This window comes from Heloderma suspectum, chromosome 2 (assembly GCF_057233095.1).
Source record: "Heloderma suspectum isolate Gila_16-S chromosome 2, 16-S_ref, whole genome shotgun sequence".
NCBI classification, from domain to species: domain Eukaryota; kingdom Metazoa; phylum Chordata; class Lepidosauria; order Squamata; family Helodermatidae; genus Heloderma; species Heloderma suspectum.
The window spans coordinates 229,364,422-229,504,147 of NC_139459.1; the positions used below are offsets into that span (position 1 = coordinate 229,364,422).

A 139,726-nucleotide genomic window follows, 5' to 3' on the forward strand; every position below is an offset into this window, starting at 1 on the left:
ATAAGAGGAGCTACACCACAGCACCATCTAGTGGCTGTATAATGAAACATATAGAACAACGCAGATAAGGGGGAAAGGGGAGGGGTGGGGAAAGGGAAGCTTGTATAAAGGGAGCCCATCATGATACTGCATTTAAAACAGAAGCAGAACGCTCTGGTGGGATTTTAGCCTGGTGTAGAAACACTCTATGACTCCCTGTACAACTATCTGCAAATACTGCTTTCTCCCTTGCAGCTACTTATGCCTTGAACTGCCTCCCAGGACACCTATGCGATACTGGCTTTTTTTTCTTGGAAGTGAATGATATCCCCCCAAACATCTATGCAGATATCTCTAACAAGAGCACCAGTCATTGCGCAAAGGCAGCATATTGATGAGATGGGAGAGGTCACAAAAGTTTTGCAAGGCAGTCAGTCCTTTGGAAGGCGAAAATATACAGGCACTTCTGGTAGATCAGGAGAGGAGACTAGTAAGAAATGGCACCACAAGCAGGGTAACTTGATGACAGCACTCAAGTTCCAGCAGCCATTAAGTATCATAAAAAGTACCACTCTACTGGGGACCCAGTTTTGATCATTGCTGGTGTGCAGGAACGTGTTCCAGAAAACAGACAGGGTTCCCCCCACCCCAGTTCCTGTGTATTTTAAACACTGAAGGGTTTCAGGAGCCACAGTGCCACAGTGTTCATTACCAGCCAATCAGTACACAAGAACAACATTATCCCATCTCCTTGCCTGTGGATCCCAGTAAACAGACAACGCTTGGATTAATCTACCCATTTCCAGCCTTGATTCCCCAAAGCATTGACGCTCACCAATCATTTTGAGACATTTTTAATAACAAATAGATCTGTAAAACTGAAAGGTCTGCAGAAAATAGAAAAACTGGGATTATTGCATAGAGCAATGTTTAGATTCTCCCGTTATTCCTCCCCACACACACAACCTGGTACCAAAATAACCGCTGTCACAAAACAGCACATACTCTCATCAGCATCAGTTAAACTGTCTCTCTGTAGAATAAATACTTTAAGTCCAATACTCTCCCATCTGATCTCTCTCTCTCCCTCCCTCCCCCTGCCCCACATTCTAATCCCACAGTCCACAAGGTCACCGTTGCCTCTTCATTCCCAGACAATGGTGTCAGTCAGCACGCCTTGGGTTTGATAACTGCTGATTGAGAGAAAAACCTTCGTAAAGCAAGCACCAGCCAAGTTTTTCAGTAATCAACAGATCTTATCCAAAGGCCCTGAGACCTTACAAGCATCAAGGGTTGGCACTCTTTCCATGTTTCCAGATGGAGCCACAGACTAGTTCAGAAGCTGGATTCTGGTACAGCTATTCTTCTGCCCAGGGATGCTGTGTGATATCTTGCCCGCTGGAAGGTGCCACAAGAAACACCCTCCAGAGCTAGCGGCGGCATGCAACCCTGCAAGGAGACACTGTTGCTTGCCTTAGAGAGGGAAGTCGACCTGCTCAGCAACCACTCATTCCTGCCCTTGCTGCTGCAGGAGCTCTGAGCACGCTTGATGTCCAACTCAGAACGGCAGACCCGCCCACTGGGCAGCCCTCCTGTGGCGCTGCGGCCAAGGGCACTGTTCACCCTGCTCCCAGTGATAGAACTCAATGTTCCATTGGAGAGAGATGCCCGGGAAGATGCCATGGCTGGTGGCATGACGCCGTGCCTATCGGACTCACTGTGCCGCTTGGGGTCTCGCCGCAGGAAGCCGAGTCTGAAGACAGCCAGCTTTCCCTCTGGCAGTCGCTCGCCCTCGGGCTCCCTCTCCCCAACACAGGGCGTGACCTTTGGGTCCTGGACTCTCCTGCCCTTGGGCTGATAACCGGATGGGGGCAGGTTTGTCCCTGTGTGCAAGGCCCCGTTGCCGCTCGCTTTGCCCTTGGATTCCTCGTCCTTTTTCAGAGGTACCATGCTGAGAGAAAGCACCCGTTTCTTGGGTGTCCGTGGCTGCTCACCGACATCCTCCTTGGGCTCCCCTGCCCTTGTCAGGGCACTCATGTTTTCTGTGGAGGCTTTGCCGGTGCTCTCAGTTGGCACAGGGCTCGGCTTGGCTCCCAATGGCACAGGGCTCGGCTTGGCTCTGGGGAGCGAAGGCCCGCTGTCCTCCCCTTCCTTCGTCATGAGAGGGACAATGGACTCATTTGTGAACCGGGGTCTGCGGCCAGACTCCAGGTATTCAACGAGCTCCCTGGAGGGCTCTGCTGGCCAGTCTTTGGAGGTGAAGCACCAACGCAAGGGCACTGGCTTCGGGATGCCCAGCTCGGCCTCACAAGGGGCCGCCTTCAGGCTGACGCTCCTGCCCTGGATACCCCGCACCGGGGGGCGTGACTCAAAACCACCTAGGAAAGGAAACAAAGGGGTCTGGCAGTGATTCTCCAGAAGGCAGTGGAGTCACGGATGCTCCCACACAGGACTGGGGAAGCTTGCTTAATAAAATGCATAGCAGCGATGTTGCCAAGGCATGTAGTTCTTAGCTTGAGTGAGCTTTATGAGCTCTGAATTCTTCTCTGACTCAAGACTTTTAATTCAAGTGAAGGAAGATGTCCCCTTCTACCCGCTTTCTTCCAGCCCCATTTCTCTCTTTTTCTTCTCCCTTTTCTCCCACCCATTAATCTTCCAGTCCCCCCTCTCCAGCTCTTTGTTCCCACCCCCCTTACCTGGCTGATACTGTCACAGCCCTCAGGGAAACTACATTTCCCAGATGCTGCTTCTGCCTGGCATGCTGTGTGGTGACACACCAGACATTGGGAGACGGAGGAGAGACATCCTTCCTTCAGGTAAGTGAAGTAGGAGGGAATGGTAGGGATCTGGAGGATTGGTGGGTGGGAGGCTCAGAGGGGTGGTTCAGCCGAATGCTTTTTAATATCTACATGAAGCCACTGGTAGAGGCCATCAGGGGATTTGGGACAAGATGTCAACAGTATGCGGATGACATCCAGGTCTATTTCTCCTTTTCATCTGAGTCAGGTGAGGCCATGCAGGTGCTGCATCAGTGCACAGAGGCAGTAATGGGTTGTATGAGGCTAATAAGCTTAGACCGAATCCCAGCAAGAGGGAGGTCCTGTGAGTGATTGGTTCTCAGATCCAGGAACTCGGTAGATGGCCTGTCCTGGATGGGGGATGCACTCCCCTGGGGGTACTCCTTGATCCAGGTTTGCCACCGAAGGCCCAGATGGCCTCAGTGGCATAGAGCGCCTTTGTTCAGTTTCACCTGATGTGCTAGCTATGGCCATTCCTGGACAGAGATAGCTTAGCCACAGTGAATCATGCTCTGGTCACCCTGTGTCTGAAATATTACAACACACTTCACATTGGGCTGCCCTTTAAGATGATTTGGAAGAAAGAGTTGGTACGAAATGTGTCAGTTAGGATACTGACAGGGATGGATGTCAGAGGAGGAGCTGAACTGGTTACCTACCTGTTTCTGGGCCAAATTCAAGGTGCTGTTGTTGACCTACGAAGTCCCGAATGACTTAAGACTCCAGTATCTGAAAGAATGCCTCACCCTGTACCAATCTGCCTTAGATCTGTGCAGGAGACCTGTCTCGTCCCACCACTGGGGAAAGTACACTGAGTGGTCATACAAGACAGGGCCTTCTTAGTGGTGGTGGTCCAACTTTGGAAATCCCTCCTGGCGCCAACTTTACTATCATTTTGGTGCCAAGCAAAGACCCATTTGTTCACAGGGGTATTTATGAGTGATTAGCTTTTCTGCAAAGTATTTGGTTTTGTAGTTTTAATTTTTGGTTATGTTATTGTCCAATGATTTATTGTTGCTGTTACCCAGGGTTTTTTAATGAACAATGAAATGTAATTGGGAATAAAATAAAATAAATAACTACATTTGGACAAGCTTGAAAATAAGCTGAGCTATTCCCCAATCTTGGGAGAGAAACAGCTTGGTTTATTTTCACACGAATCCGTTCAAGGTCGTAGAGGGAGCTTGCTGATCACTTGGGCACATGCTGCGCTGAGTTAATGGAGGGACCAAACAGAACTGGGGATTGGCTAAAAATGCCTGTGAAACATTTCTTCCTGGCAGCATGTAACAAGGCCCAATGAAAGCTGCACCAGATAAGAGGCAGGAGAACTGGAGTTCTAGTTCTTGCCAATGCTGCACCTGTATGGCTTGGTCCTGAGCCCTTTGGAGCAAGATGCAGCTGCTGACCGGGCACCCATGTTCACAGGCTGCACACAGCTATTTGGCAAAGGGATCAGCCCAGAGTCCTGCAAGCCTTGCAACACTCTCAGAATCATCCAAGGCTGGGGATCTGCTCTGCCAGGTGGCGTGGGGTGGGCTGTGTACTAGAAACAAGACTGTGTACATAGCAAGTACAATAGTGGGGATCAGGCACCTTTCTCCTGGCTGGTGCTGGCACTGGTGAGGGTGGGTGTGTCAGGAGTTTTTGGCAGGGACGGGCATGTAGCGGAGTTCCGGGACACCAGGCTCTCTCGCTTGTTGCTTCCGCTGAACCTTGCTAGCCAGTGTTCGGAGAGGGAGGAGCTGGTGGACCCTGCAAGGAACAGAGTAAATGTGTGGTGGGGACAGCCTTCTTCCAAGGATTCCGTAGGTGTATTGGAAAGGAAGTCATGACATGCACTGGATGCCTGCCAGGTTTTGGTGCCTGCTGGAGACATTTTTATTTAACAAGCCTGCCTTGATTATCCAGCCATGATTTTATTGTTATAATCTGATTTAAATATTTTAGTTTTGCATTTTGATTCTACGTTCTTCTTTTATTGCCCAACGTTTGGGTATCCTATTGGATGTAGAACAATATATACATCTTGTAAATAAATAAACACAAATAAAAGGAAGAGAATAATAAACCTGTCTGGTTTCACATCCCCATGCGCACTCATTGAGTTACAGGTTCAACCATCCAATGAATGCCGAACAGTCTTCAGGCCTGAATGCATAAAAGCAAAGCCTATGGAATCACTTGTCACTTGTAGAGCTGGGGATGGAGAACATGCGTCCGTCGTCCCCCCCCCCCCCCCGGCCCCTGATGTTGGTAGACTGCAGCTAGGTGAGCCACGTGTGGCTTGGAAATAAACCAAGCCACTTCCACAAAAAGTCTGGAAACAGCTTGATTCACTGCCAAGCCAAGCCATATTCAACCACACCACCTTCCCGATTTGAGTCAGGGATTCCTTGCAAAGCATTCCAGATCCCTGCCAGATGACTTTTCCATGGCCCGAAAAGATCCCTCCTGGCTGGCCCCAGAGGATCCCCAGACAATTCTTGGGACAAAAGGGTTTTCTGCATGGGGGCAGGGGCTCACCCCTACACCAGTGGTTTCTGTGCGTGCAGCCTCTTTAAATCTCCTCCTGCTCAATCTAATGCAGCAACATTTCTCTATTAGACTGAATAGGGGGAGATTTAAAGAGGCTGCATGGGTGAAAAACGCTGATGTGTTTAGGGAGGGAAAGCCCACCCCTGAAGAAGACCCTTTTTCCTCAAGGTGTTTCATCAGTGCAGCTCAAGTCAGCAAGGGTGTGTGGGAAGCAGCAAGCCTCCCTGATCTTTGGCTGCCTTTGACAGCTGTATGTAGCCAGAGGAGTTCCTGCAAGGACATCTCCTGGCTGTTTGGCTACATGTGCTGAAACTGTCATTTTGGAGATTTAAGGCTAGGTTGGTGGGGAAAGGGGGAAATACCAGGTTTGGTGAGTCTTACAGGCCTCCAATGCTTGTACCTGGGTTCAAGCCCAGTGAGTTTCATCAGCATTTCTAGTATCTTCAATCAACAGCAAATTGTCTCATGCTGCACAGCTGTGCTGCCAAAAGGAACAACCGATAAGGGACTCTCAGTTTAGAAATGAGAACAAGCAACTTCCAGCCACATCTGTGCCCTTCTTTCCCTACTCAATCTCTGCCACCCTCACTCATGAAAAAGAGGTTCCCTATTCTTAAAAATGAACAAACCCTATATATTAAACATATATTTGAACATATTCTGAAAAGTGTTGCTGACATGCAGTGTTTTTCACCCTGCTCCAAAATGGCAACATTTGTATTGAATATAAATCAAACCTTTAAAAAAAATGATGAAGCACTATTCCTAACAGATTCTTAGAACCCTTAAAAACTGGAGACTTGTGCTATGGGACTTGCAGTGATCCCATATCAAGGCAATACAGTTTTGTAAACAATCCCTCTGGATTAGAATCATAGAATAGTAGTGTTGGAAGGGACCTATAAGACCATCGAGTCCAACCCCCTGCTCAATGCAGGAAACCAAGTCAAAGCATCCATGACAAGCGGCTGTCCAGCTTCATCTTGAATGCCTCCAGTGTGGGAGAGCTCACTACCTCTCTAGGTAGTTGGTTCCACTGTCGATTAAACAAGGCCCACATCCTTACTTCCATTAGCATGGGTCTCAAGACCCATGCTCTCAAATCTATGTCAGCGCCTGTTTAGAAGGCCTCAGATGCACGTCAGTTTCATCAACAAGTGACATGGGATTGATCAACATCCAGAAAATAATAAGCAGCAGTGCTGCTGTGCAGGCTAAGCAAAGGTGACCCGCGAACCTCTCACAGAGCTCCCTCCAGACCAGCTTGGGACCACATTGCGTCTCTGGTAGAAGAGGATGTAGGCACCACGTGTGCTGACTTCATCCTCCAAGACTGGCTCCACGGTGCTGTCATCATAGCTGTACCAGTGACCGTCCAAAGTGTTGCGGCAGTAAGCTGGGAACAGAGCAGGCATCACATTAGAGGATACACTGGCAAGTGGAGCTTTGCTCCCTCCAAGCATTAGACTACTTTGGCACTGCTGGGAGATCCTGAGCACCCTTATTAATCTCTGCAAGACAGAGAACATCCAAAGTATCTAGCCCATACTGGAACACTCCTGTAGAGGGAGGAAAGTTCACAAGGGAGCAGGATCATTTTCTAGCATATGGTCAACCCAAGCAGGTAGCAACATTTCTTCTAAAAAATTCACTCTGTGACCACAACCAGAATAGAAACTTTTTGCTCCCTTCCTGCTTAATGGGCTATTTACATTTCACATGTTCGTGGCTGTCCCATATAAGCTTACTGGCTGTCATGCACAGCATTCAGCATCCTAACAGTTTCAGCTTTTTCATTTACTTATTTTTAAAAAGCACTTTCTAGCGCTTTCAAGCTCTGGAGAGAAGCCTGAAAATGTGTAGGCAGCGCTCACTGAAGTCTCAGAAGCAAGAGAAGGGCTGAGAGAGGCTTCCAGGGGGTGGGACTTGAATACTTTGAGTTCTTCTCTGTCCCTGCCCCACCATTAGTAGAAGCAGAATAAAATAGATAAAATAAGTACCTATTTGCACATTCATTTAATTTTCCGATCTTATTAGTCTTGTAGAATTTTCTTGGGTGCAGAGCTTTGATCCCCCCCACTTTGGGGGGGGGGGCACGGGTATACACACAGACCTGCTCTCTTGGAAGTTCAATTTTACTCAATTCCAGAATGGGATGAGGGCCAGTGCTCACTCCAGGTTTCAGAAAACCCATTCCTTTCAACCAGCCCTTGCCCAGGGATAGACTGACTGCTGCACTGCCCGTTCACTGGAACACTCACCTGTATAATGCCCTCCCTGCATGCTGCCGTGATGATTGCAGACGGCGTACAGGTCATAGAGGAAGTTGCACTGGCCACCTTCCAGGGTAGGGTGTTTCCAAGTGCCCCACTTGCTGCCACGGCTTCGCTTAGCCACATGAGGAGCCATGTCAAGCCCACGGAGGGGGAAGTGCACCAATGTGGAGAGCTTGTGGCGCTGCTCTCCCACTTGACGGAACCGCTTCAGGTGGATGACGAGGATATCAGGTAGTGTCCACAGGCTGAGCTTTACCATGCCTTGCTGAAGCACCTGGCAGTGAGGGCAGTGCCAGGCATCGTCAGGGGCCAGCTGCAGAGAAAAACACAATACAGCCCCCAATGGCTTTTATAAGGTTTAAACCAGGCATCCCCAAAACTTTTTGGGTCGGTGGGCACATTTCAATTTGGGAATGTCATGGGTGCTCTCACAAAATGGCTGCCATGGGGGGGTTCTTGCCCATGTATAAAATGGTGCTCATGGTGCACATGGCCAGTCACCAAACACTCATTTCCCAGAAGGCAAACTGATGAGACTAAAAGAAAAGTAATTTTCCCAAGTAGCTAGTAACAAGGCAGAGGTGGGGATCTGAGCTCCAAAATACTAAATCACCCTTTTGAACCCAAACGAAGACGGCGACGGTGAAGGGCACTTCACTTTGCAGCATGCCGGCCTCCCAGTTAAAACAAAAGTTTAATTTTAAAAAAAAATCTTAAGGCATAAAATAAAAATTAGGAGGGGCAGGCAGCTGGGCAGGCGCCGAGAGAGGTGTATGCAGTGCCTGTGGAGACCCCAGGTTTAAACACCGAGACACAGACTAAGCAACCCTTTGCATGGGGGACGGACGGCAGTGCTTGACGGAATGTTCCAGCAGCACTCAATGCCCTCCTCTTCTAGAACTCCCATTTGCCACGTTAAACAGAGGACACCTCTGCACAGAACAAAGGCTGGATCAACCAGATGGGAACTCCCGTTCCTGTTCAGACAGCCAGTTCTTTGCAATCTGGAAGCCAGCAGGGACAGGCCTGCTCTAGTAATCTCCAAGCATGCCCTTGGTCCTTATCCAGGGATACCTGTTCCTCCTTGGTGTAGAGCTGGAAGCATTCGTCCAGGGTACAGCTATGCTGCTGTTGATGAAGCTGCTGCTTCAGCCGCACGCTTTCTGCATCCTCAACCACTTCTTCCTGGATGTTGCCAAACAAGCTGCAAAAATACAGATGAGCAGGTCAGAAGTGCCCCAGTCCTGATGGTGATTTCATTATGGGGAGGCATTTGCCTTCACATAATGCAGACACACCCAAGCTAGCCATCTGTTGATCCAGTTCCCAACCAGAACTGGTTTAAGCCTTAATAATCTCAGGCTGCTGCCCAAGAATGGTGTGAATGTTGTGAAATCCTAGGCACAAATACTCAAGCAGGAACCAGTAGCTCCTTAACACAGATACTTATTTAAGGAAAGAAAATGCAAATTCATGTGTTCTGGGATATTAGGCCAAGCTGTCCCCAAAATGGGGAACATTTGGCGAGCCCTAACTAGGTGAGTTTACATCCACTTTCCTTTGGAAGTCAAGCTTTCTATTGTGCCACTCTTTTCAAATGTCAAACTTAGCCCCCCACCCCACCCTCCCTGATCACTTTAGAAGGACAATTTCAACAGGTATTCAGGAATCACAGGGTTGGCCAATTCAGAATGGATTCATAATCAGTCCTAAAAAAATAGACCCTAAATCTAGTTCACACAAAGAGAAGGTGTGGTGTTAAACCAATTGGCCGGCTGCTCCCTCAGTGGCTTACTTGCTCCCTTCCACCCCCACTGCAGCTACTGCTCCCCTCAGGGCTCCCCCCATCCTGCTCATGCGTACCTGCCTTGGCAGTTGCGCAAGCACCAGAGAATTGCCCTCTCCTGTGCCGGTTTGGAATGGGGTTGGGCCGGAGCCGGGGCCAGGCCGCCCTTTTGTGGAACTTGTGTGGCACCTCCACTTATGTTGCTTGCGGGGCGGGGGGGCCTCTCGCAGGAGCCTTGCGACTTGGGCATGATGCGAGAGCGGCTGGGCAGGCCGGAGTAAGTGGTCAGCCAGGCTGCTGGCTGACCAAGCAATGAGGGAGGCCAAGCGAGTGATACGGTAGGCGGTGGCAGCTGATGTGGGAGCATGACCCCGCGTAATGGAAGCGCCGGCCCTGTCTGTGTGTGTGCATACATATCATATTAAAATATAGACATCATTTGAATTTAAGAAAAACAACTGCATTCAAAGTCCTTTTGGGGGCCACACGCTGATTTCACTATGATTTGTCTTCTCATCAGCACACAAATGCATTCACAACACACGCACTCACCATTCTTTGGTGTTCACATCCCACTCGACTACCAGCTTCACATGAGTGGGACCACCAGGACCACTGAACTGTAGTGCTCTGCAGGGAGAAGGAGCCATTAGGGGGTGGGAAGTCACAGGCTCTGTGGATTCGCCTTGATCTTTACAATTCAGACGGACAGAGGAGGCTCTCACAAAATGGAAATGGGGAATCCCAGGCGCCACAGAGGAATCCTGGGTTAGAAAGCATGAACTCAACAGAAGCTGTGTCTAAAACACAAGTTCCCTCAGCTTAAGGACATGGGGTCTTACAGTTATGTTTAAAAGAAATACCCCCAATCCGTGCATGTGTGTGACTTGTGTGGATACCACCAAACCTGGATACATAGGGAGCTATGTTGGGAGCTACATGGGCAAGGGAACAGCAGCACGTGTTTACCCTTTTCGCACTTCTAAGTGCCAGCTGTCCTTTATTTTAAGGAGTCCAATTATTTTACAAGGTCTTCCCCTTCCTCCCGCTACTGTTCCATAACAGCATCAGTGCTGACCTTTTCCTGTGGTTACTCTGAACTGTGTGTGCTGTGGCTTGCTCAGCTGATCTTTGCAAAGGGCTTGAAGAGAGTGTTTTGCTAATGCTTAAAGGCCAACGGTCTCTGATATGAGGTCAATCCCACAACAGTTTTAAACAAGCAAAGACATTTTAATAGAATGGAATGCGTCACACTAGGAAATGCAATTGTGCTTTCTTCCGCTTACAAAAAAGTGTCCAATCCCTATATCAATATATGACACCATCGTAGTCTTTTGGATCTTATTCTTTATACATTTGGAGCAAGGCATAACTTGGTCAGCTTCTCAGCTAAATGGGGGTAGCCAAAGGGCCAGCCAGCAAACTAGAAGCCAGCTTTCGCTCTCTTGTCCATTAGCAATAACCAAGGGCAAGGCAAGAGCTGCAACTGAGAGAAAGGACAGCTCCTCTGCAAGCATCAAATAGCCGCTAGACACAGGTCGGAGGAGGAGGTGTCCGAGTCCCCAGCAGCCAGCAGGGGGCAGGCTCCTCCCACAGAAGCTGCAATTCATCTTCCCTGTTCTTGATTTTAAGAAACTGTTCATGGGGGCTCAAGGTTGAACCCCAGCTGGCGTGAAAAATCAGGAAGATGGGAGACAGAAGAGTGCTCCACATACTGCTCATTTTTTCATATCCTGATTATCAAGATGTGATAAAGCTCCTTAGTCCTCTTCTCCCACTAAAACTAAGTCTAAGACAATCTAAGTTAGCCTGCTCCAACCTGGTGCTTTCCAGATGTGTTAGACTACAACTCCCAACATCCAGCATGGCATGTTCTTCCCATTTATCCTGATCTCAATTTTCTTCTCTTCCCTCTTTAGCCTCCGCACAATTCCCCCACCTGTGTTGAATTTTAGACTGTAAGCTCCTCAGGACAGGGAGCTTGTCTTCTGGCTGTTACTGTAAAATGTCCACAGGCATAAATGGTGCTATACAGATCAGGGGCAGGCAACCTTTTTGGGCCCAGGGGCACATTTGGCAATTTGAGAAACTGACCTGGGCACCACCACAAGATGGCTGCCATGGGAGACATGGCAAGTCACAACGGAGAACTTGCCCAGAAGACTTGGGTACCAGGCAGAGGTGGGGTCTGAGCCCTGCCATGCTGAATTCCTTTGAACCCACAGTTTTCAGTGCCAACAGACACCTATTCACACAAGACAAACTTTCTCTCCCCACTCCATCAGCCAACTCATTGCCCTTCTCTCTCTCTCTCTTACTATTTCTCTCTGAGGCAATCTCAGATGCCAGTAAGAAAAATTGTTAACTTTAAAAAAAGAAAGAAGGAAAGAAGGAAGGAAGAAGGGGGAGGGGGAAGGCACCTCAGCAGGCATCAAGAAAGGTGACTGGGGGCGCACTGGGGCCCACGGGCATCATGTTGCCTACCCCTGATATAGACGATGGCTCAGGGCCAGCCGTACAATTATGCAGAGTGAGGCCGCCACCTCAGGCAACAGATGTTGGGGAGTGGCAGCAAGGTGTGTATGCCATGTGGCCTGGCCTGAACCCACGAAGTTGCAGTGGAGGATGCTGCCCCATTGCCAATCCAGTCCAATGAAAGGGGGAGGGGAGAAACCTTCTTGTCCTTTGTCTTGGGCAGCAACATGTCCTGGCCTTCAATGATGATGGCAAAAACACTTAGTGATTAGAACTTGAGGCATGCAGAAACAAGGGGGGCAACCCATCAGGAGCAGCACTAAAACCTCGGTTACTGCCACACAGTCCATGATCTGCTGTAGCGCTTGACCTCAAGGACAGGCCGTGTGAGGTTCGATTCCAAATATGCCCCACTCCAAATTGCCTCAGAAGAGTTTAGCTAGGAATCTTCTACTGCTGCTGAAGTCCTGTAAGGGAGTTTTGCCTCCTGTGCCTTCCTTATACCATTCCTAGGGGCTGCCCTGTAGGCATCGCGGAGGCAGGCCCTAGTAGACTCTTACTGACAACATGGGGATGGTGTGTGAGGAACACAGGCCTGAGTTAACCAAGGCAGTGAATTTTACGCCTAGAAAAAGCTGGCTTTTGCTCCCAGTCACCCAGCACAGGCATGGACAGATAAATGTGGTCCCGCTGTTCCTCCAGGAGACTGTCTGCCCAAAGTTCAAGTAGGACTGGGGTGGGGAGAAAGGTGCTGGCTGAACAAACAGAGAAAGGTTTGCAGCATACCAGACTACTCTGAGGAGAAACAACTGGTATTTGTGGAACGAGCTCCCCAGTGAGGTCCACCTGGCACCAACATCATTATCTTTTTGGCAGCAGGTTAAGACCTATCTCTTTTCCCAGGCATTTGGCAGCACATGATGAGTTTTAATCGGTCCTGGATGTGTCTTTAGTTATGACTGACAGTTCGAAGTTGTTTTTAGTTATATGTTGTTTGTGTATATTGTCTGAGTGCTTTTATGTAAATGGCTTTTAAACTTTGTATATTGTATTTTAACATTTTAACTTCTGTAAACCGCCCAGAGAGCTTCGGCTATGGGGCGGTATAGAAATGTAATAAATAAATAAAGTGGGGGAGGAAGGCAGTTACACTTGACCTATAAGTTTTCTGGGGAAGGACTTCATACCTTTCAGACTCAACTTTTCGACATGGAGACTCATTAAAAGAATAAATTTTTGTCAATAGCTGACACTTGGGTGACTAACTGGGGGCCGAGGCTCATCAAGGACAGACCTAGTAGTCAGGCGTCCTGTTTCCAACAGTGGCCAGCCCAGTGTTTCTAGGAAGCCCCCTTCATTACCTCCACACACACACACACCTGTATCTGGTATTCATGGAACATGTTTTCTTGGAACATGTTTTCAAATGCTTGGGACTCAGTCTTGGAGGAGGAGAAGTAAGAATAAAGGAAGTGTCTTTGACCATGTGTAAAGTATCATCTCAGTTGCCACTGTGTAAACACACATTGCCTGTAACCACAAATCTGGAAGGAAGGGCCAGGACTGTGGCTTTTTGACTCCTTGGCTTTTTGATGCCAGCACACCTCTCTTTCTACCAAGCGACCTTTTTGCTGACGCGCACTGATGCTGTGCTGTCACTAGCACCCACATTCTGCCATCTAGCTACTATCCAGTCACATGTTGGTGGGTCCTGACATTCCCAACAGGAGCCACAAAGTCCACAAATGTGCAGGAGGAGCACGCTTCCACAACAAGATGTTCAGGCACAGGAGGCCTGTTTACAGAATCAGCAACAGCTTCAAGTACCAGCACCCCTGAAGGGCAGAGGTAGAGGGAAGCGAGGCAGTTCTCTAGGACTGGGTGCCAACAAAGACTAGGCAGTAGATCATGTAATGAACCTTTCATCTTTCCCATCCTTGCAATAGGCACCTTCCTTAGTGATAGGCCCCTCACATAAGCCCATCACCCCAGGGTGCTGTTAAGACCATTAGACTGTGCACATGGCAGGGATGCTTAGGCTGGGCTTCTGCTCCTTACCTGTTACATTCCCTCTGTCTCCATGGCTTCATCCGTATCTCCCCCAACCCTGCACCAAGCTCCCCAATGGGGATCCCCATAAAAGCCCTTGTATTGCCAGTGAGCAATATCATTAGCAAGCACTGTGATACAATGACAGCACCTGATTCACTCCCTGCTTCCCAGGGGCATTATCTGAGCTAACATTGTCTTTGACTGGAATCCAGCTAGCAACAGCAAGGCATTCATAATTCATCGACCCCTCCGTGACTGTTCAACAGCCATGCATGTCTGGCTGGGCACAATGTGCGAGAGGGAGCGCAGCGGCTGCTGCAGCTGCAGGACTGCCAGGCGCAGTGTGCAGCTATGTGGTGCTGAGAGGGAGAGAGTGCTATAGAAAGGAAGGGGCTGTCCTGGACCTGTTCAGTTACTCCTGCTCAGTATGAGCTGTATTAAGTCTCGCTACAATGGCCATCTCTCTGAGATGAGGTAACTAGCAAAGAACCACCAGGTTTACACAACCAAGAGAACTTCCTTAGTAGCGCCCCCTTCTAAACTTCTGCCCAGCTGTGCAAACCTAATGTTGGCCACGCTGGCTGGGGATGATAGGAGTTATAGTCCAACACATCTCGGGGCATCAGGTTGGGAAAGGCTATAATAAAACATGTCAACAGACAGCATGGGGGCTAAAGCACACAAACCTACAGTGTGTGTGTGTGTGTGTGTGTGACTGAATCACAAAAGCTGGTTCTAGGGACATTTCTCACTACAGAAAGCCAAAGGATGAAGGAAAGGCAAATGTCACCCAACCAGTATACATGCCCAGCAGAGTCCAGGACAGGCCAGGAGAGGCCGGGATTCATTCTTAGGACAAGTTAGGGCTGGATAGGAGGAGAAAACCGATGCAATGAATATAAACTTGAGCACACTCTGGGAGAGAACGGAGGACAGGAAGGGCTGGCGTGCTATGGTCCATGGGGTCACAAAGAGTCAGACATGACTTAACGACTGAACAACAGCAACAGGAGGAGAAAGGTCTTATTGTAATGCTGGCATTGACTTATTCATTTATTTATTTATTACATTTCTATATCGCCAAAGCTCTCTGGGTGGTTCGCAACAAACCACAAAAGACTTGTACATACTAAGAGACTGTGGGTTTCTCCTCACAGAGGCTTTTTATTCCATGATTTTACCAGGGCTTCTGCTTCTGGATTCTTTGAGGGATTGAGATCTGCCCTTTACATGTGCTTCCCTTCCCCCCACACACACCTTTTTTCCCGTTTATCTGCAAGTTCTATATGTTTCATTATACAGCCACAATGGTGCTGTTGTTATAGTGCCACTTCCTCTTTACACGGGCAAATTCAACCTGATTCAAAGCGCTTCTTTTTATTAGCTCATTATTTCCATTTCAAATTAAGCCATAGAAACGGTCGGTAACCATGGGAGAGGTGCTGAAGGTTGACGACATCATGTAAAGGACCCCCAAACTTCCATGACTAACCAATCTCAATTGCAGGATAAAAGCCCCATGTGGAGAAGCCCTGTCTCCCTCCTTTCATCTCAGCATGAACTCTTTCAATCATGCAAGGGCCTGTATAGTCACCAGTCACTCCACTGGAACCTGTACCTGCTTTGAGATTGGAAGCAGGGTTTGGATCGCAGGGTCAGGAAGATCCCAGGTTCAATGGGATGCTAGATCTCTTGGTTCAGCCATTACATTCTACACATGGTGAACAGGAGCAGGTGAAAGAGGAGCATGGACCAGAGACTTGCTCCCCTTCACAATGTGAGTACACGTTTCATGGGGTGAGCCTAGTCTAAAAAGGCTTCGGTGCTGACATCAATGCACCAAGTTATATCACATACATGTAAAGAGAAGTCTTTGGTTGCTGACCCACAATTGCCGGATCCCCCTGCCCCATGAGACTTGCCGAAGCCTTAGCATCTTCCAGAAGCACTCTTATGGCCTGTTTATTCTGGCTCATGTTTAGTATCAGGTGGGCTGTTAACATTTTGTGATTTTTTTAATGTCTTATTTGAACGAGGCACATTATGTTCATGCAAATTGCTATTCACTCAGAGGATAAGGCAACTTAACAACAAAAATGAATACAATAATTATTCATCAGAACTACCTTTTCCCATGAGACACAGAGCAAGGGGCTCTTCTTGATGCCTGGGCAGGAAAAGGGGCAGAGGTTAGAGAGGGAGTTTATCCAAGTTAGAGAAGGAGTAGCTCAGGAAACAGGATGCGCAACTGGTGAAGGAACACACCAGGTATGGTCCTCACCCTTCTTTTCTGCTCTTTGATTACAGGTTCCCTTTAGCCACTCATTTCTTACTCTGTATGTTTACTCCCTTACCTGTCCACAGCAGGGTGGCAGAGAGGCCAGCTGTCCTGATGAGAGAGGTAGCTGCACAGTGTAGTCCCACCAACTACTCGCACCTGGAACAGACTCCCAGTAGCCTGAAAAGACAAACGGGGGTGGAGGGTGGTGGAGATGAACCAAAGAATCGCATGTCTTCCTCTCCCTAGAGAAGACATTATTAAACCAGAGGCTTAGGATGAGGCAGACAGAGAGAACTAATGAGACAGCTATATTTTCGGAAGAGCACTGGAGCTAATCTTTTGTGTCACATATCCTTTCAGGAGCAAATCAAGGTGTCTCCAACAGAGTGTCTTACTATAGTAAGGTTAACACAGTCAGTTCCTCTGTACTGTCTGAACTATACAGTGCTAATCTATCTCAGGTTGGAAGTGTCTAACCTTTATAGTTGCTCCAGCGGTGAGTTCGCAACACATGTGTTCACAGCAAAAAAGACACTCGCCAAGGATGTTCTGCAATTCGTTTATAACCATCTTTGATCCATGGCCTTGTTGTAGATTGCATTACACACACTGAAGAGTTCACACACACACACACACACACACACTTGTGTTTGGACATATGAAGTTGCCTTATGCTGAGTCAGACCACCAGTGAAATGAGCCAAGAATTGTCTCCAGTCTCTTGACACCAGCTTTTCAAGGTCACAGGCAAATTGGACTTTCCCAGCCCTGTTACCTGAGATTCTTTTTACTGGAGATGCAAAATTACTATCTTGAATTTCTGTTGTAAGACTTCTCAGGAGTTATATCGGTATTGAAGGATCTATGAGGACCACATGATATGTTTCCTATATGGAAGCAATGGCTACATAGCAATGAAAGTATACAGAGCGAGTAGGCTGTCTTGTATAAAGAAACAAGGTGCAAGTTTAGCTCCTACTACAATGATGCTCTGAACAAACATTTACCTTCTCCTAGATCACAGGAATTATTGCAAATCACTTCTATGGGGGGGAATATGGTGGACACTGTTGGGCAGGAGCAAAACCTGTCCATGATACTGGACTGTGGCTGCCATTGAAAGGGACTTCATGGGGGGGGGAATCCTTGCAATATGCAGACCCTCACTAGAGCCCTTTCCTGGTCCAACCCATCATAAGGTCACGGATTTACCTATATAATAAAGCTCAGAGCCCCTGATGGATGATGGCCCAGCACTAATATCTCCTGAACGTATCATGCACTTAGTGGTCCCTTAAGTCTAAGTTCATAAAATTAAGATAGCTAAATAGTGGCAAAAGACTAGAGGTTTTTCCACTCTTTCGATTTCTGTTTATGAGCAGAGCAGTGTTTTTCATTCCCATATGAACTAGAAGTTGATCATTATTGTGAATTAATTAATCTAAAACAAAGACCGTGAGCCCGATAATGCAAAAGTAAATTACATGTTCATGCAGGCAGATGGATCCCATACTACCACCACAATCTCACTTGGCTCCAACTCCATCAGAAAATAGTTTCACGTTCTGCAACCTTTTCCCCGGTGCCAGTTGCAATTTTCCAATTGTCATACAAATGGACTAATTTACTCCTCCCTCCCCCTCTGTAATGTTGTTTTGTCATTAAAACCAGCATATGATTAGCCAATACATTCTGGATTTCATTATGTTTTGTGTCCAGCTCCCTCATCTTCTTGACAGGGACTGTAATGAGACCTGATGAGGAGACAAATATGAATCCATTATCCTGACACCATTCAGATTATAGCACACGGTTCTCCTTAGGCAGACATCAGAAAGAGCGATATGCCCCCACCCCGGTGCAGTATGTATGTAGAACATGAACAGAGAGGGACCAACCCTCTGGCCTTCTCTTACCTACCTCATATGGCTTCTGCCTGAGAGAGCTGGTGCCATTTCAAAGAGAGATTAATTAAATTCCCACCCCATACAGAGTTCAGGAGGCAACAGCAATCTCCACTTTGATATGACAAACTTTGTTTGCAACTTTGTTGCAATTTGGGGCATTCTTAAGGATGGGAAGCCACATCAGAGGGGAACAGAAGTACTGGAAAGAATTCCCCTTGTCCTCGGTCACATCTTATAACACAGATGATGTATGTCAAGTGCCTTCTCAGTGAGAGAGACCAAAAATATCTATGAGCACCTGCCATCCACTGACCTGCACAGGAAACAGCTGAGTGCCTTGTCCCACAAACTCACTCCAGAGCCCTAAGGGAGCACCTAGCCTCCTGTCTCACCCAGTCAGGTCCACCACCGAGTGTCAAGATCCTGCCTGACCCAGACCCTGGGGAGACCTCCTCTGAGGAAGAGGCAATGGCTGAGGACCTGACCACCCAGAGTGCCTCATCTCATAGACATTTCAGTGACCTTGTGGGCCAAATCCCAAGCCCTGCCTTGATCCCTTTGCCATTGGCCCTCAAGAGTAAAGGTGGCAACGGACCCAGAGGGAAGCCTAGAGATGGCCTAGGAGGACATATTTGGCTCCCAGAGGTCTAGTAGGGAGACCTGAGAAGTTAGAGGAGATCCAGCTACAAACAATGACACAGAAGACGACCAGGAAGAGGAGTAGCTGGCAGTGCCGAAAGAAGCCCCTTAGTTTCCTGCTAGTCATGAAGGAGTCATGTAGTCACACTGGGTGCATAAGTTCAACCCCGTGTCCACTGGAGAGCCTGCTCAGTGTCACAGACTTAAGCCCACTTAAGACATTTTGTGATACCGTGCTGACACATTCCTTTCTTCACAACCATGCAGGCTAGAAAGTTCAGGCTGACATTCTGAGGAGGCTGAATTCTGCACTCAGTACCAAATTCTGTGTATGTTTTCCATTCGTACTCCAAAATTGTGGAATATCCTTAGCCCTGCTTTTAGTTTCCTCACTTTTACTGAGGTTCTTAAGGCCCCCTTTATTTCACCTCCCAATGATGGTATCAGAGAACACTGACTAGGCTCACCTGCCATTTGCTTTCTCTATGTTTATACCCAGGTTTCAAAGGGTGGAAACCCCACATACGCATACACACACACATGTCTCCAAATGGCCAGCTGTTGCTGTTAGCTAGGCTTCTATAAATATCCCCCAGCAACCATGAAAGCAGCAGAGGGCCACAGTTAATTAAATACCCGCTTGTTTTAATTAAACCTAATTTAATGAAAACTGCTCTTTAGAACCACAAGCCCAGAACAAGCTGTGTTAAGTTACAAGGGGAGTTGTTAGCTCCTTAAGTAGATGGCTTCTCTTTCAGTGGAAACACAAAAATTGGGGGGGGGGGAATAGCTGCTATGGCTGCACTGTGTATCAGGTAGCCACGCCTACCAGCAGGAAGGGGGACGTACCACTCCCTTGCCACTCTTGCTCCAAGCATCCTTGTGTCATAAAATGTAAGGGCACAAGAAGGGTCATGTTGAATCAGACCAGGGGTCCATCCAGTCTGGCATCCCATTTTCCACAGTGGCCAAACAAAAGCCTCTTGGAAGTTCACATGCATGACATGAGGAAAATAGCCCTCTCGCAATGTTGTTCCCCAGCAACCAGTATTAAGACACCACACCTCTAAAATCTGAAAATTACATATAGCCACCATGACTGGTAGCCACTGATAGACCTATCCTCCACACATTTGTCTCTTTACATTTTAAAATCATCTAAGCTAGCGGCCATCACCACATCTTATAGAAGCAAACTCCATAAATTTGTTTTGTGCTGTGTGAAATATTTCATTTTGTCAATCCTGAATCTACCCCTACTCAGCTTCACTAGATAACACTTGAGTTCTGATATTATGAGAGAGGGGTAAACCCTCTCTACTGACTTCCTGCACAACAAGCATAATGTTATAAACCTCTATCATGTCCCCTCTTAGATCCCTCTTTTCTAAACTAAAAAAGTCCCAATTGTTGTAACCTTTCCTCATAGGGGAGTTGCTCCAGCCCCTTGATAATTTTGGTTTCACTCTTCTGCACCTTTTCCAGTTCTACAATAGAGGTTTCCTTCTACTATCCCTATTTGGCATTTATTTGCTGCATAAATATAAGTGGGCAGTGCACAAAGCATAAATGTCATACAGTCCCTGGTCAGGAGGTTCACAATCTGCTGGAGCTGGGTAAGTGAAAGGAAAGGTCTCCACAAGGGAAGAAAAAGCTACACTTGCTAGCATAAAGTGGACCTTCTTAAAATCCCAAGTAATTCTTATTATCCTTTTCTACCTCAGTATTTGTCTGGATTCTGAACACACCAAGTTCCTAACACCATAACATCAGAAAAAGAAATGGTAGCCGTGAACAATGACAGACATTAAGAAATGGAAGTCCAATTTTTTCACTGTCCAGGGCTTCTCAGCATGAAATATTCAAAAACACATGTTTGCCAATCAAAATCATGAGGCAGTGCCTAACAAATCCAAACCCCTCCTCCCTACACCACCGTTTCATCCATGCATTGACATCCCTCAGCTTCACCTGTCTAGCTGGCCTTGTGAGTGGAACAGGTAGCATTTCAGAGAAAGCTACCTTGGGAGTCCTGGCTTTCAACCTCCTACTTCGCAGCCTAAATTTGGCTATCAGGACCTCAAAACAACATTTCCCCACTTCATTGGTGCTGATATGCAATATGATCCACCCCCCACCCCAAGCACAACTACCAGGCTATCTAGATGACATGTGACAAAAAGAATCAGAAGGACTCGAGGCAGTGCATAGTCAAAATTGGACTGAGGTTCAAATTCCAGGAATCAACAGAGGATAAGGGGGACCAGAGGCAGGTGTTTAGTCAAAACCAGGCATGGGTCAACCTCCAAGGTAGCTATCAGGAGAAGGGAGCAGGAACTTAAGCAGCGTCCTCAGAAACAAGGTGCTCAGACAGAGGATCAAGGCTCTGAAGTTAAGGCTTTATAGGACCTAGCGGATAGGGACTGGCCTTAAGGATTAGCTGACAATGCTCAGGTAGGCTGGTGCAGGATCCTTGATGGCACCCTCAAACCACAGAGCTCAGTCCATCAGACTTGCAGTGGAACCAGAGCCCTGGTGGTACACACAGAGGCCTAACTGCGGAGAGCCCCAATTCAAAAAAACATACACAAACAGCACCTTGCAGCACTGAATTCATGCTTTGGCCAGCAAAAGTGAGCTTTGTGTGGGTTTGGCTAGAGTCTGGGATGCTTCCTTGAAGGACAGCTGGCCTGGTTACACAACAGAGTAGAATCACATCATCAGTGGGGCAAGAAAGCCATACGCATTGCCCAGTTAAGCCATATATATATTGACTCCATGACCCAATGAGGAGGTGGAAGCACCAAAATCAGTCTGCGTCCACCAAAACCAGACACAAACTATTCCCTCCATTCTCTGCTTAAGAGGGTTTCCAAACAGTGAACTTAATGCTGACAGAATGGCCTGCCTTTGAGTCCAACATTTTCTACCTGTGTGAGCTTAATTATCCTTCACATTTCAAGGTGACAACCGACAGAAGGGGCGGTGAGGTTAACGGAGAGCCTTCCCGTTTGAGCCCTTGCAGTTTGACCAAGATGCTGCGGTTGGATAGCTCATTTCAGAGCTGCTATTATGAAGCCAATTCATTAAGCGTTCATGGACCGCAAACCTCCCTTCGTTGCCTGGCCCGCAGCGGGGAAAATGACTTGGTTCCCAATGCCTCCTGCAAGGAACACGGTCTTGCTAGGTAGCTCCATCTTAATATTTCATGTCAAGCAGCTATAGGACGGCTCCCTTGCGGATGAACTGTGCTGCTGGCTCACCACTCTCCGTGACTCTTTTGTAAGATGAGCTGCTGCTGCTGCCACCACCTCTGCAGCAGGAGAGGAGAATCAAGTGCAGCACACAGCAGAAATGCCCAGTTGCTCCTACTGGCCTTATTGAGAATCGTGCATAGAAACATAGGATGCTGCCTTCTACCAAGGCAGACGATGGGTCCATTGAGCCCATTACTGTCAACGCTGACTGGCAGCAGCTCTTCAGGGTTTCATGCAAAAAAATTTCTAGCTCTACCTGGCAATGCCGGGGATTGAACCTGGGATCTTCTGCCTGCAAAGCATGTGCTCTACCACTGAGCTATGGCCCTTCTCTTAAATCTTCTATGGTGGATGCAAATAACCACACACATAAAAGTTTCCTGGCTGCTTTATATCTGACAGTGTAGAACTGGGGTGAACAGTGTGTGACCCTCCAGATCTTTTTGCACTGCAGCTCCCATCAGGCTTACCCAGAATAGTCAGTAGTGAGGGCTGATAGGAGATGCAGTCCAAGAGCATCTCGAGGGCCACACATTCCCCCCGCCCCCCAGCATAGAGAACTGCACCATGCAAGGAGCTAGTCATATGGAGAGGTTCATCACAGCCGGAATCCAACCCTCCCCCTGCCACAGCATACCCAGCAGACTTGAATTACATAGTGACCTGCTCTATACACCAAACTCACAACATTAAACAATCTCCATGTGGTTAGATTTTAAATAACAGCCATGTGGTGGTTTGACTTCTGTCTGTCCACCCAAACAGGCATTTTATTGGGAAAGAATGAAGGTAGCCAGTCAGTCAAACTTTATCATCAGTCAGTCAGACTGACAGAAATAAGGTCAGGTGAAAAGAAACAGCATAAAGTGCAAATGTGCTAATGACATGCTTTAAGACAGCTGCTAGGATCAGGAAGGATATATTGGTCCCTACACACTGATTCACTGACTGGGCACATTAAGGAGAGGTATTATTTTCTTCTGAATAGTTCATTATTATGGGCTACTGGATAATGGACTTCACAGATCAATGGGAAATGCTGCAATCTGAAATACTAATATTTTTTCCTGTACTTCTAAAAGATATTGATGAAGGAGGAGCAAGAGACATCACAGACTGCTCCTTTATTTATAAAGGTGCCTGGAATGACTGTGATTTCACAGGTCTTAGTGGAAAACAGAGCACCCCAGAAACCATATCTCTACATTCAGAATTCTTCCTCACTGCTCCCTTTTACTTATTTTGAAGCACATTACATCAGGAATAAGCCTTGGAGCCCATATTTAAAACCAGGCCTTAACCCCAGAATACATGAAGTAATAATGAAGAGGATTCAGAGGAGGGCAACAAAGATGATCAGAGGACTAGAAACAAAGCCCTGTGTAGAGAGACTGAAAGAACTAGGCATGTTTAGCCTTGAGAAGAGAAGACTGAGGGGAGATATGATAGCGCTCTTCAAGTACTTGAAAGGGTGTCACAAAGAGGAAAGCCAGGATCTCTTCTTGATCATGCCAGAGTGCAGGACGCGAAATAATGGGCTCAAGTGACAGGAAGCCAGATTCCGGCTGAACATCAGGAAAAACTTCCTGACTGTTAGAGCAATATGACAATGGAACCAATTCCCTAGGGAGGTGGTGGGCTCTCCCACACTGGAGGCATTCAAGACAAGGCTGGACAGCCACCTGTCAGGGATGCTTTGACTTGGATTCCTGCACTGAGCAGGGGGTTGGACTTGATGGTCTTATAGGCCCCTTCCAACCCTACTATTCTGTGATGCTATGATTCTATAATAAAATGCCTTTGAGTAACCACAGACAACCCATGCACGTGTAGGCTTGAACCCTAAAACCTCTCATTATATGTTAATTCATCCTTGAACTTGCCACAAAGTCTTGGATGCTGCAGTTTCCTGGGCACGAGGTGGCCGTCAAGAACAAGGGTCACAATATTATATTTTTTGCAACACTCACATTTGGCCTAATGACTGAGGCAGCTTATAGGAGGCATGGAATGCCTCTGTACCCAGTCATGTCAACTTCACGCAAATGGCCTGGCTGCGGTCAATACAAATTGAATGGAGCACCTACTGCATCCTGTACTACACCACAACCTGTAGTAGAAATCGTGGGCTCCGGAGCAGAATATGGCAAGGGTGCAGCTCCTTCCCCGAGAGAAGCTTGCTGGTCTCTGGATGCAGCTCAGGTTGCACCAAATAATTTAGCCATGGAAGCCGAAATGAAAGTAGCAGTAACATAAGCCTAGAACATTCACTTTCAGGCAGAGGCGCACAACCCCACAGACTGAAAAAGAGCCACAGCAGCCTAGTAGCCGAGTGCACAAGAGAGGGAGGCACATGCTGGATCTTACACCTGGATAAAGTGCAGGCAAATGTTTTCATCTGTCCAAATCCAAAGCCTTCAGGCAAAATGGTGAGGGGTCACAGGGATCATGAGGGGCCAGTTTAGTCCCCATCCCCACTGTAGTTCTGGCACACACCTGCTTTGCTTTCTCCCGCATAAATGATCAGCTGCCACTCACTCCTATGAGAAAAGTAAAGCCCCTGCAGTTGGGGACAAACAAGTCCTGCCCACCCACCGACATGGGTACCCTGAAACACAGTGCAATATTAAGGCCTTCCTACTACATGTAACCCCATTCATCATACCTGACAATTTACTAGCACAACATGAAAGGAAAGAAATCATCCCCTGCCCAACATTCAGTATAAACACAGAAGGAGAAAAATGTCTATTTATAAATACACACCACCTGAGAAAGCTTTTTCAACTAGGTGTGTACAATTGGCGGCACTTACAGCTGCAGTTTGCATTTCCAAAAGCTTGGTTGGAAGAAGCAGAGGGGATTAAAAGGCCAGAAGCAAGACACTCTCTCCCCTCTGAGAGTAGTATATGATGTCAATCATACTAGGGGAAAAGACCCGCAAAACATCTACAAGTGACTACCCTGGATCTGGATGCGATAATCAATCTTCATTTTGCACAGGAATTTAATCTGAGGTCCCTTGTGGCATCCGGTTATGATTTAATATACATAATTTAATTAAAACGCTTACTCAGTTAGAACAACTCTGAAAGGTGAGTAACAGGCACAAAAAAATTAATATAACATTAACGTTTGATCATTTGTCCCTATGAGGAATTCAGTGTCCTCAAAATCAGATCAAAAGTTTATGATCCCATGCCATACTGTAACTAAGTCTAAGTAGGTGTAATGGGAATAACACATATTCTCTCCCTGATCACCCCTGCCCCTATGCTCTTTCTCTTCCATTACTGTCTCCCCTGAGTCCTCTTATACTTAATAAAGTGCCATGTGCTAAATCAATAGAGAAGTACATACATAAATTATGAATCGCCCTGACGAGGTCTGCCTGGCACCAACATTGTCCTCTTTCCGGCGCCAGGTTAAAATTGCCCTCTTCTCTCAGGCATTTGGCAGCATATAAGGAGTCTCTGTGATTGGCTGATTGTTTTAAATTGTTTTAGATATATGTTGTTGTTGTTGTTGTGTGTGCTATTTGTTCTATTTCATTATGTGAATAGTTTTATACTTTATATAATGTATTTCAGTGTTTTTTTCTATTTTTGTGAACTGCCCAGAGAGCTTCGGCTATGGGGCAGTATAGAAATATAATGAATGAAATGAATTTAAGAAATATATAAATAATTTATAAATAACCATCTAGCTGTTGCCCAGAGTTGCCATGGATGAATATGGTTTTCCCTGCCCATGATGATTCCTGACATGGGAAAAGAAGGAATGCTTCTTAAGGGATTGGGGGAGGATCCTCCTCTGCCTATGAGCTCCCTGGCATACTTACTGACTCTTACCTCTCTGCTCCAGCTGAAATTCTGCTATGAACACAGTAACTTAGGTAAGAAGCCACTGCCCTTTACACAATGTATCCCTCCTACTGCCAGGAGGAGGAGGAGATGGGGGCAAAGTACTCAGTTGTGCCCTGATACCAGCACAGACTCACCTGCACTTGGGCCTCCCTTCTCATCAGATAGCGCATTTTGCCCAGGATGCATTGCTGCAGCTGATCCCATGACACGGCTCTGTCTTCCCGCATCAGCAGTGGAGGGCCAAACCTGAAAAACAATTGAACCTCCATCTTAGAGAATCGCTAGCCTGCACTTATTGCCACTGGGAACATTCTGCGAGGACAACAGCCTTCAGATGCCTCCGCTCACTTGAGGACATAAAAGACACTTGGGCCTCACTCACTTACTAGCAGAAACATCAGCATGTTTAGGTATTTCCTCATGAAGTAGAGCCCTGAAATTTGGAATACACATAGAACAAGAGACCCCAATTCCAGTAAAATCTGAAAGTGGGGCATCTGTTCATTTCTCCCACAAACAGGGGATTCAAAGTGTACAGCTGAGGTACACTCATGCCAACTAGGAATTTGGAATTTGGTTCACATGTTGTCAAAGACACCCTTATTTCTAGAGGTCCACAGATGGAACATTTACACATCTGTCCTTCATCATAGGGGACTCAAAGTGTACCCAAAATATTTAAGGCGCTTCCAGGCCACACAGAAAACTGAGGTTTGGCAGATACATGCTCCAAGACAATCAGACTGGTAGAAATAGCAAAAAATAGAACATCTTTTCACCCAACAGCCACAATGAGAGACATGGTTTCTACCTCACAATAGGCCAATTTCTTGAACAAGGCAGGCAGTGTCCCTCATGTGTGGATGTTCCACTGCGTCTTCAAACTTGCATTTGGGAGCAAGGACACATCCATAGATGCAAGTATCTATGCTTGAATCCGGGAATCTCTCAGCTCTGGTTTTGCCAAGGGTAATTCACACCAACCATTTTAGGATGTGTTTTTGACAATCTCAAATGTCGTAAACCAATGGAAACATCACTGATGAACAGATCATATTCTTCACCTCATGGATTCCTGTTCATCTGGATTTGCAAAGACCTGTATCCAATAGCTGCTAGAGACCACTGTAGTGGCCAAAAATCTAGCACTGGAGGGATCGTTGTTCAGATGCTTTCCTTCAATATGAGGAGGAGCAATATAGGGATATCAGTCAAAAATCATGCCTATGGATCTTAGCTGGTTAAGAAACAGCAGGAGGGACATGCTTCTTCCTTTATTATGAACAGCTACCTCCTCTGTCTATACTATACTGGGGTGGGGAACATACGGCCAGACATTGTTGGACTACAACATCCAGCAGCACTGATCATGGGCCAGGGGCTGATGGGAGTTGGAGTCCAACAACATCTGGAGGGCCAGAAGTTGCCCACCCCTGGTCTATACTATACTAATGATCTCACTCCTCAAAATGATATCTTTCTCCCTAGCCAAGTGCCACAAACTGACAATTCAAGCTGTACCATCTTTTTTTCAAGGAATACATGACTGGGGGGAAGGGGGACTTATTGTAGAATATTTCTGTTCTATAAATGAGCCAACTGTAAAGTTTCACAAGACAGATGCTCTAAGATTTAATACTCCCAGTTCTTCTTCACTAGCACCCATCATTTTGCACAGACCCATTGCTCTCTGAAAAAAACATGGTTTCATTTGCAAAGCTTGGAGTGTGTGATGTCATGGTAAACCTGACTGGCATATTTGGGGTTGGCACGATACTCCCTCAGGCTGCTAGCTGGTTAGAATGTCACTGTTCAAGTCAACGGCTCTTCCTGGACAATGAACGGCTGGCAAACTAAAGCCCCATTGCTGTTCTTGGGTGGGAGAAGCGCACACAGCATTCAGGACACTAGTACAGCTGCATTCAGTTTGGAAGGACACACGTGCAGCTTGCTCAGCCAATTCTCCTTTGAATTAGCCTAGCTGCACTGGACTCAGCCTGAGGGATGAACAGTGATGATGGGTTGTGCATTCATGTTTTCTTGACATGAGATGGTGTGGAGGCTGCTGCTGCTGGCTGCATATCTCAACTGCCTCTCTGTGCACTGAAGACTAAAGGGGAATTAATCAAGATTGTGGTGCAGGCCCAGCAGGAGGCAGTGCTGGCAAAGGAGTGAGAAAAGAGCTCTGTTCTTCAGGCACTCTCACTCTCTTGTCCATTTGTCTGGATACTCACTGCCCATCAGTTATATCAGTCAGCTTTACTGGATGTTTAGGAGGAAGGACTGTAGCTCAGCGGTACAGCACATGTTTCTAGACAAGAGGTCCTAGGTTCAATGCCCAGCCTAACTACGAGGGCTGAAAAACTTCTGCATGTGACCCTAGAGAGCCGCTGCCAGTCAGTGTTGCCAGTAATAAGCTAGATGGAACAATGGTTTGATTCGGTATAAGGCAGCTTCCTATGTTCCTAGTCTGGGAGCAAGAGAGGGCCCTGAGAAACCCTCCAACATTACAGCAGTGAGACAAGAAAGGGTGGTCAATCTATGGGGCTTCCAAAATCACTCAGTGATGCAGAGCAGTCAACCAAGAGAGGTTAAGGGCACTATGATGAATCATATGCGCTGCATCTATTGTAAACAATTGGGGGAGGGGGCTCCCCTCTCAGAATGCCCTTTGTATGGGTCTCTTTTGGAATGCTAACCTTGGTTTCCATTAATCTAAAAGAACTTGTTTGGTCATTTCCAAAGCAGTCTACATATTCAGAGTACCAGTCATCTCCTAGATATGCAAGTGGGTATATCTAGGGGTGACCTGATGGTATCTCAATGCACCTGTTATTAATCAAAACTTGTTGTCTGGAAATCTTGCATTTTTTGTAATATTGCTCAAAAATTTCCTGTGATTAATAATACTAATTAGGGATGGACATACCCACCCCCGTCCCGTTTCAGCAGGCGCCCACTGAAGCACTGCCCCCACTCAAGCCCCCCCAGACCTGTGCTCAAGCCTCCACAAGCTCGCCATGCTGCCTGCACTCACCCTGGATCCCATCCACGAGCTCCTGCCATTTTCCTGAGCTTAACTAAAACAATGAGGTCTTTAAAACTGTATATATCTAAACATGCGCATTTTTAAAGACCTCCTTTTTTCATAAGAACAAGCTCGGGAAAATGGTGGGCGCTTGCAGAAGGGTCCAGGGGAGTGCAGAGAATGTCCGGGAGGGTGCAAGCGAGGCCAGAGGCTCGGCAGGCGCGGTCCAGGGGCGCAGGCAGCACGGGAGCCCAACGGACTCCCGGACCCAGTCAGGCACCCGCACCATCCCTAATTCTAATCAGGTGTGACCTGATCTTGTAGTAGCATAAGATGGGTGGGCAGGAGGGAAGGAGTTCAACAAATTTAGGTTAAGGGCAGGCATGCTTGGGGACTATGCAGATTGACTAAATGGAAACCTAAATCTTATTTCCACCTCAAAGCCAAGATAATTATTTAAGGGAAAGCCTTGACTGGATGGTCCAACCATCTGCAAGAAAAATTTGGGACAGGGAAGACTTCCACTGTGAAGGCTGGCTTTATTTGGCAAAAATGAAAATATACTTTTAGGTGAAAATCAACTTTTCCTAATTCTGTAACAAAGGTAAATGTAACCTGATTCCAGGACCAGAAAACAGTGGAAACATTTGTTTCACCACTTTGTTTGTTTTCAGTGCCAAAACTATTTTGCTTCTTTGTTCTGAAAATATTTTCTTTTTTAATGTAAACATATTTTGCCTTGGGATAAGAGGGTCTGCACCTACCCCTTTTGATTTGAACTGTTTGATCCCAGGTTTTAAAAAGAACTTCAGGCTTAGAGCTGGCAGCTGGGCATTAAAAACACTGCTGGCGGTGGCATCACTCTCAGCCAGGCTGACAGATTGGAACTCCAGGCTTTTTTGGTCTGCTTGTGTAAGTCACAAGAGTGGGTCTCGTAAGAGTTACAAAGAGAAGTCATGAAAATTATGGCACAGGAAGCCAGGAAACCTTTCTTCCTCAAAAAAACCCATACCCACCTGCTCCACTGGAGACCCCCTTATGCTGCAACATGGCAAAACAAGAAGAGTCATCAAGCAGTTCCTATGATCTCCTCCTCCTCTCTAATGTGTCATATAACCTGTTCTCTGGTTGTGGCCACTATCAGGACACAGCTAGATGGATCCCCTTTCTATCCCATATCCTGAGACCCACAGTCTCCTTGTGTTGTTTGGTTGAAGAACTGGGGCTTAAAGAGAGTAAATGTTCACGTTTAGGAAAGGAAGCGTGTCCTGAAAAAGCACTTACTGGGGAGCGGAGGAAGAGACAGGCTGGGCCTGCCTGAATAACATGGAAATATTGCTAGATAAATTGCCCTCCATAAAGCTCAGCATGTCACAAGCTGTTTCCCAGCTGATGATGGTTTATTAGCCGCTGCAAGCATGCAGAGTATTACTTAATGACATTTGGGATGTGCAATGTGAATTCATTACCCGCCTACAGTGCCTTTGCATCCAATCGCCCTCCTGCAAGCTCCTCATAGCCATCAGCTGGTAATTGCAGCTCCCCCATCTCCGGAATGGAAACAAGTGGACTTTTGAAGGAAAGAAACACACACTCGGCAGAACGTAGCTGCAGGCCCAATGGTCCAAAGCAGAGCACTGGGGCTGGCTCAGGATGCTCTGTGGCTGTTGCTCCAGACCAGCTGCACTGCCCTGATTTGGCAGAAGTGACAGCTCTACTGTTCCAAGCTTCTTGCCGTCAAGAGAAGACTATGAACTTGCCACAATGCCTGCTTTATCAGACCTTAACACTGACGGTGCACAGTCCAGATGTTGTGCCAAATGACACAAAGGAAACTGCTCTTAACAAGCCCAGCTGCTGCTTATCTGATTGTTTCCGGCTTTTCAGAGTTGCTGATTAGCAGACCGGGACGACAAGGCTAGTTACTAACTCCCAGCTTGAAGTACTTTTCCTCTGCTGAGAGACAGAGGCCTCCGTGTGGTCTCTGTCCCATTCTCTGTCAGCCTAAGGGAAATAGGGAGGGGTTGGCTTGTATCCTATGAAGTAATCACCACATTGGTGCAAGGCTCCATGGAGCCTGGGTTCAAAATGGAGGCCATCTCACCAATGCCTGCAAGTGCCTGGAAGCCTCGTTAGAGATGATACTTGCTAATATGCAGTCTAGAAAGTAAGGGGTCTCATGAATGCCTTTGGAGATAGCCAGCTTATGCAACGAGTGATCTCTTTAGCCCAATACTGCCCACTCTGGGGGCCAAAACAGACATTACCTTAAATCTATATCTAGCAGCTATGTCTCCCCGACCCTTTTTTTTATCGCAGAGTAGGTGCAAGGACCTGATCCAGATCTTAAAAGCTCCCCTATCCCCATACTAGGGTCCTGATCCAGTCAGAGGGCCTTGTGCCCACTTTAGAGTAAAATTCTAAAAAGACACAGCTGCTAGATATGGATTTAAAGTAATGTCTGTTTTGGTCCTAAGTGATCATTCAGGAGCCCTTAGGCAGCGGTGCTTGTCAGCCCTGCAGCCTAAGACCCTAATCTCTTTCACATATTCCACAAGCAATGCTATTGTTGTGGGAAAAGTGAAACCATCTTCACAGAAACAGCAGAAATCCTGATCTAACGTACTGGGCCATCCCAAGATATTTTTCTGCCTGAGGCAAGGAACAAGATGGTGTCCCCTCCCTCCGTTCCATGCAGAAAAGCCGACTGGTCAGTCAGGTGAATCTTACTTCGGCACTGGTGATGGAATAGCATCTTCCATCATCTCTGAAGGCTAGCCTAGGGGGTGCAGAGCAGGCCACGTGGCACACACAGCTCTCTCTTCCCACACCTTGCTATCACCCTTCCAGCATCTGCTGCCTGAGACAAACACCTCACTCTGCCTAGTGGTAGAGCTGGCCCTGCTAACATATATAAAGATTCTGCCTTTCTCTCTCCAACATGCTAGCAAATCCCACCCAGCAAGGCCTGAAAGGAGGCTCTGCCTTCAGAGGCTGGCTGGTGCCTCCTAGAGCAGGGGCCTGCAAATGGGAATGAAGGGTGTGATGAGTGCACTCTGCCAGAGGATCGCATCTTGACCCCGGGCCTATGGGCAAAGCCCAGCCTCATGTTCTATCACAAGCTGCATGAAGATCAAGTGCCTGCTTCCCCAAAGATACTGTTCTAGCAAGAGCGCTCCTGAGTAGCAGGACTTACCTCACAGCTTGCTGTCCTGTCCCAGCTACATTACAAACTAGCAGCAGGATTCTGCCCCCTCCACAGTGGTGCAGCACCTCTGATGAAATGGCCCCATTATGAGCCAAATGCTGGTGTCCTGGCTCAGAAGAGTTGGGAGAGGATGGGAGACTGTGGGGACAACCTGGAGAAAGGAAAGAAAGTACAAGTGAGGGAATCCCCAGGCAGGGTCTCTATTGGGCATTCACTTCAGCAAATGATGTAAATATTAGGACTGTGGAACCCTAATAAATTCTTGCCCCAAAGCATCCTGAGGACTGTGTTCTCTGCCAGAAAGGCAATGATGAGAAGAACTCAGATCAAGTGCCAATTGCATATAAGAGTTTCCTGTGGGGAGCTGGTTGGCCACTGTGCAAACAGAATGCTGGACTAGATGGACCCTTGGCCTGATCTAGAATGGCTCTTCTGATGTTCTTATGTAGCAGTTGGATATTTGGAACCAGAGTACCTCCTCCCACACAAGCCTGCCTGAGACCTTCCTTTCACCATAGAAGCTCTTCTCAGAGTGTCCGCAACATTAGACATCTGGCAGGCACATGCAAGAAATAGGGCCTTCTCCGTTTTGGCACCCTGACTGTGGGATAGCCTCCCCAGAGAGATACTCCTGACCCCATTAATACCCACGATTAGGTTTCAACAAGTCATTTATACCTCAGTTCAACCTGCTGCCATATAAATTATAGTATAAATAAATGAATGTACATGTATAAATAAATAAGTTGAAACAGTCTAGTCTTACATTCAAAATGTAAAAAGGAAACTACTACTATCAAATACCATGGTCTGTGTACACTGTGACATCCAAGAGGCAAGTCAAGATTACAAAATAATTATTTACTGAATTAACAAAGTAATCAATTAGGAAAATATCAAACAAAATAGAAACATTTCCCCAAAGAATTCAAGGCCCACAATGCAAAATTCAGCTATGCAGCTGCCCAATTTGACAGAGGATTTAAATTAACATTTACAAATGTGAATCTGAAAAGCATAATAGATATATATGAAAAATTATTATTTCCATTCCCAAACAGAAACTTTTCAGTGTGTTGTGACTTCAGTAATCCCAGAGAAACACAGAGACAGTCACAACAACTGCCTTCTCCAGACAGGCAAATCTGTTAATTTGCATAGATTTGGATAGATCAAGAGCATTTTTCCTGGACATTATAATCTAGTCCTTGTCAATCCTCCTCGCATCCAATGTTACATCAGTTTTCCTAGGAACCAGCTCATTATTATTCCAGTTGCATCAGTGGAGAAAATGTGACCAGGAAATAGCGATGGCAGCCAACAAATCTGTGGTTGAGACAGGGATGTGAACACACATCTCCCAGGCTTGTATCCAACACTATTGCCTAGACCACACACATTCTAAAGCTAAGCACGATGTTGTTGAACATGCTGGAGTGGGTCTGAGGGTTCGAGTTATATTTAAAGCTGCGAAGCACATCATTGGTAATTTAGCCGCCATGCCTGACAACTTCTTTAAGCCACAAAAAGAATAGAAACACTATTCAGCTTCACTAAACAAATGAGGTTAGATTTAGAGAGGGCTCTGGGCATACCATAATTTTGTGCAAATGCAGGACAGCACAGAGTGCAGAATTTCAAGGAATGTAGCTTTTATTTTTAAACGATCAAGTTTCTAGCCCTAATGACTACAAAGATATGCTTGAAAATATATGGGCAAGTGTTCGGTAATTTTTCAGAAGTCAGAGGGGTTGCTGAATGAGTTTTCCAGTGGCCAGAATGTAGGGCTTCAAGGGCCCGCATAGCCTCTTGAGCACCCCTCCCTCATAGACAATAGAATAAATTATGTAACACAGTAAAGCTTGCGGAATAATGAAAAACAACTGGGCAAATGTGCCCAATTTGCGCCATCTATAGAGGTTGAAGATTTCAGGTTTGTCTTGCTACAGAATATGAGCAAACTTGGTAGGGTTATAATGCAGAGTATATTCTAGGGCTGTAATGAAATAACTTCCATATATAGCCACGCAATTTTATTCATGTTTGGTCCCCAAATTCTCCCAGAACTACTCTGCATCTGGATCATTTGGCAGTGAAGGAAATGTTGGCCAAACCACCCTGGGTGGGGCTGCATTGCTGGTCCTGGAGCCAACTGTTTTTTTTTTAAAGTTTTCTTTTAAAAGTTAAGAATATCAAACAAGCTGCCCTGGTCACCAAACGGGAGGCAGAATTCGGCACACAACCCCACCCGCAAATCTTGAATTCATTCTCCCTGCTCAGCCTCCTAAATTTCCTCCTATGCCCCCAACACATAGAGGTCACTTGAATGATATGTTCAGGTGACTGTCATTGCACTGCTAGTGACTCTCCCCTGGATTTAGGTAAAACCCCAACCCTCTGGAGCAGATCTGGAGGGCACACTGGGGGGCGGGGGGGCTGCAGCGGGAAGCAATATCCTTGCGGAAGCGATATCCTTCTCTTGGCAGAAACAAGGATCTGGATCCAACCCTGGGTCTAGAATAAAGGTTTGACTAAATGATCCAAATTGATCCTTTCCAACTCTGTGACTCTGCAAGGAAGAATTAACATTAACACCCCGCAACAAGGCGGATAAGTAATACGCTAGGGTTGGGTGTTTATTATCACTAGCAATGAGCTCTCAGGCATAACTGGTCTAATCTGCACCTCAATTTGCAGCTTGATCTCTCCATCTCCCCAAATTTGGGCTGCGTAATTCATCAAAGCCACCTGGCAATAGGGCTGTCCAAAAGGCAGGATTGCCATGAACTCCATCTCCCAGATCTGCACACGCTGTCTCCTCTGATGTTTTCCAATTAAGGCCTCTTGTTTAGCCTGGAGAGGCAATAAATCACTGCCATGGCACTCCATCTCCAGTCTTACTCCTCATTTTGCATATACAAGCCAATTCTGCCCAAAATACAGCCATGCGGACAGACTCCCTGCCAGCCCCAAGGCTCAGCTCATCCCATCCCATCCTCCTCTCAACAGCTGACTTGCTCCTCAAACTGCAGAACCCAGGGCTGGGCAAAGATCTCGGAAATTGCAGCTGTAGAATTTCTGAATGGGGATAATTCTGAAGGTCATATTTGGCCAGTTTATAAAATAAGATGAATGAAGTGGTAAAGCCTTTTCAAGACCGTAGCACTCCAGGCTGGAGGTTGCATGTTTGAATGCCTGCCACACACAGACACACACACACACACGTCCTCCACAGAGAAAAAACAGCATGCCACAGAAAGAGCTAAATCCTTCTCCCTTGCATGCTAATTGTCTATGCATAGGGACTTTTTTTTCATAGTGGAGAATTCTAACATTCTCCTCTCGTAGTCTGAAGTGGTGCAGTCCAGAAAAAGCTTTACCACCTGATTCAGCTGATTGTATAAACTCAGTCCAAACCCCTGCACTGAGTGCCTTCATATCAATTCCTAAGAGATTAACCCATATTATCCAAACTGCTGTGTGATGCCAGCAGGGAACAGCAGCAAGGAAGGTGCACCCTGTCCGAGGCCCCTCTGAGGCAGTGAATATTCAGACAAATGCACACAGATGACTCAATCAACCACAGCTCAAAACACAACTGATCAATAGACAAGACACACCATGAGCAGGTGAAAAGCACAGCCTGTCCCCTTGAACACGCAGCTTCAAAATGGTAACAGATTCCATGCTTACTACTAGTAGGGGTGTGCTGAAGCCCAAACTGAACTGGGCTGATTCGGATAGATTCAGAAGATGTTCGAATCATAGTAGGGCTCCTTCAAAACATTCTGAATCTGAACCTTTCTGAAGCTACGTTAGTGATTTGAATTTGGAGGGACACAGAGTTCTATATAATGTGTCTGCAAACACTGATACATTTCCCCTCAAGCTCTCCATAGAAGGATAACCTTGGGGTAGGCGTGAGAGAGGAGGGAGTGGAGGGGGTGTAGTTTTGTGACTGAGCAGTTTAGGTTCTCCCTGGACATACATTTATAGCAAGGGTGGGCAGACGTCAGGCTTTCAGGAAGAACCCCAAGATCCTCCAACTGGACCCTGGTGCAAAACAACAGCTCAGGCAGACAGCAGACACTAAGAATTAAGGCCTCTGAGGATATGCAACCAATTTGAGATCGGTACCAGAAGTGAGCTCACAAATCCTTTCACACAAAACCCCAAGTGTTCTTTTTCAGCAACCTAACTGGGGTGGGGGGATCATTTAGGTGTTGCTACTGTTAGATAATTGAGACTCAGAAACCCTTGCCAATCTACAGCAAATTACTGAGAGGTCTACCAGTAGATCACAATTTACCCCCTGCCCTCTCCTGATCTATAGGACATGGCCTCCTATACACTACCGCAGGAATAAAACTGTCCCTTTACAAAGCTATGATAAACAGTGCTTCCGGATGAGACTTATCGTGCAATCAACCTGCCTCATTCACAAAATTCTCCAGGGGATCTAGATGACACTGTCTTCCACTAGTACCCCTCCCAAGTTTTCCCACCACTTCTTCGACCTTTTCTCTTCCTAGCCCGCCCACCCCCAAAATCCATTAAGGAGGAAAAGATGGAATAGCTGCACAATGTCTTTTTACTGGTAGCTCTAAGAGCCATCTGTCTGTAACACCGTTTGACAGCAGGACATCTATTATATAATCTCTGCGATGGGAAAGTCTGGGTCGGTAGGAAGCAGCGAATGGGTGGCGAAGGTAGGTGAGCCCAACAGTAGGTGAAATGGTAGGTTTGCCTGGGAGACAAATCTGATAAGTTGCCTCTCTTCCCACTTTTAGATGGGTGCTGAAACTCTTTTTATTTTGGAAGGCATTTTTATTATTGAATTATTGCTGTTTTAATTAGATAATCTGATTTCTGCTGGTTTTAACACTGCTGTATTTTATGGGTTTGTAATGCTTTACAATTTTACTGTTAATGTATTTTAATATTTAATGTACACCATCTTCACACACACACACACAGCCAGAATATGGCACTTTGGTGATGAGGCCTATAAGAACTGAAACACTGAGTGACAATAGCCTCCTCTAGAGCTTCAACTGGCGTTAGCAACTGGGCTAAATGGACTAGTGTTACTTTCTTCTCCTATCTCTGGGTGGATAAGGAAAGCTACACTGGTCATGCCTATTTTTCTCCCAACTTCTAGAGGCTAGTTCTTCTCACTCTTCCCTTTGAGATGAGGATCTCCCAGATTAGTTCAAATTTGTAGAGTTTTCTTTGCCCAGACTTTCAGCTTTCTTTTTAAGAGGCACAATAGTTTCCTTTTGTCGCTCTTTGCTTCTCTGTCCCTTACAAGTTTCTGCCCAAACTACATCCTCCTGCCAATCCAGGGTTCGCAGCAGCCCCTAACCTGAGCTCCTTGAATCTCTAGCGGCATTTACAGAATGAAAAGCCAATTTATCTTGATTCAAGCCTGACCCTTTGAAGCAGGGATAGCTTGGCTGCCTGCCAGGTCCGGAAGGCTAAAAATAACCTCTTGTATTAGTCACAAAACAGAAATAGATCCCCTTTTGGCAACATGTTAACTGTAAAATGTGACAGATCACAGGTAGTGAGTGAGCCTCTAGAGCAAGTGTCTCCAAAAATGCAGCCCCCAAAAGGAACCCATAGGACATGGAAAGGTGGTGGCAGGTTGAGCTCACCTGTACTATTTCAGATTAACTCTTAGAGATTATCATCAGGTATATCTGCCAGAGCTCACACCGGGGTTATGGAGGTATATGGGGTTTTAGCTTCTTTGGCAACTGCCAAAGCAACTGCAACCAGCCAAACCACATCTTTATTTTTCCTCAACTACAATGGGGAAATCTTAAACCATTTTCTCCCTGCGCTTTTTTGGGTGGCTCACCACAGCAACAGCTATATTATAAACCTCAACTAGTGTCAATGTTAGTTTAAACCAAGAAGCCTGGGGGGGGGGGGGAGCTGCTGTAGATCCTGAGCCCCCTCAGAGAACTACAGTTCCCAACTGTCCGAGGGAGAGAGCCCAGAACGTTATAGTTAAACTGGCTTAGGGTGTACACCTATTCTATAGTAACGTCAATGTGTTCCTAATCAAATGCTGTCTTAATCCGGCCTTTCATTCTTGTTTCATCTGGCCAAAACAGTGCATTATTCATGTTGGTAACAAGTTAGAACAAAACATACCAAACTGAAATACCTTCTCTGATAAAATATGGCCTTGCATATTCTCTGCCCTCCAAAAATACATACCAGAATATGCATGCAGAACAATACACATGAGTTATTCATTACAAAGTATCTGTTTGTTATATTTTATTTATCTTTAGCAGCAAGAAGTAATCACAAAGAATAGAACAGATGGAAAGGTGGCCAGGCAGAGGGGTGTGTGTGTGTGTGTGTGTGTGTGTGTGTGAGAGAGAGAGAGAGAGAGAGAGAGAGAGAGAGAGAGAGAGAGAGAATACAACTGCAATAAACAGTTTTTTAAAAAGGAAAATAGACAGGTCATAGTGAATTGCACTGACCCCAATGTAAAGCACCAGAAAGATACAGGATGGGAGTGATTAACAGTGCAATTCTATCCATGTTGACTCAGAAGTCAGTCCTATTGAGTTTAATGGGGTGTACACCCCGGAAAGCAGGCATAAGTTTGCAGTTTAAACGTTCAGAAAGCATAGAGAAAGAACCCTCTGACATTCCAGGACCACCTCAGAATGCATGTGTGAGGCAGCTTGTTTGATGCACCCCATGATCAAAGTTTCCATGTATGTGGAAAGTTAATGCTTCAGGATGAAGACTTTCAGTCTTTGCTCTGATGTGTAAAGCTTTCCAAGTGGCTTATAAGGAGGTTCTTTCAGCCAACATGCATGCTGAGATTATTGATCCTGGCCTATGAGGGCTGTACCACATGCTCATTCCAGACATTTGAATCAGCTGTTATTGGCCAGAACAGGGGCTCCAGCAAGAGACAAAGATGGCCCTGAAAACAGGAAAGAACTGAAGAACACACTTATTACCTGGCTAGAGGCCAGACTAATATAAAACAGGAGCAGGAAAGATATTATTTTACCTTGGTCTTCTGGTGATATGACTGCTATTGTTGCTGTTACTGCTGTTAACATTGTTGCTGGTTTTGCTGTTGGCTTTTATTGTTGTTTTATGTTTTTATCACTTTTAATTTTTTAACTGTTTTTATGTATTTTATTGCTGTAAGCCACCTCGGGAGGGCTTCTGCCCTGAAAGGCAGCCAAGAAATAGATAGATAGATAGATAGATAGATAGATAGATAGATAGACAGACAGACAGACAGACAGACAGACAGACAGACAGCTCCTGATTGCTTTAACATCCATTTGTGTGTACAAAGCTAAACCAGCGGAAAACTCTAGGAAGGAAATCAGGCTAGAAGGCTGATGAAGGGGGGGGAGATCCTGTGCATCCCTGATGTGAATCTTCTCAGAAGCAGCCCTTCAGTTCAGAAGATCAGACTTAGTCCTGCTTACCGCCAGCTTCCCCTCCTGATGGGCAATGTGTAGGTACAACATTTCTTCAGAATCCACCATGCCTCACCTGCAGAGCCTACAGGCAGTTGGACAATGAGCAGAATCAAGAAGAAATGGCTTTGCACGCTAGATAGTAAAGCTGCCCAGGAAAGAAGAAATTTCTGACTCTGCAGGGGAAGGGCATTTCCCAGTAGTCTCATGATGCAATCACTGGGCTATAGATCTCATGAAGAGGCTGTTAAAGTGACAGAGCCTTGGTACCCCTAAAGCCCACTCATCCTAAAGCTACCTGCTGTGATTTTCGCTAATCTGTGCTGACTGGACCAGAGAAGGGAAGTGTGATAGATAGACCCAGCCTTCAGTTAAAGTTACTGGCCTCATTGTGATCCCATCAAAGCAGCAAAATGTGTTCAGTTCCTTCTCCCATCAGGCTTCTTCCCTTCCTTTGCCCTGGCTCCTGACTGCGGCTGTGCAAAGTATCATGCCCTTTACAAAAGCAGCCCATGTGCTGTCTTTCAGCAAATAGCAACGTGGTGGCTGCTGGGCAAAACACCGTGCTAATTGCTAAGCCTTGTGGCTCTTAGGTTGGGCAGAGGTATCTGCATGGTCTTCGAATATGGGAACCAGGCCTTCCCAAGGCTGCCATTGGACATGGTTGTCACATGGCTATCTAGTTTCCTCAGGGCCAAACTACACGTGACAGCAGCAGGGGTGTGCATGTGTGTTTAAACCTGGATCAACTAAAAACTGCCTAGAATGGATGGGTAGGGTGTGGCCTGAGCAAAAGGGATGTGTGGGTCAGGGGAGCTCTTCTCTCAGTTCACTTCCTCACAGTCCCTCTCCCCAGGTACATTTCTCCCAGTTGGGGCTCTGAGATTGGAAGTAAGCCCAGCTGGGAGAAAACTGTCAGCAAGAAGGACTGCAGGGACATGACCTGAGGAAAGGTGGAGGGTACAACACCCCTCACACACACGCACCCCTTTTGCTCCTTAAGACTGGATTCCTCTACCGCTGCTTTCTACATTATTGTAGCAATCTGGGTTTAAACACACTGATCTGCTGGTGCCACATCTGGTTTGGCCCTCAGGCAGTGCACAATATGAAAAAAATCTTTTAATCTCAGTGGAGGAAGGCAATGTGTATGCGTGTGTGTGTGTGTGTGTGTGTGTGTGTGTGTGTATAAACTTCCTACTCAATTTCCTTCCATTTCATACAAAAGTACCTCATCCTCTCAGCTCCAGACACCTTGCTCTTGTGGACCACAGGTGGCCAAGCCAGACAGGTGCAGGGCAGTCCATGGGTCTGGTTATACACTGCAGCCATGCCTACACTCCTGCCTACCTCTCCAGAGCTGCACTGCCACTTGCACCTTGGCCACCCCAAGCCACAGGAGGTGGAGCTCTACATATGCTCTGCGGTGCACACTGGGGTAGAACTGTCTTGTTCTTTGGACTTAACATGTAGCACACCTCTGCAAAAGGTTGGCCACCACCACCATAGACAAAAAGAAAGAGCTTTTTTGCTGGACAATGGGAGTATGCAGGGTCCTTCCCACTCACCACAGCAAGACTTACCTGAGAGACGGGAAGAGCTGGCCCTGCTAAAGGAGAGTGGAGCCTGGAAAGCATAGATGCTGTCACCCTCTGCAATGGTGTTCAGATCCTCATCATCCGAGAAGGAGCACTGGAATCCTGACTGGCCCAGCTCAGTCAGGATCACCTGCAACAGAACAGAATAGTCAGGGTACCAGCCCTGAAGGCTTCCAGAGGGAGAGAAGGTATATGAGAAATGGAAACCTTCATGGTTTATTTATCTCCTCGGTTACCATGGGACCAAGGTCACAGAAGGGAAACTAGTCTGGCTTACCTGGTCAGGTGAAATGTTGCCTTCCTCTGCCACCATTTTCCTCAGCTTTGCCACAGTGCTGAAGAGAGGCACAGCCAGGCCCACACGCACAAAGCGCTGGCTTTTGGACTGGAAGACAAGAGTGACATTCAAAGGCCTAGAAGAAAAGGGGAGGATAAGGGAGCTTAGAGCCATGCACTAAGATGCCCCAGATTCTGCAGCCAACCCATGCCTTGCCCCCATTTTTGTAATTAATTGCAATTAATCATATGCTGCTCCATCTTGCTGTTGCTTGCATTGTTTTGTATTGTTATTGTACTTGGAATTGTTTCTAATCGTGTATTTTAAATGTGATTTGTATTGTTACTATAGCTGAAATTGTTTCTAGCAGTGTATTGAAATGTGAACCACTTACAGATTTTATTATATTAAGCGGCATGTAAGTATTACTAACAAACAAATAATTAAATAAAATATTTGCATGCATTCACTCAATTCACTTGCTTTCTCTTGGCCATACCATTTGGCTGGGGCGGGGGGGGGGGGGTTGCCCATGAGCACAGAAATGAATTAGTTTGGTTCCAGGGAGTTTTTTCCATCACATATTGGGCAATGATCTTCAGGGTCCAACCACTGGGGACTATAAGCACGTTGACGCTCAGGGACATGGACCCACAGCCAAAGAGATTGGAACTTGTGGTAAGCAAAGAAATCCCAGCTGCCTTGTCTACTTGGAGCTCTACTTATTTCCAAAGCATTCACAAATAACAGCCCACGAGTTTTATCTGTAACCACAGGTATGGTTTTTTTTTAAAAAAAAAAATACTGCACATTCTTTGGATTCTGCAGGAGCAATTTGAATCCACATTCATCACGATGTTCCATAGTGTGCACTGAAATTGCAGATTCCTAGACCTGCTGGAGAGGTCAGTGGAGGATGTATTGAGTTAGAGGGAGAGATGTAATCTTATTGTACTGGGAAGAGAGGAATGGGGAGTTGAATTTGAACCCTAGCCTTGAGGGACGAGAACAGTGACAGTACATTTGGTGAAAAAGAATAAGAATTCAAGACAGTACTGAGCTCTCCCATATTCCTCCAGCCAATGCGACTTCAAAGCAAGCACAAGATGCTGCCAGGAAGAAAAGCGAACCATAATGATCAAGATGTCAACATTGGGAGCAGCCCAAAGAAACTGGTTCTTACACAATGCTAGTAAATGTGCTGTAATTTGCCACTTTCTGAGCACAGATTCCGGGACAATTCACATGACTTTCATCCTTTATTGACATAAGGAACAAGTTCTCCTATTGCTTCCCTGTGACAGCATTCAGTGAGCACCTAACTCCGTGTTACTTTAAATTAATCGCCTGAAATTAAAACTGAGTTGCTAGGAGCCCCAGTCCTCATCAGGACACAACCACAGCATGCAGGAAAGGGGAGATTTAAGCCTTCTTCACCATTATCCTGAATGCCCCTCCAACCCCAATGCAGCAAACAAAAAAACCACTCCCATTGGAGACAATGCGAGCTTCAAAAATATATCTATTTGCTGCATGGTGGCAAATAAATAAAATTTATTTTATTTATTGAATTTATATACAGTCCAGCTGGCAGATGCCTTCAGGACAGTTTACCATCATTTTAAAAAAGTTTACAAGGTAGCACTGGGTAAGGGAAGGATTCAGCCTCCCCTCCCTGTGTGCTGTGGCCCTGATCTGGATTCCCCCGCACCCTCAAACAAACACACACAGTTTATTTTTATTAATTCTTTTTTTTAGAACCCTGATGTCATTTTAAGCAACACATTTAAAGTAAACTTTCTAGCAATTATTCAACAAAAGCGGACCAAATATCTAAATAAGTATCCATTTAAAGGTGACACCTATATGCCACCCATTCAAATACTGAATTGTAAGGTCCTCAGTCCATTGCATTATAGGAGGTGAGTATTTCTCCTTCCAATGTTGTAATATCAGTCTTTCAGCTGTTAAAAGGGCATGGAGAATCCATTTACACTGACTGTTTGTTGATTTCCATGAAGCAGGTAAATAATTTTAAAGTGCATGTACATCAGTGAATACTAAAGACTGTTCCAGTACAAAATTTATCTGTGTAATAACCTCCTCCTAAAAAGAAGCTACTACCAGACACTGCCAAAACATATGTTTAAAAAAAGGATTAGCTGTATTGCACCACCAGCAATTATCCAAATTAGACAATCCCTTATTAAAGAGACATTGCGGTACCCAATAGACATGAAACAAAAGTTTTAGCTATATAAGATGCAGCCTAAGATCCATAGATAGATTATAGACACCAAAGCAGAGATCCACTGATTAGGCATTTTGTGGTGGTGCCCACAGAAGTTTCTCAAATTCCCAAATGTGCCCACAGATCCAGAAAGGTTGGGGACTGCTGAAATAATGTGCCGTTAGGCTCTCAGCAATAGCAGCAATTGGGTCATTGTAGCAATCTGAGCATGCAATGAAAGAGCCAGTTAAGCTGCAATGTGTGTACACTTCATCTTCACATTAGAAGGAACAAAGAGTTGTATGAACTGGTACTCAGTTATACCACCAAGTCCCTTATAACTAAGGTAGAAAGGAAAGAGCCTGAGAGAGAGACAGACGGACAGATAGACAGACAAACAGACAGACACAGAGAGAGACAGAGAGTAAGAGAGAGATTTGTACTTTTTAAGAAAGGTAAAAGAGGACCCATTGCATATTCTAGGATAAAAAAGGCTTATGACTTAAGACCTCTTTTTGAGTATTCAGATGCATGCAAGTTTTACATCAGTTTCACTATAGAGAGCCGGTGAATGATGTCTTGGAAATGAAATTTACAAAGTGTATGCAGACTATCTAGCTATTCAAAAATGCAACTTCACAGGAGATCTGAAGAGCCCTATCCATAAAAAGGCAGGTCTGAGAAATTTATTAAAGAGATATTAAAAGTAGTACTGAGGTTTTGTTCTTTTTTCTTTTTTGTCCTTAATATAAAGGGCTCAGGTGGCTGAGTCCCTGTAACAGAGGCAACCTCACTGTTGTCCAAGCAAAGCCCAACCATAGATAAAGCCAAGAATCTGGAGGGAGTTAGGAGGATTTAGAGACAGAAAATAGAGAAGTGGATAAGGAAAAAAGGCAGGGGGTAGTGAAAAACCTGAGCTCAATCTCCCCAGGGTGCTTGGAAATAAAAATTAAATGGTGTTCCTATCAGACGTCATTTTGGAAAGTACAAATTCCAGAAGAATATCTGACAAGTCTATTGGAAAAAAAACAAAGGAGTCCTGCGGCATCTGAAAGACTAATAAGCTAAATTTTATTTGCTTACTGCTCCATAGTGGACTGCCGCCAAATAAACTGCCAGGGTTTTTTTGCACCGTCCCATGGAATTCTGCAGGTTGGCAGCCACAGGAGTGCAGCCGCAGGGGGGCCTGAGGGGCACAAATGCCCCCCGGGTCCCCAAAGTTGCCCACCCCTGAAATATAGGAACACCCTTATCTGCACACCTCTTCCTTTCTTAATAACCTGGCTAGCAAGCCAAAGTGCTGATCTTCTCAGCTATCACCCTATTGTTTACTAAACGCTTCCCTAGGCAAGCAGAACCCATCAGAGTAATCCTCAGAGTAACTTTACTCATGCTCTGCATATTTCAGTCTCCATGTTCAGTCTCTACCTGGACTCAGTCTCTGCCAATGTGAGCACCAGAGAAGGGCCCAGAATGTACAGCTTGTTCCATCCTTGTAAGACCCTAATTCCAGTTAGCTTTGATCATCTTTTCTACCTTTCTCCCTTGATTCACTCCTTTCTCCACATTTGTTATTTTGAACCCTCAGAATAGTCAGAGCTAAACTTTTAGCAAATGGGAGATTGCTAAAGGGCCCCCTTTCAAAGCCTAAGCTCCAACCCGCTCAAGGTAGTCAAACCCTGAGAAAGCAAAAAGCAATCTAATTGAAGCAACCCTCTCCCTGAAGTGTTTGCTGTGTGTGCCTAGAAGTGGTAATATTTGTGACAAGTTTTTAATCTTTTGATCCTTCAACCTTTATTTTCTGCCACTGTCAAACTTGATCATGCCTCTATCACCAAGTCACCAAGTTAACTGTTTTGCACACATACCTCTCTGGGTCCCCTGTAGGTCACTAGAGTCAATTCCCTACCATATCTGTGTCTCTTTTAAACTATCCCTATTTTGCTACGGATCCAAAGTAACGGTGCTTCAATTATTTTAACTAACGAAAGTAAGAATTTTACAATGGTCTATCTCTTTCTCAGCCTACTTAAATATATGTTTCCTTTTTTCTTTAAAAGCAAAAGTATGGGCATTAATTAAAATGTAGATAAACATTGCTTTGGGAGGCAGGTTGAATTCTGTCTCTTTAAGAGGCAAGTCAGCATGAGCAGGCCATGTGAGTGAACAAAAGAATCACTACTGGGGGAGTGGACTGAGGTGTCACCAACACCCCACTCTATCTCTCATTTTCATCAAATCCTGCTGAGGCAGTGGATGTTCTGAATCAGTGCCTGGGTGCAGTAATGGACTGGATGAGAGCCAATAAACTGAGACTCAATCCAGACAAGACGAAGGTATTGTTAGTGGGTCGTTCATCTGATAGGCTAAGTGATGTTCAACCTGTTCTGGAGGGGGCTGCAGTTCCACTAACATATCAGATTTGTAGTTTGGGGGTGCTCTTGGATCCAGCATTGTTAATAGAGGCACAGGTGGACCCACTGGCATGCAGCACCTTTTATCAGCTATGGTTGATATACCAACTACATACTTATAGCCTAGCTACAGCTATCCATGCTCTGGTAACCTCTCATCTGGATTACTGCAATGTGTTATACATGGGGCTTCCTTTGTAAATGGTCCAGAAACTTCAGCTGGTCCAAAATAGGGCAACGAGATTGTTAACAGGTACTGGTCTATATGAACATATTATGCCAGTGCTTTGTGATCTGCACTGGCTACCAGTCCATTTCTGGGCCCAATTCAAAGTGCTGATTTTAACGTTTAAAGCCCTAAATGGCTTGGGGCCAGGTTATCTGAAGGATCATCTCCTCCTTTATACCTACCTGGACCCTAAAATAGACTTCAGAGGCCCTTTGCTGGGTACCCCAGCCAAATGAAGTGAGGCGAGTGGATAATAAGGAGAGGGCCTTTTCAGCAGTGGCATCTCACTTGTGGAATGCACTCCCCAGAGAGGCTCACCTGGCACCTACATTGTGGTCTTCTCAGTGCCAGGTGAAGACCTTCTTATTCTCCCAGGCATTTTAGTCCTTCAGTTTTGGTTTTTAAAACTGTTACTGTATTTTAAAATCTTTACACTGGTGCTGGTTTTTACCTTGGTTTTATACTGTAATTTTTAATGTTTAAAAGTTTTATATTTTATGTTTTATTGTGCTGTATTTTATGGTTTTCATTGTTGTGAACCACCTAGAGAGCTTCAGCTATTGAGTACAGAAATGTGATAAATAAATAAAACAAAATATATACATAATGATCTCAGCAGAAAGTAAGCTTGTTAGGCAAATCTCTTGAGAATTTTATTTATATGTTTGCCAAAATGAAAGCAAGCAGAAGTCATTCACATAGGATACCTGTTTCAGTATTAGATGATTAATTTGTTATTGTAATAAAAGATTGCTTGAAATATGCAAATATTTGATCATTTCTGCTCTTAATTTTAGTCCCTGTAAATAATGTTTCCCAATTTCCTGAGATTCTAAAATATTCTTCTTGCATGCCATTAAAGTAGGTAGGTATGCCTATTTAGTGAATTGGCATTAATAGTTATTAATGAATATGTCATCATTAATACTACATCCTAAACTATATAATTCATTTATTATGGTGATATTCCATAAGTATGCTACATTACCTACTGACCGCATTGGGGGGTTCAGGAAGATGGCTCCAAGAGCGTTCTGTCGGGTGTCCCAACTTACTTCTCTTTGGCTCAGCCACTGCCACCTACCCGCCAGAAACTGAAAAGTCTACACTTCTGATCCCAGCTAAGTAAGAATTCTGCATAACTCAAAATCTTTTATACAGGCCCATACCAAGAGAAGCTGGCCTAAAAAGAGATGGGGAGACTGCTTATTTTAGTCTATATTGCTTAAGCAAGACCTGGGAATTCGAGAATGCCAGTCACTGTAATGCTGCCAATTTCTCATTTCCTAGCTTCCTAACTTCCCTGGGGTGCCTCCACTGGAGGCTGTGTGCTTGGGGGGGGGGGGTCAGCTTGAGGCACTGTTGGTTTTAGGACCTTGGCTCCCTGCTGTGCATAAAGAGCTACCAAACTAGCCATTTCCAGCCCACAGGCTTTTTCTCTGATGCTATTTCTCACTCATCCTGTGGCACTGCTGAAGCCAGCAAGACAGTTCTCCAGCCCCCTGCTGTTTTGTCCACATGTTTGGCCAGGAGACCTCTGAATGGGAGGAGGGGAGAGTAGCTCAGGAACCCCGGAGTGCCCAAAAGAAAGTTTGTTCTTGCAAGAGGATCCGAGACCTGAATTCCCAGTGGTGGATTGCAATGAACATGCAAGCCACTGAGAAAACTATGAATATCAGTAGACCTGGGAAAGCTTTAGGTCATCTGCACTCTCTCTTAGGGAGTAGCTACCCAGGCATCCAGCATAACACCGCAATCAATCCCCCTGACCCAGGCATGAAACTCCCATAGCATATTTGCATTTACTTGTTTGTTTAATATTGTTTATTGACTTCTATCCTGCCCTGCCATGCAAGGAGCTAGCGACTCATATAAAACAGTACAACATATAAACAACATTAAAATCATCATAACTCTAAAGTTACAAATACATGATAAAATACAATAAAACCATCACACAGCCCAGTGTTCATAATGTGACAACCCATAATGATCCTGAGACTTTCCATTTGGAAATTCCAAGGGATACCATGAACTTGTTTCTGAGGCTGTCAATTTAGATTTGTGACCCTGAGCCAACAAACTTTGCTCACAAAGGCAAGAAATTCTGGGGTATTTTAGACAGTCAATCAAGTCAATTAAGTTTGAATATGAATAAAATCAAGACTTATAATAGAACTGAGTTTGTTTAATGTCAGGCATTACAACCCTCTTGACATAACGATTTGCCATGGAGAAGCCCCAGGAAGATCCACAAAGGAAAAGATGGTCTGCTTCAGACATGCACATGACCCCTTTGGACACATTATCGACATCTCCTCTGCACACATGCTTGTGCATTCAGGCATACACACAATCCTCTCCCTACCTTTGCTTCAGTAACAGCTGAGAAATAGGTGCTCTGAGCGGCCCACCAAAGGCCTGGGCAAGTCCTCTCGCTACAAGGGCTGGCACCCGGCATCAGTCACAGCATGCAGAAGTAGAAATATCCTTGCTGGAAGGTAGTGGTTGGCTGTGACTGCAAGTCTTTAGCTAGAGGGGAAGTCATTACTTACTCATCTGCAGTCTCAACAGGACAGACATTGCCTGCATTAGCTGCTATAAGCAGCCCCTCGCCATTACTGCCTCGTCCACAATACTGCCTGCCACCAACTTTACAACTGGGAATTAACCTGGTGGGCATCCCCCTCCCCACTTTCCAGCTTCTTTGTTTGTGCTTCTTCCCTGTGCTGACTTGTCCAGAGACAACCTTCTGCCCTGAGGAGGGTGAGAATCCTCAGAGATGGCTTAAGCCACTAGTAAACAGAGCTGTCCCTGTGGATGACCATTGCACTGGCCTTTCAACTCCAGCAGATGCACTAGCACCCTGTTTGCTCTGATTCTATGGAAGAGAGGCGGCTGTCTGCTAGTTCTGGGCAAAGAGAGAGGCTGCTTTCTTCTCAAGGAAGGGAAGCAAGATGCAGGCTTCCTAGGAAATAGGGCCACCTAGGAAATCTGCCTGAGCAAAATATTCAGGGTTTGGCTGGAAGGGGAAAGGGGTAACTCACTAGCTATGACTCTAATTAAAGTTCCTAGGCAGGACAAGGAATGCTTAAGGAATTCTCTCAATGCAAATTCCAATTCTTTCTTTGCAAATTCCAATATGAACTGATATGATCCTCACCTTCTAGACTAATGTGTGCATCAGAATTTAGTTATCCATTGTATTTTGCACCTCCCAAATGTTCTGACGTTTTGATGTTTTTATCTGTTCCCAAACGTTTTACAGATGAAAAACGTATCAAAATGTTTTTTAAAGCATGCTGTGAGAGAAAATATGTTTAGAAATGCATATTTTGAGAGAAAATATTTTAAAATTTGTGATCTTAAAATATTTTCGTGTGTGTGATTTTATAAAGAAAAACACAGATTAATGCAAAAATGTGACACAGCGGACATGTGGGTGAACCCATGCAAAAATGACACAGACTGGAAATGGATGGATACATCCCTCCTTAGTTAGGACCTAGGGATAGTAAAACATAAGTAAACATGATACACAGCTCACATACCTGGTCTGACGCAAGGGGATGGGCAACGAGATGCACAGAAAGGGGTCAAAGGTGTTGCTCTGTTTTAGGCAGTGAGGACAAGTCAATGAGGACCTAGAAAAGAACCAAAAAACAACCCCCCCACAGTCAAATCCCAGGTCGAGGGATATCAGCACCAGGGTAAAACATAGGGCTGTCCTCATGGTAGCAGTATGAAGCTCATCTTTGACTTAAAAGGAGAACCTCTGGAGAGCAGAATAACAAGGTCCTGAGAAGGCAGTCCTGGTCACCCTTGCAAATTGACCTTTACTCAGAAACTACTACGGTAAATGAGACTTTCCTCCCAGTACGTATACTTATACCTCAGTGCCCCAGTGAGAGTTGCATCACTCTGTATGACGGGCCTTTCAAGGTCCCTTTCGATCTAAGGATTGAGGCAGCAGGCCCCCCATAATAGAATTATCACACAAACGATTTACACCCAAGCTCACCCAATCGACTATTATTGTCATTATATTAAAGCCACTTTGAGGAGCTTCTCTAAAAGCTCAGTGCTAAGATCAAACAATTAATAATTACGGATTTGTATCCATATACAATGGCTTGCTGTACACCAAGGCATCATGGCAGTTCTTTCCCCCTCCCCTTAGGAGAAGTCGCAACAGCTTTTACCACAAACATGCTCATCCTCCATGTTACTGTGCCAGTTCCATTCCACAACAACTGCGGCCTCTATTATCCACAGGGTCAAAATCACAATATATTTTAAGGATTTTGTTGTTGAATGAAATTTCTCTCTCATATAGCTTTGCTTGGGGCGGGGACATATTTTACATGGACAACGCACTGAAAAAAAAGCTGATGCCTCCTCTCACAGTCAACATTCCAATAATCAAATCACATTTTGCCTGTCCAGGTTTACGTGTATTCTTCACACCTAGTGTTAAAGGGTTGCTGATGCAGATCTGACAAGAAAAAATGGATTTCAGATACTCTGCCACACACTGACCCTGGCTTCCCATCTTGCTGCACATCACTCTCCTCGCCTGGATCTCAGATGTTGTTCCAGCGACGGAGAGTGACGAGAGGGGGCTGTAGGTCAAAGATATCATGCTCAGCTGGAGAACTGAACATGCTAATTTCAACCCCATACCACAGACTCCTCTCTCTGATGGAGACATTCTATGCCCCTCCAAGATGCCTTGTGTCTGGCTGAAACAACGCCTTGGATCGATATCAGTATGTAGTTTTGGTTTCAAGGAACAGATAGCAGACCAACACTGCAATCCTGCAACGGTTAGGCTTCTTAGCCTTAAATACCATTAAAGTCAATGGCAGAGTTGCCAGATTATCAGTTTTGTAATCCTCACCCCAAAACTTCCAAAGTATTGATTTTTCCTCATAACCTTTGTGCAGATCAGGGGGACTCCAACCTTGCCTCCTCCTTCACCCCATCCTGCACACCCTCCTCTTTCTCTCGTAGAGGCACCACAAAACCCTTTCAGTTCAGGAAAGGGCCTCAGAAAACAGCACCACTGCCACATCTCTAAACTGTTTATCACCTGTTCGTCAAAATTCCTTACGTTTAACCATTTAAAAGCAGAGATGCAGAACTAATAGGAGGTAGGGGCCCAAACTGCCCCCTACCAGTTTAGGCCCCTACCCAAAGGGAGGGAGAGGAAAGGGCAAAAGAGGAAGATAACAGTGATGATAACTACCATCTACCAGGTTACAAGCAGAGACTGAACCACTCTGCCTCAGGCAAGAAGAACGCTGGCCCCCCACCTCCGTGATGGAGAGGCTTCCCTAGAACAGCAAATGGCAGCCCTCCATCTAGTAGGGGCAGCCCAATCCATCAGAAACAAGCTTATTTCCACAGCAGTGGATACAGGTGAGCAGCAGAGCAGCTCTTAATGAGACGGCCCACTGGAAGTACAAGTAGGTTATTGGCATTGTATCTAACAAGATTACCTGGGAGATCAAATCCCTCTCCCTGACATAAAAATAAACAAGATTCTAGGGAGATGGAGAAGACCTTCTGGGAAAGCCCCTTTTTCAGAAATGGTGCAGCCTCATACAAACATAAAGGTGTGCTTTTGAAGGGGTCATTTCAGGTAACACACTGCATCATATCATGCTACCAAAAAGCATCCCTGTGGCTGCTTTTTCTGAAGCACTGCTAAGTGTGTTACTGGAAATAACCCTTTGGCATTTGTAGGCATTTGGTATTTGTAGGCATGGAGGCAAAAATTGTACACTTCGGCATGATATACATATGTGCAAATCTGCCCAAAGTTAGAGAAAATATCACATTCCCTTCCCGTTCCCTGTTTTAACATTTCTTTCTCATTTGCCTAACTTGCCAAGAAGCTGCTCGTGCCACTTTAGGCAAGGTGGTATTTACATTCCAGAGCCTTTCTTTATTCTTTATTCAATTATTTGTTACATCTACATCCCACCTTTCTTCCAAGGAGACCAGCAATGTACATTTTATCCTCACAACAACCCTGTGTGGTAGGTTAGGCTAAGAGTCAGTGACTGGCCCAAAGTCACCCAGTGGGGACTAGAACCTGGGTCTCCCAAGCCCCAATCCAGCATTCTAACCAGTACACCACACTGTCTCTCTCCCAGCTTCTATATTGTCCATTTTACACATCCCCTCCTTTCATTCTTTACTTGGCATAGTTACAATGCTTTATTGGGTCTCCACAACCCTCTGCTGATCCTTTGCTCAGTCGTTCAGTGACTATCCATCCTCAGCACTGGAATGCCACTGAGTAGCAGCTGCTGGGGCCAAATTAGAGGGAGGGCTGTATTTATTTATTTATTTATTTATTTATTTATTTATTTATTTATTTATGTGTTTATTAAATTTATTAATCACCCATCTGGCCGGTCACCCAGCCACTCTGGACGATGTACAACAATAAAAACAGTTTACACAATAAAATTCAACATTAAAAACATCATGTTTCTAAAATTACCCTGGCCCACCCCAAATGCCTGCGTGAACAACCATGTTTTAAATGCATGGTGGAAGCTCATTAAAGAGGGGGCATGGCGGAGTTCCCTAGGGAGGGAGTTCCACAGAGCGGGGGCCACCACAGAAAAGGCCCTCTCCCTCGTCCTCACCAGCCTAGGTGTCCTGGCTGATGGGACAGAGAGAAGGCCATCCGAGGCTGATCTTGTTGAGCGGCCTGTCTGGTGTTGCTGGAGGCACCCTTAAGATAGGCTGGGCCGGAGCCATATAGGGTTTTAAAGGTCAAAACCAACAGCTTGAATTTGGCCCAGAAAACAGCTGGTAGCCAGTGCAGCTCCTTCAGCACTGGAGTGATGTGATCTCACCGGCGGCTGCCTTTAATCAGGCAAGCCACCGCATTCTGTACCAGCTGAAGCTTCCGAACCATCTTCAAGGGTAACCCCACGTAGAGTGCATTACAGTAGTCTAAATGAGAGGAGACCAGGGCATGTACTACTGATGGGAGCAGATGGTCGGGAAGGTAGAGGCGCTGCCGCCATATCAGATGGAATTGGTACAGTGCTGTCCGGCTCACAGCTAACACCTGAGCCTCCATGGACAGCTGGGAGTCTAAGATGACCCCCAAGCTGCAGACCTGGTCTTTCAAGGGTAACCGTACCGCATTCAACACCAGGTCAACATCCCCCAACCTCCTCTTGTCTCCCACCAAAAGTACCTCGGTTTTGTCAGGGTTCAGCTTCAGCTTATTCCACCCCATCCAGCCCCTCACCATCTTCAGACATTTGGACAGGGATTCTACGGCCAACCTTGGTGAAGATTTGAACGAGAGGTAGAGCTATGTGTCATCCGCATGCTGATGACACCGCACCCCAAACCTCCTAATGATAGCCCCCAGCGGCTTCACATAGATGTTAAATAGCATCGGGTAGAGGATGGAACCCTGTGGCACCCCAGACGTGAGCGGCCACGGGTCCGAAACCTCCTGTTGCCTTCCCACCCTGCTTATGGGCTTCCCAGAATCCCCTGACTAGAAGAGGATGCTGAACTTGGTAGAACTTAGGTCTGATTCAGCATAGCTCTTCTTATGTTTACAGATCACAGCTCCAGAAATTAAGCACGGCTATCTATGGCATCATGGGCGCACTTTCCCCCCGCTCCCAGGCAAGCCCAAGACCACGTGAAGATGGAGCTACCTCTAAAGATGTCCAGGAAACTTTAGTTAGTACAGAATAGAGCAGCAAGACTGTTTACTGGAAATGGCCTTTTTCAAACACATTACTCCAGTGTTGTATAAACTGCACTGGCTGCCAGTCAGCTTCCAGTCCCAATTCAAAATGTTGGTGCTGACCTTTAAAACCCTAAACAACCCAGGAGCAGTCTACCTGAAGGAGCGCCTTCTCCCATATGTTCCTGCCTGATTGCTAGGATAACCTTTGGAGGCTCTTTTTCGGGTGCCGCCACCCACAATGGCACAACTGCCTAGGGAAAGAGCCTTCTCTGTAATGCCCCCCCCCCCCCCGAATGCTCTTCCCAGGGAGATCCACCCAACATCTTCACTACTGTTTAAATGCCAGGTTCTTCCTTTTCCAGCAGGCATTTGGGGCGCAGTCCTATGCATGCTTAGATAGAAAACATGCTGGGAGTTGTAGGAGTCAGACTTTTTTCTGTCTAAAAGTGCTTAGAATTGCACCCTTAATTTCTAATCTGGTGCTCTGATTATTAAACTGGCTCTTTAGTATTTCTAAATTATGAATATTTTAATATTTTCATTCTTTTATTTATAGTTTTTGTTATTTTATTGTTGTTTGGGGGGCTCTTTTTTTAATTGCAAACTACCCTGAGGGTATCTGCCAGTTGGACAGTATATTAGAGAAAGAAAGAACCCCTGGCAAAGTGAATCTCCCATCCACCACCTCTTCCTCTCAAATAACTACATTTTGGAGAAATACTCTTCCAAAGCTCCATAGGAATATGATAAAAATTAAATAGAAATAGCCCAGTTCACCTCTTGAGCTCTTGGTTTTTCTCACATCCTAAATTAAAATCAACCCAAACTCTGAGCCCAAGTTTTTCTCTTTACTGTGTATCAGAGCCAGCAAGCTCTGAGCAAAGCGGCCTTGCGCGTTAATGGATTGTTTGCATATAGACAAGCTCTGACGCACAGATCTGAAGTTGGCAGACTGAAAATGAAAACAGCGTTTTTAATAAGCATTAATGGGAAAGGGATTAATTGGGGAGTGGAGCAATTTGACATGCCTAGCATGTCTCTTCCAACCAACATGATAGGAAAAAGGGGCCTTAAGGGGGCACATGGGGTTGGCTGGTGTGCAAGAGGCTTGTTTGGCACAGAAAGACCTAAAACTCTTCCTCTACTTTACTGCAGAAGGTGGACAGAATCTTAAAACTGTCTCAGTTTCCATGCAAATTGCAATTACCACATGTAGGCACTATCAGGGAACAGATTTGCAACTGAGCAAGCAATTTGATATTGTGTGAGCCAGCCAAACAAACAGAGCCTCTACAGACCAGGTGTGGCACTGTGCCTACTGTTCAGGAAGCCCCAGATATTCCTTTATTTTGTATTATTATTATTATTATTATTATTATTATTATTATTATTATTATTAACATTTATATACCACCCCATAACCGAAGCTTTCTGGGAGGTTTACAAAAGTTAAAACATTAAAATGCCCAATACAAAGTTTAAAAAACCATTTACATAAAAGCATACAGGCAATATATACAACAGCATATAACTAAAAATAACTTTGAACAATTAAAAAAAAAATCCAACAATAAAACAATAAAACAACACAGCTTAAAATACAGCTTAAAAACAGTATGCAAAAGGTTGTTTTTTTAAAATAAAAAATTCCACACCAAGAAAAGCTAAAACCTGCAACTGCCATCATTCATGCTTCATTTCATGTGGTCCTTGGCCTAATTTCAAAATTCCTCTGCAAGTGAGCAGTTCTGACATCTGGCAAGAGAGAGAAGGAGGTGTGGCAGAAGAAGAGCAAGAAAAAGTGTGGCCCCACCCACTTTTTGTTCTGATCCCACCCACCACTGGCTTCAGTTCCACCCACTGCTGGCATGTGGCCCCTGACAGATTACCCCTGAGGGAATGTGGCCCTCAACAGAAAAAAAAAGTTCCCCACCCGTGATTTATGCCAAAAACTGTAAATGCATGTTTGCTGATACGTCTTCTGCTATAATTATTCAGTTCTGCTAGGCATGTGGAAAGGCAAGGAGATACAGGGCAATGAAACCCTACCCAGTCTGTTTCCCGCCTCCCAGCTGAGCAGAGCAGAGCAGAGCAGAGCAAGCTGCTCCAGTTGGTCCAGGGACTACAGAAGCAGGCAAGCTCCCAGAGAGCGAGCGAACAGAGCGAGCGAACAGGGGGAGCAAACAGGAGTTGGCCAGGGGAGTTCAGCAGGGGAGGTCAAGGGAGAGGCCCCTAACATTTTTTTTAATTTTTTTTAATTTTTTTTAATTTTTTATTTTAACTAACTTTTTTCCATTTATTTGTCTTGTAACACACACTTTCACACCAGTGGGACTCTGCTTTTAACCGCTACTGAGTAGAGGAGCAGGCACAGGCTAGTCTAGAACAATCACAAAGCTAGACACAAAAAGGGAAAAGAGGCTATGGAAGGACAAGACTCTCCAGTGGTGGTGACCTGCAAGGTGTGTGCAGTGTTTGTTTTCTTGCCTGAGAACAACATGGCCTACACCTGCAACAAGTGCAAGTTGATCACGCTGCTGGAGGAAAATGTAAGTGGACTGGAGCGGCGAGTGTCGACCCTCAGGGGAATAAGAGAACATGAAGAGTTCTTGGACAGAATGGGGGAACTACAGCAGCAAAGGGCAGACCAGAAGCTTGAAGAGCAACAGCAAGATGAGGCAGTGGGAAATGCTGAGGTGAAGAAAAATGGAATAGAGGATACTCATTGGAAAAGGGTGACAGTTAGGAGAAGAAGAACTAGACGCCACTCTGCACCAGTGGAAGCAGTGGAGCTGTGGAACCGATTCCAGGTACTTGCAGATGAGACTGGAGGACAGCCTGCAGAGGAAGAATCACAGGGGAACCTGCATGAGAGTGAGCAAGAGGCTAAAGGTCAGTCAAACAGAGGCGATGAAACCCAGGCCTACAAGAAGAAGAAGAGAAGAGTGGTAGTAGTGGGAGACTCCTTGCTGCGTGGGATTGAGACCCAAGTATGTCGCGAAGACCCATGGACTCGCCAGGTATGTTGTCTCCCGGGAGGACAGATCAGAGACGTGACTGAAAGGTTGCCTGCACTCATAAAGCCCACTGACAGGTATCCCTTTCTTCTCATCCATGTGGGAACAAATGATACTGCCAAGCGGAGCTACGAAGAGATCACGTCAGACTTTGAAGCTTTGGGAAGGAAACTCAAGAACTTTGGGGCCCAGATAGTTTTCTCATCCATCCTTCCAGTAGTTAGAAGAGGGATAGAAAGGGAACGAAAAATACTCCGGGTGAATAACTGGCTACGAAGGTGGTGCCGACGAGAGAGATTTGGATTCTGGGACCATAGGCTGTACTTCCTGGAAGATGGGCTGTTGGCTAGGGATGGTTTGCACCTCACAAAGGATGGGAAGAATGTGTTTGGCCACAGCATGAAGAACTTCATCAGGAGGGCTTTAAAGTGAATCCTACGGGGAAGGGAGATGTAATGTTGGGGGTAACAATGGACGTAGGCGCATTCACTGCAATGGAGAGAACAGCTCTGATAGCACTCAATAATAGTCTTCAGACAGATGTAGGAAGAAAGCCAGACTATGAAGCACATGGTCTTCGATGTCTATATACTAATGCCCAGAGTATGGGAAACAAACAGAACAAACTTGAACTCTTAATACAAGAGGGAAATTATGACTTGATAGGTATAACTGAGACTTGGTGGGATGACTGTCATGACTGGAATACAGCAATTGAAGGATGTAACTTGTTCAAAAAGAACAGGAGGAACAGAAAGGGAGGTGGGGTTGCACTGTATATGAAAAATACATATCTCTGCACAGAAATACAGGAGGATCAGCTTGGTAGCCCCATCGAGAGCATCTGGGTTGAAATAAATGGAGCAAAGAATAAAAGGAACCTGGTGGTCGGAGTCTACTACCGGCCACCCAATCAAGGAGAAGACAAGGATGAAACTTTTGAAAAGCAAATAGCCAATGTTTTAAGGAAGCATGATGTAGTAGTAATGGGGGACTTCAATTTCCCCGATATTTGTTGGGAGACAAATTCTGCAAAACATGGCCCCTCCAGGAAATTCCTGACTTGTGTGGCGGATAACTTCCTCCTACAGAAAGTAGAGGAAGGAACTAGAGGATCGGCTATCCTTGACTTGATCCTAACCAACAGAGATGACTTAGTGGATAAAGTAGCAGTTACATGAACTCTGAGGGAAAGCGACCATGTTGTACTTGAGTTCTTGGTTCTAAGGGAAGCAAAAGCCGAGTGCAGTCAAACGCGTACCCTGGATTTTAGGAAAGCTGATTTTCATAAACTCAGAACAATGTTCAGCAAGGTCCCATGGCAAGCGATGCTAGCGAGAAAAGGAGTCCAAGATGGGTGGGAGCTTTTAAAAAAGGAAATTCTCAAGGCACAATCACAAGCAATTCCAACAAGAAGGTGGAAGACAACAGAAGAAGCCAATGTGGCTTCACAAAAAGCTTAGGGATGACCTGAAAACAAAAAAGGACACATACAGGAAGTGGAAAGAAGGCCAAGTAACAAAGGAAGAGTACAGGCAGATAGCACAGAATTGCAGGGATGGCATCAGGAAGGCTAAAGCTGAGAATGAGCTGAGGTTAGCAAGGGATGTTAAAAACAACAAAAAGGCTTTCTTCAGCTATGTGCATAGTAAAAGGCAGAGGAAAGAAATGGTGGTTCAGCTATTAAATAAGGATGGCAAAATGATAACAGATGACAAAGAAAAGGCAGAGGTGCTCAATTCCTACTTTGGCTCACTCTTCTCCCAAAAGAGGGTCAATGACCCCCCTGGCAAAGGCAAAGTACAGGCTGAAGGGGCAGGATTGCAGCTTGAGATCGACAGGCATATGGTCAAGGAACACCTCATTACTTTGAATGAGTTCAAATCTCCAGGGCCAGATGAACTGCATCCTAGAATAATAAAGGAACTGGCAGAAGAACTCTCAGAACCACTGTCTATTCTCTTTGAGAAATCATGGAGGACGGGGGAAGTGCCAGATGACTGGAGGAGGGCTAACGTTGTCCCTATCTTCAAAAAGGGTAAAAAGGAGGAACCTGGGAAATACAGACCAGTCAGCCTGACATCAATCCCTGGGAAAATTCTGGAGCAGATCATAAAGCAATCCATCTGGAAACACATTGACAACAATGCCGTGATTACTCGAAGCCAACATGGATTTGTCAAAAACAAGTCCTGCCAGACAAATCTGATCTCATTTTTTGATCAAGTAACCTCCCTTGTAGACCGTGGGAATGCTGTAGACATCATATACCTCGACTTCAGCAAAGCTTTCGACAAAGTGCCCCATGATATCCTGATGAGCAAACTAGCTCAAAGTGGGCTAGATGAAACAACAGTCAGGTGGATCCACAGTTGGCTACAGAATCAGACTCAAAGACTGCTTATCAATGGGACCTTCTCAAGCTGGGGAGAGGTAACGAGTGGGGTACCGCAGGGCTCGGTCCTGGGCCCAGTGCTCTTCAACATTTTTATTAATGACTTGGAGGAGGAGGTGCAGGGAATGCTGATCAAATTTGCAGATGACACAAAATTGGGCGGGATAGCTAATACTTTGGAAGACAGAAACAAAATTCAAAGTGATCTGGATAGACTGGAGCGCTGGGCAGAAAACAACAGAATGGCATTTAATAGGGACAAATGCCAAGTTCTGCACCTAGGAAAAAGAAACCAAATGCACAGTTACAAGATGGGGGATACATGGCTCAATCACACTACAAGCGAGAAGGATCTTGGAATTGTTGTCGATCACAAGCTGAATATGAGCCAACAATGTGATGTGGCTGCAAAAAAGGCCAATGCTCTTTTGGGCTGCATTCGTAGAAGCATAGCTTCCAAATCCCGGGAAGTACTAGTTCCCCTCTACTCAGCACTGGTTAGGCCTCATCTGGAGTACTGTGTCCAGTTCTGGGCACCACACTTTAAGAAGGATGCAGACAAACTGGAGAGGGTTCAGAGGAGGGCAACAAAGATGATCAGAGGACTGGAAACAAAGCCCTATGAAGAGAGACTGAAAGAACTGGGCATGTTTAGCCTTGAGAAGAGAAGACTGAGGGGAGATATGATAGCACTCTTCAAGTACTTGAAAGGTTGTCACAGAGAAGAAGGCCAGGATCTCTTCTCGATCATCCCAGAGTGCAGGACACGGAATAATGGACTCAAGTTAGAGGAAGCCAGACTCCAGCTGAACATCAGGAAAAACTTCCTGACTGTAATAGCAATACGACAGTGGAACCAATTACCTGGGGAGGTGGTGGGCTCTGCCACACTGGAGGCCTTCAAGACGAGGCTGGACAGCCATTGTCAGGGATGCTCTGACTTGGATTCCTGCATTGAGCAGGGGGTTGGACTCGATGGCCTTGTAGGCCCCTTCCAACCCTACTATTCTATGAATCTATGAATCTACCCCTTGACTAGCTCTATGCAGACAAGCACACACACACACACACACCCCAACACCAAGCCTCCCTCATATCCTCAGATATTTGAAGGACTATCAGATAGATGATGGGGAAAATTTGTTTTCTCTTGCTCCAGAGAGTAAGACCTGAACCAATGGGTTCAAATTACAAGGAAATTTTGACTAAACATTATGAAGAATTTCCTGGTGGTACAAGCTGTTCAATAGTGGAACAGACTGCCTTGGAAGGTGGTGGACACTCCTTCATTGGAAGTGTTTAAATGGAGAATGGATGATCATCTACCGGGGATGATCATCCAATCCACTAGCAGTGGATTTCCTGCATTGGAAGGGGGTTGGACTAGATGACCTTTGAGGTCCTTTCCAATTCTATGATCCCTGGCTTCCAAGATTTCATCAGCCTTTGTCCACACAATTCTCAAACCTATTTTCACTACCACAAGGTCTAGAAACTTGCGTTAAAAAAAGAAAAAAAGCTACAATTCTCAAGATGGTGAATTTTATGCTGCATGCAGTGCAAACACAAAACCATGGTATACACGCAACACTGGTATAAACCCATGTATACTGATTGCTCTGCTACAGCAATGCACTTCTATCAGTTTCTGTGCAGCTCTAGCTTTCATGCTTGGAAATAGCACCCCCCCCCCCCAAATGAGCCTGATTTAATGGGCAAAGCACTTTCACAACACATTTGTCACACAGGGTCACTCCAATTTCCTGTCCAAAAGGATGTTTTTGTTCAAAGAATGCAAGATGGGAGGTGTCATGTGGTGCACCACAAAGCAGCGCTCAGGGAAGCTTTTTCCATGAGCTCTTCCCACTCCGGGTGAGGTCGCTTGTATGGATATTAGCAGGAGAGGTGAGGAGCTAAAGAAGTGAATTCCTAGAGTCTGCCCAAGCAAACATTCGCGGATGTGTTCCTACCGCATTTGCCTAGTTACCACCACACCAGCCACCCTTTCAAACAGTACAATGGGTTGCCATGGAGATGGCTTCAATGTCATAGCAGAGCAAGGCAGTGCAAATCTGTAGTTTGGGAATGAAAGCTGGGGATTGTGCCAGGGGGGTGGGGTGGGGAGTCATCTGCTCCCCCATAAAGGGGGTGTTAATGTGAATTCTCCACCTTGTGAGAAGCAATTGCTGCAAGGCACTGGATCCCAGGGTTAATGGCCCGGGGCACACCTCTGTTGGGATGACTGCATGATAACTGAACAGCATATGACTAATAATTAGCAAAAGGTCCACCATTATGACAGGTGGTGTTTGTGTGTGGGTGTGGGTGGGTGCGTAAGGAGGAAAGGAAGGAGGGAGAGAGGGAGGGAGGATTTGATTATTTCCAGGAGCTCTGCTGAATGCAACTTTCTGCAGAATCCCTATCAATAAGGGCTTGGTCTCCCATTTTAAGGATGGAGGGAATGTTTCACCCTCCTTGCAAGAATCTCCAAGTGCAGTGATTTGCATTATCCCATAGGAGAGAATGGCAGCCATTCATTCATAGAAAGCAAAGTTAAAAGGTGTCCTCAGGGATGTCATTGGATGCTGAAGTAGGGGCCGAACCTGGTCCTTATCCCTGCTGGCCCTCAGGCATTGGATGAAGCTGGATCCTGTCAGCACAGCCCCATTCCTGGATCACACAGAAGCGTAGATGGAATGTTTGGAACTGTCCCTTATATGGAGAAATAACGACCTACATGGAACCTTTACGGTATTGATCTTGCTTTCTTTTGTACCTTTGTGAAGTAGGGCATTATTATTATTCCCCTTTTATAAACAGGGATCGAAGATTTAGGTCTGAGTTCTCACTGAGATAGTAAAACTGTGTCTGGACTATACCACTTCAGACTGCAAGTGGAGGCTCCTCCGCATTAAAAGAAATTCTTGCACATAGAAAATTGGCATATCAGGGAGCAAGTTAGGCTACATCTCCTCTCCCTGACACACCAGACTTCTATATGCAAAGTTGTTGTTTTTTTTTAATGGATGAGCATTCAGCCAAAGTGGCACAGTCCAGACACAGATTCACCACCTCAGTGAGAACAAGCCCTAAGAGACACTGGGTAACCCTGGCAAAGTCACTCATTAGCTTGTCTGAAATACAGCTTCACCACAGAGTACAGATTACCACTGGCCTCACGATCACTCAGTCACATGTCCAGGTCCAATGTTCAGTGTATGATGAAGTAAGGGGGTTGTTCCACTCACCACACTGCATGCAGAACAGCAAATTGGATGTGTTGAGGAGATAACACATGGGCATCCCTAGCATTCATTTCCTTCCCCCGGGGTACATTTATGTGGAAGACCATTTATGTAAATCACTCCTCTGAAGGAAGTGGGGCTCTAGCTCAGTGGTAGCACACTTACTTGGCATGCAGAACATAACCAGTTTAATCCCTGTCATCTCCAGGTAGGGATAGGAAAATCTCCTGCCTGAAACCCTGGAGAGCTGCTGCCAGTCAGTGTTGACAGTATTGGGCTAGAGGGACCAAGACTCTGACTCAGTACAGCAGCTTCCTATGGTCCTAAGCTACTGTTTGCATTGGGAGGAAACCTCAGAGGAGTAGTTTTATTGAGAGCCATAGCAGGGGAATAAATGGTTAAATCCCCCTGTTGCAGTTCAATTAATTATCAACCACCTGCAGCTGCGATTTGCAGTTTATAGGGGAAGGGCTGTAGCTCAGTGGTAGCACACATGCACTGCATGCAGAAGGTCCCAGGTTCGATCCTCAGCATCTCCAGGAAGGGCTGAAAAAACTCCTGCCTGAAATCCTGGAGAGCTGCTGCCAGTCAGTGTTGTCAATACCGGGCTAGATGGACCAATGGTCTGACTCAGTACAAGGCAGCTTCCTGTGCTCCTCTCACTTTTTGTCATCCATTGCTGAGCAAGAATTTTAACCCAGGTCTTGTATGTTCAGGTCTGACACTTTTTATCCACTAAACCACACCAGCTCCAATTGAAAATGGAAACCACCTTGGACAGCCCAGTCTGTGCTCTCAATTCACATAGACACTATGCAGATTTTGGGGTGGGCGGTGTGCCTACTAAGTGGCATGAACAACGAACGATGATAAACAGGGCACTCAAACAGATGGCATGCCTGACTTTGCTCCAGTTTCGTTGGCAGAGGGAGATTGTGCGCTCCTGAAATGACACCCACTGCCGCCCGCATGAGCTTCCACGGTTTCTGGCAAAAGTAGTAGAGTTCACCTGAAGCCATTTCCCAGTACACACCACTGAGAATTCTTGCAAACTTGCTTTGCTTAGTTCTTCCCCTGCCTACAGTGCTCAGTCCTCTAAATGCAAGCTGTAGAGGTCCACATGCAACGGAATAAATTTAACAACAAAATCTCTAAGCCACTTACTCTAGCTAAAGCCTGCCTGACAAGCTCCGGCCCTTAATGCATCAGCCTTTACGGTTAACAGCTGTCAGTTTCATTCATGCTTCACAAGTGTCATTGGCTCCACCAGCTTGCACGCCGCATAGAGGACAAGCCAAGATGTCATCCCCCTAATGCCATGAGGTTTCTGCCAGCATCCAAGATTGACTTATTGGGCTCCATTAGAGCATAACTCAGCTCCAAGGGCTCTTAACCCTCCAAAACCCACTCCTACATGCTAGTTCTCCTAAGCCTCTTCATCCCCAAACTGAAGGCCTTCTAATCTCCCCTGGAAATGCTTCTCCCATTTTCATCACAGCCACTCTCCTCATAGGCAGTCAGGATGCAGCAAAAGCATCTGGGCTAGCTCACGGGTTCACTTCCTTTCCACTGGATTACTGGTGGCTTGCTTGCAGCATGCACCACCCAGTCCTCTCTTCTTCTTTTTTTGGTACCTACATCTTGTAGTGACAAACCAGCAGGATGTTGCCTGTGACACGTCTCACCTTTCAGGAATGGATTTGAACAGATGGGTGATTCACAGCAAGCATTACTTTAATGTAACAAGATGTAGTGTGTCCCCCAGCTACTATATACACTTTTAATTGGCCAAGACAGAGAATACCTGATTTGTCCGATGGAATGAGCCTGAATAGTATCTGCTGGGCAGAATGGAGACAGCAAGACATGAGAAATGGGCAGAGCAACTGAAACTACAAAAAACCCTACAAACGTGCTGCAGTGGAAGCTTTGGGATTTAGCAACCTTGGTCACTTGAATAACATCAGAAGACAATCTGGTTGATCTGGGCCCAGATCAGTGAGATGGCTACTAGTCCTGATTGCTACATGCTGCCTCCAGTATCACAGGCAGTATGCCTCTGTATATACCAGCTGCTGGGAAACACAAGTGGGAGGGTGCTATTTCTAGGCATCCTACATGTAGGCCTCCCACAAATGGCTGGCCACTGGGTGAACAGAATGCTGGGTGAAATGGACCCTTGGACTGATCCAGCATGGCTCTTCTTAGGTCCTCATGCAGATTATACTATGCTAATAATCTCATGTAGATTATACTCTGCTCATCACACCTGTTGGAAGGAAATTCCATTGCCCCTGAAATACTGGGAAAGTGTGTGTGTGTGGGGGGGGGGGAGTCCAGGATCTTCTTCCACTCCATTCCAGTGATGGGAACACAAACCTGGGAGCCCGACAGTCTGGTTTGCTCCCTGGCTGCCATCCCTGCTCCAGCTGCGGCCTGGAGCAAAGGCTCACCCAGTTCAGTACAGGGGCCAGGGGAATAACAACAGAAAGCACTGGCAAGCACCAGTCATTAAAGCCTCACCTCTGAGAGCAGCCTGATGCTGGGAGCTTCAAACTTCACTCCGCTCCCAGCGCTTTCATCCCACCGCCAGAGACACAAAGCAGCAGTGTCAGCGGCCGGAGCCACATGGGGGTGTGTGCATGCTAAGGGGAGCGAGCGCTCGCTTGCTGCCTCGTCCAAACGGAAGCCACAGTGCCTTCTGCTCCTCTTGCCTGCATCCGCCTCAGTATAATGAAGGAGCCAAGAGTCGCTATGTCTGCAAGATTGTGCAGGCACAAGACACCCCTGGCTACAAGAAGTGGGGCAGCAGAGCTGTATCACATTCTCTTCTCTGCGCTCTGTCAGCTGTATCCAACTTCCCTTGCTCTGTTCGGTTATGAAGGGAAAGGGGGACATTATTCCTAAAAGGGGATGTGCCCTTAAAACAGGGGTAGGTAACGTGCAGCCCATGGGCTGCACGTGTCCCCTCCATGACCGTTTTTGCACCCCTGCTGCTCCAGCTGCCAAATTTGCAGCTGCAGCAGAAAAGTGGCAATTTTGGAAGCAAACAAGGCATGCAGGGAGCACGCTCCTTGTTTGCAGGCAGGATCCTGCTCCCAGAAACCTCCACCACGTTTTACCGCTGCATCATCAGTGTTGGTAATTTAGGTGGCAGCAGGGGTGGGGTGTGGCCCCCGGTGGATTCCTAGGGGGCAATGTGCTCCCCCCAACACCCACCCCTGGAAGTTTCCCACCCTGATTTAAAAGGACGACACAGCCACTAACTGTTGCCCCTAAGAAAAGCATCAGAGAGACATGCAGTGGCACGAGTAGGAGGGCGTGCTTGAAGTCCAATTACATCCCTGTATTTTTGATGGTCCAGAGAGAACTAAATACAACCCAAGAAGAGAGCAAAACCATGACGGTGCAGGAAATACGGAGTTGGTTCAATAAGGGTCGCCTGAGCACCATCTTGTCTCCAAAAGCAACACATTGGGGCAATGCTTGTAAGTGCCGCACTGCCACTGTTACCACTGCAGGGACCTGGCAACATCTCGCAATGCTGTGAGCAAGCAAGCGAGTCAGCTCTGGTATGTCCAAGCTCAGTTACTGCTTTTCACTTACCTAAAGTTTCTCCCTGTAATTTGTGCTATAAAGCATATCCTCACTAATTTAAACCCAGGTCCTCCAGCTTTTTGGCCTGCCTGCAGCAGCTACACTCTACCTTGGAGGCAAATACTTGTTGAATCCTGGTTACCGAGCATGGATTTGCACAACCTTTTGGCCACATTGCAATGATGGAGGTAATGACGCAGAGAAGTCTCTGTAAGTAAGCTTGGGACCTTCGATCCATCCTTACCTGTACTGTGCTTGGAAGTGGTTCTGTACAAAGCTCTGGCCCTTGGGAGGCTGGACAGCTGGTTGGGCACTGTCACTGCTGGAGCAATCTTCCTGTCCAGGTGGAGGCTGTGGAGGAAACAGAGGCAGAGGTTGAATTATACAGACACCCACCTGCCTCTGAAATACAATACAACCCTTCTCCTTGGAGGACTCAGCTGAATCCACCTGTCTTAATTCTGCCTTCTTAACTTTGTTTTTAATGTGGGCTCTTTAATCACAACTTCCCTGCTTTCTCCCTGCCTTCCCCTACCCCCATTTTTCTCAATTCTTCACACTTCCTACTCCCTTTCAGTAGAAAAATAATGACTAAAGCTGGTGGGGGGCAAGGGAGAGTTAGGCAATAATGTTTGCAAACTGGCATTTTAAAAATTGTCCTGCTCCACAAATGTATTTGGATAAACAATGAGGGTGAAAAAACTCAATTATTAGTTTTAAAGTGTTAAAAAAATGTTTTCTCCCCATCAAATCAGGAACGGGGGGGGGGGGGCAGTGCCTGCCAGTCACTGAATAGACCTGTAGCACAGAGCTGCCATCCCAGTATATGTCCATGAATAGCTTACAAGTAAGGATTCTGGAGAAATTCGTGATGGACTAAAATGAGCTCAGATTTCTAAGTATCCAACCTGCGGAATCTGCTGCGGATCGGTCCCCTCAGGCCACGTGGAGTCCATGGACTTTTGGACCTTTTTTTTTACTTTCCCAAAAATTATGCAAATTTATTCATAGGAAAATATGCAAGTGTCTGCTGGTAAAAATATGCGGGAAAAGTTGAATGGAGTGGGGGACAATACGCTAAAAGTACTAACATAAATTACGCAAATTGGTGCAAACCCCCTTACGAAATTATTTGTTTATTTTTCCGCATAACTAAGAGAAAAAAAATCAAATCCGTCTGTGAATAGACACCGGAATAAATGACACAACACAATACACGAAACACACATGGGACAGAGTTCACAAAATCCGGACATCCCTAGCTACAAGCATCCTTGGCCAATATAGCTGGCATCCACAGCTATCCATAGCGCAACAGAAACATTTCCCATGGTTTTCAGATCCACAAAACAGGAGGCCTTTTCAATTAACATTCTTCTAGACCATCTAGAATCTATCATTCATCTAGACCATCTGCTTCACAAAGGCGAAGTACAGGCTGAAGGGGCAGGATTGCAGCTTGAGATCGACAGGCATATGGTCAAGGAACACCTCATTACTTTGAATGAGTTCAAATCTCCAGGGCCAGATGAACTGCATCCTAGAATAATAAAGGAACTGGCAGAAGAACTCTCAGAACCTCTGTCTATTCTCTTTGAGAAATCATGGAGGACAGGGGAAGTGCCAGATGACTGGAGGAGGGCTAATGTTGTCCCTATCTTCAAAAAGGGTAAAAAGGATGAAACTGGGAACTACAGACCAGTCAGTCTGACATCAATCCCTGGGAAAATTCTGGAACAGACGATAAAGCAATCCATCTGGAAGCACCTTGAAAACAATGCCGTGATTACTCGAAGCCAACATGGATTTGTCAAAAACAAGTCCTGCCAGACAAATCTCATCTCATTTTTTGATCAAGTAACCTCCCTTGTAGACCGTGGGAATGCTGTAGACATCATATACCTCAACTTCAGCAAAGCTTTCGACAAAGTGCCCCATGATATCCTGATGAGCAAACTAGCTCAAAGTGGGCTAGATGAAACAACCATCGGGTGGATCCACAGTTGGCTACAGAATCGGACTCAAAGAGTGCTTATCAATGGGACCTTCTCAAACTGGAGAGAGGTAACGAGTGGGGTACCGCAGGGCTCGGTCCTGGGCCCAGTGCTCTTCAACATTTTTATTAATGACTTGGAGGAGGAGGTGCCGGGAATGCTGATCAATTTGCAGATGACACAAAATTGGGCAGGATAGGTAATACTTTGGAAGACAGAAACAAAATTCAAAGTGATCTGGATAGACTGGAACGCTGGGCAGAAAACAACAGAATGACATTTAATAGGGATAAATGCCAAGTTCTGCACCTAGGAAAAAGAAACCAAATGCACAGTTACAAGATGGGGGATATGTGGCTCAACCACACTACAAGCGAGAAAGATCTTGGAATTGTTGTCAATCACAAGCTGAATATGAGACAACAATGTGATGTGGCTGCAAAAAAGGGAAATGCTATTTTGGGCTGCATTCATAGAAGCATAGCTTCCAAATCCCGGGAAGTACTAGTTCCCCTCTACTCAGCACTGGCTAGGACTCATCTGGAGTACTGTGTCCAGTTCTGGGCACCACACTTTAAGAAGGATGCAGACAAACTGGAGAGGGTTCAGAGGAGGGCAACAAAGATGATCAGAGGACTGGAAACAAAGCCCTATGAAGAGGGACTGAAAGAACTGGGCATGTTTAGCCTTGAGAAGAGAAGACTGAGGGGAGAAGCACTCTTCAAGTACTTGAAAAGTTGTCAAAGAGAAGAAGGCCAGGATCTCTTCTCGATCATCCCAGAGTGCAGGACACGGAATAATGGGCTCAAGTTACAGGAAGCCAGATTCCGGCTGAACATCAGGAAAAACGTCCTGACTGTTAGAGCAATACGACAATGGAACCAATTACCTAGGGAGGTGGTGGGCTCTCCCATGCTGGAGGCATTCAAGACAAGGCTGGACAGCGACTTGTCATGGATGCTCTGACTTGGATTCCTGCATTGAGCAGGGGGTTGGACTTGATGGCCTTATAGGCCCCTTCCAACCCTACTATTCTATGATTCTATGATCTCCTGGACCCAAAAGAAAAGAAGTGTGCTACATGCTAGTCATGGGATTGGTTATAACTTGTTAACCTGGAATGCCTAGCCTCCTGGCTAACCACCATAAAAATGGACTAAAATCTCTGTATCCCCTTGTCACATTCTCATCTCTTTGGAATATCAAGGATGTCATATATTGAATATACTGAATCTTCCCCAGGTAATCCCTACACACTGTGAGTATTTTCCTCCAAGAGGTTAGCCTACCAAGCTTCTTAATGTGTGTTTTTTTCCAAAGTTCCTAACTGCCTTCCCTTGTTCCCTTACTGAATCCCTTTTAATAATAGTCTTCCTTTCAATTTGAACCTGAGATTTGCGAGTGAACATACAGACAAAACCCAAGGGAGAGTTCTCATCCCACCACCTAGGCTGCTTCGAGTTACCCTACCTACTTTTACCTAAGGGAAGAAGAGGAAAGCAAGCTGCCCTTGGCCATGGTGATGGGAAAATTCTAGCTGGTCACTACGTCTCCCCAGGCAGATGGTTGTCTTGGAGCTCTGGACTTCTTCCCTGGCCAGAATTAGAGGAAAAAGTACACCATACACCGGGGGGGGGGGGGCAGTGGCGCAAACCTACTTATCGAACAGAAGCATGCACCACCAGGCAGCCTCACAAAGCAATTATGGCACGGCTTTATCACAAAAACAAACACATTTTGTTGCACACAGTATGCCAGAATAAGGAATACAACACAATAAAGAAGACAAATTACTCTCCCAAGGATTCAGAAGGGGAGACTTGACCAAGCCTTCTTATTGGGAGGATGAATAATACACCTGGGTTAAAGCAACCTTGTCCACCTGCATCCAGAACCAGTAAGAAATTCCAGTATTACCCCATTGCTATACTGCTGCCCCCAAAGTGCTTCTGCATAGCTGAGGCAAGAGATAACATAGCCAAGTGACACTTCTGCCTGGGGCTTTTTCCATCCCATCAAAGTGCTGCTAGCACTAGCATGGGAAATAACTGCACAATCCGGGTGGGCGCCATTTGCTGTGACACGGAACTCTGACCACTTCTTCAGCCGCCACTGCACTGAAATAGTAATGTATGAGGCCTTAGTGACCTCACGAGTCATGGAGAAGACAAGGAGATTTAACATTTTAATGGATTTCTCAAATGTAGCAGGATGGAAGGAAAAGAATTCAGTGTGCCATTAATCAAATGATTTGTCCTGTCTGGAAAGGAGTTTTTTTCCTCTGCAAAAAACAAAGGATTGGATGCTTCTTGATATGCAAGGAAGAACAACAGAATAGGGGGGCAATTGCTCCCTGACTTTAGCAAGCAGGCAGGCTTTCCTTAGGCCCCATCTGCACTGGGAATTTACTCTGGTTCTACAGTGCCTCACAGACCATCACAGCAGATGACATAACCCCCACTCTGCATCAACCGTGTGTTTTTTCTGCCCAAAAAGCTGCTTCTTTGCAAAGTCGTTTTGCACCGGAGTTTCCCGTCGCAGCGGCCTAAGAGCGTTGGGAGTTTGTGTGACCTCAGTTGGCTTCTGCATGGGCTGGGGAAGCAGCACTGATAGGCAGAAGGGAAAGTTGCATCATGAAAGGGTGGACATGAAGAGAGGTGTTGGCTAAACATGTCTACTTGGAAGTATTGCACTTCACTGAGCATGCAAGCAGGGAGAAGGGCAGGGAGCAAGCCTGTTGTTTTAAATCTCCGTTCTTACAGAAGAGTAAACGTACGCACGACTGTCACAATTTTAAAAGCTGATCGCCCCCAAATGACCCTTATTCCCGCCAAGAAAGTATGAACACGAGGAGAGGTGCTGACTAAACATGTCTGCTCGGAAGTAACTCATTCTCTTCCATCGCACATCACTGAGTATGAGAGTGAGAAGAGGAGTGGACAGCAAGCCTCTGCTCATTTGCTGCCCCATACCCATGCAGTTGATGATGTTCAGTCCTACTTGCGGGACTCTGCCCACCCAACCCCCAACTAATGCAGTTTCAGATGCTGTTTGTCCAGTGAAAGCAAGTTTTTAAAAATGTATGCACCACTTTAATGACTACATTTGTCACAGGAGGAGCAAACCCAGCTTCATGAAAATCCGGATTTAAACAGCATCACCTCAGAAAACATCTTCATGTAGATGGAGCCTTAAGACTAAACTGGAAGTTACATGCTAACATGGCTGTACATTGGTTCACAGAGAACTCCAAATGTGAATAACGCTATAAGCAAATTCTCTTTCTATCACAACAGTATACATGAATGTATATAGGTTTCTTTCCTACACCCATGAAAACCCATACGGGGAAAACACCATGTGTTAATCAGCCCCTATTCAGCAGTTAGTCAGCTGAGAACTGATCTTCTAGGCCCAGTACACACACAGCTGGATTTTGGCATGGATGCAAATTAGTTATTCTGACTGAGGCCTGATGGAAACATTACAGTGTCCATGGGTGAAGCACTTATCAGTGTAAGTATTCCAGTCAGCCATGGCCTCATTTCAGTGCCCTTATGGTACACACCAGCCCATACGAGTGAAGCACAAGTAGGATGCAGACAAACTGGAGAGGGTTCAGAGGAGGGCAACAAAGATGATCAGGGGACTGGAAACAAAGCCCTATGAAGAGAGACTGAAAGAACTGGGCATGTTTAGCTTTGAGAAGAGAAGACTGAGGGGAGATATGATAGCACTCTTCAAGTACTTGAAAGGTTGTCACAGAGAGGAAGGCCAGGATCTCTTCTCGATCATCCCAGAGTGCAGGACATGGAATAATGGGCTCCAGTTACAGGAAGCCAGATTCCGGCTGAACATCAGGAAAAACTTCCTGACTGTTAAAGCAATACGGCAATTCCCTAGGGAGGTGGTGGGCTCTCCCACACTGGAGGCATTCAAGACGAGGCTGGACAGCCATCTGTCAGGGATGCTCTGACTTGGATTCCTGCATTGAGCAGGGGGTTGGACTCGATGGCCTTGTAGGCCCCTTCCAACCCTACTATTCTATGATTCTATTATTCTAAGTACACCATATCAGATGTGCCATCAGTGTACTAACAGTATACAAGCATGGGCCAGTATACATAAGAGAATTTAAAAATGGAGGCAGTGGCCACCTGGAATGCTTACATGGGTAAGCGCCTTGCCAATGTCCACCATAGCATTTTTGTTGGGCCTCAGCCGATCTTATCTAGGCAGGACCAGCATTCAGGTTTTTAGCAACTGCCTTGAATGAAACGAGATGCAACAGACAGCGCAGTCAGACCATTTAGAAAGAGCTACCCCACAAACAGCATGGCTTCCACAGGGGCCTTCCTGACAATGTTTGTGCAAAAGTTGTGTGTGAGAGAAAGTGGGAATCTTCAGGGGCTTGAAAGTAGTTGGAAAGAACTAGAAATGGCTTGTTTGCGTATGTGATGAAAGTGTGTGCACAGCTCTACGTCCCTATGTATGAGAAGCATATCCACCGCAAGGGAGCTCAAGCAGTAGGATGGAGACAGATCTTTGCGTCATGCCTTGCGGAGCTGCTGCCAGAACAGGCAGCACTGGGCCAGAAGAACCAGTGGTCTGACTCAGTATAAAGTACCTTCATATGTTCATATGGCAGAGGTAAAGTTACATTACAAGCTAAATAAAGAATGTACTGGATGAATACCGTGTTTATGCAAAGAAGAAGGAAATACCTGGCATTCTTCCACATGTTAATTGGAAGAAAGAGAGAGGCAAAAACTGGAGATGGGCAGAAGAGTCCACTGATTTGCATCAGACAGTGGAAGAGGCGTTGTGTACATAGACGCTTTATTAGGGTCAGAATTGCCAGCACATTGATGTGTGATGAAAGGGAAACCAGAGGTACAAAAAGTCATGGAGTCAGCTGAAAGGAGAAGATAAATCTAAATGACTCCCTCCTCCCCTTGCCCCCACCCCACCCTGTACAAGTTTGTTAGCAATGGGTGTGGAAGCCAAAAACAGGTAGGGGAGGGAATCAAACAAACACTGTGCTGGAAGAGTGCATTTCTCTTTTGTTTTATTCCACTAATGTCCTGCTCTTCACAAACCATAGCTTAACACTACACAACCCCATGTTACTATAGGCTTACAGGGTTCCTGGCCACTATACTATGGCTAAAGCTATGGCACACAAGTGTGTGCGTGTGCGCGCATGCACACGTGCATGTTTCCGCTGATATTTAGATTTTTAGGGTAAAGCAAAAGCAGTCACTGGAGGCTCCACACTTGAGTGGAGGACTGGTAAGGGGCAAGGAATGCTTAACCCAGCCCATTTTTCTGTTCAGAATCATACCTTCCCCCACCTAAGGGGGAAATGATATGCGTTTGTGTAACCCCTACCTCCAAAACAGGCCCCCCTGAACCAGTTCTTCCGCAAGATTGAAGTTTTCTGCAACTGGTTTTAGCTTGAAAAGGAAGAAAACAGTGCAAACCAACATGCACCTTATTTGGGGGGAAACAAAGAAAAAGGATTATATTGGGCCTAAAACACAAAACGTACTGCCATGGCTTAGCTGATATAGGTGCATGAGACTAGTGTTATAAGTCCATACATGTTATTAATCTGTTTTAGGCCAATTTTTCTACCTCAGCTAGAGACAAGAGAGTGAAAATGAATCTTGGACCTGATGGAGTTCCCGAACAGGTGGCATACAAGTTGTAGCTTCAGTCTATACCAGCCACTCATCCTTACCAACATTTGATTTGAAAGATTTAGCCACTAAATTGATGGCGAGGTGGGCTTGTTTGTTTGTTTAGAAATTAACCAAATCATTCAAAATTAGAACAAATACTTCCCCATTATGCAAATTTGGTCTCAGCTGAGTATCAGGATAAAGAGAAATAGGCAGGCAGGAGCCCCATTTGGCAGCTGGTCGAGTCTTCATGAAATACTTGCCAACCTGGTTTGGCAGGCAGGAAAATGCCTTGAGCAAAAAAATAAATAAACACAATGTGACCATAAAATGTTGTTCATACTTAACTGAACTGGCTAGATCTGGGACTTCCACAACCTCTGGACAAGACTGCAAATTTGCATCCAAACTGGAGGCACTGGCCTAGTTCTTACTGAGATGGTAAATCTGTGCCTGGGCTCTACCACACGTTTATTTATTTATTATATTTACATCCTGCCTTTCCTCCCAGATGCCCAAGGCATCTTACATGGTCCTCCTCCTTCTCCATTTTATCCTCACAACAACCCTCTGAGGTAGGTTAGGCTGAGGATCAGTGACTGCCCCAAAGTCACCCAGTGATCTTCACAGCTGAGTGGGAACTAGAACCCAGATCTCCTGAGTCCTTGTCCAGCACTCTAACTACTATACTATACTGGCACCACACTTCAGGTGGGGGCTCATGCGGCTGAATAAAGAGGATTGCTAGACCTTACAGTGTTCCTTTCTGTCTGCTGAACAGACACATTAAACAGATCCCTTAGTGAATCATCAATCACTGAAGCCTACATTCAACAAACGAGTTACTTACCTGTTTGTCTCGCATTTTCATGCTTAAATGTGACTTTGAATTATAAGAATTGGTGGTGTCTTGTGTGATGGACATCTGTATGTTTAATTACATTTGCCTCTATTTAAAAAAAAATAGATTTGATATCCATAACACCTCATGGGAACTTTGCCAGGATTGCCCAAAAGTTACATGTTTATGTGAGGTCACCATTCAATGTCCGTTTATGTTTGTCCCCTTTAAAACACAATGTTCCAAAATTCCTCTTTGACATTTTGTCTGATCATCAACTTGACCCACATCTAGGCAACTAAGCTACACAAGTGCATAGGTGAGAAGGAGTTGGCTTATTGCCTGGCTACAGGCCCATAATAACTATTCCTGGAACAAGACTGCATGTACTCCCTTATTCAAAGTTCATAACACCTTTAGCTTAGGGCAATGTAACTCAGCTATTACACTTTGTGATTACCTTTCTTTCATTTTGCTTGTTTTGTATGTCTGTCATTCTACTTCCAAATAAATAGCCTTTAATAAATTACTCCTGACCCTGCCTGGGGTTAAAGGGTTCTGGCCCCATTCTTTGAAACGTAAGCACTGGTTTACAATGTTGTTATGATCCCAAGTATGAAAGGGGTGGATGTGAAAAGGCAAAAGGAACCTACCTACTCTAACTCAGACAAGGGGTACCTAACCTTCTCAGAACCCAACCATACCTCTCATGTATCTCCAGGGCTGCTTACTTGCCTGGGTTTGTTAACTGATAGCTGTTACATGATGCCTTGGGGGCCCATTTAGTCAAACAGTGGCGCATATATATATATATATATATATATATATAAAATGGAAGAAAGGAGCACATCTGCTACAGTCAGCAAGATGCATTAGTCAGCTTCCCAAATTACAAACCATCCACATTTTAACTACAAATCTGATAATACCAGTTGTAGTAGGTAATTACTACACAGCAGGAGGTAATTTGGGGACACTGTAGCCAAACACAAACACTCCCACCTGTTTACATCTTGTGAGCATATATGTCCTTGTGCATACATGCACAAAGAAATAAGTGGGAGTAAGGTGGAGTGGGGGGTTGAGAGGCCTGCGTGGATGCTTGCAATATGCTGCACGATTTCATTAATTTACAAAGGTGTGAGTGTGTTACACGACAATTTGTGTATATTACACAGGATAGGAGACCATGAGTGTTCACAGTATCTCTTTCCATTTAATTTGAAATTATATAATTGGGAGGGATCTTGGAGATCATCTAGTCCAACCCCCAATCAGTGTAGGTTCTGCAAAGCAGGTACAGCTACAGCAATCCTGAGAGATGGCTGTCCAACCTCTACCGAAATACCTCCAGCAAAGGAGAACCCACCACCTCCCGAGGCAGTTTATTCCACTGCCAAACAATAGTAACTTAGATTTTTGCACATTCTGCATACACTCTGCATACACACTTTAACATTAATGGCTACACAATGGATTCCAACAAAAGAGGGAGGAGAAGAGGCAATATTGTTTAGCATAGGCTATGAACAAATGTTCAGAGCAGAGAGTGCAATGAGGACCCATTCTGGTACAGAATGCACTGAAAAGATATCTCTTGCTAATGTATTCTCCATAGCAGTACTGTGTGTAGTGCCTGGGCATGCTGAAGTCCATAAGCCACACTTCTCTTGGTTTCCTATTCTGGCAGATAGCTACCACTATGGACCACCATTCAGGGGATAAGAGCTCTTGGGTGCAAATGCAAAGGAATATCCAAATGTCCCAATGCAATGGGAAGTCGTGGGTCTTCTTGCAAAGGTTCATCCCCTATGATAGTAGGTTCCCCACCCCCAATGCACACATACTACAGCACCAGTTAGGAACTGAAGTGCATATTAGAGCTGCAAACATTTCTGAGCACACACTAAACTGACAGCTGAGTGCTAGTCAAGAAAGGTCAGTGGGGCAAATGGAGCCACGGGTCTCACCATGCCATTCAGGGAAGTTCCCCTGGGGCAGAACCCTTGTCAGATCCAAGAAATCAGGAAAGCTAATCAGTACAAAGCTGGAGAGCAGAGCTTTTCCACCATAAGAGGCAGCCATGCTCTTACACTACTGATTTTTAGTTGGAAGACCTCATGGACAGTCTTCTGGCTGGTCAGAATCAAGGGAGATCCAGGGGGCCAATGCAATCTCATAGGATCCCCCCAAAAAACACAGAAACAAAGGACCTTCCAGAGTAAAATGCATATTTCAAGAGGACCAGGATTTTGCTCTGAAAGTGGCATATGTCTGTAGAGAGGGACAGAAGTTCAAAGAATACATTTCCAGAGCAAGATTTTATAGCACAAAAGAATGGTTCATTCAACCAACCATAGTTTAAAGTTTATACAGCTTACTCCATGTACCCTGGCTAGCAAAACCACACAAGCTTACTGCCCTCTTGTATAAGAAACTGCTTGATGGTTAATGGAGAGAGCTGTATGTGTAAATCATGGATTAAAAGGCTCTGTGTCTTAACAGTTGCTAAACAGGTATGTAGACAATTGGATTCCCGGAACTGGCTCAGGCCAGGGTGACTGTTCCAATGATATCCAATATTATTAAGTCACTTGCAGTCTAGAGAACCTAAGCCATGTCAAAACTTTAGTACCACTCCTTATAAACAATGTCATTGATTATGGCACAATTATATTAATTCTGGCCCAGGATGCACCAGATCGCATTGTTGGCTCTTGAGTCCCCTGTTTCTACTGCAAGTTACATTTTCAGGCCTAGGTTTGTACCTACACTGAGCACCCCCTCCCTGCATACATACACTAAGCTCTGGTCTATATGGTATTTTTAATCATACACAGCCACTGCAAGGTGCCTCACACCTGATAACCACCATCATGTGTAGCATTCTCTCCATGCAAATCTTCTGCCTGAGAAGGCAGAGACGATTCACACCAATGTAGTCCATTCTTGGCAGCATCCGATGTTGGTGTGGAAACTTTCCTTGCCGGAAGGAAGAATCATGGGGAAAGCAGCAGTATTCTTTAAAGAGTTAGTAAGGAGAAGATACTGCACAGAAACTATTTAAAGTCATGTCATGATAATAATGAGAAGACTGAACTTTAGGGTGGATCTAGATCAGCTGAGATGGCAATGGAGGAGGTGGAGCTATCAACAGCTTGGGAGGCTTTTTTGCGTGTAGCGACAACGTGCGAATGGAGGTGGGAATCAACCCACAGCGGCCTCGGGACCTAAGCTGTTTGTTTCGGACTCAACACTGGTACACACACTCCCGCTCTGCTGCCATTTCTGCTTTGGAATCCTCCCCCACAAGGCTTAACTCAAGGGTTCTGCCAACACCGAAGTTCTTGCTGAGTGACTACAAGGAGTCAAAGTTCCCACTCTGAAATGTAAGAATCTAAGTGAATGTGAAAGCAGCTGCCCGTTCCTCTTCCTTTAGGATTGAATTAGCATCTTGGGCAGGAAGCCCTGTGTCAGCCATGTCATAAGAGTGCCAATGCAATCAGGCTGAGGATCAGTGAGGGCTAATGAATTCTACCATCTGCCCAGCACACAGATGGCTATTTAAAGGATGTGAAGGAATGATGGGGTCTTCTGGAGCTGCAGCTGAGACAGCTGTGCTTCCTGAACCTCTGAAGGCCCATCCTGGGTGGGAGAAGAGAGACATGCAGTAGGCATGAAACACACACATAAACCTATTGCCACTGTGGTTTGTCATGTTTCAGGGTTCTGAAAGTGTAGTGACGGGCCTCCCCAGAGAAGCAAAGCCTGTGGACAAGGCAGGTAAAAGCTTCTCCTTGACTCCTGCCTCCTCAGTGTGTGCTAAGTAGGCAGAGTGCCTGTGGAAAAACCACTTAGGTTTTCCTGCCTCCACCGCCACCAAATGGGATGAAACACCCTGAGCTATGCCAGCTGTATTCCCTTTTTAAAAACTCTGTGGTTCAGATCTAAGGAATACCCTGCCACAATTTGTAATAAAATTCAAAATCAGACCTGACAGATAAGAAATGCTACTTTTTTAAAAACCTAGAACTGCTTCCACCAAAAAGGAACTCGGTAGCCTGGTTCCTATGGCATAGGCATGGGATTGACACCACCACTAAAGGTAACTTTTCACGATTAATAAAACTAGTTATGGGAGAGGGGAAAGCATTAGAATGTTTATAGGGCTAACACCACAGCAGCAGAAAAAGCAGTTTCATTACATGTGGTGGCAGCGGCAGGAAAACCTATGTGTTTTTTCCACATTTGGTGGCACTAGTGGTGGCACAAATAAAATGAACCACATTGTGACAAGAAAAGGGGATATACACACACATACACACACACACAGTCAGGGGAAGATTTTTAAAATTAGGGGCGGGGGAAGGATTAGAATGTTTATAAGGCCAATGTCACAACAGCAGAAATAAAGGTTTTGTTACAGTGCCTCAAACACATTGCCTCAGCCTCATGTATGATAAATGTATTCCTTATTCTCAACCATTATTAATAGTGGGAGAAGCTCACTATCTTTTGCTTCCAGAGAGAGTCTATCACCACCTTCTTTTCTTTAATTAGCTGACCCCTCAAGCCCAGTGAAGCAGAGAAGTGATTCCAGGCAAACCATCTCATTTTGTTACACTAAGTTTCGACTTAGGGAGGTATACCACCATCCTAAGATCCAAGAACTCTTGTTCTAGCTGATCCAATTAATACTTTGCCTAATCCTGATTACTGCTCTGAAATACATGTGAGGGGGTGCTGTCCTATTGTTACAACTTGCCTTTTGCTGGGCTCCTTTGAAGTGACCTCACGTCTGCTTGCCCTCCAGGTTCCTACCCCAAAAACCCCTCAGCTTGTGGTAAAATCAGGTTCTAAGAGCTTCTTCTCCCGAGGCTACTGTCTCCAGTGGCAATTAGGGAAATGCAGAGCTTTGTGCAAGAGGATTTCATTGCTCGCCACATGCCCTCACAAAAGGCACATTTTTCAAACTGAGATAAGTGCCAATTAATTTTCGCTTCAACCACTCTGCAGCCCCGTGATTCTTACACAAAAGCAGGTGATTTCCTCTTGGTAGGGCATTGTGTTTGTGCATTTGCGTACATGTGTATAACAGAGAGACAAGACAACCTGTGTTGTGTGGTGAGGAGACAGAGAGAGGTGCAAGCACATGCAGGGCACATGCAGGGAAAAGATGGACAAATGTGTGTGAAAAAACAGACACAGAGTGTGGGAAAGGTAGTATAGGCTAAGAGTGAAAATGTACACGACACAATCAATTCATCTCTATGGTTGGCAGAGAATTACATACTTTTCACGGCTGAGTTTGATCTATTCATCTATCTAGTACTTGCAACTTGTGTTTTTACTATGAGTTAACTAGAAGTTTTGTGTGTGGATTTTTTTACAAAATACCTGGTGTGTGACAAGAGCATTAATGGATAAAAGACAAAACCAACGAACCAATGTGCCCTCAGCCTTTCAGAGAAAATAAAACCATAGTGGATTGTAGATATCTACAGAGGCTAATATTGAGCATTCTTCCTGAAATCTATAATAATAAAAGAGGACGTGTGTCCGTCAGTCGGTGTCATAGCTCCAAGACCATGAAACTTAGACGAACCTCATATGCATACTCAGGGGACTGTGGAGGTGTGCACCTCACAGTTATTTGGTCTTTTAAATAAATTAATTTTAATTAATTTTAATGTGCCCATGTGTTTGAAGCCTGCAATACCAACTTCAGTCACTAGTGGGAGACTTCCCTAATCAACACATAGCTTTGTAGTAGACACAGATTGAAGCCAGGGGGGAGTACAAGGGACAGAGTTATACAGCTGCCCTCCCCCCACTGGTGTGGGGCAGCTCCCCCTCAAGGGAATGGTGCAAACAGACCCCACCCTCAGGGGGCTACAGGAGTGCAGCATGGCAGGGGCTGTGCCTACAGGTGCCCACAAGCGTGGCTTTAGTCGTATGAGCCAGATACAGTGTGACCAACTCTGACAGCTGCATAACTTTGCTTGAAGGCTTTGCTGTATCTAACTAAGGGCTAATCCAACCCATGTGAAGCCTGGTCCCTTCACTAGTTAAAAAATAAACCAAGACAGAGGAAGCATAAAGGAGCTGCTTTAATGTCAGATCCAGCCGTCAGAGCATGATGTAATAGAATCACAAGAGCCTGGGTTGGACAGCACTCAGGACAGCTCAGGAACAACGATAAGGACCTGGCACCTCTAAGGTGCTTTAGAGGCAACTCTCTTGCCCAGCTCCTGTGGCCACAACTGAAAAGCCACTCCTTCTGGGGGGTGGGGAGGCAAAAGCACTGGGGGAGGGGGGAGGTGCAGTATTACCAGGCACAGTACACCCCAGGAATCACATAATCCTCTTCCCCAAGGAGCTGCCAGCACAAATCACAGCCAGAGGCAGAGCAAGAGATAAGGCTGCACAATCAAACACTTATCTCAGCATGTAGGATTACAACGCATTCAGCCTCTGCAGGCATGATGTGCCCAGTCTGACATTGCTAGAGAAAGCAAAGCATAAAGATACAGGATCTTGTTCAAGATGTAAATGAACTGCCAAGATCCCGATGTATTAAACAACAAATGCTAGCTAGGAAAAGCTGTACTTCGTCTTTCTTCTGATTCACTTCCCAAGCCACACTTGTTCTTCAGGACCTCTTCTGATACTATTGCTTTCTTAGAGAGGGTACTTCCAGATGAACAGCTCCTAGTACTACCAATCAAAAGACTTTGCCCAGCTTTTCGTCTTTCCCTCCTTACCAGATTATCTGTGGTAAGAACAATGACAGAAGAATCGGTGGGAAAACATGGGAGAGCTACAAGTGGACGACATCGTTGTCTGGACCCCCATGAAATTCCACGAATGAGGCAGGGAGATTGCACAATAAAAGCCCTGTTTGGAAGCACCCATAGTTAGAAATTTCCATGTAGGAAACTGCATGAGAGCTATCTCACCACGTGGACACAAAGGTACATGATTGCTGGGAAGCTGCAGCAACCCACAGAAGAGACCATTTTTCTTAAGGAAAATTTCATAAGAGACTTCCTAGAGAATGGGGAGTTTGTGCATGCTATAATTCCTGCTCTGACTTTCTGCTGTAGCAATGCATAGCATCCGTTAGCCCCTGAGCCCTCCCCCTCTCTCTTATTCCATACCCCTACAGGAAAACTCAGTTCTCTTCCTTCATAAAATAAGTTCCTAGGCCTCATGATTGCAGAAAACATTTCTTTAAAACATGTAGACAAAGACAGTTGTGTCTATCAGCAGATGCTTTAGAGGGCAAATCAGATTTCAAGAGCCGACAGGGGTTTTAGCATTTTAAGATAGCTATACCATTGCTCACATAATTCTATGAGGCTTTATATCTAACACAAGCACATTCTGATCTCTGTCAAATGGAGTCAGACCAATAGTTCAGTTTTACCTACCCCGAGTGGCAGAGGACTTTCCTAATCCAGGTTTTTGAGATCCAGTTTAAGTGGGAAAACCAGCAATTAAAACCATCTGAGAAAGCACATGTGTGGGAGCACAAGAGCATGGGAACCGCTGAGGAGTCCAAAAGTGGACACTGATGGGAGAGTTCCCCAACCCGGAGTCCAAGAAATCTTGATACCAAGTCTTTTTTAGCCCCAATTTCCATCTACTAACTCATTAGGTGCCCTCGTTTTTTAAAATGCTGCTCTTCATAAGCAAAGCAATGGAACCAGTTTGGGACCTCTAATTTGAAGGCATCAGCCAGGTGCCAGATTCAGACTATGAGATGCTTCCCCACAGATTTTCCTCTCCTCAGCCTCCCACCCTGAACACCAGGGCAGATCACAAATGGAACAGGCTGCTGAAAAATGAAAAACTGCGTATATCTGCCTTGCTAATAGTATGCTGCTCCAACCTGCAGAGATCACATTGAGGACAAAGAACATTGCAAACTTGCGTTATCTAGCAAGGAAAGCATCATCATATATGTTGTGCTCCATAATGAGAGCTGAGAAGCATCCACTGCAGTGCTTGCGTTCTGTCTGCATCTTCCAAGTTCAGCTTTTACAGTCAGTATTTACAGTTATTAATTTGTCAGCCTTGCTTTGCAGGAATTTGTGCTGCTCTTCAAAGGCATGACAACAGCCCTGCTGGGGACAACAAGCCTGTTGGCGCACTCAGTAGATTCCAGGGAGAGCCTCACCTACATGGGATGGAGGTGCTAAGGCACCTGCCTGGGAGGGGGTGGAGGGAACAAGTCTTTGCTGCTGGTGGCTCCTCATCCTTGCCCAGGGGTAGCTGCCAATCACACTTTGACAGCTGTCACAAACACAGACAAGCTGTCTAGACAAAAGCACCTGATTAGCATTAAAATGAAGATGGTTAAATTTATTTATGAGGTGTGTTGCATGAGAAGGTTGATCTGAGGCTTCCTTCCCCTTCTTCTATAGCATTAAAGCATCCTTCCCCAACCTAGCGCCCTCCAGATGTTTTGGGCTACAACTCCCATTGGCCATGCTGGCTGGAGCTGATGGAAATTGAAGTATAAAACTTCTGGAGGGCACCAGGTTGAGGAAGGCTGCATTACAGGTATCCACAACTGAAGTTATGGTATCGGGCTAAGAGGCCCAGTGTTGAAATTCTATAGAGGGGTATATCATGGATAACTATCCAGTCTGCATAGCCTTCGTAGAATCATGGAGAAGGAGGGGGCCTTGTAGGCCATCTTGTCCAACCCCCTGCTCATTGCAGGACACCCAGAGCTACAGCGTCCCCAACAGATGGCTGTCCAGCCTCTGCTTGAACACCTCCAGAGATGGAGAGCCCACCCACCCAGCTCAGTCATTGGTTCCATTGTAGAACTGTTGTTACTGTTAAGAAGCTTCTCCTAATGTTCATCCAAAATCAACCATCTCATAGCTTTGAACCCCAGGTTTAATCAATCCTGGCTTGTACACTAAACCATCACCCCTATATATGCCAGCCCAAGGATTGAGATCTGTTGGAGGACCCCTCCTGTGCATCCCACCACTGCAAGACATACACTAGGGTGGGACGTGGGAGAGGGCTTTCTGTGCTGTGGCAAACCAGTTGTGGAATGGCCTCTCCTTGGAGGCCTGATTGACACAGACACTGGTTTCATTTCAGTGCTAAGTTAAAACATGGCTTTTCACCAAAGCCTCTGAGGGCTTACTGAATTCCCTAAAGATACACACTGTTTTAACTGTTTATTGTTTTAGATTTTTGAATTGGTATTAGCTTGCTTAATGGTTTAATATGTTTTAGCTGTTTAAATTATTTATTGTTTTATACTATTTAAATTGATTTTATCTGTACACCACCCTGAGATCTTAATGATATAGGGCAGGATACAAATGTTTCCTTCAGCAAAGGAGATTGTTACCTTGTCGTGGTGCTGGAGCTTGAGCACCTCAATGACATCATGAGCTAAACCGTGAAGGGACACCCAAGATGAGAAGGTCATGGCAGAGAGGTCAGACTAAATACAATCCCTGGGGAAGGAAATGGCAACCCACCCCAGTATTCTTGCCATGAAAACTAAATGGATCAGTACAACCAGAGATATGTCGGTATACCATCGGAAGATGGGACTCCCAGGTCGGAAGATGGTCAAAATGCTACTGGAGAAGAACAGAGGATAAGTTCAACTAGCCCCAGATGTGATGACGCAGCTAGCTCAAAGCCGAAAGGACAGCTAGCAGCCGACGGTGCTGGTGGTGAACGACGAATCCGATATTCTAAAGATCAACACACCATAGGAACCTGGAATGTAAGATCTATGAGCCAGGGCAAATTGGATGTGGTTACTGGGGAGATGTCAAGATTAAATATAGACATTTTGGGTGTCAGTGAACTGAAATGGACTGGAATGGGCCACTTCACATTAAATGACCACCAGATCTACTACTGTGGACAAGAGGACCACAGAAGAAATGGAGTAGCCTTCATAATTAATAATAAAGTGGCTAAAGCAGTGCTTGGATACAATCCAAAAAATGACAGAATGATCTCAATTCGAATTCAGGGTAAGCCATTTAACATCACAGTGATCCAAATATACGCCCCAACCACAGATGCTGAAGAAGCAAAAGTAGATCAGTTCTATGAGGATCTATCTGCAGCACTTACTGGATAGTACGCCAAAAAAAGATGTTCTTTTCATTACAGGAGACTGGAATGCTAAGGTGGGTAGTAAAACGACACCTGGAATTACAGGCAAGCATGGTCTGGGAGAACAAAATGAAGCAGAACATAGGCTGATAGAATTTTGCTGTGGAAGAAGATAATAGAATAGGAAGGACATCCAGAAAATTAGAGACATTGGAGGTAAATTCCAGGCAAAATGGGTATGATCAAAAACAAAGATGGCAAGGACCTAACAGAAGCAGAAGAGATCAAGAAAAGGTGACAAGAATATACGGAAGATCTGTATAGGAAGGATAATAATATCAGGGATAGATTTGACGGTGTGGTCAGTGAGCTAGAGCCAGACATCCTGAAGAGTGAGGTTGAATGGGCCTTAAGAAGCATTGCTAATAACATGGCAGCAGGAGATGACGGTATCCCAGCTGAACTGTTTAAAATCTTGCAAGATGATGCTGTCAAGGTGATGCATGCCATATGCCAGCAAATTTGGAAAACACAAGAATGGCCAACAGATTGGAAAAAATCAACTTATATCCCCATACCAAAAAAGGGAAGCACCAAAGAATGTTCAAACTATCACACAGTGGCACTTACTTCACATGCCAATAAGGTAATGCTCAAGGTCTTGCAAGGTGGACTCCAGCAATTCATGGAACGAGAACTGCCAGATGTACAAGCTGGGTTTAGAAAAGGCAGAGGAACTCAAGACCAAATTGCCAATATCCGCTGGATAATGGAGAAAGCCAGGGAGGTTCAGAAAAACATCTATTTCTGTTTTATTGACTAGTCTAAAGCCTTTGACTGTGTGGATCATAACAAACTGTGGCAAGTTCTTGGTGGTATGGGGATACCAAGTCATCTTGTCTGCCTCCTGAGGAATCTGTATAACGACCAAGTAGCAACGGTAAGAACAGACCACGGATCAACGGACTGGTTTAAGATTGGGAAAGGAGTACAGCAGGGTTGCATACTCTCACCCTACCTATTCAACCTGTACGCAGAACACATCATGCAATGTGCTGGGCTTGATGAAGCCAAGGCTGGAGTTAAAATCGCTGGAAGAAACATTAACAATCTCCGATATGCAGATGATACCACTTTGATGGCTGAAAGCGAAGAGGAGCTGAGGAACCTCATGACGAAGGTGAAAGAAGAAAGTGCAAAAGCTGGGTTGCAGTTAAACCTAAAAAAAACAAGATTATGGCAACCAGCTTGACTGATAACTGGCAAATAGAGGGAGAAAACGTGGAGGCAGTGACAGACTTTGTCTTTCTAGACACAAAGATTACTGCAGACGCTGACTGCAGCCAGGAAATCAGAAGACGTTTACTTCTTGGGAGGACAGCAATGACAAATCTTGATAAAATAGTGAAGAGCAAAGACATCACACTGACAACAAAGGTCCACATAGTTCAAGCAATGGTATTCCCCGTAGTAACCTATGGCTGCGAGAGCTGGACCATAAGGAAGGCTGAGTGAAGGAAGATAGATGCTTTTGAACTGTGGTGCTGGAGGAAAATTCTGAGAGTGCCTTGGACTGCAAGAAGATCAACCCAGTCCATACTCCAGCAAATAAAGCCAGACTGCTCACTTGAGGGAATCACATTAAAGGCAAAACTGAAGTACTTTGGCCACATAATGAGAAGACAGGATACCCTGGAGAAGGTGCTGATGCTAGGGAAAGTGGAAGGCAAAAGGAAGAGGGGCCGACCAAGGTCAAGATGGATGGATGATATTCTGGAGGTGACGGACTCGACCTTGGGAGAGCTGGGGGTGGCGACAGCCGACAGGAAGCTCTGGCGTGGGCTGGTCCATGAAGTCACGAAGAGTTGGAAGCGACTGAACAAATAAATAACAACAAAACAGATGTTTCAAATGAATAAATAAATAATCATCCTAAGTTTGGACATCACACTAAGCTATCCCTGATGTGTTTATTTACCCACTCACGTGAAGGGAAGAGCAAAGCAGAAGCAAATGGGCTGTATGCACCAGCACACAGCTTGTTCACCTTGTAGTTTATTCAGCCAGGACTCCTGACTTACTGTTATATGTGAATACGGCCACTGGTACAGATGACCAAACAACCACATGGTAGAAAACTTTACTATGTGATCTGCTCTACTGTATTCACCCTCTGTCTGTACCAGCCCAGGAAGTGCATGAATAAAGTGTGGAATTAGTTTCTAATTAACAGAATACTGAGAAATACACTGCTCATGAAAATCAGATGAGAGGGGAATTGCTACTAGGACATGCTGTAGACTGGACTGAGAACTAACCAATATATACTGCTCTTTATAATAACATTTATATTGTGCATTTCAAATATTAAACCACTTCACATACATTCTTTCTACAATACTTTAAAAGCAAGCGAACATACACTGGATGTTTTCATAACTTATGTTAAGAATGCTCTTTAGCCTGGAATGAGTTACTTGTGAACACCATTTAAGTGATATTTTAAAAAGGCAAAAGAGCAGCACTTTTAAATCATATTTATGCAATCTGGACAGTATGTTTCTTCTATTCAATTTACAGAGATGGAAAATTTAAATACTGATTTTTAGAGACACCTGTGAAAGTGATGATGGTACTAGGCTCCTCATTCTAGCAATGGGAAGGAGTCTTCGACTGTGCATATTTCTTCCTCTTCCACTCAGCTCTAAAGCCAACCAGCCAGCCCTGATTCACAGACACTCTCTTCCCTTAGCTGTAAAAAATCGCTTTTAGGCAAGATATTCTAAAAGTAATAGTAGCACTTAATAATACAACTTGGCATTTTCATAGTGCTTTTTGAGTTTTCAAAGCACTTCTCTCTGTAATTCTTACAATAACCCTGCAAGGTAGTACACTACAATGAGTTATTTACTTATTATTACAGTTCTTTATATCCTGCCTTTCAGGATACAAATCCTTCCAAGGCAGCTTAGAAGTCATAAAAAACATACAACAATAAAATCACAATAAACAATATTAAAATAATTAAAATCAAAAACATTCTTCCTACAGTGTTACTGGAGGTAATGGCCCTGTGTGGGGAAGGGGAAAGGGCAACTGAAGCAGGCTCTGAAGGGTCCTTGCCTGCCTGCCTGCCTGCCTATCTCTTCTGGAATTCTTCCCAGGGGCAGATGGTGGTAGATGGTGGCCCTGTGGGGTCTTCCACCACACTAATAAGTACAGGCCAACCACAAGATTCAGTGATTTGGAAAACAGCCCATTTAGCCTCAGACTAGGTCAGAGGCCGCCAAATTCAATTTGCAGCCAAATCCTAATCTCCCATTGCCTATCACTGGAAATCAACAAACAACGATAATGATTCTTTGCTGTTTAACAGAGAGAACTGGATTAAATTTGCAGGCAAAGTACCCGTTGTGAGTGAATGAAACCTGCCACATTTCAGGCAAATATGTGCAGGGGGTTGGGGGCCAGGTGCCTTTAAAGTTTGACTATTTAAAAAGAGGAACTGCCGATACCTTTTTAAATTTCTTGGCAGAACTGAATGAAATTTGCAGGCCTGGTTGTCCTTTCTGAGGAGATCATGCCTGCCTTGTTTCAGATGAATAGTTTTGCAAGAGCAGCCTTTAAAATTTGGGGTTTTTGAAAAAAGGATGTACTATGTTCTTTGTGGGCAATTATTATAAAAGTGACATACAGCATAAAAGGTGACCCTACCTAAGAACCGGAACAATTTCAGGAAAGTTACATTGGCTTTTGTGTAAGGGGAGTCTTCACATTTGGCAGGTGAGGGTTCATTTCCCCTTCCCCAATCTGATTTTTGGGGGTTGGGGGGACTCTGGGGGGACCATTTGTATGAAAATGGTATATGTCCCAAAGGCGTTCCTATGCAAGAAACCTGCAAAATTTCAGAATAATAGGTTCAGAGACCAGGGAGTTATGATGAATTAAAAATGGGGGGGGGGGGGAGGCGTGATTTCTGCTCAATTGCCACCAAAGTCATGGAAAGTGCAATAACACAGGGGTAGATGATGTATGTGGCACATGCAGAGACAGGAGGACTTAAACATCCAGCATTTTCCAAGCTAGCACCTACATCCTCCCAAGTCCCACAAACTCCACCAAAAACCTCATAAGAGCATAAGAAGAGCCATTCTGGATCAGACCAAGGGTCCACCTAGTCCAGCATTCTGTTCACGCAGGCGCCAACCAGCTGCCCACGGTAACCCACAAACAGGGCATGAGTGCAACAGCACCCTTCCACCCATGTTCCCCATCAACTGGTGTACATAGGCTCACTGCCCCTGGTACTGGAGGTAACATATAGTCATCAATGACTAGCAGCCATTGATAGTCTTGTCCTCCAGGAATTTGTCCAAGTCCCTTTTAAAGCCATCCAAATTGGTGGCCATCATTACATCCTGTGCTAGCAAATTCCATAGTTTAACTATACGGTATGTGAAGAAGTACTTCCTTTTACCTCTCCTGAATCTCCCACCAATAAGCTTCATAGGATGACCCCAAGTTCTAGTATTTTAAGAGAGGGAGAAAAATGTCTCCCTATCCACATTCTCCACACCATGCATAATTTTGTAGACCTCTATCATGTCTCCCCTTACCCTCCTCTTTTCTGAGCTAAACAGTCCCAGCTGTCATAACCTTCTCTCATAGGGGAGATGCTCCAGCCCCTTGAGCATCTGAGTTGCCCTTTTCTGCATGTTTTTCAGCTCTACAATATCTTTTTTTAGGTGTGGTGACCAGAACTGGACACAGTATTCCAAGTGTGGCCGCACCATAGACTTGAATAGGGGCGGTATGATATTGGCAGTTTTATTCTCAATCCCTTTTCTAATTATGCCTAACATGGAGTTTGCCTTTTCTACAGCGGCCGCATACTGGGTTGACATCTTCATTGAGGTGTCCACCACAGCCCCTAGATCTCTTTCCTGGTCGGTCACTGCCAGCTCAGGTCCCATCAGGCTATACTTGAAGTTGGGATTTTTTGCCCCAATGTGCATCACTTTACACTTGCTTACACTGAACTGCATTTGCCATTTAGATGCCCATTCTCCCAGTTTGGAGAGAACCTTTTGGAGCTCTTCACAATCCCTTTTTGTTTTAACCACCATAAATAATTTGGTGTCATCCGCAAACTTGGACACTTCACTGCTCACTCCTAATTCCAGATCTTTTATGAGTAAGTTCAAAAGCATTGTTCCCACTACAGATCCCTGTGGGACCCCACTCTTTACTTCCCTCCATTGGGAGAATTGACCATTTATGCCTACTCTCTGCTTTCTGTTCTTTAACCAGTTACTGATCCATAAGAGGACCTGTTCTCTTATTCCATGACTGCTAAGTTTGCTCAGGAGTCTTTGGTGAGGGACTTTGTCAAAAGCCTTTTGGAAGTCCAAGTAGACAATGTCTACTGGATCACCCCTGTCAACATGTCTATTGACACTCTCAAAGAACTCTAAAAGGTTAGTGAGACAGGACTTATCTTTGGGGAAACCATGTTCACTCTTTTTCATCAGGGCTTGTCCTTCTATATGCTGCCTAATTTTATCTTTAATAACGCTTTCAACCAATTTACCCAGATTAGACCTTAAGCTAACTGACCTGTAATTTCCCAGATCCCCCCGGATCCCTTTTTAAAAATTTGTGTCACATTGGCTATCTTCCAGTCTTCTGGTACAGAGGCTGATCTCAGGGACATGTTGCATATTTTCGTTAGAAGATCAGCCATTTCATATTTGAGATCTTTGGGAACTCTAGGATGGATACCATCTGGGCCCAGTGATTTATTTGCTTTCAATTTATTAATAAGGCTAAGAACTTCATCTTTTGTCACCACTATTTGCCTCAGTTCCTCAGATCCCCTTCCTGAAAACATCAGTTCCAGCACAGGTGTCTGTCCTATATCTCTGCAGTGAAGATAGAGAAGAATTCGTTCAGCTCCCTGCAATCTCCTTGTCCTCCTTTAATACTCCTCTAGCTCCATTGTCATCCAACAGTCCAACTGCCTCCCTAGCTGGTTTCTGCTTCTGATATATTTAAAGAACTCTTTATTGCGGGTCTTAATATTGTTAGCGATATGCTCTTCAAGATGCTTTTTTGCATCTCTTATTGTCTGCTTGCATCGCCTTTGTGCAAGCTTGTGCTCCCTTTTTTCCCCCTCACTTGGGCAAGACTTCCATTTTCTGATGGAAACCCTTTTTTCTCCAGTAGCATCCTTGACATGCCAGTGACCTCTTGGACTTGGTGTTACTTTTCCTAACCTGTGGTATACATTTTAAAGTTCCTGCTTCAGAGAGAGAGAACCAGCAAAGAGCACTTAACACTGGATTAGGACTGCAATATATTACTTCAACAACCCTCTTGCAAAGCACCAAGGTTGGAGAGCCCTAGTAAAACCATTGACTGTGATTAGAAGCTAGAGCTGCCAGTCACAAAACAACACTCCATCCTCTCCCTCACCCCACCCTGGTGTTTTCCTGGCATGAAGAGCTTGGGGAGAAATGTTTCAATGTTTGCAGACATACTGTCTGTATCTCTGTGTCCATCCAATCTGAATTGCTAATAAGCTTCAAGAGGATTCAGATTTGGATTCAGTTAGGGATGTCAGAGAATTCCGCCACTGAGACCAGGGAGGCTGAATTCCAGTGAATTCAGCCCCCCGGAATCCGTGGCGGAACGAAACAACCTACCCCACCACCCCGTGAAAGCCCTGCGAAACGGAGCCTACCTGGCTGCGGCTCTGGCGGTGGCTCCAGCGGCAGCTCTGGCCACTGGCGGGCTGAAGCTGCAAATGGCAGCCGCTACACCGGCTGCCATTTGCGTCCCTTTGCTGAGCCGTGGTAGGCTACGTAAATATTTACGTAGCCTATCATGGCTCAGCGAAGGGACGCAAATGGCGGCCGCTACACCGGCCGCCATTTGGGTCCACAGACCTGCCGCAGCCAGATGTCCGGCTGTGGATGCACCTGGCCAGCGGCTCCACAGAGTTGCCGCAGAGCAGAGCCAGCCAGGGAGGATTCTGGGGGGAGGGACGGAGCACCCCCCCCCCCACGGATGCCACTTACGAAACAGGTAAGTGATTTCGTACATCCCTAGATTCAGTCCACTTTCGAGGAGCTCCTCTTCAATTCAGACATCTCCAAATCAGCCTGATTAGGTTCAGGATTCAGCTGAATCCAAAGCACATCCCATGTAGATGGCCCTGTGGGATAGACCAGTCTGGCTGAACCACGTTCTGAGGTGGTCTTTGCCTGCCTTCTGCCCTCTTTTTTTTGGAATCCTCCCCATGGGGCAGTTGTGGGTACCGGAGGGGCAGACCAGCTGGAGCAGGGGCTCTGAGGTGGTTTTTGCCTGCCTGCTTCCTTCTCTCTTCCAGGATCCTTCCCAGAGGGCAGGTGGTGTTAGATGGCCCTGTGGGGTGGGAGAGCAGTCCAGCTGGAGCAGGCCCTGAGATGGTCTTCTCCTGTTATTATCCCCATAATGCAGAACAGGCTGCTATCTGTCTCTGGGGAGTGTTGCTTAATCAGAAACTGCCAGCCCATGAGGGCCATTCCTATCAGAGAGTCCTTGTATGTACAGAATGAAACAGCAAACTTATACTGCAAGCAAGTCGATTGACCAGCTGGCTCTAACACTCCTTCCTCAATCTCTCTGCCAAGGCATCTAGGTGGGTATAGAGTGAACATGGTGAAAACAGTTAAGTTCACACCAAAATGTGCATGTAGGTAGGAGCCATTCCCTCAGTGGCCCAGCCCCTACACAGTCTTAAGAACAGTCCTGGCACATGAGCCACAGATAGAGAGGCACGTTCTGTAGCATCAGGGCTTTTTGCTTTTTAAAAAAATTGCTATTTTTGCCAGCAGAAAAGCAGCTGTCACTCCATTCCGGAAAGCTGCCTGGCAGTGTAATTAGTGACAGATTAGTAGTAGTACTCAGATGGGGGTTCACACAATGAGAGGGGAGGGGGACAGGGGGAGACTGCCCTTCACCTGCTGGGCCTAACTCTATGACCCATCTGAAACATCTGTGAGCCACATCCATCTAGGAGTGCCAAAGGGGCTGGCGGGCTGGCTGGGCCCTTTCAGAGTTCTACTCTTAGGTTAGTCCTTGGACAAGATGGTGCAGCCCTCTGTATTTTGTTCTTGCAAGCAATCCTCCTCAGAAGCCTGTGCTAAATCTAGAACATGCTAAGAGACAAATTAGTCAGCAAATCCACCACATAAGCTATTAACTGAAGCCTGAGGTTTCCAGAGGCCAAGGATTTGCTTGCTTGCCCAGCCAACTGGAGCTGCCTACTAGTTAAAAGAATTTTCAGTTCATTAATCATCTGCCTTTTAACCTATTAATCAATGACATATAAATGATAATTTGGGAATACGACATAACTTTAAAATGTTATACACAAAAGCTAGCACTTATTGTTCAAAGGGAAAGGTGTATTAAAGGCCAAGCTAGACCTTTAATAGGTCTAGATCTATTTCTATTACCAGATCTCAATTCTGCGATGAAACCGAAAGTAGATACAATGGATTAACAGCCTAGTGTAGAAAAGCTCAATGTCTTTCAGTCTGTCAGTGCCTACCATCTCTTTCTGAACTCATGTACCAGTGTGACAGGGAGAGTTTGAAAGTCGGGGGGGGGGGGGGAGAGAATAGTAGACAGTGTTTAGAAAACCAGTAACCTCTCACCTGGGAGCAAGCACCCCAAATCCTCTAAGAGAGAAATCTTATGCTTGTTTAGACAGGAAAGAGTCCTACAATTCTCAGCATGCCCCAGCCAGAATGACTGGGTGAAAGGATGTTGGGAGTTGTAGGCCTTTTTTCTGTCTAAACAGGCACAGGACTGCATCCTAAGAAATGCACTGGGAAACATCACAACTTTCCCATGCTGTAAGGGAACCATCGGTGCTTTTGTGGTATCTGCAGACAATCCCATCCTCACGTGAGATCTGCAGGCTAAGCAAATACACCTCAAATGAAGGACAGGGGGAAAGGCTGCCATGCTAATCAGGCTGCTTTGCGTCGAGAATTAATGTGGACACACACTGCTGAGTAGCAATCAGCCCAGCTGCTCCATACACATTCCTACCATTTGGTGTACATCTCACTTGTGATTTTACATTCATCAACAGAAAGTTAGAGAGCTTTCAGGGTAAAACCAGAGTCTTCCCTGCCAGAATACTGACCTTTCCAGACACCTTCACTTTTTGATTAAGAGACACAGAGCACAGGTCTTCGTGCATGTGGTCCAGCAGCCACAGTAGGAACTCCAGGGCATCGTGTTGTGAGTTTCCACGGAACTGCGCACCATACTTAGAGACGACATTCTGCAGTGAAAAGAAGTGGCAGGACTTAATTCCTTTTTTGTGGAATGGGAAAGAGGCCCTACCCAAGCAGGGGGCAGAAGACATTCCTAAACCTTGAAGCTCCCTCCCCATAATTGAGCCAAGCTGGAGACAAGCTGGATTGTCCTTGTGTTGCAGCGAGAAGATACAAATGTTGTGCTGAGGGCAGCAGAAGGGCAGCAATCAGAATAAGGCCTATAATAAAGTTCTTACCAATTCGACTGTATTGTTTATAAACCCAGGTCATCACTATATCAGAAAGAAAATATCCAGAATATTACAAAAATAAAAATGGACAAATGACCATAGATTAAATAAAATGACTAATAATTCAGAGCTAATAAAATAAAATTAAGGATAAAAATTCCCTGATACTAATTTCCAACTTTTTACAGCAGCGACTGTAAACCAAACCAAAAATAAAACATACAAGCCTGGAATTTAAAATTTTAAACAATCTATTTTCTCCAACACAATTTACTTCATCTGCCTTATTAAATCTGGTGCAAACTTTAGCTAATGCCATTAGGAAAGTGGCAACTCTTCTCAAGATCTTTATGTCCTTTTCATAAAGCAGGAAGTCTTTGATGAACTTCTGCCAGGCTTTAAAAACCTGGCTGTTGAGGCGGGCATTTGGGGTGGGGGGGTTTAGAGCAGTGTTGTTTTGTTATTTTTTGTTGTTGTTGTTCAGTTGATTATGTAAATTTGTTATGAGTACTGTACACTGCCTAGAGTGGCCAGGTAGCTGGCCAGATGGGCGGCTAATAAATCAAATAAATAAATAAATGTCTATCTTCTGGGAAACTGTTCCAATTTTTAGCAAGATGGAAACTGTCTCCGCTGTACCACCTCAGACTGCAAGTTAGGGATGGCACCTCAAGCAGAAACTAAGCCAGAATGCTTTCCCACCCCCACCCGCCATGCCCATTTCCTATGTGGAGGGAATTGTTTGAAATGGAGGAGCATTCTGTCATGGGAGGCCCAATCTGCGGCAGTGCAGCTCAGGCCACCTTAATGACCGCTAGGCCTGAATTATGCAGAACACATTTGCATAACTTAAGCTGACTGTAAGATGGCAGTTTTCAAAGAAAATAATGTATTTTAAGCAAGGACAGGGGTAATGGAGGGAAGGCCATGGAATGTGGTATAAAGGAAGAATAAGGGAAGGGAAACAGGAAGGAGGAGCCATACAGGACGAGCATGGAAATGCCTCCATAGCTTCAGAGCCTTCCCCACCTACTGCCATATATATGTAGCTTGATAGCCCCCAATTACACCTAGTCACAAACTGGAGTACTTGAAACTGGTACAAGGTCTTATTATAATAACCTCTCCCTGACCAAACAGAGGAAAAACTGTAGAAGGATTAGAATTTGTTGAGCCAGATGGGCAGGTAGCGTCTCTCAGGTGTAGCAAGTTTGAAGAGTTGTGAATCTGGTTCAGCCTGGGATTTCCTCCTTACTTCTTAAGCTAAGAAAATAGGTTACTAACATAAAGGAAAAATGGGAACTTCCCCTCCCAAGGGCAAATCAAACTGATAAATGAAATATCTATCAAACATATTTTCTACATTTAATACTGTGAGTTTCTATATGTTACCACACAGTCCCACACATTTTTGAGGTTTTTATCCAAGACCACAGATTTCTGTTCTGCTGTTTAACAAAAAGGTTAAATTTGGGGGATACAACAGAAGCTATCAAATTATTTATGCATTACGTTTATACACCACGTATTGCATTAGACCTGTACACCACCTATTCTCCAAAGAGCTCAAGTCAGTATACATGGTTCCTTCTCCCCATTTTCTCCTCACAACAGCCCAGTGAAGTAGGTTAGGCCAAGAGCTAGTGATGGGCCGAAGGTCACCCAGTGAGCTTCGTGGCTGAGCGGGGATTTGAACCTGGGTCCTCCCAGGCCTAGTCTGACATTTATTTATTTTACTATATTTATATCCCACTTTTCTAACTACAACACTGGTGCCCTAGAAGACCACAATGTATGACACTAGACGAGCCTTCCTCCAACCTGGGAAAGTCCAACATATCTGGAGAGCACCAGATTTGGGAAAAGCTATCCTACACAATTTTATGCAAAAGACCATCATTCCACTTTCCAAAGTCAGAATCCTTCACACCACCTATCTGATTTTTTTAACACAGACCTCCACAGTCCCTAAATTGTGAGATCTGCCCTTCTGCAGCTTGACCCTTGCTTTTATTTAACATGACGGAACCCTTATTCTACTGATTATCTTATCTACTGGAGCCACAACTGTGGCTCCAGTAATTTGGCTAGCAGGGGAAAAGATGACAGGGTTTATCGCTGCTGCAATAGGTGAAGATGCTAAATCGATCCCTGGTGCCGCTCTGCAGGAGACAAGCACAGGCTCTGCCTGCCTCTGAGTTGCCAAACAGTTGCCATGCCAACTAAAACGACACCATTAAGAACCCAGGAGGAAGACAGGAGGAGTTCAGGGACTTTCTCCCCTTGCCTGTCAGGGCCACTTTGCACTTTTCTCCCAGAGGCTCCACTTCCGCATGCTTCAGCAAACAAACCCACTTCGCTCACAAAGCAAAGCCAGTCACTTCTTGCCATGCTCTGCCAAAGAGGATGTTTTGAAGGCCCCACTATGAAGAGGAGTCTAGTTAGCTGCAGCTCCACACACAATCCACCCAGCTTGACACAAACTTGAAAACTTTTCATCTGGAACAGCCTTCTCCTGCCGAAAGCCTCTGGCCTCTACAGTCTTATCCAAGAGGTACATTTTTCTGGTCAGGCACCTATGCCTTCAACTGCTGTGGGATGGGCAGAAACTCAACAGGTAAAACTTTCCCCATATCCATATCTGTGGTGGGAAGGTAGTACTTTTTGAATGTCTGCCTGCCCTGGAGTTGTTAAAGGACAGGAGCTCTGTCAGGAAAAAAGGCGGCAGCCCTATTTGCAACCAGCTTTGTGTACACTGTTTGGGAACGAAGCTGCTCTTACACAGGACAAAGCTGTCTTTGTGCCTTGGCTGGCTAGCAGCTGCGTGGGTTCTTCTAATCTTACCCCATCAGTTCACCCATCACTACCCTTCTACCAAACTGGATATGAAGACATGATACCATTCTTCCACTGTGAAGGGGAACCTTAGGCATAGCAGTGTGCAGCTTAACTCTAAATCATACAATGCATTTGTTTCCAGAGGAGTACCTATTTTAATCTGTTGCTGCAAAACAACAAAGAGTACTGTGGCACCTTAAAAGACTAATGAATGTATTATGGCATAAGCTTTCATGGATTACCATCCACGTCATCAGATGCATGAAATGTTATCCTAAGTTGCAGATATGTATGCATGTATAGATAGCCAGACAGACATAGTTGGAGGAGAGCGTAAACAATGAAGTCAGAGGGAAATGAAATGCAGAAAATACAGAGTGGCAATTACATTAAAGCTTAACCATTCTCCAAACAGTGGTTTCACCGCAAGTTGAAATCAGAAGTTCAGTTTTATCACCTGCAGCTTGAATCAGGATAACGGTTTGCTTGTTTTTTTTATCACACTACATGGATTAATTAGCTTACCAATGCCAGGATGTTTGTGTTATCACCAACACTGATTTGCGAATGTTGATAATGTATTTGTGACAGCCTAAATCTACAAGTCAACTGTGATGCCATCATCACAGAAGGACTTGCCTTTTATTTTTAAGGATGTAAAGAAAGTGTTGCTGAATCAGAGAAAGCTACACCTAGTCCCACAGTCTATCTTCAATAACATTCATCCAGATATCTCTGGCCACACAGAAGCATGGTATGAAATAGATGACCAGTCCATCTTTGTTCCCAGCATCTAGTACTCAGAGTTATGCCGCCTTTTTTCCATCCTCCCTATTTAATCCAAGGCACTTCCATTCCTTCCATTCCATTCCATTCATCTCCTGCACTCCAAAGGTATACTCCCCTACACTCTACCCTTCCACACTAACCTCTCCCACTTGCTCTATTTCAAGAGCAAAGCTGTTCCCTAAATACTGCTATGCTTGTTTAAGTGTGACATTCAGAATGCCAAGATAGGAATGCTAAGAGCCTGGAAATATGCAGCAAAAGCATGCACAAAGAGAATGCATGCCAAGCAAGCAGCATCGTGCCAGATGTGTTGGGTTGCAGGTGTACACGGCGGTACTAGATACAAGACTGCCAACACAGAGTACCATAAGAGCTCCACTGAAATAGACTGGACTAAGAACAGGACACAGCTTCAGCTCCGTGCATAATTGCACATGCAGTGAGCCACCGGAACTGCCGTTTGGAGCATCTCCCTGAGCAATGAGGTGTTCTCAGGCTCTTGTCTGGCACTGTCCAACCAGGCTGGCCACTGGGCCCTCTTAGGTGCGAAGAGCTAAGTGGCTTCCTGTTTCAGCTGGGACTTTGCCTGGGAAACAATGGTCTTCTTGGCTCCAGTGCATTTCAGTTTGCCCCTCAGTTCTGGTCTTGGCTTAACCTCCTTGGAGATCAAACCAATCTACCGTTGTGCATCACACCAGGATCCCCTAAGCCTGGGCAGCACAGTGTTGTCAGAGAGGACAGCAGAAGCAATTGAAACCCATTTCTTTCCTCCTCCAGCAAAGCCTCATGCCCATGTGCTTTTGATACTAGGAGCAATTAAACATTAGCAAGCACTTGATTATTAACTGATCTACATAGCATACCAAGTGTTAACGGATCTGCCCTCAAGATACTTACCTGTAACATGTAGTGAAACCTCAGCAGGTAGCTTATCACTAAAGCCTTATGGCTGCATAATAACCATCCTATTAAACAGAAATTAAATACGGACTTGCTTGGCAATATTACTATAATAAAACATCACCCTCAGCAATCTCTCTGGGTGACTACATGTATCACAAAACAGTGGGCACCTGAAATCGCTACAGTGTGCAACCCATAAGATGGGTTAGTTACTCTGCTTTGCACTATATGCAACGGTATCTGTTCAAATAAATGTTTAATGGCAGGGCAGGAGGGGGGGATCCTATCAAAATTATATGTATGAAAAATTGCTGGTGCTCCCAAGAGTTTCACAGTTTGTAAAATACCATTTCCTGTCTTTAAAAACAAATTATCCAGAAGACTGGGTCTTTTCTTTTTAACTCGGGGTTGCTAACTTTTCTCCTACTGCCCCTGCGCCTCTACCAGGTATGCAGAAATTAAACAAGGGAATTTTTTTTTCTGGCATGGAAATAAAATTATGGGGCAATCTTCACTTGCTTAATTCCTCCTCGTTGAAACAGGTGTCTGGATTTCCAGTTCTCTGGAGGGGCAGTTCGGAAATGGGGCTGATGAAAGCCAGTTGCTGATTCAGTGTGGGTACAACCAAGAGGTGAGCTGCTGAAATATTTTAATCTGAGTTGAAAGAAGAGGAAAAAGCAAAATTGTTTCTCAGCCCTGGGGAAAACTTTTATAACCACCATTTGCCAACTTGCTTGCATTCTGTTGTAGAGAAGACACAACTTTTTCTGAGATCTCTCTGAGCTTTTCTACAGGATGCTGCTAAACGCTCTATCTACTTTTGGTTTCATCTCAGAACTGGGATCCAAGCTCTACACAAGGAGTGTTTCCTTTCCTGCTTTTCCACTATATAACCTTTAGGTGGCACTGTAGAATAGCAGAATAGCACAAACACACCAGAGGAAATTGTGTTTCCTTTTGCTTTCACAATTAAATGCCACATTTCCCCTGCTCTAAAAAAACTTGCCAAAAGTGCTGGTTAGACACAGAAGTGAAACTGGAGGGTCACAACGTTATCTAAAGAACCCATAAAGAACTACAAGTACGGAATGATGAACACACGATAAATGCCTCATTAGAAAAGCCATAGGTGGCACTGTGCTATAGTGGAATATCACAATTACACAAGTGTTTTGTTGAAATTTTACTCTGTGTGTGTGTGTGTGTTTGTGTGTGTGTGTGTGTGTGTATATATATATATGAAAATACCTTTTTCTTCACTTTCAGAAATAATACTCCATTTTCTCTATTCTAAAAAAAAAACCCGGGAAAGTGCTCTTAAAGAAAAGAAGTGGAACTCATGACATCGTTTAAAGAACTCCTAGACAACCATAAGGATTCATGAGTACACAATAAATGCCTCATGTAGAAAAGCTCCCTCTCAAAAAAGCATCCAACCAACAAAACAAAAGAGTTTTTATCACTGATTCTCGGAACCCCCTAGGAAGGGGTATGGGCAGATGTAATGGATCAAGACCGTGCTCCTTGCCTAGCAGGCCTTGCAACTTTAACTTTCTCTGTAGACTAGAAATTAAGAACTGAAGAAGACACTGATAAGCAGGAAGGAACTTCCATTTGTCTCATTATCCAAGGTCCCATCAAAGAGAAAAGCATCTGGGCCAGATCTACATGGCAACGAATGAGAAGCACTTTATGTTTAATGTGGATTTTCATGAAATGGGCTTTGGTCCGTCAGGAGCACACAAAGCAAAAAATGTGGAGTAAACACAACCTTGAAACCTGCCTTTCACAGGGCAAACTGCACTTTAATCCGCCTGACTTCGCGGCTGAATGGCTGGAGTCCCGCTAGTAGAAGTAAACGTCGTCAACCCCATAGACAGTGCTCAGCAAATGAGAGAGTAGTTTCAACTGTGATCCAGCAGTACTGAAGCCCAGGGACAGACTGGTGGGTGAGCAGACAGGAGACACCTAGGTCCTGCACTGAGGGAAAGGGCTGGACTTGCCTTCCTCTTCTAGTGCTCTGGAGTCAGCAGTGGTGGCTAATGCTGCTGCTGCCTCCACTTCCCCGACTGGAACTAAGCCTCCTCCTCCTCCTCCCCACAAACATGCAGGAGAATCACACACACAGAAGACTATTCTGAAGGTGAGACATAAATGAATCAGAGCCTGCTATCTGTGAATGGAAAAAGCAAACTGCTGCATTACTCTGAAAGGGTGACCCAGCACGATTCTATGACTGGGGAGGGTTGTTCCCAGCCCTGTCCATGCTCCCTTGCTGGCCGCCCTTTCTCCTTCCCATCTGTGTTTTCCTTAGTTGTAGGTGCATCGCGTAACTGTGAAGTTGCAGGTGTATCGCCACTGCGAAAGAGCAGCTGGCTGCCCTTTCTCCACCCTCCTCTGCATATTCTTTATTGTGCACTACATATAAACTGGCTGATCCTCTATTGCGAATGAAACAGGGCTACTGATATTATGAGTGGGACAAGGAGGCTACTTACAATGACAGCAGCCCTACTGCAAATGGCGAAAAACAGGGAATGGTGGAGAGGAGCCACTCCACCCCTTGACCACCTAACTGCCAGGTCACAGCCATGTCACACAGGCACACCCAGGATTTAATAAAGAAGGACATGGCATACTGCAGAGGAACTGCCTGGGAGCCACTTTAAGTAAAAAATACGGAGTAAAAGGACTTTCAGAAAATGTGGATTTTCAAGAGGGATGCAGCTGGTTGGCTGCAGATTGGCCACGACACCATATGTCCCTAACAACTTTAAGCCACAGCAGCATCGGAGAAAACCTCCCCTGTAGACGGGCCCCTGATTTTAGGTGTGGAAGTCAGGAGTCAGGTTGATTTCAATCATGTCACAAGCATTTGGGCTATATTTCAAGTTGGTGAAAGGCTTATAAATGCATCACTGTGGGACTTGCCTTGTAGGAATCCAGTATATGGAAATAATATCTGCATAACAGAAGAACTGAAAGAATGTGGAATCTATGGAAAACACATACAGATAGCTGATTTTGGCTGGCTGACAGCTTAACTTTGGGCTCTATCAGATAGGACCACACAAAAAGAATAGCCATGCTTGGGTCAAGAAAACTCAAAAATGAAATATACAGAACAGTACGTACTGTATCCCCAACCCATGAACAAAAGCTGAATGATCTATGGCTATTTGAATGACAGCATTCTCCCATACAAGCTTGCCCAGGTTTTAAGAATTTCAGGGGAGGCCCTTCTCGCAGTCCCACCACCATCAGAGGCACCTGTGGTGGGATGCTAGAGAGGGACTTCTCAGTGGTCGCTTCCAAGCTCTGGAACTCCCTGCTGAGGGAGGCCATCTTAAGATCCCTTCCGTCAGCAGGCAAACATGCTTTTGTTCAGTCAAACCTTTGGCATGTAAGCTGGTTTGTTGCGGAAGTGAGTTTTAAAAGGTTGGGTGTGTTTATTTATTTATTTTTAGTTGTGTTTTTAATTGATTTGTTTTGAAGTTATGTTTTAATTGAGATTCCATTTTTAATCTGTATGTAATTATTGATAGCCACCTTGAGCACCATTTTGGTGGAAAGGTGGGACATAAATTTAATTAATCAACAAATTTATATTAAAGAGTTACTTAAGCTATTCGTATATTCCAGTGACTTAAGCTAGAGAATATGGATTTAAAGAACGACTGAACAACAACAAAAGTCATTTTCATGCATGGGAGTAAACTGCCTCAAATTCAGGTACTCCCGATTAACCAGTTTCTGGATTGAGTTGAAAAGATCTGTTTCCTTTGTCCCTTCAAGACTGGAATCTGAATCTCTCCTGTGGAGGTTATTTCTCTCCCCACCCCCTTCATTTACTGCTGCTCAAGGATTTCTCAGAAGAATGAAAAAGAAGGTCAGTGGCAGTGGTGGTAGCAGCACGATGGAAAATGTGATATTATTGGCATGGGCACAGCAGAAACATGGGCAATAAATAAACATGAGCCAAACAATCTCAGAGCAGACCAAATCGGCAGGCATCTGGATTGAACAAGGAAGAGCCATCCATTCATCCAATCCTGTCTGATTGGCTCTACTACTATGCTAGGACAATGTGAACTATTTTCAGCACAGGACACTCAGAATAGGTCAGACAAGATTTGTCAGCCATTCATAGGAGCCACTGAAGGAAGAAGAATGGCTCCAGGCACTCGTAGGGAGAAGATCATGTACGCAGCTCTTGGCGTAACTAATTATTTGCATGCCCCTTGCATCACAATTCCACAGAATGAAAATACAGCTTCCCATAGGCAATCATGATTCAAATGTGGAAATGGATCATGGGATGATGGGGAACTGGCACTTCAGAACTCCAGGGAAAGACTCCTGTGATGCTGGGCTCAATTTTTCAATTTTGACCAGCCTATGAGGATCATGTCTGGCTCAGTGGTAGACCACCTGCTTTGCATGCAGCAGGTCCCAGGTTCAATCCCTGGCATCCTCAAGTAGGGCTAGGAAAGAATCCTGCCTGAAACCCTGGAGAGCTGCTGCCAGTCAGTGTCAACAATACTGGCCTAGATGGACCAATGATCTCACTCAGTATAAGGCAGCTTCCTATGTTCTTACGTAAGTCCTTCAGCTGGACCCTTCTGGCCCTGACTACTTTCTGGACCTCAGGAGCCAACTACAAATTACCTCAAGGACTGTCTTATCCCAAAGGAACCTGACCATTTGCCACAGTTGTCAGTAGAAGACCTGCCCCAGGTGCCCCCACCAATTAGGAAAGCAGCTATTCAAGACAGGGCCTTTTCAGTTGTGGTGTTCTTCAATTGGGACACCACAACTGAAAAGGCACTGTCTTGAATACAGAGGGGCACCTGGCACCTTCTCAGTTTTCTTTTAGGAACAAAGGTAAAAAAAAAACAAAAAACCCTGCTTATTTTCCCATGTCTTTCCTGATCAAGTTCTGTTGCTAGCTTTTAATGCTTGCATTGCTTTGGTCTTATTGTGGTAGGGTATGTATTATTGTTTATTGCTTTTATGGACAGTTTTTATACATTCTTCATGCTGCCTTGGACAATGTGGAAAGGCAGGCTAAACATGTATTAAATAAAGAAACAAAAAAGTATAAGTAGCATGGAAACACATGAGACAAAACCCTGATAGTTAGGTTTTGTCTTAGTGGACTACAAGCAATAAGCCAGCAGTGTGATGAAGATACTAAAAAAGCTAATGCAATCTTAAGCTACATTAACAGAAGCATATTGTCCAGATCACAGGAATTATTGAGGAAGATCCAACGTAAGTCCTACTTAGAGCAGACCCATTGAAATTAATGAAACTTAACTTAGTCATGACTAACTGAAATCCTATTCATGTTAATGGGTCTACTCTAAGTAGGACTTATGTTGGAGTCTACCCAATAAGCCCTATTCAGGCATTTCTCTCCAAGTGATTGAGATCACATGGAGAGAGACAGCAGGGCATACATTCTTATCCCCCAACCATTTCCTGCCCCATGCTGGTCCCTTCTCCAATGCTGTCCATGTATGTGGAGAAGGTCTGAAGGGGGAAAGCCTGGAGAATGCGTGTAGGTTTCCCTATGAGCTAGAACCCTATGAGCTCCAAGTTTTAGCTCATAAGGACAACCAGCTTCCCACCCTTCCACCCCCATCACATCTTCCCCCTGTTGGGAATATTGCAACCTCAGCTGTAAGTTACAAGAAGGGGGCAATGTTGTAGTTAGTGAATTAATGCATGGGCATAGCTAGCCTTAGGATCTCTATAGCCTACAGTGGTTTCCTGTTCCTCTCCTTCCTTCCTTTCTTCCTCTCTTCCTCTCTCTCTCTCTCTGTTCTGACCTTCCTCCATTGCTGGAAATACATGGTTTGCTCTCTCCCCCTCCCTCTCCTCTGCTGGTGTTATAAAACACAAAGAAATGGACTGAACAAACTCTGCCTGAAACTATATGCTGTACCATCATCTTTGTATGTAAGAAACTGTGAGTAAACCATGTTTACTTTTCTTCACTAAAAAAGAGTGTGGTCTGTCTCTTTTTTAGCCTTCTGTGGATGTCAGACTGGTAAACGCTCATTCTGTTCTATCTAGAGATGTAAAATTTCTGGAAATTTTGAGGTCATGGGGGAAAAGGGGGTTTTCTCCCGGCTTTTTGTGGGGGAAATTGAAATTTTGGGAAAAACTGAAAAATAAGCAATACTTATTTTTTAGCACTTTTTACAGATCTAAAGTCACTTTGTTGCTTTAAGACAGCCTTCCCCAACCTGGCGACCACCAGATATTTTGAGCTCCCATCAGCCTCAGGCAGCATGGCCAATGGTCGAGAATACTGGGCACCAGGTTGGGGAGGGCTGCTTTAGGAATATAAAGCAGCATTTCTATTCCTAAAGTTATTTTATGTATAACTTAGTTTGCTCATAAAATGATCATTATATTTTAAAACTTTTAAAAGTAAACTCAGTAAATTTGTAATTATTGTCTGAATAGATTAGAACTACATTAAATGACTGTTACAGCATCAGAAACACAGGACTCTATAGAACAAAACCCAAACTGTGAAGAATGCACATTTACTGTCAAGAATGCACAATGGTGACTCTACTCACATGCTGGGAAACTGAGCATAAGTGTCTATCAGTAAAATATACTGTAGATGAATAATTTTAATGAGGAATGAAAGAAATAATTATGCTGGGAATCTTACAGAGAGAATTAAATAAATATTTTCCCCCATGGCTTCATTATTTCCAGGCATTTTACATCTCTAGTCTTTCTATAAAATTGTTCTTATTACATAGTTTTTAGAAAAGAAATAATTTTGCAGGGAGTAAAGGCTGAGTAACAATATATAAATAATTTGTCTTAAATTCTAAAAGAAAATATTTCATAACCCAAAGCTGTTCAATTTTTCCAATTTGTTGGGAAAAAAACAAAAACAGTCCTAGGGAAAAATGGAAAAAAACCCTTTTTTCTGAATTTTTCCGGTTTTCTTCTGGGCCTTCACATCTCTAGTTCTGCCTTTTTTAAAATCTCTGCTAAGTGCCTTTTTAACAGGGGGCGAGTATGCATGGCCCTGCTGTCTCTCTCCATGCCATTGTGCAATATTGCATGGAGACAAACACTAGAATAGGGCTTTAATCCAAATATAATTACACTCAAAATGTGGTCAGGCTGCATTTGGAGTACTGTGTCCAGTTTGGGGTGCCATATTTTGAGGACATTAACAAACTGGAGTGCATCCAGAGAAGGGAACCAGGATGGTGAGGGTCCGCAAATCAAGTACTACGAGGAACGGTTGAAAGAGCTGGGTATGTTCAGCCTGGAGAAGAGAAGGCTAAGAAGAGACATGATGGTGGTCTTCAAATATCTCTGGAAGGTTATCGTGTGGAAGATGGAGCAGAGTTGATCTCTCCAAAGGGCAGAACTAGAACCAATAGGTGGAAATTGCTGGAAAGCAGATTGGGCTAAGTACTAGGAGAAACATCCTAATGGTAAGAGCTCTTGGACACTGGAACAGAATGCCTCGGAAGGAGGTGGGTTCTCCTTCACTGGAGGTATTTAAGCAGAGTCTAGACAGCCACCTGTCAGGGATGCTACATGGCAGATCCTGCGTTGAGCAGTGGGTTGGACTGGACAGCCTCCACGGTCCCTTCCAACTCTATGATTCAATGAAAAGCAGCTTGGGGAGAGGGCATTTTTGCATAGAGAAGCAGTGGGGCAGCAAGAGGTGCTCAATCCTTCCACAGACCACTGGGTTGTCACTGCAACGTTCCACCCTTAAAAAATCCCTACTCTCCCCCTCCACCACCACAGGGTATCCATGGTGTGTTTGCAAAGGTGCAGCTGAAAAATGGTGGGCTATGAAAGGGTTAAGTACCACCTCCCTTCTTCTCTCTCCTTTTCTTCCCACCTGTCCCTGCCACATCATGTACAAGCATCCTCCATCAGGGTTTTGTTACGGCTGCTTACTGTCTTGCATCCAGCCTGCCCCTTCAGCTCTAACTGTTGCTTACTGACCATTCTGCATTTTGTTCTAACTGGAAGCTACAACAATTAACACACATCCAGGGAAGTCCAGGCAGGCTCCCTACTGGCTGATTCCACAGCCTTCACTCTGGTGATGCTGGAGGGCCAGTTTTGCTCTCGGAGCTAGCTGTTGACAATGGGAGAGTGCACAGCCAGGAAGGATGTTTACCTTTAATTCCTACAACTGCAGAGTACACACAGGATGGGGCTATCCTGACTGCTCTTCAAACTTTTTTTTTTTTTTAACTGTTAATAGATGAACTCTCCAGTACTGGGGTAGCACAGTGAGGTGCACAATTGGACCGGGGCTGGCAGGAATATCAAACAAAGTATAAATTGCAGTTGGGAGGACATTTACTTTGAGAGTGCAGAAAGGCCTAAGGGGACTGGCTAAAATAGCTCCAGAGTGGCAAAGATGAAAGATAAAGTTTCCCTTCCTATTTTTCAAATAGCCTGACTTTTAAAATGCTGCTGCAAAGCAAGAGCACTGGATACCAAAGAGGGCTTCAGACCCAATTCTGCACTTTAGGGTTTAAAAGGGCAGTTGCAGGAGCAACCCAGTGCAGTCCATGCTGGACCCAGTAGGTAAGCAGCCAAGGCTACTCCCTCTTCCTTTAAGCAGCAGTCTCCTCTCCACCTGCCCATCACGAGCAAAATAAGGGCTGAATAATTAAAAAAATCTTCCCAGGGTAAGGTTACCAAACAGGCACCCTACAGCAATCAGTTCCCAAGTGACCAGACAACAGGGGGCTTGTGTGTGTGACTCAATACGGCTGCTTCACTCACAAACTCTTTGTAATACAGAAGGGTGTGAGAGAGACTAAAACTGAACTGGAAAAGGGCAGATTATGTTCCATAGGAATGTGAAATTGTCTGTGATGGCACCGAGGCGAGAGAGATTTTCTCAACAGGACTCTTATTCTCCCTGCACGGTCTCCTTCCCGGAGTCCTTTGCCGTGCTGTTTCCTAGAAACACAGCCCGCCACACACATCACTGCTCAACATCACAAACAGGGTGTGTGTGAGCACCAAAGGGCCCTCTCACCCAGCAGCTAAAACCATGAAACATGGACTAAGGCTGAACACATTACTTTCTTTCAGCTTTTGGAGATAGAGAGCCACAGGAGATCTTAATTCCCCAAACTCACCCCCCAAAATGTATTCCAAATGCTTGTTACTTGTGTGAGAAATTGCCCACCCTGCACCCAAATTGCAGCAGTGGGGAAAACCTGACAGCTTTGCATTCATTTCAGAAATGGGGAGTGGGATGACAGGAGACTACATTTTACATTCACATTTTACACCCAGTCCCTGGGGAAATCCCTCTTTTGCACTGCTGAGTTCCCAAATCCCATAAAGAAGCCACGTCCATTGTGCAGTAGGGAAACATCTATGAGAAGCTGGTGAGTGCCCAGGCTGAGAGCAAACAGGGCATAGGGTTGGCTCATATGATGCATTTGCATCATTTTGATTACTCAACTCAATGGCTGGCCAATGTCTGTGTGGATTGATTCCAATGAAAACCTGCAGGCGAGGTGACACTGGGTGATATGAAAGTTCTTATTTATTACTTTCATTTCTGCAATGTTAAAACTGTGATGGGGTGTGAGTGTGTGTGTGCATGAACCAGCGATGGCAGCACAAGCCTATGGGTGTTTACTCAGAAGACAGCCCCACTGCATTCAGTGGGGCTTGCTCCACCCCAAGTAATTGCACAAGTAATTTGTCGACCATGTTGACAAACAGGAAACCCACACCTTTCCGCAGAAAATTCAACACTCCCTTCACAGTCTCCATGGCATGACACAGCCAACTAGTTCAGAGTGGAGTATAAATAAACAGTACAGACATTTGCATGATCACTGTTACACTTGGCAGCATGGAATACAGCTGTCTTGTACAGATGCAGATGGCAGAAAACAGAGGTGCACAACCCTTTCAGGCCTGCAGGCCGCATGTAATGCTGGCTTGGGGTTAGGGACCACACGCACTTACATATACACACATGCGCACGCACACACAGTAGTGATTCTGATGCAGACCACTCTTTCCTCATTGGTAGCTGCAGCGGGGGGATCTGTATAAGGATCACTGAGGGAGGGAGTGGGGTGCAGTGGTCAGGGCACCTATGAGGGCACAATTAAAGCTTGGAGGTGTGGGTTGTATGGAAAGGAAAGGTTCCTCCTGTGCAAGCACCGGGTCATTACTTCTGGCATAAACAAAAGCATGGGAGTCTCCACTTTCAAAAGGAAGAAGAATTGCATTTGTCCAGCCCTCACAGCTAGAGAAAAAAAAATGGCAAAACTGCACGCTCTATCCAGTAACGTTGCTCAGTTACTCAGCACTTGATGACCAGCAGATGAGTGTGTGAACAGACCCCACTGAAAGCTTGCATCTATGGTGACACTGAGTGATGTGGAAGTGTTTATGTAGTGACAGATCTGCAGTGGCTCATTCACACATGCAATTATCAAACGATGAGGTGCCTTGGGCCCAGCTTCTTTCCACAAGCACCTATACAAGTGTTGCCCTTCAAATCCTCCTTCCACCACCACCCCTTCTCCCTACCATAAATTTCCAAAGGCTGCAAAACCCCAGATCTTTGAATCTAATATAAACCAGACATTTTAACTGAATTTATGAGCATTAGAAGGAAGTGTGTATACTCAGTGTTGAAACACGTCTGCGGGTGACAGGAGTGTGATATCTGTAGTGCGGAACCTACCCCCTGGTTTTGTACCCCAGCACACACCCCATTTTTAAGGTTGCGCATTGATACTAATTGCTGCTTCATATTCTGCTTTGATGATTTATTCCCTGCAGAATCTGAAATCTGTGTTTCCAGAAACAACTACAAAATGACAAGCTGCAGGATTCTACAGCTTTGCCTGTAATCCAGTATCCACCTGGGGTTCCTCCTTAGCATACAGATTTCTTACATGGTTAAAAAAACAAAAAAACCACCTCCAACAATTTCCCCTTTGACAGTGGCTGCTTTCATGTCATGACAGAAAGAGCCATACACACTCACACATGCCCATTCTAGTATCAGCAGGTCTGTCAAAGAGCTGAACTAGCGACACAAGATTTTGCCAAAGCCATGGATGGCTCAGACGTTTTGCTTCGAACTGCCTCCGACAGCCAGCAGCCAAATATGAACATCAGAGACAGAAAAGGCACACCTCCGAAGAAATCCAATCTGCCAACGAGAGTGACCAGACAACCGCTTCAAACGACAAACAGAAATGAGAAGCCTTCGGCTCACAGGGCCTCCTAATCCTAGCTCTCCTAGGCCCACTCTTCTAAGGAATGCATCCCTCACCCCTCAAAAAAAAGTCCTCAAGCCCCCCAAATAGGGCATTCCAGCACTGCAATCCCAGCTCCTCCCCTCCCCCATCTTCGAGGAGAGGCCTGCCCTTCTCCATTGCTACCCAAGCCTCTACGGTGCACATCCAGTAAGCAGCAGGAATTGAAACAAGCCACCCTGGCAAACCACTGGCTCAAAGCACTAGTCCAAGCACAACCCTCTGGCAGTGCAGGCATCGCTTACTCAGTAGCTTTATTAGGAGCTGGATGGAGGCCCACCTGTGAGCAACACCCACGGCCCACACTCCGAAGGACATCCTTTCCAGTCTGATCGGGGCAAATGCGCAGGTGATCACACACTGTGGCGGGCAAGGGTGTGTCGCCTTGACAATCCCCCTTTCATCCCAGCTCATGTTCCTAAGGGGCAGCAGCAGCAGCAGCTCTGGCCTGAGTCTCCCTCCCTGGCTCCCTCTGCCTCCCTCCTCGTTCTCCATAGCACGAACCCACCCAAGTGCAAACAGCCGAAGCCGACGCAGAGCATCCTGCCCAGCTGTCCCCGGGGCTGCTCTACGGCCCGGCCCTCGCTGGGGCCCTCAGTACACCGGCCAGGGCAAGGCAGAGAGAAGACCAGCTCGCACAGCTCTGTGCTTCCACCCCAGTAGCAGCAATTGAGGTGCCCAGCAATGAGAAGCGTCTCCTGCCCCGCTGGCACAAGGCTGGCACAGTGCTCCGCAGGGGAGAGGCTGGAAGGAGGTGAGCCAGCTCAGTGCCTCTCTGATCTTTGTTCCCCACCTGCTGGCATGTTCAGCTCCACGACCCTCACACTAGCAAAAGGGGGACTGGGAGGGAGTTGCACAGCAATAATAAATATTTCAGCTTCAAAGCACCGTTCGAATGGAGCCCAGCAGAGTTCAGCAGGTTTCCCAGATATGCAACGCTTCTGAGTTACTACCACGCCGAAGCACCTCACTCCCAGGGCCAAACATGATGCCCCTCGTTAGAATCTCTCACCTCCTTGGCTCCACCATGCCACCATTTTTCTATCATCCCCTCAGATCTAAAAACACTTCCTAGAGACTGAAAGCACTATTTCCCCCGAACTCTGACCCGAACTCTGACCGTGGGGAAGGACGTGACCAACGCAGCCACTCTCCTTGCGCAGCATATGAAGCAAATCAGCCTGAACCCACATTTTGCCTCTGAGCTGGACGAGCTCACAAATGACATGGATCTTCCCGCCCACCCCCCTCCAAAAACGATCTGATATTATTCTCGCCCTCAAACTTTTTGGCGTGCCCCAGGTGCCCAGCTGTTCGTCAGCAGTACCCATCTCCGTCACCGTTGGCAATTAACCTGCCCTTGCTGCGCCGCCAAACCGGCCTGCACAGGAATGACGGGTAAGTTTCTTTACTCGAAAGGGCACGGTGCGACTAAACAGGTGGCTGCCGAGCGAGGGGAGGGTAAGGGAGGCGAGCCCCTGAGCGCCGAGGAGCCCACCGCGCAGGCCACGGAGAGCGACCCTGAGACTTAGGATTCACGCCTGGGCACACCGAGCGTCGGTCGCTAAGTTCGCAGACTTTACGTTAACTTGAGATCGGAGCACTGGTCTGCGATTCGGAGCATCTCACGGCAGGGTTAAACCGGGAGTGCTTTTTCGGAGGGTTACAGCTAGCTCGAAGGGATACAGGTGTTTGACCCGGAGCCTTTTTGCTAACCCCCCCACCGCACCTACAGCTCCACGGGGGAGCCTGTGACGAAGTCCCCACCCAGTCGTACTAAAGACAGCTCGTCCCCCCGCCGCCCCCTACCTTGAAGTCTGCGGAGAGCTGCGGCGTGTACTCGAGGGTCCAGAGGGCGCGAACCAGTGCCGCCAAGTGTGCCGTGACCTCTCCCGAGGCAGTTCCGGATCCCGGCCCGGATGACCCTTGCTGGTCAGGCAGCGCCAGCAGGAGGAAGGCGGCGAGCAGCTCGGTGTGGCTCAGGCACTGCACCACGGCGTTCAGGAAGCACGTGTTGCCGTGGTTCTTGAGCCCCTGCGCGCCGGGGGTGAGCGGGCGCGGATCCCCGGAACTGCCCGCCGGGGCTGGGCTCAGCGCGCCCAACGACAGGCGGGCGCCGCCGCCGCCGCCGCCGCCTGCTTGGCCGCGGTCGGGCCCGGGCGGACGCTTAAAGCCGCCTTCGTCGTCCTCCGCCTCGGCGCCTTCCCGCCGCCGCCGCCGCGCCCCCCGCAAAGTTTGCAGGAGGCGCCGGGCCAGCCGGCTCAGGGCGCGCACGGCTCTGCGCCGCCGCCCGGCCCCGGCGCGGCGGTGCTCGCAGGTGCGGGCCCTGCCCAGGGGGCTCTGCGCGCCGGGCCCGAGCTTTTCCCGCGCCTCGAGCTCGCCCATCGGGGCCAGGCTGCGGCGATCCGCTCCTCCGCCAACTGCCGCCGCCGCCGCCCGCTTGGCTACCTGCGCCCTGCGCCTCCCCGCGCGCTCCGCCCGCCCCCCGCGGCTGCCGGCTGGGCTGGGCAGGGCAGGGAGGCGGAGAGGAGCGGGCCAGGCTCATGGCAGGCGGCAGGCGGGCATCCCCCTCTGCCCGCCGCCAGAAAGGGCGCGTTGCTGTTCCCGCCTCCGTAGTTCCCCGCCGGATCGGGAGCGCCGGGGAAGCCCTCTCGCCGGGGGCCGAGCGCGGAGGTGCGGCGCCGGGCGCCTCCCTCTGTTGGGAGCGCTCGCCTGCTTCAGCAGGGGGCAGGCTGCGTGTCTGCGAGCGAGGCGCCGCTGCTGCTGCTGCTCCTGCTGCTGGCGAAAAGTGGCATCCTCGGGAGCCTGGCAGGCGCGCGGAGCGGGATCGGCTTGACCAGGCTGAGCAGGGAGGCGGGGGCGACAGGCAGGCACGGGCAGGTGTTGCCGGGCAAAGGCGGCGCGCGGCGGCGGCGGCTCCGCGCGTTGTGTCAGCTGCCTGGCCCCAGCCTCTCCCTTCTTGGCTCAGGTACGGAGCCGTCCGTGCCAGCTCACCGGGTCGAGCGGGGCGGCGGCGCGGCGTGTCTTTGTGCGCGGCTGTGAATCCACGGGAATCTTGAGGAGCCCAGCCCGGCCACCCTCGTGGGCTCTAGCCTGTGTGCCAGCGGTGGCGGTGGGCACGGCTCTCAAGGTGGAGAAGCAAAGCAGCAAAGGCCCAACTTTTCCCCGGCAACCTGCCCTGCCTTAGCCCCGAGCCTCAGGTTCGTGCTTCATGCGGTCTACAGGATAGGCAGCCTTGCATGCCACCACAGACCCACATGTGTAGCGCAATCCGATGCTCATTTACTTGGTGGCTTAGTCCTAGGCAGGCGTGCGTAGGATTGCAGCCTGAGGGTACGGCAGTGGCGTGAATTGCCATGTCCCACTGGATCCGTCTCGCAAGACTCCAGTAAGGTTTGGACCCGGCGGAGGAGGCAACTATATTGTTAGCGCCCGTGCCAGTGTTGCTCCCAAGGTGATGCTGATGTGGGAAGAAAACATACTGGCAGCCCCTCCCCTATGTCCTCCCAGGTACAAATATTAGGGTGCTTCCAGATGGAGGGCTCCTAGCACTACCAATCAGAAGGCATTTCTGATTTCTGAGCAGCAATTCCTCCTCCCCCCCCCCATTTTCTGCAGTAAAGTAAAAGATGGAAGAACTGGTGGGAATGCATGAGAGGGTGATGAGCAGAAGACAATTACATCTGGACCCCCAGAAAACTGGGGTCCACACGTAATTGTGGGTTAGTTAATCCATGATTTACTGTGACACATGCTGTTGCCGTTTTGAATATGCAACCTCCGATAGGCCTGATTGGAGGTCACTCCATGACATCCGAACCCAGACACTATGGGTTAATCATGGAGTGAACAACCCACAGTACCTACAGTTAGTTGTTAGGTTAACTGTGGTTTGTTTCACCCATAGTGTCTGGGTTTGGACATCATGGAGCATATTCAAAATGGTGGCAGCACATGCCACGGCAAATCATGGATTAATTAACCCCTGATTTGCCACTATTATGTGCAAATGGTATCATTGATTAAAGCAGGGTGGTGGCTCAAAAAAAGCCTTGTCTGGAAACACCTGAACTGGTCCTTAGGCGGTTTGCAATTGCATGCCGAAAGTCTGTGTGTGGTAGCAGCTGCATACAGGCAAAAATCTGATGCACTCAAGGATTTCAAGCAACCCCCACAAATCTAATAGTTACATGAATCATCCCATAGATTAGAAAATGTACACAATACCAAGCAGGCATGTTGAGACTGCAGTTTCAGTGAATCTGTGCAGAGTTCAGTTCAGATCTCAACTCTGCCATGAACTCGTAGGGTGCCTTTAGGCAATCTACTATCAAGCCTCAGCCCCTATTTGATTATGGGGATGAAAATCCTGACCTACTTTACAGGGTCGGTGTAAGGATTGTTGAGGCAATGCTTTGAAGAACATGCAAAGAACATGCTGCGTTAACACAAACCTTACTAATTCAGCACATGGTGAAGCCATTGTGTGAATGATTGTCGCACAAGTCCGGTATACACTTGAACCTTTGCTACTACTTAATCCATGTTAGTAGCACAATAAATATGGGCTGAATGTATTGCAAAATGGTCACATAGTGACATAGTCACTTTTTAATGTATTTATTATATTTATATCCCACATTTTTCCTCTTTCATGGTCCTCCTCCTCTCCATTTTATCTTAAGTTCCTCTCCATTTTGTCTAAGAGGTTAGGCTAAAAGTCTGTGACTGGTCCAAAGTGAGCTTCACAGCCAAGTGCAGACTAGAACCCGGATCTCGCGAGTCCCAATCTAACACTCTAACCACTACGCCACACTTTATTATTTATTTACTATAATTACTTATATCCCACCATTCAGGATAGAAATCCTTCCAATGCAGAGTACAAGTAAGATAAAGATACATTAATAAAATAATTATAAACATTTAAAAAAAAAATAGTTATACGGGTCCATCCCGTATGGGGCCAGTTGATGGTAGAAGGGAGGGAGAGCCCAGCCAGAGCAGGGGTCTGAGGTGGTCATTGCCTGCCTCTTTCTCATGACTACATGACTACTTTGCTAGTTGCTACATGCCTGTCACATACATTCTCTCGTCTAAAGGCAAATTTGCATGCACTGGAGAATGGCAGTTGCTTGCAATTGCTGTCCGGTGTTCAGATTGGTTCTGAACAAAATTGGCTGTCTAGCCGCGAAAGCCGGGCAGGGGGAGCGAGGAGGAGATCCGCTCCTCACCACTCCCCCTGCCCTGCACTGGACAGGCTCAGAGGCAACCGTTGATCCAGATACGATTGCCCCCTAAGGGTGCCACCTTATGCATGTTTAGACAGAAAAAACTCCTACAGCTCCCAGCATTCCCCAGCCAGCTGTGTTGGTTCCACAGAATGAGATGCAAAATAATTTAGAATGCAATCCTATCCATGTTTAGACAGAGAAAAGTCCTATAACTCACAGCATTCCCTAGCCAGCCATGCTGACTGGGAAATGCTGGAAGTTGTAAGACTTTTTCCTGTCTAAAATTGTACCCTGAATAGCTCAAGGCTCTTGTGAGGCTCTGGGCATGCCTCTTTCTCATCTTTTTTTGGGGGGGCGGGGTGGGGATGGGGTTGAAAGGGTACTTCCATTTTCAATTTAGGAAAAGGTAAGTGAGGCTCAGCACAATATTAAAAGTCTGGGAAACACTGGTATAGTGTCACAGATTCTCCTAGGACACAGTCCACCAAGAGCTCCTTCTGTGCCCCACTGACTGAAATGAGCAGAAGCTGTTCCCATATAGATATACACACTCACACACCTTTTTACCCAGTCTAGGCCTCCAAGGCTGCTGAATTGCTTGCATCCGAAAAACTCGTGAAGCACTGGACATAAGGCAATATTGACCTAAGTGAGCTATTTTGCTGGCATGGTCCAAGATTGTATTTAGGATGATCTGGTTGTAAAAATAAAGAAAGCTGACTGTTCCCTGCTCCTGTTGATGCCCCTATTGTGTATGCAGTATCATTCTGTGTTGGTACCTGCTGTGTTGGTGTTTGACCTTCCATTTGGTCTTGCGAATTGGCATGCCGTATTCTTCCGGTGAAAGCAAAAATAGAAACAAAGCTATGTAGAGCCATCACCCTGGTCTGTGTTTTTTAAATGTGTTCTGCTTTACCAGAACCTGATGATGCTCTGCTTAATACAAAGAGCAGAAACAGGCTGTGTCCCTGGCCCAGTTGCCCACACACACACACACACACACACACACTTCATTTTCAGTATAAATTGTTTGCTGATGGGGCCCTGGAACCTTTACAAGAGATGTAAAGACAAATAGCAGGAGAAGAAAGGCATTCTGCCTTCCCACTTCTAGCTCCAACCTCTGTGTGCTATCTCTTTGCCTTTGCAGAGCCAAGTCCTGAGCTCAGTGGCAGGATCTTGTAGTACAGGTTTTTAGGCTCAAGGGGAACTCTTGTCTTGGAGTATCTGTTAACAAAGGGCTGGAAGCAGTGTACCAGATGACAGGGTCAATCTGTCCCAGATGGGACTTTCCTTTCACTGGTTCCTGATTCTTCCACATAATGGTCGATGCATATGGATGAATAAGCACACAGGCCAAAGGGAAGATTTGCTCTAAATTAGCATAGTTTTCATCTACAACCACTTTATTGGCTATGTATTATCCTGTTGATGGTAAGGTCCAGTGTGTTGTAGTGGTTAGAGTGTTAGACTGGGATTCAGAAGATCTGGGTTCAAGTCCCCACTCAGCCATGAAGCTCACTGGGTGACTTTGGACCAATCACTGACTCTTAGCCTAACCTGCCTCACAGGGTTGTTGTGAGGATTAAATAGAGAGGAAGAGGACCACGAAAACTGCCTTGAGGGGAAAAAGGTGGGATATAAATGTAATCAATAAATAATGGTCCATCAAAGAAGAGCATTTGACTTAGATATAGGAGGTAAGGAGGACTGGATTCAAAGTCCACCTTTGCTTTGGGCAAATCATGGTTTCTCAAAATCTACTGCAGTGCCCCCAGTTACATTGCAAAATGGGGAACATCTCTAAAACTCTAGAGCAGGATCTAGTTATTTCTGAAGAACTCTACAGCGGTCTCCATTTTCCTTTAAAGGAAAGATGGGTTTTCTAGCCTTCATGAATGCAGAGAAAATATCAAAACATATGGACTGTCTCTACTAAAAGCTGAAGAAACAAGAGGGGAACAGGATGGCATTCAGAGCCTCTCAGCTTCACTCCCCTAGCTTCCCTATCATCTCCGGTTCCTGCCTTTATACAATCCCTGATGCCATGCAGTGTCAGTGTTCATTGACTTTTAATCTTTGTATAGGATCCAGCAATCAGCTTGGAGAAACAGCATAAACCCCTAAAAGTTTAAAGCAGTAAGAACTGTTGCAGTTCCTATCCAGTTCAGTTCCTCCACACATCCCTTTCACCCACCCACCCACTTTCTATATCAAGCAGGACTTTAGTTTTCCTCCACAGCACATAAGGAGGAAGACAGGAATAGTTCAGCCTTCCCCAACCTGGTCCCCTCCAGACGCATTGGAGTACAAGTCCCATCACCCCTGACTATTGGTCATGTTGGCTGGGGCTGATGGGTACTATAGTCCAAAACATATGGAGGGCATCAGGTTGGGGAAAGCTGGTGCAGGGACAAGTGGAGGAACAAGACACAGTGCCATGTTTCACCGTCTTCTGTTTTGTAGCTTTCTTTTAAATGAACTCTTGGGATATTCTCCATACAATCCACTACAAGCAATAACAATGGCAGCTTTGAGAAGAATGAGCAAAATCTCCCAACTAAAAACCCTACGTATTTTTAACCTAGCCCCTGACAAATAAAAAGAAGGAAGGGGACATAAATAAGTCTCAAATTATAACAAATTGGAATCATATAACAAAAACAAAGCTTGCGAATCGAGGATGCGTGTGCTGATGCAACCACTGTCTTTCCAATAGCAGGATGGCGGGGGGGGGGGGAGCACAGAATTTTAAGTACTCTGCCAGTGTCGCAGCAACACATTCATTAGGCTTTATACATGTTACCAGTGAAAGCCAGCTTTCTCCCCACTTTTGTCTTTTAAGGCCTCGGTTCCTGGATTGCTAAAGAGATCAAATGTTCAGAGCAGGTATCGAGTGTGGCCTCGTATGACTTGATGCCTGTTCCACGTACGACCCAGGCAACCGCATCACTTGCTGGGGCGCAAGGTCAAGCCCCAGAGGAGAGCTTGTTACCTGGTGTCAGCTCCCGGCTGCCAGGCAGCTTCAGGTCCCTTTGCTGTCAAGTCAGGTGCAAACTGACTGACAGGCGAGAGAGAACCAGAGCAGGAACACAGCAGCCTGGATCTGGTTGTCAGGGCGATGCTGATGTCTCCCAGATGGGCTGATAATATACCTTCTAACTTTTATAGTACACTACAGACCCCAAATGTAGCACACTGGTTTGAGTCAGGATGAACAGCTTAGGAAGGTGGGAAAGACTCTCTTCCAAAGCAGGCATGTCATCCTCACTGAAGGTCAGGCTCTGAGGAGAAGAGACTCTTCCTGAGCATGAAGCCAGCAGAACTGTGCCTCCAACCCATCTCACCCATACTGAACTGTTTGTATGGGTGAGAAACAGTTCAGCTAACATGCCTTTCAAATGTGGTTCTTCCCGGGCCTAATCTTGCAAAATCTTATTGCAAACAAATAAAGTCCCTGCCTTCTAGTGAAAATATGACCTTCCTTCCTTCCTTCCTTCCTTCCTTCCTTCCTTTCTTTTTCTACATACATACATACCATGCCATCAGTGTACATGGAGCCTTACATGGGCAACATAGGTCCCTGTTCCCAGCTCCAGAGTTTAGGAGTCCTTAGGCAAGCTGCCCTCGGTGCCCCCCCCCCAGCATTTAGTGAACCCAGGTTTTCCCCCTTTACTTGTTTGCCTCCCTGCCCATGGTGCAGGTGGCACTGAGCAAAGCTCCGGGCCACGTGCCTGAACTTGCCACTGTTGACTTCTTCATTATGCTGTCCGCCCTCTGACATAAGCATACTCAGGATGGGGCTAGCATAATTAAGACAGTGGGCTCTGGCAAGATTGAGCATGCAGTCTGGAGCCCACCCAAATCCAGTCCCAGCCAGCTGCAGCCATGGGCAGGCAGCCGGCCAGCTGCCTGCAGCAGCAACATTGTACTGGTGGCAGTGGCGGTGGTGGGCCCTGGCAGGGTAGCTGGATCCTGGCACTTGCCCAGGTATGCCGCATGTTGTTGCTGGGCCTGACTGGGAGCTTTGAAGATGAGGCTTGACAATGATTGAGTCTAATAACATCTCATTAGGCTCAACTAGTATTTTTCAGGGCCAGCATGAGAAGAGGCGGTCAGTGCAAAAGACTCCTGGTGAGGTGCTTGTCTGCACTTGGCTTAATTTCTGAGAGGCTTTGTTTACTACCATTGACTCACCCTTATACTGTTTACTACAATGAAGATACACTGCAAACCATACTCACCTTCCTAAGAGATGACCTTGCTGCTTGTTTGATACTTTTTAAAGGGCTCTTCCGGCTCATGTATGCAATTTAGGTGAACTCCGCACTAAAGAAAACTTTACATGGTCTTTGGTGTCAGTACCATATCATTATAACCAAGAGGCAGGTGAGCAAGTCAATACAATGCACTGGCTTGGGGCTCTTGGTACAACTTCCAAAAATAGTTGTCTCTGACGCATAGTGATGGCTTCATATTGTAGAGTGGCATTACCATAATATACAAGCAAAGATTTCCTAGGATCAGAGCTGGAAGGCATCAAGTTGGCTCTTTAGTCTAGCACCCTGCAGCAGATTCTCCTGGACCTAACGTGGAACTGGCAATTACTCACCAAGTTAATTCTACCATATTATCAAGGAAAGGAGCCTCAGCTTCCTTGAGTAACATTCCATTGCCTAAATATGATTATTATCCCACTGTTGTATTATTACTGTTGCTATTGTTGTTCACCAGTACTGTATTATTATTGTTGTTGCTGCTGCTGCCAGTCAGTTAATAATGCAAAGGGTGTAGCCATCTTCACTATATTCATCTCCATCATTCACAACCCCTGGGGGTGGGAAGCAGGCCATTATAGTGTCCATTTTACAAGAAAGAGATCACTGGCAGAGAAATGATGAGATGCCCCCAAGCAGGGGTTACTTCCTAAATCAGGCAGGTACTGTGACTCAAGCCTGTCTGGAAGCCTTTGCTTCCTCTCCCTCTGAGCCAAAGTCTGCCACGTCCAAGTCTAAAGCTCTTTGCGGACACTTGGCTATTTGCACTGGGCAGCAGACCTCCTGGCTTCCATTATTAAGAACACAGAAAGCCATGTCAGACCATTGGTCCACCTAGCCCAGTACTGTCGACACTGAGTGGCAGCGGCTCTCCCAGGTTTCAGGCAGGATTCTTTCCTTGCCCAACTTGGAGATGCTGGGGATTGAACCTGGGACCTGCTGCATGCAAAGCAGGTGCTCCACCTGCTGAGCAATAGCCCTCCTCTCTGAGCTATGGCCCTGGTGTTCATTGTCTCCTTTTTCCAGTCTCCATTGTGGAGCCAACAAAATGGATTCATTTAGGGCACAATTTTATGTATGCTTAGACAGAAAAAAAAGGCCTACAGTTCCCAGCATGCCCCAGCCAGCATGGGAGTTCTAAGACTTTTTTCTGTCTAAACATGCATAGGATTGCGCCCTTATACAGTGATTTAAAACCAGCAAGAAAATCCACCAGTTGTCATTTCTGATCATGTTTGTGCTTCTTGCCCTATTCCCTCCCCTTCCCTGGAGAATGTTGCATTTTCATTGTTTTCCCTACTTACTAAAATGATGACATGGTTGGGTTATCTTTGGTGAAGATATCCATGAATGCTGAACTTGATCCCTCTGTGGTCTAAGCTCATAAAATGGGTCATTTGTGCCTCACACTCAGTCCTGAAAGAATCACACGTGTGTTTATTCAAGACAAGTTACCAACATTATAGACACATCAAGAAGCATTCTTGGTGGCCACTTAAAAAATCTGGCCCTGGAGAAGCCTAAGCATCTTCCTGAATCCTTAAGATAGGAAGAAGAAGAAAAAGGTTCTCCACTCCTATCAGGGGCCATTGACCCACGGAATAAGTCAACCAGGGACCACACTCAAGTAAGAAACAATCTCTTCTGCCTGAGCAGAGCTTTGAAAGTACGAACCAGGCTGAGAATACTGGGCTGACTGATAGCCACCCCATGTGATCTGCACTTTCAATAACATCCCACTTCAGGCAAGAGGTGGCCCATCTCTGGGCAGCCTCTGCCTGAGGGAAGCTTTGAAGGTGTTGGTTAGGCTGGCTGATTGCTGACCCAATCTGCACTTTCACGGATGAAGGTAGCACGCTGTCAGCTCCCTGATCTGTGCTTTCAAAGGCATCCCTCCCACCTGGGAAGGGAGAGCTTTACATAAGAGCCACGCTGGATCAGACCAAGGGTCCATCCAGTCCAGCATTTTGTTCACACAGCGGCCAACCAGCTGCCCACGGGAAACACACAAGCGGGACACTAGTGCAACAGCACTCTCCCACCCATGTTCCCCAGCAACTGGTGTACATAGGCATACTGCCTCTGATACTAGAGGTAGCATACAGCCATCAGGACTAGCAGCTTTGAGGGTGCGCATTGGCTAGCTGACAGCTGGCCCAACCTCCATCTTCAAAGCTCTCCTCAAGCAGGCCTGATTAAATTCAATACAGGGCCATCAGTTGCCCCACAACTGCCCTAAGAGCTTTTGCATGCACTGGTGTTTGGTTCTGTCTGTGCTTAATACTAGTCTAGGGGCAGGATTAACTAGTGTCTCTGGTACTGGACACACTGAAGATGTAAATGAATGAAGTATTGTATGGTAGAGGATGCCCATGGAAATGATTGCAGGATTATGTCATAAAAGTGAGTGCACCAAAACAGTTCTCTAACATTTGGTCTACTGTTGTTTTCTAATCCAGATTCTATTATCTTCAAAATGTATTTCTTCTTAGACAATTAACTTGATGCATTTGATCTTTGTCAAGCTGAATTCTGAAGAAAAATGGAATTCAATTAGGAATTGCACAAAAAGCATTTTAGCTGAAAAGAAGCTCTCTTCCATCATGACATGGGAATGAAGCTGTCTATGTCAAATCAACCACCCCTGAAGAGAATCCCGAGGCACCAGGCAAAACCACCATAAAAGTTCAGCTGCATTCTGGGTTGGAGAGCCTGAGCCTGATGCTTTGAAGACAAGCAAGTGGGGAAAACTACCCCCGCCCCCCAGGCAGATTGTTCTTTTAAAGCAAGGCATATTTAACACCATGCACTGACCATTTCTTTTCTTATCTGCTATGCCTAGATGTATCTAACTGCAAGCAATGGGAAGGACAACGCACACCTGTCAAGCCTGCAAATGATTAAACAATCCCATCCAGGCTTGCTAGCGCTTGAAACTGAAAAAAAGAAAGAGAAGGCTGTCCTCTGGGCGCAGCCCAAGGTGGAACTGAGAGGTCACAGGGGTGGAGTCACAGAACACAACTCTGCTAATACGAGGTACTTACCAGTGGAGGCTGGTGGCTCCGATTTTGGTGGGGCTGTGCATCCATTCTGGGATTCAGTCAGAACCAGCCAGAACACTAAAGGAGATATCAGTGGTGCTGAACCCTAGCCCCAAAATAGGTTCAGCACCTTTGATGGCTCCTTTAGAGGTCTGTCTAGTTCTGACTGAAACCCAGAGTGGATTCACAGCCCCACCAAAATCGGAGCCACCAGCCCCCCACTGGTACTTACTTAACAGTCCCCTGCCACCAAGTCACATCATTCTTACATCATATCAGGCCCCTGCAGATCCCAACACAACCCTCCAGACTACAATTGTGTCACAAACAGAAAGCAGAAAATTACCTACATGCATAGCAGGTAACTCAAGAAAGCAAGCCATGCCACAGACTACAAGTCAAGTCACACCCATGTATACTCAGGTCATGTCACAGAGCACGTGTGTGCATACATGCATGGTCAGTGAATTAAGCATGGAAGAAATGCGAACACTCACTCCGGCAATTAAGCTTAGGAAACTATCTCCACTCACTGCATTGAGCACATTTTCTCTCATGTTTGGATCCTGGCCTCCTAGCTGGGAAATTGGCCTCAAGCTTTTGTTGTTCTTATTGCCTTCTGGCCATTATATATATATATTTTTAATAACTCAGAAGCTTGATTTTTTTAAAGAATGCATAGATAAAACACTGAATTAGCATATGCAAATGAGCACTGGCAGTCTTTCCCCCTTCCTTTCTTGGGGGAGACGGCAACCCTGCAATGATTACTGAGACGGAGTTTTATGGCAGACTCACCTGCCTTGGGGATTCAGGTCAAGACAGAGTACGGTTGACAGCAATGAAGGGTGTGTGTTTTTCCTTTTAAAAGAGCTTTCATACGCACTCTGTACTCTGAACTTTGCGAATTGTTCTGAATTAAGCTGGCTTCACAGCAGGCTTTGAGACTGACATTGAATTAAGTTTGCTGTGTTTGAATTGCTTTCGTGGAATTGTGAGAAGTGTTAGAAGCCACTCCAAATTCATTTTTGAGTGAAGCAGTATAGAATTATTTTACATAAATAAGGAACTCAGGCCTGAGAGCTGGCAACCTGTCTTGTACCTGTCTTTTCCTCTCCTCCACAGCTAATAGCAGTCTCTGGACCACTGGAGAAATGGCACAAGGGGAAAGTTAGGCTAACTTTTCCCCCACCCCACAGCACTGCAACCTTGATCCAAACCTAGAGTGGGGGGCTGCTTTTCATCACAGACAAAGATATCAAGCTGTCTGGTCACAGATCTCCAGTGTCACATTTAGTCTCCTTCAGTGCTATTTCTGTAACTGCAAAGGGTTGGAGAAGGAAACTATCTCATCTATCCTCTGAAGAACTTAGGCTGATGTAAATGTCATATGCCACCACATATTCATAAAGTACGGACATTGTACACAGACACACAGACACACACACACACACACACATAGTGTCTTTAAAGATCCAGGATGAACCCACATCTGGGAACCATGGCTCAACCAGGCTTCCCAGATACATGTACATGGGTGTTTAAAGATCCATGCACATGTGTGTAAAATGTCTACACTTGTACATGTTTTCCTGCAGAAAACAACAGTGTAACACCAGTGCTTCCTGCAGCGATCATAACTTGTGGGGCTGACCTGGGTTTGGGATACGAATCTGGGTGTCCGTAGTCAAAGTCCCAGCAATCTTATGGCCCAGTGATTAAAAAAAAAACTCTGTATATAAATTGATGTCTTTTTAAAACAAATGCTCAAATGTTATTGAAAGACTAGTCATCTACAGCTAAGGGGGTGCAGTTTTGGAGGAAGGGGGGGGATAATCCTTTCAAAAATCCTCCATGGTTCTTAAGATCTGTAAGCAATGTCACTGCTAAGTAATTATTGGGATAGACAAATGAGATGTCTTCCAAATGCTTAAGTAATGCAGATTAAAACAGAAATGGGGGAAGAGGGGAAGTCTGGGAAACATTTTCTGGGAATTCAGTGAAAGCAGGCGGATAAATTCTCCCTCCCCTCTTCATTTGTCTCCTCTTGCAGTACTGGAAATCCAAACACAGTGGCAACCAAGAAGACTTAGAAACCAGAGAAGGAAGTTGAGTGGTGAAGCTACTGATAGCCAGAGAGACCAAACACGACTGGAATTCAATGACTAAAAAGGCCCTTTGTTAACGCAGAGTTAAAGTAAAACCATTTACTTCGTGTAAATGCTACAAAGGTGGGCGGTGCAAAGGTGAACTTAGGTTTCTGTTTAAGAACAAGTCTTACAGCATTTTTTCCCTCTAATACTCCCACACACATACACAAAATACAAGCAGGGCTAAACATTTCCATTTTGTTCTCTGGGATATTGGCAAATCATACCTTAAGGTTTGAGAGGACTTATTTGGTTTATTTTTAATTATTTTGGGTGTTCTAGCTCCCTCATATCTCACACACAAATATGTACACCCTCAGCCACCAAACAATCTAAAACTAAAAAGAGCACTTACACAATGTATTTAAACTTTTTTTTCCAGCTAGCAACAGACTTTTTGTGGGCCAAATAGCAAGAAAATGGCAGAGTGCAGTGTTGGCTCCAGGTTGGGGTGGGGGGCCCTTGGGCAAGGTGCCCTCAGTGGGGGGCCCTCTTCCCCAAGGCACTGCTGCTCACTCAGTTACCCTCTCCCTCTGGGCCCAATCCAGTCAACTGCCCAGAGAAACTCCATTAATATTGTCAACTCCTGTTGAGAGAACCACTATTGATATATTTTGGCACATCCCATCCTCTTAGTTTAGGGTGGTTAATTTAAAATTTTATTTAAAAGAAGAAAAGAAAGACAAACCAGACACATATTTGTCCTCAAAATAATTAATCTAAGTAATTAATATACAATCACAATCTAAGTAATTAATACAAAAATGGTGGGGAGAGGAAGAAGAGTGAACCAAAAGAAAAGCCTCTCTCCTTTTCTGCTCACAGGGAACCTGGTTGACTATTGGTGGGCCAGCAATCCTGGCCACAGTAGCGGCTACAGTAGAAAGTGTGATTGTGAGTGTTTCCCTTGCCTGGCACTGCCCTGCTGCCCTTTAGTATACAGGACTGAATGAAGAGCAGTGCCATGCAAAGTGAAATCTAATTTTGTAATAGACGTTTATAAAATTGTGAATGGTAAGTAGTGAACAGAGATACTTTTTTTTTCTCCTTCTCTCATAAAGCTAGAACTGGAGTCACTCAATTAAAGTGATTGGCACTGGGTTCAGAAATGACAAAAGGAAGTCCTTTAAAAAGTTTTCTATAAACATTAAACATAATAGAAATCAAGGGCAAAGGATTACATGAGTACAGACCCATTAAGATTGTTACATAAATATGAGATTTTGGCCCAGGTCACAATAAACCAGGGTTCCAGCACGGGCCTGGTTTATCTTTAAGCAGCATACTCATCAATCCTGCCCAGGCTTCTGCATATACTCTGTTTAGTATGTGTGAAACAAGAATTCTGACCTGCCTCTCCCCCAACAAGAGATGGTTTGCACAATCACCACAGCCCAGTATGACTTATTTAAGGCATGGTGGACTGTGGGGAGTGCCAGGGGCCGTTTTGAATATTCAACCCCCAGTGCAGGGTTGCCATGGTTTGCTGTGTCATCCGAACCCAGGCAGCATGGCTTGTTAGAGGGGAACACAAGCTTCCAGTAACTCTACAACAGGCTATTGGAGCATTGTTTCCCTCTCCAACAAGCCAAGCTGCCCGGGTTCAGATGACATGACCAAGCCATGTTCAGGGCTTGAATAGGCAACCTGGCACCTGCAGGCGCCATAGCCCACCGTGGCTTAAATAACCACAGTGGGCTGCAGTGATCATGCAAACCAGGTCATAACCTGTGGTTTGTTGTAGGGATATGACTCTAGCCTGGGAGAGGCAAATCAGAGGCCTTGATTTGCACATCTTGTTAAACAAACCGGAAAGTCTGTGCTTTGTTCAGTCATTTCTGCTTGCACTGGGTGCGACTGGGCAGCATCTACAAGCACACTGCTCATAAAAAGGGGTAGGCTCCTCTACAGAGGCACTGTGGGTGACAATAGTGCTAGGAACATGTTATCATCCCCCAGACCAGAAAGCTCAGGATGATCTTGAGAAAGAAAACGAAATCAGGGAGGCCTTCGAACAAGGAAGTGTTGTAATAATGGATGACTTCAATTACCCCCACATTCATTGGATAAATGCATGTTCCAGCCACAACAAAGAGGTTAAATTTCTCAATGCCCTAAATTATTGTGCCCTATAACAGTTGGTCATGGAACTGACTAGAGGGGAGGCGACCTTGGATTTAATCCTAAGTGGTGTCACCCAGGACCTAGTATGAGATGTAAATGTTGTTGAACCACTTGGAAACAGTGACCACAGTGCTATCAGATTTAATATATATTTGAGTGGAAAATTGCCCAGGAAGTCCAACACAGTCACATTGGACTTCAAAAGAGGAAACTTCTCTAAAACGAGGGAACTGGTGAAACGGCAGCTAAAAGGGGGAGTCAAGAGGATTAACTCCCTTCAGAATGCTTGGAGATTACTCAAAAGCACAATAATAGAAGCTCAGCTAAAATGTATAGCACAGGTTAGGAAACGTAGCTCCAAGTCCAAGAGGTCGCTGGCATGGTTAACGAGCAGTGTGAATGGAGTTATTCGAGAAAAGAGAGCTTCTTCCAGAAAATGGAAGTCTTGCCCACATGAGGAAAACAAAAGGGAGCACAAGCTTGCACAACGGCAGTGCCAGCAGACCATAAGAGATGCAAAAAAGCATTTTGAAGAGCATAGTTCTAACAGCATCAAGGCCAGAAATAAATAATTATTTAGATCTATCAGAAGCAGAAAACCAGCTAGGGAGGCAGTTGGACCACTGGATAACAATGGAGGGAGTACTGAAGGAGGACAAGGAGACTGCAGAGAAGCTGAATAAATTCTTTTCATCCGTCTTCACTGCAGAAGACATAGGATAGATACCTGTGCCTGATGATTTCAGGAAGGGAGTCTGAGGAACTGAGGCAGAGAGTGGTGACAAAAGATGAAGTTCTCAACCTTATTGATAAACTGAAAGCAAATAAATCACTGGGCCCAGATGGTATCCATCCTAGAGTTCTCAAAGAACTCAAATATGAAATTGCTGATCTTCTAATGAAAATATACAATATGTCTATACAAGAGGACTGGAAGATGGCCAAAAGTAACACCAATGTTCAAAAAGGAATCCAGGGGGATCTGGGAAATTACAGGCCAGTTAGGGTAATGTCTGTTCTGGGTAAAGTGGTTGAAGGCATTATTAAAGATAAAATTAGTAAGCATATAGAAGGACAAGCCCTGCTGAAAAAGAATCAACACAGCTTCTGCAAAGGTAGGTCCTGTCTCACTAACCTTTCAGAGTTGAGAGTGTTGATAAACTTTTAGACAGGGGTGATCCGGTAGACATTGTCTACTTGGACTTCCAAAAGGCGTTTGACAAAGTCCCTCACCAAAGACTCCTGAGCAAACTTAGCAGTCATGGAATAAGAGGAGAGGTCCTCTTATGGATCAGTAACTGGTTAAAGAACAGAAAGCAGAGAGTAGGAATAAATGGAAAATTCTCCCAGTGGAGGGAAGTAAATAGTGGGGTCCCACAGGGATCTGTATTGGGACCAATGCTTTTGAACTTACTCATAAATGCTCTGGAATTAGGAGTGCGCAGTGAAGCGTCCAAGTTTGCGGATGACACCAAATTATTTATGGTGGTTAAAACAAAAAGGGATTGTGAAGAGCTCCAAAAGGCTCTCTCCAAACTGGGAGAATGGGCATCTAAATGGCAAATGCGGTTCAATGTAAGCAAGTGTAAAGTGATGCACATTGGGGCAAAAGATCCCAACTTCAAGTATAGCCTGATGGGACCTGAGCTGGCAGTGACCGACCAGGAAAGAGATCTTGGGGTTGTGGTGGACAGCTCAATGAAGATGTCAACCCAGTGTGTGGCCGCTGTACAAAAGGCAAACTCCATGTTAGACATAATTAGAAAAAGGATTGAGAATAAAACTGCCAATATCATACTGCCCCTATTCAAGTCTATGGTGCGGCTACCCTTGGAATACTGTGTCCAGTTCTGGTCACCACACCTAAAAAAAGATATTGTAGAGCTGAAAAACATGCAGAAAAGGGCAACTCAAATGCTCAAGGGGCTGGAGCATCTCCCCTATGAGAGAAGGTTATGACAGCTGGGACTGTTTAGCTCAGAAAAGAGGAGGGTAAGGGGAGACATGATAGAGGTCTACAAAATTATGCATGGTGTGGAGAATGTGGATAGGGAGACATTTTTCTCCCTCTCTCAAAATACTAGAACCCAGGGTCATCCTATGAAGCTTATTGGTGGGAGATTCAGGACAGGTAAAAGGAAATACTAGACTATGGAATTCACTACCACAAGATGTAGGGATGGCCACCATTTTGGAAGGTTTTAAAAGGGGGTTAGACAAATTAATGGAGGACAAGGCTATCAATGGCTACAAGTCTTGATGGCTATGTGCCACCTCCAGTACCAGAGGCAGTGAACCTGGGGAACATGGGTGGGAGGGTGCCGTTGTGCTCATGCCCTGCTTTGTGGGTTCCTGGTCAACAGCTGATTGACCACTGTGTGAACAGAATGCTGGACTAGATGGACCCTTGGTCTGATCCAGCATGGCTCTTCTTATGTTCTTAAACTGTGGCTTATCATTGTGCTGTACCTTGATTATTATTATTTTTATTACTAAACAGTACAGTGAATCATAAGATTTTAACAGCTGTAATTCCCATTAGTTATGCCTAGATATAATTCAGCACTGGCCTACAAACTTCACAACCTTTTGGTATTTAGAACTTATTCCTTGGTATGCAGTTACTATAACCATCATAAAGTAAATTCCAGACTTTCTTTCACCGTTCTGATGTTTTAGGTTTTTCTAAAGATTTCCAGTAACTTGCATATGTAATTTATGCTGCAGTAAGAAGATACAAAAGCGCATTATGAATGCTTTGCAGCTCATTATATTCAACAACATTCAATACAAATAGCAATGGATCAAAAGAAAGTTGTAGCTGAAATATGGCCATTTTCCAAAAAATGTGCTGCTCTTTACATAACCACCACATCTGGTGGCCAGCCAGATAGGCGATTAATAAATTTAATAAATAAATAAAACCACATATTAATCTCCTTTATTGTTGGAACATTAAGATGGTGATCTACTGTGAGTCCATCACCCTGTCCAGGTGCCCTGTTTAGCAGTTTCCAGGTCCTGAGTAACTTGTATTGATGCTGCATGTGTAATACAGGATTGGTATTCTGTTGATGTACCAACCAGCCTGTGCATGTACCATCTCTCTGCCTGAGCTGACCAAGGGATCTCTGGCATAGCATTGGAGATCCCACGATCATTAGCAATGGAGGACTTTAATGTTCACACACACCACTGGGGTAAATGTTGCTCCGGATTTCATGGCCACATGGGTCTATCTCAGTTGATATCTGCCCCCACACATAAGGGTGGCTACACATTGGACTTGGATTTTACAGCTGGGCAGATGGATGGTGATCGGATGGTGGAGGAGATTATGATCATTCCTTTTTCATGGACAAGTCACTTACCTGATAGAGTTAGGCCCTGTTCAGATGCACATTGGGGAAGCGTATTTAGGCTAACCATGGTGCGGGGTGGTTAGTGCTAACCACTGCGAGAGCCCCTGCCACAAGTGCAAGTAACCACGGCCCTCAGCGCGGCTAGCGTAACCACTCATTAACCACCGTGGTTACCGCTAAACTCCGCAGTCCTCCAGATGGGCCACCATGCATACCAGTGGCCTCAGCAGAGAAAGCTGCGGAGGGTGGCCATTTGGGGGCCTCAGTGGAGGAAGCTGCTGCAGGTGGCCATTTTGGTACTTGGTGCTGCAGCAGTGGCCATCTTGGGGCTCAGCACCATGGCAGTCATGGGCGGCCATTTCACAGGGTCTTGGGGGGGTAGGTTTGGGGGGAGGGGTGCCATTTGAGGCAGGGATACTGCTGTTTGGCCAGCTGCTGGCCAGGTGGGGATGTTTTCCCTTATCACAGCAGACACAGGTGCTTGTGCCTGGGAGTGCTAAGTGCTCAAGGTCGCTGTGCCAGTAACAGTGGCATAGGATCGAAAGCATCTTTTCTCCCTGTGCACTTCTCCAATTTTCATACTGCAGGCGAGAATGGAGAGTGAGGAGGCTGGCTCTTAGCTGCTGCATCATGGGCAGATTTTGACCATGGACATCTGGAGCGCTGGCAGGAGTGGCTGGGCTGATTTCGGCCATTTTGCTGCGGAGCTCTATGATAGCGCTCAGATAACCATGGGGAACTGTGCAGATATCATGCTAAGCCACGGTTAAGGCCTCTAACCATGTTGCAGCAAATGGTTAGTGAGTGTGGTTAGTCCATGTTTAATAAACCACCATGGTTGGGAAAAACACCGTTCAGACATCACGCTAAGCCATCTTGGTTAGCTCAAAAATGCTAACCATCATGGCTTAGTGTGATGTCTGAACAGGGCCTTATACTTAACAGGGCCCTTAACCTGCACAAAGTCATCTGCCCCTGGAGGCTTATGGATCTAGATGGATTCCTGATGGCTCATTGGGATGTTCCTGCCTGCATAGAGCTTTGGTTGACCTCCGAAATGCAGAAGTAACCCAGGCCATGAACACAATTGCTCTGCAGGATCCTCTTTCCATACATAGAGCCAACATAGGACCAAGCTAGTTGAAAGACCTTCTCCTCCCATGTGAATCTGCCCATCCTTTAAGATCAGCAGATGTAACCATCTTGCGCATGCTAATGGATTCTGTGGTTGGTAGCCTCTGCGGCTACCAAATCTGGAAGGAACTCCCTGTCCTGAGGGGTTAGATCATCTTCTTATTCATTTGTGTTCTGCCAGAGTCTGAAGACTTATCTTTTTCAACAAGCCTTTGAACCTGTTGCTGTTATTATCTGTTAGTTCTGTTATTATCTGTTAGTTCTGGCTTTCTAGGGTTTTTTTAAATGCTGGTTTTACTCTTGAGATGTGTTTGTTATTTTCATAGTTGTTGTCATGACTCGATCATATATATAGATGTATGTCTTTGAGCATCTTCATTGGAGGGGAAAAGCAGGTAGAAATGTTAGTATAAATAAAATAAACAAACGAAGACCGGAATTTACGTTCTCCGGTTTTATATATCTTTTCAATCTTCCAAGGAATCAAATGCCATTAGTAAACAGCCATGTAACAGGTTGTTTTGTATATTTAAAGGTTTTGAAAAATGTGTGCCCTTTGAAAATAGAATAGACCAAATTTCATCTGGCATTTCTCCTTTCCTCACTCTGATCCATTTTTCTTTCTATGAATTTGAGAGATTTTCTTCCAAACGTACGGGGATACATTTTTAAAGGAATTTATTTTGACTAGTTCCAAAATCTGTATTGTTGTTGTTCAGTTGTTAAGTTGTGTCCGATTCTCCATGACCCTATGGACCATAGCATGCCAGGCCTTCCTGTCCTCCGCTCTCTCCCGGAGTGTGCTCAAATTCATATTCATTGCATTGGTGATGCTATCTAGCCAACTCATCCTCTGCCATCCCCTTCTCCTTTTGCCTTCAATCTTTCCCAGCATCAGGGTCTTTTCCAGGGAGTTTTCTCTTCACATTAGGTGGCCAAAATATTTGAGCTTCAGCTTCAGTATCTGTCCTTCCAATGAGCACTCAGGGTTGATTTCCTTTAGGATGGACTGATTTGACCTCCTTGCAGTCCAGGGGACTCGTAAGAGTCTTCTCCTGCACCACAGTTCGAAAGCATCAATTCTTCGGCGCTCAGCCTTCCTTATAGTCCAGCTCTCACAGCCATACATTACTACTGGGAAAACCATAGCTTTGATTAGATGGACCTTTGTCTGCAAGGTGATGTCTCTGCTTCTTACTATGCTGTCTAGGTTTGCCATAGCTTTCCTCTCAAGGAGCAAGCGTCTTTTAATTTCATGGCTACAGTCACCATCTGCGGTGATCTTGGAGCCCAAGAAAATAAAATCTGTCACTGCTTCCATTTCTTCCCCTTCTATATGCCAGGAAGTGATGGGGCCAGATGCCATGATCTTAGTTTTTGTAATGTTGAGTTTCAAACCAGCTTTTGCACTCTCCACTTTCACCCTCAACAAGAGGCTCTTTAGATCCTCTTCGCTTTCTGCCATTAGGCTGGTATTGTCTGTGTATCTGAGGTTGTTGATAATTCTCCCAGGAATCTTAATTCTGACCTGTGATTCATCCAACTCGGCATTTCTCATGATGTACTCTGCATATAAATTAAATAAGCAGGGCAACAATATACAGCCTTGTCGTACTCCTTTCCCAAATTTGAACCAATCGGTTGTTCCATGCCCGGTTCTTACTGTTGCTTCTTGTCCCTCGTACAGGTTTCTCAGGAGACAGATAAGGTGGTCTGGTATGCCCATCTCTTTAAGAATTTGCCACAGTTAGTTGTGATCCACACAATCAAAGGCTTTAGTGTAATCAATGAAGCAGAAATGGACGTTTTTCTGGAATTCTCTTGCTTTCTCCATGATCCAGCGAATGTTGGCGATTTGATCTCTAGTTCCTCTGCCTCTTCGAAACCCCGCTTGTACTTCCGGTAGTTCTCAGTTCACATGCTGCTGAGGCAATACTTTTATTAGGCCAACTCAAAGGTCACCAAAACTGTGTAAGTGTTTGAGATCTCGAGATCTCTTCATCAGGCAAGATGTTACAAAAAGCAGGGGGTGGCAGGGAAGGCTGACAATGTTTAAGTGCACAATCCTATGCATAGATAGGCAGAAAAAAAAGTCCTACAGCTCCCACTGCTGGCTGGGGAATGCTGGAGTAGTAGGACTTTTTTCTGTCTAAACATGCATAGGATTATGCCCTAAGTCATGAAGCCTGCATGGCCAGAGTCTTAAGATAGAATGTGGGAAGAAGCTGCAGACATTCAAGGTAAGGCTCTCCCACGTGCCATGATGGCTTCAGGTTGACCTAAGGCTGTCCTTAGAGCTGCTCGGATGAAGAAACAAACAAACAAAAAACCAAACAAACAATGGTTGATCCCATTTCTAAAAATATAAAATCCAGCTCATACTCAGAATTATGCCAAACTTTCACATTCAGTTGGGGGTCTTAAAACATTGAATTTTGTTTTTAAGTTCTTTTAAAAAATGCCCTATCTGTAAAATGCTGATAGAAAGATGGTCTCTGACTCATTTAGTCAATGCAAGTTATGCAAGTTAGTCAGAAAAAAGGCCTACAACTCCCAGCATGCCCCAGCCAGCATAATTGTAAGCCTTTTTTCTGTCTAAATTTGCATAGGACTACACCCTTAATCAACTGTTTGGTCAGAGGACAAAATTTTGCCATTCTCATACAGTTTGGACCAAGGAAGCACTATTTCACACAAGAATTAGTGTGGAATATACTGCCACGAGTAGTAGTGATGACCACTAGCTAAGGTGGCTTTTTAAAAGGGGTGAGATCTGTCAAGAGAATAGTTTAATGGAACTTCCAGGTTCAGCAGCAGTTTACCTGCAAAGAGGAATGCTGGGGACATGCAGCTAGGGGTGTACGAAACCCTGCTTACCTGGCTCCTCCGGGTTCCTCGGGGGGGGGCGCTCCATCCCTCCCCCCGGAATCCTTGCCGGGGGGGGGAGGCACGGAGCACCTCCCACCAGAATCCTAGCCGGCCGGCTCCAACAGCAGCTGGACATCCGGCCGCTGCCTAGCAGGGACGCAAATGGTGGCGGCTCTAGCCGCCGCCATTTGCATCCCTGAATTCAGCCGTGATAGGCTACGTAAAGACTTATGTAGCCTATCACGTCTGGGTTAAAAAAAAACAAAAAAAAAACGCGTACACAAATGGCGGCGGCTATGGCTGCCGCCATTTGTGTTCCTTATTTTTGGCCGTCTTAGTCTACGTAAATATTTACGTAGACTAAGACGAAGACAAGAAGGGGGAACGCAAATAGCATAGCGCATGCTATTTGCGTTCCCCTTTATTTTCACCGTCTTACTCTACGTAAATATTTACATAGACTAAGACGGCGAAAATAAGGGGGAACGCAAATAGCGTCCACTACGCTATTTGTGTTCCCCCTTATTTTCGTCGCCATTTGCGTACACGTGTTGTTGTTTTTTTTAACCCAGACGTGATAGGCTACGCAAGTTTTTACATAGCCTATCACGAATAGGGGGAAAAACAAAACAAAACAGACTGCAAATGGCGCCGGTGGTGGCAGCCAGTCGGAAGACCAGCCGCCGCTGCTGGAGCCGCCGCTGGAGCCGCCGCCGTCTGGAACATCCGCCCCAGGTAAGTCTCGTCCCAGGGGGGATCCACGGGGTGGCAGGGGGGTGGCAGGCCGTTCCGCCACAGAGTTCGGGGGGCCGAATGCACTGGCATTCGGCCTCTCCGAGATCCGTGGCGGAATTCTCTGACATCCCTACATGCAGCAGGGGGCGAGGAGGGTGTTGCCTTCATATCCTGCTTGCAGGCTTCCCAGAGGTATCTGACTAGCCCACAGTGGGCTAGATGAATCACATGGAATTCAGGTCTATTCCAGCTGGACTTTTGTTATGTTCTACAAAGGAAACTTAGAGAGAGAGAGAGAGAGAGAGAGAAGTGAGGAGAGAATCTCATGACAGGATGCAGTATTTTGAAAAGAAAAGAAATATATTTGGGGAAAGTGTACTAACACCAGACAGTAAGGCCCTACGGCCAAATGCCTGTGTCACAGTGGAATGAAATGCAGAAATTAAATGGGATTTAATGAACCCCATCCAAAGTGACCGAGTCTGAGATGTTATTTTTAATCTTCAGGATAGTAATGTTACCCAGCCAGCTACTTAAAGCAGCACCCAGCTTTCTAGCTTGACAATCTCTCTCTCTCAATCTCTCTATGCCTGTGGGCAAAAAGCTGTCTGGTGTGTTACTTAAGGCTCGGACTTCATTAGGAAGAGTGGAGGGGACACAGATTTTATATGTAACACTGAATTATTTCCATCTCCTCTACAGATTCCTATCAGGTGCATACTAATATCTAGGTCTGCCTTTTCCCAGGTAGAGGGCCATCATTAAGATCTGCCAAAAGCAACCGCAGCATTTTCATTATGATAGTTAAAAAACAAGCTAGAAATTAATACTGATATTCTTCAAATTCTTCATTAGAATTTAAAGACATTTTTTAAAAATTAATTAAATTTTAAAATTGAGATTTCAGGTAAAATATGATGCTCAGGAGGATTTAAAAATAGGATTGTCATTTCAATTGTCCCATGACAAAATACAAAGAAAACTGAACTCCAGACATTATCTTGCCATTTTGCTTACGTATTTTCAAAGCTCAGCAGGAGTCAAACCTTGCCATAAATCATGTAAAATAAGCATTCCAGTTCAGTGTTGTGAATATAGAGCATACACACACACACACACACACACACAAAACAAAGTAAAAACAATTAATTGCCAACAATACAAAACTCAGCGTTTTCAATCATGTAGTGGCAGTCATCTGCCGGCTGCCACTGCATGTTAATAGCCATTTATAATTCATAGGAGGGGGTCATAAGATTTGATCATGAGCCATTGTAAATTATTTCATTCGTTATTACAGTCATATTGTATTAGTTCCCTTTAGCCTAATAAATCTTTCCATAAAGTCCCATGCATAGCAGGAGGATGGATAGTGTCTTTATTTTGGTTTGAGTATGTAATAAATTTATTCCATATGTTGTAGAAGTTGTCCTTGCTTTGGCACTGCCTCAAGGCTTTGATTTGTTTTGTTAGCTTTTCCATCAACCCAACTGGCCATAGTCTACTTCTCTATTGAGTAATTGCACTGCTGCTCTTTCTCCCAGGCCATTGGAATTTCCAGAAACAGAACATTTCTAGGTTCTGGATTACTTGTTTCATATGTAACATGTAGGTTCAAGGCTGCGATCCTAAAAACACACACATTTATATGGGAGTAAATTGAATTCAGTGAAATTTACTTCCAAGAAAACAAGCATAGGATCACACTGTGCATTTGCTATCTGCATGTCACAACTTGCTAAATCCTATGCGCAAACTTTGTTTGTGACTTTTCACATTTGTTGTCAACATACAATCCTAAAGCAGCTAATAGCACCATTGCTCTTGATCGTAATACTAGAACTCTCATAATACTAGAAGTCAGGGTCATCGCATCAAGCTGATTGGTGGGAATTCGGGACAGATAAAAGCAAGCCTTTCTTCACACAGCAGATAGCCAAACTATGGAATTCGTTACCACAAGACATAGTGATGGCCACCAATCTGGATGGCTTTGAAAGGGGGTTAAACAAGTTAGACAAATTCCTGGAGGAGGAGGAGGCTATCAATGGCTACTCATCCTGATGGCTATGTGCTACCTCCAGTATAAGAGGCAGTATGCCTATGTGCACCAGTTGCTGGGGTACATGGGCAAGAGGGTGCTGTTGCACTCATATCCTGCTTGTGGGTTTCCCATCAATAGCTGATTGGCCACTGTGTGGCATTTTAGACCCTTGGTCTGACCCAGCATGGCTCTTCTTATGTTGTTATCATTCCATTGACCATGGTCTCCCAGATCTAAGTTGCCAATTACCCCCCTCCCTCTCTCTCACACACACACACACACCATGACTTCCTTGTAAGTGCATGAATAAATTCTCCCCCCACAACTGTGCCCAGTGTCAGCCCCAAGGACAGCACCACCAACAGATTCCCCTTTATTTTGTCCACTTGTGGGCCTTAAAATTATATCCCGGAACATTAAAATGCCAACAAAACACATTGATCTAGATAGCAGGAATTACCCTGCAGAATAGACTTAGAACAGGACTTAGAGAGGTTAAACAGAGCAGAATTTCAGCGGGTATTTTTTCTTTCTTTCTACCAGCTTTGAACTGCACTTTGAATATTGACCCACACTCCATTGCAATAGCTCTTGAGCCCATGAATTTAGTTTTGCAATGAAGAGGTGTTACTGTATGTGTCCCCCTGGACAGTGCACTTACAACGGGCATGCCAGTCTGTTCAGTTTCAACCCAAAGTGTTTCTTGATGTCCTCCAGCTGAATGGAATTTCCCACTTCCCCCTGCAGGTGAGCAAAGAATTTCATCTCCAAAAGCACCCATCTCTAAAAGGATTAACCTCTGTGCCTTTGTTCAGGCCAGGAATGGAGGAGGGAGGGAACTGAGTGGATTAGTTAATGTCTGGAATAGCTATGTTAGCATCACATTCTGTGTTACTTGTATGTGCAAGTGGAATGTTAAGACTTTAGGAGGTGTGTTGGCCCAAAGGCAATACTTCAGCTTGCTCCAACCTGCTAATAATTCAGTCACATCTTTGAGCAGGGAAGAATTGCCTGAAATTGAAGCGTTACCTCCAAAGTTGCTTTCCTTTCTCTTAAAGCTTTCTGATGCAGTTCAACTATATATAACGAAGTTAGTAACTGTATTAAAGGATGGATGCAGTGTAAGTATGAGTGGCAGAGCGGAAGGTGAATGCTGCTTTCTTGGGGAGCTCTCATCGACCTGAAAAACCGCCACATACATGCTCCACTGATTCCCAACATGAAAGGTCAGCTGCTAGCTCAGTTACCCCTCTGCTGTGGTAACGTGCGGCAATTTCACGCTGCCCGTAATGAATATGCATGGGACCCAGCTGTTCAGCTTCACAGAGCATGCATTTCACAGCTTAGTTCTGTGCTCATCCCTTCAGAACTAAGAAGCCAGAATCCTATGAGGTGAGGTGATATGCTGTGATGTAGAAATGAAAACACGCACACAGGAAATGCAAATTCAAAGCAAGGGGGCCTTTCTCACAGTGAGCCCTCCCTTGACGGTTTGAGTCTCCCCAAGTAGGACTAAACTTGCATCCCCAGTATGGCTTTGAAGTGAAATGGATCTGCCTTCACTGTACATCCAAATCCCACAGCTATACGTCGTAGATACTTCAACCCATGCAGGTCCTGTGCCTGTCCCCACCAGTCTACACTGCTGGTTCCACAGTGGGAGGATTAGGCTGAGCAGCTTTAGTACATCAAACCAACATCTGGGGAAGTTGCTATTTGGATGAGGCTGGCTAAATGCAAATTTGGAGAAGACTCCTGTTCTCTTAACAGTAAGGTAGAAACGGGAACTTCAGCCAATCTAGGTTCTCTCTTCTCTCTCTGCATGGCAAATGCAACTGCTGAAATTCCTTCTACCCAAGTAACAATGGTGCAAGAATCATACAATGATCCAGCATATAAAAAAAATTAAAAAGCAAAGCACAGTAACTGCTTTTGCAAGATGCCCACTTTATTGGTTTTCTGCACCTATCCTTACTCAGTCCTAAAAAGTTCAGTTATGGGGAAATGGATGGCAAAAATCATAGAAAAAGCAGAGCCAATTTATCTCCGTAGAATGGTGGAGGGTGGAGGGAGAGAGGAATTGGCAGGTGGAGGGGAATCCTCCTCTCATGTTCGACCCTGGTGGCTTGTCAGCCCCACACATATGCATAGAGATCTGTTATCAACCTGTTTTCAACCCAAGGAAGTAGAATCAGCAAGTGATAACTGATGGAATGTTTGTCATCCCTTCCTGATAGACAGAACTTGGGTATTTTGATGGATGCTTAGGATATGACAAGTCATGATGCTGGCAGGTATAGAGATTCTAAAAGAGACAAGCACAGTCAACTCCGCCTGCGTCCACACTAGACTTGAACACCTCACTAGCTCTCAGCCTCAGTTCCTCATCTGTAAAATGGTAATGGCAATAATG

General features: G+C 45.6%; 1 protein-coding gene across 1 annotated transcript; it reads right to left on the reverse strand.

Moving 5' to 3' along the window:
• Positions 1-817: 817 nt before the first annotated feature.
• USP43 (ubiquitin specific peptidase 43) lies at positions 818-113,183 on the reverse strand. The gene is made up of 15 exons (XM_084838357.1): positions 112,154-113,183; positions 94,128-94,268; positions 66,544-66,650; positions 49,859-49,951; positions 41,435-41,570; positions 41,143-41,287; positions 32,079-32,241; positions 25,989-26,100; positions 16,259-16,362; positions 9,930-10,007; positions 8,666-8,795; positions 7,577-7,904; positions 6,553-6,711; positions 4,374-4,532; positions 818-2,357 (listed from the first exon to the last, which is right to left on the reverse strand). The coding sequence occupies exons 1-15, from the start codon at positions 112,727-112,729 to the stop codon at positions 1,315-1,317; spliced, it is 3,474 nt and encodes a 1,157-aa protein (XP_084694483.1). The 5' UTR covers positions 112,730-113,183; the 3' UTR covers positions 818-1,314.
• Between the last annotated feature and the right edge of the window lie 26,543 nt (positions 113,184-139,726).

Coding starts and splice junctions, on each gene's coding strand:
- USP43 (XM_084838357.1), bottom strand. CDS start 112,729: ATGGGCGAGCTCGAGGCGCGGGAAAAGCTCGGGCCCGGCGCGCAGAGC. Junction 94,269..112,153: donor AGCTCTCCGCAGACTTCAAG/GTAGGGGGCGGC, acceptor TTTTCACTGCAG/AATGTCGTCTCTAAGTATGG. Junction 4,533..6,552: donor TGGAGGGAGCTCTGTGAGAG/GTTCGCGGGTCA, acceptor TGTTCCTTGCAG/GGTCCACCAGCTCCTCCCTC.